The following is a 144179-nucleotide window of genomic DNA, read 5'->3' on the forward strand; positions in this document are numbered from 1 at the left end:
CCCTCAGTGAAGTCATTATTAAAACTTCCCCATATGTTTAACAGTACTGAGTTTGCCAACCATAAGATCATCACACCAATAATTCCTAATTGTAGCACTGAAGAATAATACCACATTTGTTGAACTGATTTTAGGCTTTAGAATAACCTTTTCCTTCCCATCTTTAATATTTGTCATTGACACTACATGGGTAATACCCCCACCATCCCAAATTCACATTCAGATCAACGTCAGACAGGGTGCTGGCTTTCTCCTTGGACCTCCCCTTCTGAAGGTGGATTTGCAGCTATGACATACACAGAGCAGAACATGGAAACATAGAAAATAGAAGCAGGAGGTGGCCATTTGGCCCTTTGAGCCTGCACCATTCATTTTGATCATGGCTGATCACCAAATTCAATGTCTAAGTTTTTAGGTGTGCATATCACCCACAACCTGTCCTGGTCCCCCCATGCGTGCAGGAATGGGACGGCAGTAGTTATGGGAGATTTCAATCTGCATATTGATTGGTCGACCCATGTTGGACGAGGTGGGCTCGTTGAGGAGTTCTTGGAATGCTGCCGGGATAATTTCCTTGAACAGTGTGTGTTGGAGCCGACGAGGGAGCGAGCTATCTTGGATCTGGTGCTATGTAATGAGGCGGGTAGAATTAGGGACCTTGCGGTGAAGGATCCTCTTGGAGAGAGTGATCATTGCATGGTGGAGTTTCTGTTGCAGATGGAGGAGGAGAAAGTGGGTTCCCGGACACGCGTCCTTTGTTTGAATAGAGGGGAGTATGGTAGGATGAGAGAAGAATTGGCGAATGTGGACTGGGGGAGCGCGTTGGAAGGTAGGTCTGCTGAGGAGCAGTGGAGGATCTTTAAGGAGATCTTTCTTGGTGCTCAGCAGAAATTTATTCCGATGGTCAAAAAGGACAGTAGGAGGAGAGGTAATAAGCCGTGGATAACAAAGGAGGTGAAGGAAAGTGTTAAATTAAAAGCGGAGGAATTTAGAGTAGCTAAGAGCAGTGGGCGAGAAGAGGATTGGGAAAGGTTTAAATGTCAACAAAGATTGACAAAGAAGTTGATAAAGGAGGGTAGGAGAAGCTATGAAGCTGGGCTAGCGCTTAATATAAAAAAGGATAGCAAGAGTTTTTATAAATATATAAAAAGGAAGAGGCTGGCTAGGGTGAACGTTGGTCCTTTAGAGGATGAGAAAGGGGAGCTAGTGGTAGGGGATGGGGATATGGCTAAGGTATTGAATAACTTTTTTGTTTCTGTCTTCACGGAGGAGGACGTGAATAATTTGCCGGGTGTTAGCAATGGAAAGGTGGTAGGACTGGAGGGTCTTAATGACATTACTGTTACTAGAGAGGTGGTGCTCGACAGACTGGAGGGGCTGATTGTGGACAAGTCCCCAGGACCGGATGGAATGCATCCGAGGGTTCTGAAAGAAATGGCGGAGGTTATAGTGGATGCCTTGGTGGTTATTTTCCAGACGTCGCTGGATTTCAGGGAAGTGCCGGAAGATTGGAAAACGGCTAATGTTACGCCGTTGTTTAAGAAGGGTGCCAGGCAAAAGGCGGGGAATTATAGGCCGGTTAGTTTAACGTCTGTGGTAGGTAAAATGTTGGAATCCGTCATTAAGGAGGAAATTGCGAGGCATCTTGAAGGGAATTGCTTGATAGGGCAGACGCAACACGGTTTCATTAAAGGGAAGTCGTGTCTGACAAATTTACTGGAGTTCTATGAGGATGTGTCTAGGGCAGTGGATAGAGGAGAGCCGGTGGATGTGGTCTTTCTGGATTTTCAGAAGGCGTTTGACAAGGTACCTCACAAGAGGTTATTGCAGAAGGTCAGGGGACATGGAGTTGGGGGTAGGGTGTTAGCGTGGATAGAGGATTGGTTGTCAAATAGGAGGCAGAGAGTGGGGGTCAATGGGTGCTATTCGGATTGGCGGTTGGTGACTAGTGGGGTGCTGGTGCTGGGGCCTCAGCTATTTACCATTTATATAGATGATCTGGAGGAGGGAACCGAGTGCAGGGTGTCGAAATTTGCTGATGACACCAAGATTGGGGGAAAGGCAAATTGTGCGGAGGGTGTGGAGAGTCTGCAGAAGGATCTAGATAGGCTGGGCGAATGGGCCAGGAAATGGCAAATGGAATTTAATGTTGGCAAGTGTGAGGTGGTCCACTTTGGTAGGAAGAATGGTAGGAAGGACTATTACTTACGTGGCGAAAAACTGCAGCAGGCGACGGTGCAGAGGGACCTCGGGGTCCTTGTGCATGAGTCGCAAAAACCCAGCTTGCAGGTGCAGCAGGTGGTCAGGAAGGCGAATGGGATGCTGGCCTTCATAGCGAGGGGGATTGAATATAAAAGTAGGGAGGTCTTGCTGCAGCTGTATAGGGCATTGGTGAGGCCGCAGCTGGAGTACTGTGTGCAGTTTTGGGCGCCGCACCTGCGCAAGGATATTTTGGCCCTGGAGGGAGTGCAGAGGAGGTTTACTAGGCTGATACCGGAGTTGAGGGGATTGAGCTATGAGGAGAGGCTGAATAAACTAGGCTTGTACTCGTTAGAGTTTAGAAGAATGAGGGGAGATCTCATTGAGACGTATAAGATGATGAATGGGATGGATAGGATAGAGGTGGAGAGACTCTTCCCGCTCAAAAAAGACAGTAGGACTAGGGGGCACAGCCTCAAGATAAAGGGGAGGCGGTTTAGAACGGAGTTGAGGAGGAACTTCTTCACTCAAAGGGTGGTGAATCTCTGGAATTCTCTGCCCGTTGAAGTGGTGGAGGCTGCCTCGCTAAATATTTTTAAGAAGCGGGTTGATGGGTTCTTGATAAGAGAGGGGATTAAGGGTTATGGGGAGAGGGCGGGAATGTGGAACTGAGCCACAACAGATCAGCCATGATCTTATTGAATGGCGGGGCAGGCTCGAAGGGCTAGATGGCCTACTCCTGCTCCTATTTCTTATGTTCTTATGTTCTTATGTAACATGAAAGTTAAGAAAGTCCACCACCACCTCTACTTTCTCAGATGGCCAAGGAAATTTGGCATGTCAGCTACAACTCTTAACTTCTACAGATACACCACTGAAAGCATTCTTTCTGCTTGTGTCACAGCTTGGTATGGCTCCTGCTCTGTTCAAGACTGCAAGAAACTACAAAGGGTTGTGAATGAAGGCCAATCCATCACTCAAACAGCCTCCCACCCATTGAAACTGTCTACACTTCCCACTGCCTCGGAAAAGCAGCAAGCATAATTAAGGCCCCCACGCACTCCGGACATTCTCTCTTCCACTTTCCTCCATCAGGAGAAAGATACAAAAGTTTGATGACATGCATCATCCCAATTGAAGAACAGCTTTTTCCCTGCTACCATCAGCCTTTTGAATGGACCTGTCTCGCATTAAGTTGATCTTTCTCTACACCCTAGCTTTGACTGTAACATTACATTCTGCACTCTCTCCTTCCCTTCTCTATGTATAATATGCTTTGTCTGAATAGCGCGCAAGAGTCATAGAATTTTACAGCATAGAAGGAGACCATTTGGCCCATCGAGTCTGCACTGACCACAATCACACCCAGGCCTTATCCCCATAATCCCATACATTTACTCTAGCTAGTCCTCCTAACACTAAGGGGCAATTTAGCATTGCCAATCCAACTAACCCACACATTTTTTGGAATGTGGGAGGAAACCGGAGCACCCGGAAGAAACGCATGCAGGCACAGGGAGAATGTGCAGACTCCACACAGAGTGACCGAAGCCAGGAATCGAACCCAAATCCCCGGCGCTGTGGGGACCACTGTGCCACCATGCCACCCGTTAAAAACAATATTTTCACTGAATACTAATACATGTGACAATAATAAATCAAATCAAATCCTGACCCTGTTTTCCCCCTATATTTCCTGAGCCCTCTAGCCTCAAGAGCTATTTCCAATATCTTCTTGAAAACACCCAACAAGAAGAATTGAACAGGGCATCAGGTGACAGTGGCCCACCAAGTATTACCCTCCTTAACAGTGCAAACAGGCCACATCATTCTATGAGGATCTGTCCAAGGAATTGTGCATCCAATGACTGCTCTTCTGTGAGGATGCCATCCTCTTCTGCCAGCGTCGTCATGGAAATTTGTTGACTTGCTCTACTGGATGGCACTCTGTAAATTCCAGCGACAGCAGCCACCTCCTTTAGTGGCTTGGCCTCTTTCAGACTGTCACAGGGCATCTGTGTTACATTCACTTCCAGCAAGTTATCAGGGCATGAATCACTCAACAGACAGATGCCCTCTTTTATAGAGCAGTCAAATTAATCCACATTAGATGCAGAGGGCACAGGGCCACAGACAGCTGGATTCCCTAGTATGCAAGGTGCCACGATGGCACTGAATATGCAAAGCAGCCTCTGACATCTGTGGAAAGGAAGGATTTCCATTCCAGGTGCCTGCACAGCTTCAATACAAATCAAACCAGCTTCTCACAGTGTTGTGGCAAAAGCTTTAGGAGGGTAGGGTTTTCCAGGATATCTTCATTAACTGATCAATTGCAGTAGCAGCATTCAGCCTGATCTTCCTCTGCACATCTTACCAAGTGATTCCACTGCAGGAATCCTTGATCAATACCTTGCCAGGAATCCTCAGCTGTCTGAAGGAAGTCATATCTACTGCCTGGTGCAATGTTCACAAATAACAATCAAAGCAAATGTGTTGGTACTGCAGGCTGAGAGATCAGAATCTTGCGTATGTATGAAGACAAGTCTCATAAAAAGTTTATTTCTGTGCATTTCCTTCACACTAAGCCTTTTTCTTACTTACTGCCTACATCAAAGATGATCAAGAGCTTCACATTTCTAGGCGTCCAAATTACCAGCAATCTGTCCTCATCCCTCCATGCCAACACTATAGTTAAGAAAACACATCAACGCCTCTACTTCCTCAGAGGGCTAAGGAAATTTGGCATGTCCTCTACCACTCTCACCAATTTCTATAGATGCACCATAGGGAGCATCCTTTCCAGTTACATCGCAGCTTGATGTGACTCCTGCTCTGACCTCAAGAAACTACAAAGGGTTGTGAACATAGCCCAGTCCATCATGCAAACCACACTCCCTTCCATTGGCTCCATCTACACTTCACAATACCTCAGGAAAGCGGCCAGCATAAACAAGGACCCCATACATAACGGACATACTCCCTTGCATGTGTATGAAAACAAGTCTCATAAAAAGTGCATTCCCTTCACACTAAGCCCTTTTCTTACTGTCTACATCAAAGGGAAAAAGATACAAAAGTCGGAGATCGCGTGCCAACCAACTCAAAAACAGTTTCCTCTGTGCTGCCATCAGATTTTTTTTGGACCCATCTTTTATTAAGTTGATTTTTTGCCGCACCCCAGCTATGATTGTGACACTATATTCTGCACCCTCTCCTTTCCTTCTCCCCTCTGTACTCTATGAACTGTATGTTTTGTCTGTGTAGCTCACAAGAAATAATACTTTTCACTATATCCCAATACATAAGTGGCACAGTGGCATAGTGGTTAGCACTAAATTGACCCTTAGTTTCAGGGGGATTAGCAGGGTAAATATGTGGAGTTGTGGGAATAGGGCCTGGGTGGGATTGTTGTCAGTGCAGACTCGATGGACCAAATGGCCTCCTTCTGCACTGTCAGGATTCTATGATTCTATGTGAGATTAATAAATCAAATCAATTCAATACTTACTTTTCCTTTTACTCTTGCTCATCTTTTCGTTCTTTCTTTCACTTTTTGTAGGCATGAAGAGTTTTTCTTAGAAGCTATTCTGTTTGTCTAAGCTTTGTCTCTTTAACAGAGAAGAGATCATTTCTTAAAAGTGCATTGCGTTGGGTAAATATAGGATACATTTATTTGTGCTAAAAGGCTCAAAATCTATCCTCTTTCCTCGAATAAGCAGTGATGTATAATCTTTTATATGTGGGTATAATTAGAACAATAAATTTCCAATTTCAGTCTTAGGTATGGAGAGATTAAAGAGATGTTAATTGAACCATAAATTTCTAGGATTTTATTTTCAACCTCTGATGTGGTTTTAAAAAAAAACATAATGAGGATTTTCAATAATCCTGGATGAATGTTTCTATTAATTATCCCAGTAAAGAAATTCTGTTGGTCCCATATGATGACAGGAGCCACCTACTCGTCCAGCCTAGTTCTGTTTAGGGTCCATGATTTATGGACTCGGTACGGTTCCATGGAGCCTGTTTTACTGCAGCTTTAGTGGTAATCTCCAAATTGCATTCATGTGGTCAGACATTGGTTAAGGGCATATATTATCAGCTTAGGTGTGGTCTCCTGGTTTGGAATTATGTGGTGTGTCTACCCACGTTGCCTGTCTAAGTGAGTGTGAGAAGACTTAAAGGCGTAGATTTTCTGTTTTAGATGGATTTTTTAGATTGTTGATTTTTAAGCCCATTTCATGCAATGCTAAACAGCCATCACTTTCTCATGGGTAATTCTCCTCAAAATACTGGTTCTCAACACACAGTGTGGAAATATAGAATCTCTACAGTGCAGAAGAGGCCATTTGGCCTATCCAGTCTACACCAAATCTCTGACAGAGCATCTTACCCACAACTTCTCCCCCGTCCTATCCCCGTAACCCCATACATTTACTATGGCTAATCCATTAAACTACACATCTTTGAACTGTGGGAGGAAACTGGAACTGCCGGAGGAAACCCATGCAGACATGAGGAGAATGTGCAAACTCCATACAGACAGCCACCCAAGGCGAGAATTGAACCCGGGTCCCTGGAGCTGTGAGACAGCAATGCTAATCATTGTACCACCGTGCTGTTCTTTACCATAGGATCAAAGGATCTTATAGTACAAGATGAGGCTATTTGGCCTCTCGTGACTACATCCAGTTATTCCCAGGCATCCTTCTTTCCCTGCAATTTCCTCCTTTTCAAATAGCCATCCTGTCCTTTTTTCCAAAATTTACTTTTGAGTTTTCTTCCCTGACCTCTTCAGGCAATGTATGCCAGACTTCATCACATTACATCGCAGGATAAGCACAAGTCACTATAAGTAAGAGACACCTTCACAGAGAGCAGAACACTGAATACCTGTGGAGAGATATATTCAGGTCCATGTAGAATAATTATACAATCCCAACCGTCATCAATTCAGCAATTTCCAACATCTTACACAGGACAATTTTCTTAAAACAATGTGCAACAACACATAACCCTATCTTGACTAACATTCATATATTTTAATATTTATGAACAGGAGCTGGGATCCAAAGCTCAAACTGATATCTGTAGGTATGCAAAGGGGCGGTAGTGTCAGTCTGGAGAGCTTTCTGGTTCTATGTTAGAAGAGGAGCTCTCTCTATCTCTTCACCTCATGAGTAAGGCCTTCTGTGCCATGTGTGAGAGCCTTGGAGTTCACAACCTCCTCCGTTATATTATTAGTCACTCTTGTTGTTGGTCAGAAACTCTTTCCCAGCCATTACTACCAGTCTGCAGCTCCCCCACTCCCCCCGCCCCATTTAATTTGGCTTTAATTGTGCAGCTTGATTTTAAATTGCACTTGGCATGATCTTGGCCTCCTGCTGAAGATTACAACCATCCAACAGCACATTTAGTGCTGGACTGCACACTACAACCATTCACTTCTACACGCAGCAGAAACTGTGTTTGCGTCAGAAGGAATGGGCACAGGTTAATTGTACACAGCAATTCACATTTTCTCCCTGTGCACTTAAGGATCTACACTAATTCACTAAGCACAAGTGAGCAGAAACAGATGGTGATGGCAAGAAAGGCAACGAGACAAATTGACTCTCAGAATGGTCTGGTCACTATCTCATTGTAATCTGTGGGATCTTACTGCATGCAAGTTGACTGCCAAGTTTCCAAAACTACCACAGGGCCTGCAACTCAACAAAGTACTTCACTGACTGTAAGACTAGTGCATCCTGAGGTTTTGAATGATTTTACTTCAACTGTCATAAAAATCATAGAACCTCGACAGTGCGGAGGACACTGTTCAGCTCGTTGGGCTTGCATCAACAACAATCCCAATTAGGTCCTACCCCCGTGTAGTTACCCTGCTAATCTCCCTGACACAAAGCGGGGAGATGTTTTCCCATCCCACCCACCAGATGAATCATAGTGGCCAGGGGACAGACCATGCAAGGGTCCACTGAGCTCAGGCAGGATTTTTTGGTTTTGGGATGACTGTGACCATAAAATCCTGCCCTAAATGTCAATGTAGCCTGGCCAACCAACCTTACCTGCACATCTTTGGACTGTGGGAGGAAACCGGAGCACGTCACGCAGACAGGGGGAGAACGTGTAAATTCCACACAGGCAGTGACCCAAGGCCAGGAATCGAACCCAGGTCCTTGGCACTGTGAGGCAGCAGTGCTAATCACTGTTGCCACCGTGCCATCTACAGCAGCAGGGAAAACAATTAGGATTCAAAATTTAGCCGTCAACACACTCAAATCTTTTATCCTGCCCCATTCCATTTAATCCCATACCCTAATTTATTCATTGAGCCTTCACATTGATTTACAAATGAATGAATCCATTTATGAGGAAGATTGAGACATCAGTGTAAAAATATTTGTGAGTATTCTCAAAAATAATGAACATCTGCAGAACGATTTTTACTCAAGATGCAATATTGTAGATGTTTTTGAGAAGATTGGATCAGTTTGTAGAGCTGTACATGCAGGTTTTAAAAGGGTAATCTCTGCACCTTTCTGCATGAATGAGCTGCCTGGAATGACATGAATATCTCAGGACTGTTCCCAAGAACCTAAATTATCCGTAATCCACACAAAGAAAAAACAATTCCTAAACTATTGTGCATGGTGTATTCACTCCATTGCCAGAATTTAGTTTATATTATTTAATTGGAAAGATTTCACTGAGTCTTGAACTTTCATCAAAAACTCGTGGGTGAGTGATGTCACTGAATAATTTAATCCCTTACAGAAGCGTAGTGCTTTTTTTCTGCCTTGACATGTTTTGAAATCTGGCAATGTTCACTGAATCAACTGTAATATCATAAAATAGCTGTGTGGAGACTGTGACAATATAATTCATTACCATTCGAATGGAAAAAAATACAAATCACCTCAACTGTTATTGATATGAAACAAATGTTTAATACACTTTAGTTCCTATTCCTAAAGTTCACTGTGTTTAAACTTTGCAGAAGAGGATTTTGTGGGATTACAGTAATGAGTGTTTCAGCTGCTTGCAATTCAGTCAGCTATAATACTAAGTGCTATGTCATGGGTACTTGGTTACAGCCACACACACAGGTGCCAAAACTGTTGCGCTTTATCTACTGTAGTAAGATGTTTTTAATCCTTTAAGGTCTGAAAATGAGAACTTTCATTTAATATATAGGGCTGGATTTTACAGCCTCACTAGGACATGATCATAAAATCCTGCCTGAGGCCAACGGAGATTTCTGTTTTGGGATCCTCCAATTGCAGGGCGGAGCGAGATGGTAGGATTTCAGCCACAGCGCCTTATTACTTCACTCAAATCACTTCAAGGCACTGCATATAATGAATTATGTTGGAAATACAGCAATTGTTATTTTCTTATTCATTCACGGATGCGAGAGTCACTAGTGGAGATCTGTTATCCATCCTTAATTGCCTTTGAGATGAGCCCCCTTCTTGAACTGCTGCTGTCTATGTGGTCTCGGTACACCCACAGTGCTATAAGGAAGATTTTTGAACGAGCCACAGTGAAGGATTGGTGATATAGCTCCAAGTCAGACTGGGGGCATGGTGGCACAGTGGTTAGCATGACTGCCTCATAGCGCCAGTGACCCATGTTTGATTCCCAGCTTGGGCTACTGTATGTGTGGAGTGTGCATGTTCTCCCTGTGTCAGCGTGGGTTTTCTCCGGGTACTCTGGTTACCTCCCATAGTCTGAAATTCACAATCTGAATCGTTGACTCCTTGGTTAGGTGCATGGACCTGAACAGGCGCCAGAGTGTGGTGACTAGGGGAATTTCACAGTAACTTCATTGCAGTGTTAGTGTAAACCTTACCTGTGACTAATAAATAAACTTTACTGGTGAGTGTCTTAGAGGGGAACTTGCAGGCAGTGATGTTCCCATCTTACTTCTTGTTGGTAAGGTTACTATTTGGAAGGTGTTGTCATCGGGGGCTTGACAAATTGCGTCTGAGTATCTTACAGATGGTACATACTGCTGACTGGTGGAGGAGGAAAAGAATGTTTAAGATGGTGGTTATGTAGTCAATAAAGCAGGAATGATGCTCTCAGGTGTTTAAGGGGTTAATGTTGGCAGGATACTAAGAGAATCCTTGATCCTTTTTTGAATAATGATATAAAATCCTGAATATTCACCTGTAATCACAACTGAAACTTTAGTCAGTGTTTTATTCAAATGAATGGGCAGCACAGTAGCACAGCAGTTATCAACTCCTGACTTGGGTCACTGTCTGTGCGAAGTTTGCACATTCTCCTTGTGTCTGAGTGGATTTCCTCCGTGTGCTCCAGTTTCCTCCCATGGTCCAAAGATGTGCAGGTTAGGTGCATTGGCCATGCTAACTTGCCCCCTAATGTCCCTGGATGCGTAGGTTAGAAGGATTAGCAGGGTAAATACGTGGGGTTACGTGATAGGGCCTAGATGGGATTGTTGCCGGTGCAGACTCAATGGGCGAATGGCTTCCTTCTGCATGATGTGGAGATGCTGACATTAGACTGGGGTAAACACAGTGAGAAGTCTCACAACACTAGGTTCAAGTCTGACAGGTTTATTTGGTAGCAAACGCCTCTCGCTTTCGGAGCACTGTTCCTTCATCAGGTGAGTGGGGAGTTCTGATCACAAACAGGGCATAGAAAGACACACACTAAGTTTACAGAATACTGATTAGAATGCAGACTATCTGAGTGGAGATAGCATTAAGCATATGTTAAAGAGATGTGTATTGTCCCCAGACAGGACAATGAGATGTTGCAAGCCCAGGCAAGTCATGGGGGTTACAAATAGCGTGACATGAACCTAAGATCCGGGTTGAGGCCATCATCATGTGTGCAGAACTTTGCTATCAGTTTCTGCTCAGCGACTCTGCGCTGTCGTGTGTCATGAAGGCCACCTTGGAGAACGTTTATCCAAAGATCAAAGGCCAAATGCCCGTGACCGTTGAAGTGTTCGCCAACAGGAAGAGAACAGTCTTGCCTGGTGATTGTCGAGCAGTGTTCTTTCATCCGTTGTCGTAGCGTCTGCATGGTCTCCCCAATGTACCATGCCTTGGGACATCCTTCCCTGCAGCGTATCAGATAGACAACGTTGGCCGAGTTACAAGAGTATGTATTGTGTACTTGGTGGATGGTGTTCTCACATGAGATGATGGCATCCATGTCAATGATCCGGCATGTCTTGCAGAGGTTGCTGTGGTAGGGTTGTGTGGTGTTGTGGTCACTGTTCTCCTGATGGCTGGGTAGTTTGCTGCGGACAATAGTCTGTTTGAGGTTGTGCGGTTGTTTGAAGGCAATAAGTAGGGGTGTGGGAATGGCCCTGGTGAGACGTTTGTCTTCATCAATGACATGTTGAAGATTCCAGAGAAGATGTCGTAGCTTCTCCGCTCCCGGGAAGTGCAGGACGACAAAGGGTACTCTGTCCACCATGGGTATAAAAAATAAATCAAATCATTGCCAACTCTGCCCCTGCCTTCAGCGGCCTGCAGCTCCTAATTCTGGAGATCCTTCCTTACACCTTTGTGCTGCTCTGCTCCTTTAAAGAGACTCTTTATAAAATTATTTCTGTCACTAAGTGTTTTAAATTCCCCAAACAATGGAAAAAATCTCTTGGCATCAACCGTATGAATCCCCTTCAGGAGTTCTGTGTGCTTCAATGTGCTTGCATCTCATTCTTCTAAATGTCAGAAAATTTACTCTATCTCTCACCAGAGGACAACCCCCTCATCCCAGAGACCAATTCAGTGAACCTTCGCTCTGCTGTGAAGACAGCCACTTTGCAAATGGCCAGGCCCCAGAAAGGCAAATAAGCACCTTAGATAATTTGCTTTTTGACAATATTGGTAATGGGTTGAATATGGGAGAATATACGAGAACTCTCCATTTCCTCAAATTACGCCGGGGATATTTTTATAACGGTACTCAAGGTCTATCGTTTCCTTCTCACTCAGTACAAAAAAACAAAAAGCAACACAGCACAGGAACAGGCCCTTTGGCCCTCCAAACTGCACGATCATGATGTCTGCCTGAACTAAAACCATATGTACTTAGGGAGTCCGTATCCTTCCATGCCCATCCTATTCATGTATTTGTCTAGATACCCCTTAAATGCTACTATCGTATCTGCTCCCACCACCTCCCCGGGCAGCACGTTCCAGACTTCACCATGCTTGGAGTAAAAAACTTGCCTTGCACGTTTCTAAACCTTTCCCCGACGCACCTTAAACCTGTGTCTTCTAATACTTGACTTTTTTACCCTAGGAAAGATTATCTGACTATCCATTCTGTCATAATCTTGTAAATCTCTATCAGGCTGCCCCTCAACCTCCGTCGTTCCAATGAGAACAAACCAAGTTTATCCAACCTCTCCTCATAGCTAATACCCATGTTGACTGAAATGTCAGCGTGCATTATGTATGCAAGTCTGTCGGAGATGACAAGATTTGGAATTAGAGGCAACTATCGCGATCTGATTACAATACAACCAAAGTGATCCCTGTACAATTTTTAATATCAAAGCAAGAATGCACTGGTCACAATGGTTCATTTTAACATTGGTAGTAGTCCTTCATTTGGGTTTTAGTCCTTTGCTGAGGTTTCACAATAGAAGAATACACAGCCCATTGACTAAAAACAGGCACAAGTTTCAACAGTATAGATAACTTGTGAGATAGCAGCTAGACATGGCTGAAGAGATTGAACAGTCAGGTCATGTTGCATAATGGCATGTATAAAGTGTACATTGTACTTGGAGTGGTTTGCAGAAAACAAAATAAAATTAAGTATTCTTTGCACGGTGAAGAATAGTAAAATGACCCATTTCTTTCACTCTGTAACTCATTTGTTCGGAGCCTCGGCTTTAAAGTAAAGTGAGATTCCTTAGTTAGTGTGCATGGTTAAAGTATGTTTTTTTCTTAATGTGCAGCTATTAAGACTGATGCAGCAAAAGTAAATGATTTCTTTTCATTATATCAATTTTATTTATAATAAACTACATCACTTTCAATCATCTCTATCTTTAGATTTTGTGATAAATTTTGATAAATGTTTAGAGGTCACTCTTTGATACATTGGGGGTGATTCTCCCAAAAATGTTCCAAGTGCCGAATTCAGGTAAAAACTGGAGTAACACCCGCTGCCTTTTTCAGCAGGATTTTCAAAATGAATCTCCCACATTCTGTGCACTGCAGAGTGCCCCAGCATGAATCATGCTGTAAATCAGTGGCTGGCACCTATTCCCGGTGGAGAGGCGGGCAGCATAGAACTGTGCGGACCACTGCGCATGTGCCGATCTGTCGGAGTGGAGATCAGCGCATGCACAGTGACCTGGAATACCAGCCCCCCAATTGCTGTTCAGCTTAATTGCTAGCCAGACCCATGAACCCCTGTCGCTGGCCTACCAACCCTTCCACCCCCGCAATTGCTGGCCTCCCTAGCCTCTCCGGGCCAATGCCGATGCTCTCCCCCACTCCGGCAATCCTGACCAGCACTCCACCCCCCCACCTTGCGCAAACTCCACACAGACAGTGACCCAAGCCAGGAATCAAACCCAGGTTCCTGGAGCTGTGAAGCAGCAGTGCTAACCATTGTGCTACTGTGCCACCCAAATTCCCATTAGAAAGTAACAATTGAGTATATACTCTCAGACTGTGCATCCCTGAACATAACCCCTTGCTGCCTATAATAGTTTTCCTCATGACACCTCTAGTCCTTTTCCCTAGCACTTTAAATCTGTGTCCTCACTGAGATCTGGGGCGGGATTTTCTAACTACGCTCACCCAAGGCTGGAAAGTTCCCGCCTGAGGTTAATTAAACTTTACATGGTCTGTGTCCCACTTGCTACAATTCCCATGGCGGGCAGGGTGGAAAAATCCCCTCCACCCCTTTGAATTTATTGACAGTATATTAATTCTACACTGATTTGTTTCGCTAGTTAAATTGGGTGCCCTTATTCTTTTGACAACACATTTAAAAATGTTGAAAATAATTTTGAAGACTAAACATTGGGCAGAATCTTGTGTGGAGTGGCTAGAACTGGCAGATCGCTACTCCTCTGCTTTTTTATTCACCTTTATCTCAAGCTCCACGTTTCTCACCCAGACGTCTGAGCTAAGCCTTCTGGCAAGTTGCTGGCAAGATCACGATTTCCATGTTTCGCTACTTCTCGCCGGCAACGTAATCAAGTTCATGTCCACAATTAGTATGAACCTGACTCTAACACTTGACACGACATTTCCAAATAATTAAAGATTCCCCTCATTGCACAAACGTGATGTTGATGTCAGTAAGGTTCATAACAGGTTGACCCATCTGTGAACCTGCTGTTGGGATGCCTTGGCGCATAAGGATGAATATAGCCCCCAGGAGCAAAGGACATGACCAGGCAGTGGCCTGGCAAAGCCCTGACATTGCCCCTGGCCCAGGTTGGTACTGCCAAGTTGCTACTGATGAGTGAGGGGCGAGTGCCGGCACTGATTGGGTGAGATGGGAGATCAGGGGGTGGGGAGGTGGGAGGAATCTTGAGGCCTCAGTGGTAGGGTGGGGGAGTAGAGGTTACTTCTTGTTTTGATCGGGATGCCCTTGAAACATGGCGCCCCAATCTCAATGCAGCTGGGCTTTGCCACTATGTTGAGGCCCCACGCCGATACATGACTGAGAGAAACACACCCACCCACCCAGGGTTTTATGACAGAGATCAGGAGAGAAAACTGTTGTGTTTTTTAGAGAGAAACACACTGTTTTTCTCACCGGAACCAACATTACCATTTTTCTGTAAGATTCCCCCATTACTTTTTAACTATTCCCTCCAACACAATTCAGAACCTTCAAAGCGATGGTGGAATGTACCAGATAAAGTGAGCCTGGGTGTTCAATAATTAGCACTGATACAAATGTGTTACCACTGGAATAAGTAACCTGTGTCACCAATGGCCCCACTATTGAGAGTGTTAAATGAGTATGATTTTAAGTTGTATACAATGAAGTATACAAATTACATAAGCAAATTGTAGATATTTCCATGGTTCCAGTATGATAGAAACAGTTAATCATATACGATGTAAAAACTAAACTATTCAGAAGCAGATAAACTCCACAAGATCAACTAAACTATCTTTTCTTCCATAGCCAACATATAATTTACATTTGACATGGACTCTACCTGGCTTGCTTCATGCCTCGAACCCACTCAACTGCATATATTTATAGCAAGATAGTTTTCTATAAAGTTTTGCAATAATCACCACTTACAGGAAAGTACCCCTGACTATATCATTCAATTTTAGTCAGTGACTTTTTGTAGATATTTCCAGGGCTCCAGCATGATAGAAATATGATGTATAAATTACCAAACGGGTGATTGTCCATCACAACATTGCTCTTTCCCAGCTGACAGGAGGGACAAAAAAGCAAAGGGAGAAACAATCACCATCTATGTGAATATCACTAAGATGGTTGATCCATTGACTTCTTGCTTGCTCAGTGCAAACAGTGCGTTAATCAGAGTTTTAGGGGAAGGCTGGACAGGAATGTGCTGTGACTAATCCCCACTCCATCAGCATGCAGACTGTCCTCCACCAAGTATTGGGTTTCATCCACTTATCAATGACTCGAGTCTGTGCTGTGGATGGTAGATTTTTCCCCATCATTTATCATTAAAACATATGGACAGTCAGAAAGGATCTGTCACGTTCCAGACTGTGCAGAGCACAGCACTTGCCAATAACAGCTTCAGCACTTTAACAATTTTCCACTCATATAGTGAGAAGAGAAAGAGGCTGTCAGATGAAGACAAATTGCTCTCACCTTAAAAATCGTGTACTCTTGTTAATTTTAATGAAAAGCTTTGTAGAAACTGTTAAATTAACAAGTAGTGAAAGTGTTTCTTCTATTGTAACAGCACTGTGAGTGTTCCAATACCACATGGACTGCAGCAGTTCAAAAGGCTGCTCACCACCAAGGGCAACTCGAGATGGGCAAAGAATGTTGGTCTAAGCCAGCGCAGCTCACATCCCTTGAATGAACTTTAATAAAGGGACATCATTCCTTGAATAATTCCTTGCATCTTGCTCCAAAATAATTCATTGCTATGCATTATTCAGCACCACATAGCAAGTTAAAAAGGAAAAGAGCAACAAATATAAGAACATAAGAAATGAATACTGCAGCACTCCAATCCTGGGAACCTGAATGAGTTAAAATAAACTTTTATTTCCAAAACATCTCAACTTCATTCCCAGTTATTGTCACCGTCCTGTTCCTGATTGCCTTTGGTTGCCCCAATCCCCCTATTTCCTTTCTTCCCACTCCCATTTCCCGAATGATTCGAGTTGGATGATGGCTTGGTGATAATGTCACTGGATATAACCCAGCGTCCTAGGCTTTTGGGTGGCACGGTGGCAGCACTGCTGGCTCACAGTGCCAGGGATCCGGGTTTAAATCTGGCCTCAGGTAACCATGTCGGGTTTGCACATTCTCACTGTGTCTGCGTGGATTTCGTCCGGGTGGTCCGGTTTCCTCCCACAGACCAAAGGTGTGCAGGTTAAGTGGATTGGCAATGACAAAGTCACCCATTAGGGTCAGGGGAATTAGTAGGGTAAATATGTAAAAAAAAGAAAAAAAGGGAGCGGCAAGGTGGCACAGTTAGCACTGTTGCCTCACAGCACTAGGGACCCAGATTCAATCCCAACCTGTGTGGCGTTTGCACATTCTCCCTGTGTCTGCATGGGTTTCCTCCGGGTGCTCCAGTTTCCTCCCATAGTCAAAAGATGTGCGGGTTAGGTTGACTGGCCATGCTAAATTAATCCTAGTGTTAGGGGACTTGCAGGGTAAATATGTTGGGTTATGGTAATAGGGCCTGGGTGGGATTGTGGTTGGTGCAGACTCAATGGGCTGAGTGGCCTCCTTCTGCACTGTAGGGATTCTATGATTCTATGACTCCTTCTTTCTCCTATCATAAGGCCGCAATTAGAGATGCAGCAAGCTAAAAGTTATGGTCTTTATCAATGGTTTGTCTGACCCAAAAAGTATCCACAACTTGGCTGGAGGCCCAAGGTCATTTGGAGTGAATATCTGTCAATTCAGTTGTGACCTGGGATTGAAGCCAATCCCCAACCCTCTCCTCATGCTGCCACCATCACTGACCCACCGCAATCCTCCCCACAAGTATCTCTGGGTTAGGGAATGTGGCCGAATGACGTGAAAGATTGAATTTTTCATATGCTGAAAGAGCTTCAATCAAGCAAACCTGATTTTTGGTACAAGTTTTTTTTTTAAGTATGCTGGGATTTCCTGTGACTAAGCTGGCCTGAGCTTACTAAAGGACACAAGATGTTAGATGTCACGGCCTGTCCCAAAACAGAAAAAGTTGGTTTCAGGCATTTTGGAGCCATTGTTTCCTTATATGGATTTTAGAATGTACGCTATCTGCACTAAGGTCTAAACATGTTGGGGTATGGAGGGTCCCAACCCTCTGCGCTGGCTTGATTAGTCTAATTGAACGATGCAATCAATCAGATTTCTGATCAATTAATTGGTTGCTAATTGAGGTATAAGAATGCTAACACAAAGAGCTGATGTTCAGTAAAAAAAATCTAGCGTCACAGGAGGAGACAATATCTGGAAGAGAAGCCTAATATGCATGCATCAAAATCCTGGCCAGCAAGGGGAAATCTTCTCTCAAGTTAAGTAAAATAACGGATTGTGAATATTTAGTTTATGAATTGCAAGTATTGACTATTGTCTAAGTAGCTGCAAAATAAAAGAAATTGTGTTGAAGTAATTTAAAGTTGAGTTAGTCTCTTTATTCGCTATTAGAGGTTAAAACACAGGTTTGGAGATCAGGAATCAGACGTATCTGGTCATGTGGCCCCCTTCAGAGTGGGAGACAAACCTGCCAATCAGGTTGACTTCAAGACAGAAACTGAAAGTTTCACGCAGTGAAGTTAAATCTTCCCCTTATCCCATATGTTATTGAATCCCAGCCACTTCACCTCATCACAGCCCCGTGTGTCACTAAATAAAATCTTCCTCCATCGAATCAGGTAATTGTTATGTCTGTGAGACAGATGCTTAGCTGCAAAACCAATGGATTTTTATCACATTATCTTCAGACTGTGCAGAATGTAATGGTAATCACCAACTGTCCTGCACTAGTGCGCCAGATGTGGGTCAAACAATGTTGTCTCTTGTAAAGCTGTGCCTGGCAGTGCGACTGAGTTCAAACTTATTCTCGAATCGGTCACATTGCTTGTCTGATGTCCAGTTTTGAACTAAGAGAAATTTCCTCCAATTAAATATTGGGAAGACTTTGGGTTGAAAATTTGGTGAACTTCAAAATTTAACATGGGGATTATGGTCAATCTGTTAAAAATAATAAAGATAGCACACAAACATCATACTGTCTGATAATTTTTGTGGTTGTGGCCTCCAAGCCATATTCCCCCAAATATAGGGGGAATGTTAACATAGATGAGAGGGTGGGACTGGTGGGTTAAGTGGGCAAAAATTCTGAGTGCATTGGAAAGTTAGTCCAACCCTCAGACTTCTGGGATGTATGTAATGGGACAAAGTATAGGAAGCCAACCTGCCCTACTGGAAATGGGTTTGCATTTTAAGTATGTTAACAAATTGGAAACCTGGAGTTTAATCCGCTTTGGAAATCCAGCAGCTGCAGCAAGGTGGTCCAGCTTTTTCTGAGGCCTGCACCAATTATACGAGCTGCACTTCTTAATGTCAGACTGCACCTTCTAAAGGAGATGTACATTCTGGCTGAGGCAACTCTTCAACTGCCTGTGAGACACTTTACCAGCAGAAAGAAAACTGAGTAATGGCACAACAGGTCAGTGAGAGGGCATCTAGGCCCTCTCCAATTCAACATTGGAGGTCTTCATTGAAGAGGTTCAAAGGACGGCTAAGGTCATTTAGAGAATGGGAGCAAATACCCACAAAAGGGAAATGTAAGGAGTCTGGCACCGAGTCCTGTGATACAATGATGGAAAGAGTTTAATGACCTCATATGAGTGGTAAAGGCCAGTACGTGTATCATCAAATACCTCATCTTACTATCATTGCACTGTCAAAATCATACACTGCTCAATGAATCACAGCCCTTCACTCAACTGAAAAGGAACAATTGCCTGCAATTTGGAATTATGCCTAACATTCATATGTTGCACCTTAGCCTCACAGACCCGCCATGCTGCAAATCCCACATCATCACCTCACAGCTTCCACATACTGCTAGCTGTTCAACTATGCCAGGCACATCATCCGACCAAATCACAACACAATCACTGACACTCTTACTCATCGCTTATAGGGCAAGGTGCAAGGGAGCAGCAATGAAACTATGAGAGCACCTGCATTTCCTCACCCCCTTGGAGGAGGCTGTGCTTGGCATTATTGGCAAAGCATCACTGAGATCATGGCAATGGATATTGCAGACGCCATCCAGGATGGCATTATGTTCCAGTTTAATGCACATTCTGAAATATCCCTTCTGCTTTGGTTGCGCCAACATCACAACCTAACGTGTATTCTAAAGTTAAAGTTTATTTATTAGTGTCACAAGTAGGCCTACATTAACACTGCAATGAAATTACTGTGAAAATCCGCTAGTTGCCACACTATGGCACCTACTTGGGTACAGTAAAGGAGAATTTAGCACCTAACCAACACATCTTTCAGATGGTGGGAGGAAACTGGAGCAGCCGGAGGAAACTCAAGCAGACACGGGGAAAGCGTGCAGACCCCAAACAGTGACCCAAGCCAGGAATCGAACACAGGTTCCTGGTGCGGTGAGGCAGCAGTGCTAAGCACTGTTCTACCATGCCGCCCCAACTGCCAACATTTAGGGATGTGGTTAACATCATGATAATGATCAGGTAATCTGTTTATGTGCTGTTGATTGAGGGATGGGTTGGATAAAAGCAAGCACACTGCGGATAACCTCCCCTGCTCTTTTTTTAAAAATAGTTCCATCCACCTAGGCAGGTAGATGGGATCTCAGCTTGACTGTTTTTCATCAGAAAGACAACACCTCTGACAGTGCAATGCTCCCTCAGTACTGCACTGAAGTGTCTGCCTTGATTTTATACACTTCAGCCCCCTGAACCCTGAACCTTGTATCCAGAGGCAAAATTGATCCAACTCAGCCATAACAAACACATTCCTCAGCCTCTAATCTGACATAATGGACAAGCTAGATATAGTAGCACCATGCACCCCAGCCCCCACTTTCCCCTTGCCAAGCCACCCTTATACATTCATGCTTTCAGATTGCAAAGGCCTACTGCCCCACCAGCCAGGAGAGCCCAAGGAGCAGAGATCTGAGGAAGGAGCACTGACACTTGTTCTGACCGTCACTGCAACCTGCTCAGATTGTGCGAACTTGAGTTCATCCATAACTTACACAAAGTCCCATTCACCTGTCACTCCTGTGGTTGCTGAGCAACATTGCCTTCTGATAACAGCACCTCAACCTGTTTTCAAATCCCTGCATTGCCTCTCCCCTCCCTACTTTTGCCATCCTCTTCTGGCCGTAGAACCCTCCAAGAGCTCTGCACTCCTCCAATTCGGGCTTTTTTGCACTGCTGAGGAAGCTTCAGATAAGTTGCTGCCCGGTGGGTGTCTCACAAGGTAGAGGCCATTGGATCGGAGCAATATATTCACATGGAATATGGATTGACAAAGAGGGAATAGCACGTTAAGTCTTGGCATTGAAGTTTGAGCATTGCACTGGGACTGATGTGATGAAAAGTGTGCTGCAACACTATCCCATGGCTGTAGAAAGCCAGATATCTCTGAGGGCCGTAACGAATGCTCTGTTGCCTAAGGAAAGCTCTTCTAAATTTCTTCTGCATACAGCCTATAAACACTGGCCTGAGATTGGTTGATCCTAACAGTGGATATTTGCATTCTGAAATTGTTGTTTTCCCAATGTTATGATGTGGAGATGCTGGAGTTGGACTGGGGTGGGTGCAGTAAGAAGTCACACAACACCAGATTAACATCCAACAGGTTTATTCGGAATCACGAGCTGCTTTTTCCTCAGGTGAATACTTTCCCAGATCTGACACTTCTCACACCTCCTTCAATTATAAATTTGACTTTCCACAGTATATTGATGGATCATTTAACTCACAACTGTGGTTACAATTCATTAAAATCGGCTACAGGCATGTTTTTGCCCATGTAACACAACCATTAAAATAATTACTCAAAAAAAATTGGGGCCATGCAACTATAAATAACTTTAATGTAAATAATTCTACAACAACTCCTGGCATTTAAGCCATGGCCTATTCAGAAACACAAGGGATGTCATCCATGCAAACAGCAATAAACCTTAATTTGAAGGATTTCTAGTCAGTGCCTTTGAAGTGGGGTGTTCCCTGATTCTGAATAGGAAGCAATGAATAAGCATGCGTAAGCGGAACAGGACATTTGGACAGCATGTCAGTTCCAACAAAGTCCAACGAATAGAGCCCTAACCTTCAGGTGATGGACCAAATATGCAATAAGAACGAGGCATGCACCAAGAAAACAATGACAGACCTCAGAATCTAACTGTGCAGAAAGATGATAGGGTGGTTAAGTCCTAGCATAGCGCTGACCTTCCTCGTTGTCTGCAGAGATGCACTGCTGATCAAAGGTAAACTCCAGTGTCACACCAAGGCCATGTTTACACTGTGCTGACGTAGATGTCACATTGGAGTGAAGCCTGTGGTCTGCTGACTTTTCATCAAAACACCATTCAAATCTGTGCAAGTAAAATCAGTGCTGGATGAACTCTGGTAGTGTCATACAAAACATGTCTATTCTGTCATCCGGCAAGAAAGCTATGATTCAAACTTGAAAGTTTTATTGAAGAAGCATTTAATCACGAGATGAGTGAAATACTGAGGTTGCTGTGAGGAAAGAAGTTTGTTTTTGTCGAACTCTAATTGTAATAAAGCAAGTTGGTTCACTTTGAAAGCAAACATCCAACTCTCATGAAGTGAGTTTAACTCACGGCATTTTCATTTACTAATAATGAAAATTTTTTCCTTCTTTCATGGGATGTGGGTGTTGTTGGCAAGCCCAGCATTTGTTGCCCCTCCCTAATTGCCCTTGAATTGAATGGCTCACTTTGGAATGTGGGAGGACAACAAAGCACCCAGAGGAAACCCATGCAGACAAGTCATGTGGAGAATGTCACCCAAGGCTGGCAATAGAACCCAGGTCCCTGGCGCTGTGAGACAACAGTACTAACCACTGTACCATCACTTTGCTATGCTGCTTCCATGCTGTGACCTTTGGGTTGGTCCAAGAAGTATTTTTAAAACATTTCTATTGAAGAAGATGTTATTATGAGCTTGATGATTCTGTTGGCTGGCTCTGATACCATAAAGTCATGATCATGTACCTTGCCTCTGCATCTACATGTGAATTAATCAATGATCTCTGTTGATTGTTGTCTGTAAGTCATGCATTCCAGATGGTGTATTTGAAAATTAAGCTTCACTCGTAAGTGATCTTCAAGTGTTGATAATATTTTATCTGGATTTTTGAGACCATCATTTGACACACCTGAAATGTTTAGTCTGTACAGGCCTTTATTCCCTCAGGCACTTTTAATCTTAATGGCCTGCTTATCTGCTTCAGAGATATTTGGCCCAGAAAACAGAACACATTGTTGGAACAAAGTAACCTCAGAAAGGAGGTGTGATGCCTTCTAATTGAGGTTGAAAATGTTGTGGTCATCCTATGGTTTTTTTGCAGGATTAATAAGATTATTTGCAACAGGAATAAATATTCAGGCTTTTTTACAGTCTCTTAGAATTTAGTTTGGCTCCCTGCATTGCAGTACCTGAAGAGGCCACAGGCTTAGCTAGTCATAGGTTGTTGCTGGACTGCAATGGTGGTGCTGTAGAGCTGTACCTTAGCTCACAAAACAGCAATTTTGGTGTGAAAATGTACTGTGAGCTTGAAAAGTAAAATTGAACAGAGAAAAAAGACTTCGTACAGCTTTCTTTGAGCAGTTAAAAGATGTTGGGAGCTGTTACTTCTTCCCTAGTCCACACTCCAGTGTTTAAACTCAACGATTTGAAGAGAATAGTCTGAAGGAGTTAAGCATTCACCTCAGTTCTGCATAAAGCTAGGCCAGCTGGAACCTGCTTTTTAATGCCTGTTCCTGCACAAACTGTGTAGCAGAAATGTTTATGTTACTTAACTCCTCTTGTGTTTAACAATCTTACTGGGTCCTGCTCATTGTGGGTTGGTTAGCTCAGGTGGTTAGAGTGTGATGTTAATAATGCCAAGGTCATGGGTTCAATATCTTTACTGGCCACATGTGTTTACTTGTGTCTGTGGTTTCTGGTGTCTTCAGTGGAAGTCTTTTTCATCGTTAATGGAGCTCCCCATGGGCTTCATGGAATACAAGTTTCCCTATTCAGCAAGCACTCTTATTGTCTGGAGGACTGGCCTCAGCAGTATTATTACATTGATGATGAAGGTAAACAAGACTGGATCCTGATCACCCTGATGGCTGGAGTGAGATGCAGTGTCCCAGAATGAAGTGCTAGAGAACCACCTACACATGGTGAGTGTTTGATAGTTGTTTTACTTCCACATCAGTCGTTCCACTGTTCATGGAAGAATTGAGGCTTCTGTACTCCTTAGTTAAATCTAAAAAAAAACACATTGCCACCATGTTGCATTCTTCTAATTGTCACAAACATATTTCTCACATGACAAGGATTGGTAAAACAATAATATTTAAAGATAAGTGTAGATATATAGAGGATTAATTGGGAGGCTGAGTCGGCACAACTACCCTGATGGCTGATTCTACATGCTGAGTGCAAATTCATGGAATAACACGCCACATCCTGGTTAGAAGTGGATAATGATTGACAGAAGTTCAAAAAACACTCCTTTAAAAGGACATATCACGACACTCATCTTCCAGTCATTTTGTGCTTTGTTTACCATAATTCTAAGATGTTTTGCAACTTTAAATCTCCTCCCATATCTTTTAGGCTTCCAGAGCGGGACCTTTTATCCATGTTGTCTCCCTGTGCAACCCACCACTGGTGGCACTGACCTCACTCACCTCGCTGTTCCTATGGAATTTTTTCCCCAAATTCCCTCTAATGCGCTGCTGCTTTCCCCAACTTTAAAAACCTTTTCAAAACCCACCTTGTCAACCAAGATTTCAATCTAATTTTCTCACCATGGCTTGGCACTTGTGCAGTTATCCCTTTGTCCCACTCCATTTCTTGCAAATCATGGGACTTCTTATATGTTAAAAATGCAGTATAAATGTAGGCTCCTGCTACCTGAGACATCTTGGTGGTGTTCTGGAGACTGCTGAGTCAAACTCCCTGCCCTGTCAATCAAGTGAGTGTACATAAAGCACTTTAACTAGATTATCTCAAAGCATTGTAAATTATCAGATATCACAAAGATATCTGTTGCACAAAGCAAATACATTAGCAAACAGACTTCAACTAAATGTGCTACCGGGGTAAGATATACGTGCATGCAAAATATTTCATAAATAAATGTTACGTTTGCAACATCAGAAGTCCTGGAGGTTATTTCAGCTTCTGTTAATTAATGCTCCTTCACCACGCTCTACAGTCTGAGCCCACCCACTGCCTCCAGCTGCTCCTGAAGTCCCTTTGATCCTGGTTGGAGCAAAAGTTTCAAAAGAAACAAATGTTCCAATCTGAATACCCTAAAATTATAGTGGTTTAGCACACAATAAAAATGAGTACAAAGAGTTGCATGAAGTACCTGTAGATATAGTTTGGAATTGTTCACCATGTTAGTTTGATGCCAGCTTTAGAACCTATTCACTGAGGAACAGCCAAAAGCACTTGAATCATTTTGTTCCCTCCCTTCAAAGATGTGAAACTCCTAGTTAGCCTTGTAGCGTGGTTCCTCCGTGACTTGATACTGTGGATGCCAGGCATGGAAGTGCTTCGATGGACTCTTTGTGAAATCCAGAACCAGAATGTGAGGTAGATGTGCAATTAAAAGGTAAAACAGCTGCAGGGACAGAGAGATGTGGTCTATTGTGACCTTTCACTCACGTCCCCTCCAGCCCCTCCCCCCTCCCCACTACCCCCCACGCATTCCCCCCAAGTGCCCTCCACAAGCAGGCATACCATTTTGCCAGAATCCCACAGGAGTTGGACCAATGAGTTAATAAGAAGAAAGCCTAATATGTGGAAATGTCTATGGATATCTGGAATAGCAAAATGATCAGTAAGTCACAATCAGAATTGTAGTAGAAGCCGGTTATTTGTCATATACAAAGAACAAAGAACAACCCAGCACGGGAAACAGGCCCTTCGGCCCAACGAGCTCGCGCCACCATCTTAACAAAGCATTTTCCTTCACCTACCTTGACCCGTGTGTATGCGTATAGTACCCCCATTGGAAACCAGATTCAGGGGAGAATAATTTAGGGACAATTTGTTACACCAATCAGCCTAAGAGCACATCTTTGGGATGTGGGAGGAAACCGGAGCACCCGGAGGAAACCCACGCAACCACAGGGAGAATGCGCAAACTCACGCAGACACAGGCCCAAATCCATGTATCTGCACAGCTAGCAGTGATAGTCACTGAGCTGTTGTGGTGCCCATCTGCTGGTCCAGTTTTAAGCATACACAACGACGCGAAGTACTAGGCCACTCTCAAAACATCCAAGAGCAGCCCACGCACGACCCACCGTGTCCATGCCCCTCGTTAGACAACAAGGTGGACCGACACATCTGTGGAGTAAAGAGACAAAACATCAACACATGATATAGCTAATATTGAAAGTCTGAATCTTGGAATGGCAGCGGATGGAAGGCACTAAACATGTACACACATACACTCAGATATCCAAGCTTCCATGAATAGCTTGAAAGGTCTGCAAGTCATTGCAGAAAGTTTGCATCTCTGACTTGTGGAACTACTAATATGTGTAGTAGGATGCATAGGTGCACTTGGAAGAACGGTGGCAGTTTATAGTGACCCCAGTGATGGTGAAGTGGTCAGTCCAGATCAAGAAGCTCAGGATAAGTTGCCATTTCTGTTACAGAAAAATAACTGGTGGGTCTACTCCAGCAGGTTTATTTGGTAGCAAAAGCCACTGCTCCTTCATCAGGTAAGAAGCAGCACTCCGAAAGCTAATGGCTTTTGCTACTGTTGGACTTTAACCTGGTGTTGTGAGACTTCTTACTGTGTTTACCCCAGTCCAATGCTACCATTTCCACATCGGGTCATAAGAACATAAGAACATAAGAACATAAGAAATAGGAGCAGGAGTAGGCCATCTAGCCCTTCGAGCCTGCCCCGCCATTCAATAAGATCATGGCTGATCTGTTGTGGCTCAGTTCCACTTTCCCGCCCTCTCCCCATAACCCTTAATCCCCTCTCTTATCAAGAACCCATCAACCCGCTTCTTAAAAATATTTAGCGAGGCAGCCTCCACCACTTCAACGGGCAGAGAATTCCAGAGATTCACCACCCTTTGAGTGAAGAAGTTCCTCCTCAACTCCGTTCTAAACCGCCTCCCCTTTATCTTGAGGCTGTGCCCCCTAGTCCTACTGTCTTTTTTGAGCGGGAAGAGTCTCTCCACCTCTATCCTATCCATCCCATTCATCATCTTATACGTCTCAATGAGATCTCCCCTCATTCTTCTAAACTCTAACGAGTACAAGCCTAGTTTATTCAGCCTCTCCTCATAGCTCAATCCCCTCAACTCCGGTATCAGCCTAGTAAACCTCCTCTGCACTCCCTCCAGGGCCAAAATATCCTTGCGCAGGTGCGGCGCCCAAAACTGCACACAGTACTCCAGCTGCGGCCTCACCAATGCCCTATACAGCTGCAGCAAGACCTCCCTACTTTTATATTCAATCCCCCTCGCTATGAAGGCCAGCATCCCATTCGCCTTCCTGACCACCTGCTGCACCTGCAAGCTGGGTTTTTGTGACTCATGCACAAGGACCCCGAGGTCCCTCTGCACCGTCGCCTGCTGCAGTTTTTCGCCACGTAAGTAATAGTCCTTCCTACCATTCTTCCTACCAAAGTGGACCACCTCACACTTGCCAACATTAAATTCCATTTGCCATTTCCTGGCCCATTCGCCCAGCCTATCTACATCCTTCTGCAGACTCTCCACACCCTCCGCACAATTTGCCTTTCCCCCAATCTTGGTGTCATCAGCAAATTTCGACACCCTGCACTCGGTTCCCTCCTCCAGATCATCTATATAAATGGTAAATAGCTGAGGCCCCAGCACCGACCCCTGGGGCACCCCACTAGTCACCAACCGCCAATCCGAATAGCACCCATTGACCCCCACTCTCTGCCTCCTATTTGACAACCAATCCTCTATCCACGCTAACACCCTACCCCCAACTCCATGTCCCCTGACCTTCTGCAATAACCTCTTGTGAGGTACCTTGTCAAACGCCTTCTGAAAATCCAGAAAGACCACATCCACCGGCTCTCCTCTGTCCACTGCCCTAGACACATCCTCATAGAACTCCAGTAAATTTGTCAGACACGACTTCCCTTTAATGAAACCGTGTTGCGTCTACTCCATCCAGACCCAAGTTGAGCAGCTTCTGCAGACATGGAATATTTATGGTAAAGTCTGTGTCTGTGGAACTCAGCTTGATTTTATGCTGCTGTCAGAAGGGCATCAGAATTGCTCCAAGAAAGAGGAGCAGAAATTCCTCAGGAGGAAAACAGAGCTTAGATACATAGAAACTAGAAGAAATATTCATTTTGATCATGGCTGATCAAATTCGAAGAATAAAGTACAAAACAAATTACTGCACAGGAACAGGCCCTTTGGCCCTCCAAGCCTGCACCAACCGTGCTGCCTGACTGAACCGGAACCCCATACCCTTCAAAGAACAAAGAAAATTAAATTCAATATCCTGATCCTTTCTTTCCCCAATATCCCTTGATGCCTTTAACCCCATGAGCTATATCTAATTTCTTCTTGAAATTAGACAACGTTTTGGCCTCAACTGCATTCTATCGTAGTGAATTCCACACTTTTACCATGGGTGAAGAAACTTCTTCTCACCTCAGTCCTAAAAGGTTTACCTCTTACCCTCAAAATATGACTCCTAGATCTGGACTCCTTCACCATTAGGAACATTGAGCCCAATTTTACCATCAAGTTTTCAGGTGCAAAAGCTTGGTAAAGTCAGGCCTGAGGCGAGTAGCGCAGTCTGCACCCGCCTCCGTGCCAGTTCCCCCTTCACCAAGGCCCAAGAATGGCCACGATTCGGACCATGCCCAGAACGGGCACGACAGCCATTTAAATGCATTTGCATGCATTTATATTGACTTAATGGGCTGCAAACCCAAACTTACCGGCACTCCCCCTTTACCACCGTGTTCGCCAATCCAGAATCAGCGCAAAACAGACATGCTCCATAAAAGTCTGATTTGGGCATTGCAGTTAGTGAGGAAGCAAATACTGAATGTTTGACGGCTCTCTGCTTGAGATCAGTATGGGGGAAGGGGGTCCTCTGTCATTCTGCCTGAGATCAGTGAGGGGGAAGGGGGGGGGGGGTGGGTCCGCTGCCACTCTGTCTGAGGTCAGTGTGGGGGAATAGGGGGAGGGGCCCACAATTAGTCTGGGTGGTGGGAGGTCATGGGGGACAGTAATGTTGTGGGGGTGGGGCAATGTCAGTGGGGGCTAGGGGGAAGCAATGTGACAGGCGAGCTACATTCTATCATTTCTCTGCACATGCACGGTTGAAGGTGCTGATTGGAGCTGCAGGATTTTGGGTGCATTAAGCCCCACCCACAGGTTTCTGCAATGCGATTCGGAATTGCTAATAGAGTGCGTATGGGGGCACTTGAGAACAAATCTAAAAGTCAGATCTGAAACACTCCGAGTTTCAAGTCCGCCCAGCACTTAGAATCAAAATGGTAAAATAGGGCCCATTATTTCTGAATCTACCCTGTCTAGTTGTTAGAATTTTATCAATTTTTATGAAATCCCCTCTTATTCTTCAAAACTCCAGTTAATATAATCCTAACCAGCTTAGTCTCTCCTTATTTGACAGACACGCCATCCCAGGAATTAGCCTGGCAAACCTTCACTGTACTCCCTCTGTAGCAAGAATGTCCTTCCTCAGATAAGGACACCAAAACTGCACAAAATATTCCGGGTGTGGCCTCGCCAATGCCCTATACAATTGCAGCAAAACATCACTGTCCTTATACTCAAATCCTGTTGCTATGAAGGCCAACATACCATTTGCCGTCTTTACTGCCTGCTGTACCTGCACGCTTACTTTCAGCGACTGATGCACAAGGACACCAAGGTCTCGCTGAGTATCCACCTCTCTTAATTTATGCCCATTGAAGTAATAATCTGTCTTCCTATTATTGCTACCAAAATGGATAAATGTATATTTATCCACACTATACTGCATCTGTCATGCAGATGCCCACACACTCAGCCTGTCTAAATCACACTGAAGCATATCTGCATCCTCCTCACCCTCCCACCCAATTTTGTATCATCTGGAAATTTGGAAATAATACATTCAGTCCCCTCTTCCAAATCATTAATATATAATGTGAACAGTTGGAGTCCCATCACAGATCCCTGTGAAACCCCACTAGTTACTGACTGCCAATCAGAAAAAGACTCATTTATGCCAACTCTTTGCTTCCTATCTGCTAACCAGCTTTCTATCCATTTCAAGACATTAAAGCACATTGGGTTGCAGGCAAATTTACATAAAAGTCTGTTGTGTGAGACCTTATCAAGAGCCTTCTGAAGGTCTAAATAAACCACATACACTGGTTCTCCTTGGTCAACTCTACCAGTTACATTCACAAAGATTTCCAGTAGATTTGTCAAGCATGATTTACCTTTTGTAAATTCATGCTGACTATTTCTGATTATACCAAAGCCTTCCAAATGTCAAGTTATGAAATGGACTCCAACAACTTCCCCGGTAGTGATGTCAGGCTCACTAGCCTATAGTCCCCTATTTTCTCCCTACCTCCCTTTTTGAAAAGCGGGCTCACATTAGCTACCCTCCAATCTGTAGGAACCAGTTCAGAATCCAAAAAAATTATATTAACCTGAGTTTAGAAAGTGAGAGGGGATTTCATAAGAATTTATAAGATTCTAACAAAATAGTCTGGGTAGATTTTGGAAAATAACCACCAGTGGATCTACAGTTTCCAGTATCATTTCTTGAAGAACTCGGTGATGAAGATTATCAGGACCTGGAGATTTGTCAATACCATCAATTTCCCCAAAACCATTTTGCTACAAATGTTGATTTCCTTCAGCTTCTCATTAAAACTTGTTCCTATCAGAATTTCTGGTACACTTTTCATGTCTTCCTTTGTGCAGACTAAAGCAAAGTATGTATTGAATTCCTCGGTCACTTCTTTGTTCTCCAATATGAAATCTTTCGTTTCTGCCTGTAAGGGCCCTACATTCATTTTTGTCAATCTTTTTCTCTTTATATACCCATAGAAACTTTTATACCGACTTTTTATGTTCCCCACAAGCTTACTTTCATACCCTATTTTTCTCTTCTTAATCAATCCCTGGGTCCTCCTTTGCTGAGTTTTAAACTGCTCCCAATCCTCAGGCCTATTGCCTTTTCTTGCCAATTTGTATGCTTCTTCCTTGAATCTAATACTGTCCCTAATTTCCCTTGTCAGCCATAATTTGGCCGCAATTCCCTTACCATTCTTGTACCAAATAAGAATAAACAACTTCTGGAGTTCACCCATTCATTCTTTAAATGCCTGCTATTGCCTGTCCACTGGCTCTCCTTTAAGTAATGTTTCCCATTCCATTATGGCCAATTCGTGCCTCATACCACCAGTTTGAAAGGCATTGTGAATCACTGTGATCACTAAAATTTGAGTGGATTTCTAAGCCAATTCATATCTTAGTTACATCTGCCATTCTTCATATAATTCATAGTTTGTGTTCAACCACAACTTGTCTGTCAACTCATGTTTAACTCAGGTTCATTCTGGATGTTAGAATGTAGAAATAGATAGTATTTATTGTTTGCTTTGTTGAATCTTATATTGTGGCTTCCTCCTTTTTGCAAATAACTGGAATTTCATTTTTTTTAATTTCTTATCTTTGCCAAGATCATAACATTGAATAGTTTGCCAACATTTGTAGGATATGAAACTGCAGCAGCACTGAATAGGTTCATTGAGAATCTTCAGCCTGACTTCACTGGAAAAGAAAACTGTCTTAAAATGGGCTTTTGATTCTCTGTCAGGGTGGCACAGTGGCACAGTGGTTGGCACTACTGCCTCACGGTGCCAGGGACCTGCATTCAATTCCAGTCTCAGGTTACTGTCTGTGCGGAGTTTGCACATCCTTCCTGTGTCGGTGTGGGTTACCTCCAGGTACTCCGGTTTCCTCCCACATCCAAAGATGTGTGGGTTAGGTTGATTGGCCATGCTAAATTGACACTGAGTGTCAGGGGGATTAGCAGGGTAAATACATTGTGTTATAGGGGTAGGGCCTGGGTGGGATTGTTGTCGGTGCAAGCTCGATGAGCCAAGTGGCTTCCTTTTGCATTGTAGGGATTCTATGACTCTATAATTCATTGAAATCACAGCGGTGATTGTCCCATTGTGACCTGCAACTTTTATGTCAGGTCACAATGGGAGACGCACATCTCTGGCCTTGAACAAGGAATGCATGAGCATCTCCCAGATGGCAAACAGTCACCGGTCAGACCACGCTGGAAACCGGCAGGAAGGCAGGTAAATAATTTAAATCTTTTCTGCATGTATTTTAAATATGTTTATTAATTATCGGGACCTAAAAGGTCCCAGTTGAATCTCCCACCCTTCCAGGATTACTTCATTCCAGCAGGGTTCAGGCTAGCTCCCCACGTTCGGGGAACTGGCAGAAGATCCCTCCGGAATGAAGTTGGGGGGCAATAGGAGCCCCCTGGGGGGTTGGGCGGTGGGGTGGGATGGTGCCTCTTGGGCATGGGCATCATGGCAGTGCCAACTTGTATCCCCTGGCACTGCCCAAGAGGCAAAGTGCCCAAGCTCAGGGGCACCTGGGCACTGACCATCGGGCATTGGGCAGTGCCAAAATGGTGGGGCTTATTATGGGTGGGGCCTAGGGGTGATCGGTAGGGGCGGGGGTCCCACTGCCACTCTGCATGGGAATCAGTCTGGGATGGAGGGAGGGCAACGATTGGGGTGGGCTGGGGAGGAGGATGGTGGTCTGCTGGGGGGATGTAGGGGGCCTACCTCTGAGGGGGAGGCGGGGTCTGTCCCGGGGGGGGGGGGTGCTCAGTGGGGGGAGGGGTTCTACTGAGGTGACAGAGGTAGGGAAATTGCAACTGCTGGGGGCAGTGTGGCCTGGACATCTGGGCACTCTGAGATGGGAGGGCGGGGGGTGGGGGTGGTGGGGGGGGGGGTTGTTGGGGGGTGGGGGCGGGGGGGGGGGGGGAGGGTGTTCAGGGCTGGCCCGGGAATTGCTGTGGGGGGTTTGTAGGGGCAGCACTGCAGGGATCCCGGGCTGGCCAGCAAACAGGGGGTTGATGGTTTGGGGCCACTGTGCATGCACCGAGCTCCAGAACTGTCAAACTCAGCATGAATAGGCCCCACCCCCACAGGGTTTTCAGTGCTATTCCCGACTGGGACCTCTTCAGTGCACAGAATGTGGAGATTCAGGTGAGAAGCTGAACTGACAGAACAATCGGGATTAGAACTGTTTCCCCACCAATTCAGCACTTGTGGGAGAATCGCAGCCCACATCTCAGGTAATTTTTTGTTCGACCAACTCCATATGCTTTCATCATGGCTCATATGGCATGGGGTATGGCATCAGGGAAGCCAATGGCAGCCTGCCTCTGCACACTGAGCTTCTTCAGAAGAAAAATGGTGAAAAAAAGAGCAGAAAACTCATCCTACTTCAAGTCATGTGCTGGTCCCAAGATGTACGGGTTAGGCAGATTGGCCATGCTAAATTAACCTTCAGTGTCTGGGGACTACCAGATGTGGGATTATGTGGATAGAACCTGGTGGGATTGTTGGCAGTGCAGACTCGATGGGCCAAATGGCCCCCTTCTGCACTGCAGAGATCCTATGGATGTAACATTGATTGCCACTTTACCAATTACCCAGGTATGCAGATATTAATGGATAGCAGGTATTAAGATGTCTTAAAATTTACAAGTTATTGTTGAAAGAGCAATTCTGCAGCATTTATTGTAGATATGGTGAAGAACTTTAACTTTCGATCTGTACCTTCAGCTAGCTGTTCAGCGCAGAACATTGAAATTCCCTTGGCGTTGGGAAACAACAGGGGGAGCTAAAGAGCAGGAGATTGGTCGGGCTTCAAAAGGAAACAGATCAGCTCTCAATCTCTCACCAGTTTCATCTTTTACCAACAAATAGAACATTCCCTCCAAACAAGCAATGGATCTCGCTCCACAATGGCAGCAGTCAGCTTCTCAGTCATGTTTGCATTAGTCCTTTTAACTCACCCAAATAAAAGCTGTCACTCAAGAGTTGGACCCCAATCAAATGTCTTTCAACTCTTTAAGGGTGGAAAAGTCCTTTGCAACTTTAAATATACAGACATAGTTTCTATCATATTACATCTGTCAACCTATTCTTCTAAAAATGTGTAATGATAGATTCAGGCCAGAATCACAGAATAAACTAGGACAGACTAAATCAGTTTGACAATTTTTTTAATAGGAATAATGTTTATGTCTATCATGGATAGATTGATTGGATTCTTGTTTTTCCACTTTAGTGCTAAACTTCCACTGATGCCCTCAAAGGATCAAAGACAGTCCATTGCTTTAAATAAGGATGTCCTAAAGGAGTGAAAATCTGTGAGCACTCATGCCAGTTATGCCTGCTGAGAACTTCCAGCACTGACCTTAGTAAATTGACTGAGATTATGATTCAAGGGAGCTAAATGCAATGGCTGGAATTCTCCCATCCCACCCCCCGCCACAGAGGAATTGTTAAAGGTGGGGGGGACGGACAATGCAAAGATCCATTGACCTTGGGTGGGATTCTCCGGTTTTGAGGTGAGCGTGGCCAGAGAATCCCACCCTATATCTCCAGATGATATTGTGAGGAGGATGCAGAGATGCTTCAGCATGATTTGGACAGGCTGAGTGTGCGAGCATATACATGGCAGATGCTGTATGATGTGAATAAATGTGAGGTTATTCACTTTGGTGGTAACAATAGGAAGGCAGATTATTATTTGAATGGGTGTAAATTGAGAGAGGTGGATACTTAGCGAGGCCTTGGTGCCCTTGTGCATCAGTCACTGAAAGTAAGCCTGTAGGTACAGCAGGCAGCAAAGAAGGTAAATGTATGTTCGTCTTCATAGTCAGAAAATTTGAGTATGGGGTGATTTGCTGCAATTGTACAGGCTATTGGTGAAACCACACCTGGAGTATTGTGTGCAGTTTTGGTGTCCTTATCTGAGGAAGAATTTGGTGTCCTTGTTATAGAGGGAGCACAGCGAAGGCTTACCAGGCCAATTCCTGCTATGGAAGGTCTGTCATATATGGAGAGATTAAGTCAGTTAGGATTATATTCACTGGAGTTTATAAGAGTGAGAGGGGATCTCATAGAAACTTATAAAATTCTAACAGGGTTAGACATGATAGATTCAGAAAGACTGTTTCCAATGGTGGTGGACTCCAATACTTGGGGTCTTTGAGATCTGATGTATAATTGGCTGAGGTCCATCTGGTCAGTCCCTAACCCTCACCTCCCTGAGAAGAGAGGAAGTGGGGCCTATCTGTGGGAGGGAAGGGAGGCTGGGTTGTGGGTGGGGGTGGCTGGTGGTTATGGGGGTGACTGTGTGCTCTGGATTAAGATTAAGACCAGATTCCTTAAAGATCCAGGGGGAAATGTTTCCCTGCATGTTTTTAACACACACCATTTACAAAGGAGTTGTTAGGATGGAGACAGGGACACAGCATCTGCTCTGGAGACTAAATCATGGCTTCTGGTCAATTTTTGACAGTTATGTACTACGCCCAATACATAGAAATATTCTGAGAAATTAGAGGCTGGAGGAGGCCCTTCAAGCCTACTCCACTATTCATTATGACAATGGCTAATCATCAAATTCAATAACCTGATCCTGCCTTCTCATTAAATCCCTTGATCCCTTTAGACCCTAGCACTATATCTAATTTCTTCTTCAAATCAGACAGCATTTTGGCCTCAACTGCTTTCTGTGGAAATGAATTCCACATATTCACCACTCATTGGGTGAAGAAATTTCTCCTCACCTCAATCCTAAAGAATCCACCCCTTATCCTCAAATTATGACACCAAGATCTGGATTAACTGGAGGCTCTTGCCTTCACAATACGATCGAACGTGGCCACCGAACTGGGATACAATAAGTGAGAAACTCTGATGTGTCCTGCAGGTTTTCAGGGTCCAAAAAGGGTATGATGAAGTTGAATACAACATTGTCTACCAAAAGAGCACCAGAAGTGGCACGGTGGCACAGTGGTTAGTACTGCCGCCTCACAGCAGCAGGGACTCAAGTTCAAATCTGATACTGGGTCATTGTCCGGGTGGAGTTTGTACGCTCTCCTCATGTCTACACGCGTTTCATCTGAGTGCTCTGGTTTTCTCCCGCAGTCCAAAGGTGTGCTGATTAGGTGGATTGGCCATGCTAAACTACTCCTTAGTATCCCAAGCCATGAAGGTTAAATGGATTAGACATAGTGAATGTGTAGGGTTATGGGGATAAAGTGGGGTAGAGAGCCTGGATAAAATATTCAGATGGGCCAAATGGCCTCCTTCTGCACTGTAGGGATTCTATGATTATAATGGTGCTCAATAGGCCTCCATGATGGCCATCAGCAATGTGCAGGCATCACTTAAATATGACAATCAGGGTTTTGTGCCTGAGTCATCATACTCCATCTGTTAAATTGGCATCTGTGTTCACATGAAAAGTCATCTCTTTAAGCGCCAGACCAAATGCTGGGCAGGAAGAGACAATAGCAACGTTTACAAGGAATATTGAAAGAAATTCTCACCTTCTTCAAAGTGAGCCTCTGGTGAGTTGTTTTACGGCTGCTAGGATACTTCCGAGCCAGGTTATTGCTTGGTGTGGCATTTATTTCTCTCTTTTATACTTCCACAAAGTGAGTTTGTGAAGGGTAAAATATATGTTTCAGAATCTGTTATTCTGAATTACCTTCATTAAAACAGAAGGGGCAAAAGAAAAGAAGTGATGTAGTTACAGCAATGCAGTTGACTCTCCAAGGACAACTAGGGATGGGCAACAAATGCGGGCCAGCCAACCTCACCACGAATGAATAAAATAAATGTCATATCTGTCAGGAACAGCTGCGAGATAAATAAAGTCGGTCTCGTAGGATTGGGTAAACCTCACAGAGTGCGATGTTGGATAAAAATCTCGAGTGTGAAAAATCCAATCTAACACAACACAACTCCAAGCCAACAAAAGGAAGAGGACTATCTGCTTCAGAATGTGATAAAGGCAGGTGAGAACAGGGAAATTGCCTTATAATTGGAGATCTCAGCCAACCAAATATAAATAAAGACAGTTCCAGGACTTTCAAGTCAGAATTGGTGTAAAGCAAAATCGCTTCATTAAACAGTGGGAGTAATCATTGGCTGAGGATGATGATGTAAAATGGGAGATATGCTGATACAACTGACATATCAACTGAATCAATGCAGCCTATTGTCTAAAGTCAGAATTATATAAGGAAGCTCTGAAAAACAATGTTCACATCAACTAAATATCTGTAATTGACCTGAATGCCATATAGAGAACACAATTCCTGGCACTCGAGAGCCAGGCAGTACAGAACAATCCAGTCTATCATGATCCGATAATCATTTAAATCAAAACGTGTGAACCTAGGTTTATACTTTAAAAGGCAAATAAAACTAGGAAAAAAAATCAAACAGATTGGAGAAAGATGTTTATCAGCTTTTTAATAATAGACAAACAGAAAATATATTTAAAAGAATAATTCTGGATGTGTAGGACAGGTACAGAAAGATTAGGAAGCTCACATTCAACGGGTGCAATTTACTGACCTTACCCAAGATAGGTTTGAAGGTGAAGAATGTATTTATTCAGGACAGTATGGGCTCCCAAAACCATCCTACCTCTACTCTAATGAAGACCAGAAGGGCCATAAACAGCCTTCCTGCCCCAATGATAAGTGAAGACCTTAAGTGAGCAATTAATGCTTAATTATCAGCTGCTATGTCTTCAGTCACCAAGGCCCTAAGCTCTGCAATCCCCTCCTTAAACCTCTCCACATCACTGCCCTCCTCTCTCTTCCTTTTATGACACTCCTTAAAACCTACATCTCTGACAAACTTCTAATGACTGATCTTAAAGTTTCATCAGATAGGTCATTTTCAAACTTTGTGAATCATCTTGGGATGGTTAACTAATCTCTCTTACAGCTAATATGGACCATGATTGCTGGCTGTTTGCCTTCCGTCCTCATGGTGCTCTATAGGTGTTCAGTGATGTCGCTGGCCCAGGGAGGCAACACTCTATCCTGGATTCAGCCCTAACCCCTGAATGTTGAATTTCCTATCATTATTGTGATGTTGCAGTATATTATCAATGCTTCATCATTTTGAAAACCACAAGAGGGCCATAAAAAGATGGCCACCTGAGGATCACCTGACTTATTTTGTGAATTGAAACATTCTGCTGTCTCAAGGGGAAGCAAAAGACATTTTCCCAACTGACGCTGACTCAATGGCCAGTATTTTACAACCCTGCTCGGGCAAGCCTCCTAAAACCCCACCCCAGGCCAACGGAGAATTCCTTGTCCTCCCTGGTATCGGAGCGGGCATGCCAGTAAAATTCCAGCCAATGCCTTTTCCCTGAAATAAATTCAAAAGAATAATTTCAAACTGAATGGGAGACTAGCTGTCTCAAACTCTCAAGGTCATCACACAGGGTGTATAATCGAACTGGTCGTCCACCTTATTAGGAAAATGACTTTGGATTTGTAATAGGGGAGGTGATGACCTTGTGATATCATTGCTAGACTATTATTCCAGAAACTCAGCTAACGTTCTGGTGACGTGGGTTCGAATCCCGTCACGGCAGATAATGGAATTTGAATTCAATAATAAAATCTGGAATTAAGAATCCACAGGGCCTGATTTTACCATTTTGATTCTAAGTGCTGAATCTGGGCACAATTCAGATCTGACTTGGAAGCCTGTTCTCAGGTGCCCCCATACACGCTTAGCCTGAAAGAAAAATTGCGGGTCTGAATCGTGCTGTGGGTGGGTCTTATTGCACCTGAAATGCTGCAGCTCTGATCAGAGCTCTGAACTGTGCGTGCACAGTGAGAAAAATTTGAAAAACGCACCCCTGTCACATTGCTCCCTGACCACAAAAAGCGGATAAAGCGGCCCGGGAGCGAAAAGCAGGAGCAATGGTCCCCACAGATATCGCCCCACCCCCATAACATAACTGTTCCCCTTATCCACCCATCCTTCCCACTACCCAGACCTATCATGACCAAGTGCCCACTTTCCCCCCAAAATGGCAGCAGATCACCTTCCCCTACCCCTCCCAACCTCCCACCGGAGAACAATCTGGCCCTCCCTCTTCCTCCCCCCCACAACAGAGAATGATTGGACCTCCCTCCTCCCTCCCCACCAGAGATAAACCTGACCTGCCTCCTCCTCCCTCCCCCACCCCCGCCGACCTCCCCTCCCCCAACCTCCCCCCCCCAACCTTCATCAGGGAATGAACTGACCGGCCTTTCCCCTCCTCCCTCCCCACCAGAGAACCATCTGGCCCTCCCCCTTCCTCCCCGCCAACAGAGAATGATTGGGCCTCCCTCCTCCCTCCCCACCAGAGATAAACCTGACCTGCCTCCTCCTCCCTCCCCCACCCCCGCCGATGACCTCCCCCCCCTCACCCCCCAACCTTCATCAGGAAATGATCTGACCGGCTTTTCCCCTCCTCCTCCCCCCTCCCACCAGAGATCCATCTGGCCTCTCTCCTCCCCCCTCCACCAGCCAGTGATCAGACCTCCCAACTCCCTCCCCCACCAGAGAACCATTTGGCCTCCCTCCCCTCCTCCACCTGAGAAAAGATTTAAATGACTTACCTGTCTTCCTGTCAGTTTCCAGCGTGGTCTGACCGATGACAGTTTGCCGGCTCTTGGAGATGCACACGCGCAAATCCCTGTTCAAGTCCACAGATGCACGTCTCTCACTGCGACCCAACAGAAAAGTTTTGAGTCGCATTGGGAGAATCGTGGCCAGATTGTGCTTCATTTTTTGCGCAGATGATATAAGATTGGACTTGTGACTTTGCTGAGAAGATGGATCTGAAACTCTCCCATTTTCACGCTCATTCGGGACATTTTGGTAAGATCGCCCCCCCCCCCCCAACTGTGTTTGTAATGTTTTGTTACAGCAAACACCTTAAAACGTAAAATTTTACCCTGTCATTCTTTCAGCTTTTAAGTGGAAATTCAACTTCCTTCTAAAAACATCTCTGGCGATTGTGACAAGCCTTAGAAACAAGGCCACCTGTCCCAGCACACTTGGCCTTTAGTCTCGTGTTTAATACAAAGAGGAATAAATTCCAGTTATGCGCAGTTTCCCGAGAAGTCTTGGAAGTTTTTATTTCAACGGTGAATATTTTACTGTCAATATGATAGAGAGGGGCAAATAGGCATTTTTCCTGAAAACTGTCCACCATGTGAGACTTTCCCCATCTGCAAAGTGGCTGGTTCCCATAAGATTCAGTTGAATTTAGAAAGAACTAGATGTTACAAAGGTCAATGTGAAGTATATCACTATCATTGCTACTATTTTAAGATGACACGGTTATTAACTGTGGCTATTGGCATGAGATTCCCAGTACAGACTCCTGCTGACAGGACCTACAGTAAGGCAATCACTTTTCTGTACAATGAGTCAGAACTCTGCTATGGTGTGCCCTGAAGTGTGAATAGCAACAATGCAGATATGGCAGAAGTTAACATTACATTAATGCCAATTCCTTTCCAGTTTATTTTTGGTTTCAGGCTCATATTGTAGGGTGTTGAGTCCTATTGAAGAATGAATAGCCTCATGTTTCCTTACAGGGTTGAAATCCACGGTAGCTTATTGTTAAAGCAAATTACTGGGGCACCTCAACGGATAAAGGCATAAATCTGGTGAACGTTGAATGTACAGAGCTGGAAATTTCCAAATTCATTCCTTGTCCTGTGTTCAGTTAGTTTTTTGTCAGCCATTTTAATATTCTTTCCTGGGTGGTTTTGTCACAAGTCTGGGATTTACTGCCCTTTCCCAGTTGCCCTGAAGAGATGGCTTACTATTTGAATTGTAGCAGCCTGATACATGTCAGAGAAGACTTAAGAGTCAACCACATTGCTATGGGACTGGAGCATGTGTTGGTCAGACTCAGTTAGGGCAATAGGTCTCATTACTTATAGGATGTTTACTGAAATAGTTGGGTTTCTGACAATCGGACACATTCATGGTCAATAGAGGGGATAGTGATAATGTCCCTGGACTAGCAAGAGGCCTAGGCTAACATTTTGGGGACATGGGTTCATATCACACCACAGCAGCTGGTGGAGTTTTACCAGTGACACCACACCTCATAAAATAATTTTGGAAAGCAGATCTAGGTATCAATGAAGTTTCCACTTCCAAGTGTTTATTTTTTTTTCATTCCTAATAATTATACCACGTTAATTTAGATTTGCCTAAGAGACATCACGGTTGCCACCAGAATGTGTACACAACACAAAAGCAAAATACTGAGGCAAAAGGAAAGCGGACAAGTAAAATTCAGCAATTGAGACAGCGTACGTGGAGCGAAACTGAGTTTTTAGGATGAATTTTCACCATGCCAGGATGTCTGGGACCTGCTGCGGATGGACCAAAGGTGTTCTGTAAAGTGATCACCCAGTCTGCGTTTGGTCTCTCTAATGTAGAATAGACTGCATTGGGAGCAGCAAACACAATAGACAGTCTTGAAAGGAGGTGCATTTGAAGTGCTGCATCACCTGAAATGAATATTTAGGCTCTTGGATGGTGAGCAGGGAGGAGGTAAAGGTGAAAGGGGTACACTGTGTGGAGTTGATTAAGGATGTGCGTGACGACGCCCATCTGTTTCCAAGGCTACTCATTTAGACATGGTTTAATCCCTTCCAAGGATGATCCTGTCATTAGAATGTAGGATTGATATTATTACAATCATTGTATGGTTTGCATCGAAATGGACCCACCGCCTTTGGACACCTGATGGTAAGACTGGTGAAAGGCTGCAGCCAGCCACGGCATTGGTGGGGTTGAATCATTATTGGCCAATTTCCCCACAGTTGAGAGACCCCAATCTCTAATTCAATGCGAGCAGCTTTGCATCCGAACTACAACACATATTCTATAAGAACATAAGAACTAGGAGCAGGAGTAAGCCATCTGGCCCCTCGAGCCTGCATCTCATGATTCAATAAGATCATGGCTGATCTTATTGTGAACTCAGCTCCACTGATCCACTCGCTCACCATAACCCTTAATTCTTTTACTGTTCAAAAACGTATCTACCCTTGCCTTAAAAACATTCTGTGAGGTAGCCTCAACTGCTTCTGCTGGAAATACTTTACAGCAACACAATTTGTGTTTTCCAATAGAATCACGGCAGGAAAATAGGCTTCATGTGATTGGACAATCTAATAAGACATAAGAAATTTGTGTTTAAACTGGGTTATTACTGTAAATGAAAGCTTGTTAGCAAAGTACACTCTCCCCACCGCACCCCACCCCCACCCCCCCGCCCTGCCCCCCACCCCCTTGCCCCCCCCGCCCCCCACAATATTTAGTCACTGTTTGGAATAATTCTATTCAAAGAAGAATCTGCTCTTTGGATTGCTTTCTACAGCCTCGGAGGAGAGTTAATATTTTGGGTGGGACCAGGCATTGAAGAACTGCTCAGCTGTCTGCAGCCAGTCTATCAGCAACTGACTGTGTGGAATCAGCTGAGACCTGAATCCTTTTTAGCCCTGGATACCAACCTCCAGCCTTTTTAAAAATGGAACTGCCCAAAGGGGCAACAGTCTAGGTCGATAATTGCTTAGTTGACATTGGTTGAGTGTGATTTTAATGAATGAGGTTGAGACGGGTGGGGCTCAGATCCAGAGTTAAGTTGCTTTACACTCAATTTGCTTTGACTTGATTTATTATTGTCACATGCATTTGGATACAATGAAAAGTATTGTTTCTTGCATGCTATACAGACAAAGCATACCGTTCATGGGGAGAAGGAAAGGAGAGAGTGCAGAATGTAGAGTTAAATTTATAGCTAGGGGGTAGAGAAAGATAAACTTTGTATGAGGTAGGTCCATTTAAAAGTTTGATGGCATCAGGGAAGAAGCTGTTCTTGAGTTGGTTGGTATAAGTAACATAAAAATAATCCTGTTTGAAAAGGTTTTCCGCTTGGGAAGTTGAGAATTTCTTTAAAATAATTACATATTAAAAGATTATTTCTAACAAGATTATTCCCAATCTTAAATTATATGTTTTTGTATGAAATTCTGTTGGAATATTTTCGTACCTTTTCCTTCCAGAACGAAAATGTGACCAATAAATGGATTACACATTGGAATAGATGCAGAATATTCTGGAATGACCTCAGCAAGTCATTTAGTGTATATGAGGCTAAGCAAAAACTATTTGGATTTGTTGCCTCTATTAAGTGTGATGGCAGGTGACTGGTGGCACCTGTCCTCTGACAGAATAGCAGGATCCCACATCAGATTCTGCATTCAGAATCTCATTAATTATGCATTAGCGAGTTCCCCTTCAACTCTCTTGGCGGACTGACATTTGATTCATCCGCTCTCTCTCAGGTGATGGGTTCAAAGCTCCCAGCGCTACACTTAAATACCAGTCCAGCACATTCATATCACTCTCTCTCACCCACTTGTCTCCACCAGACCATGCAGGATGTCACAACCCAGAGGGAAAAGGCTTGCAATCTCTCCCCATTTCTCGATGCAACCTCCCTCCCCACAATCCAGCAACTGTTCCTCCGATCCCTCCACAAAATCCATCATAGATGAGATGCCTATGCCACACTTGGACCTCTACCCACAACATCTGCAGTCTGCGTGCATTCCCTTTCAGTAAACGCTGTGATGTACCTATGTTTTTAAACTTATTTATTAGTGTTACAAGTGGACTTACATTAACTCTGCAATGAAGTTACTGTGAAAATCACCCAGTCGCCACACTCTGGCACCTATTTGGGTACACTGAGGGAGAATTTAGCATGGCCATTGCACCTAACCAGCACCTCTTTCAGATTGTGGGGAGAAACCAGAGCACCCAGAGGAAACCCATGCAGACATGGGGAGAATGTGCAGATTCCGCACAGACAGTGACCCAAGCTGGGTCCCTGTCTGAAGCTGAGAGGCAGCAGTGCTAACCATTGTGCCGCCACCATTGTGAGCTTTTCATGCAGTTTTATTAGGGTCCAGCTTCCCTCTATCTGGTCATCCCTCTGCCTTCCATTGTTCAACCCCTTGCCTCCACATTGACCCCTGGTCTTTATCAAGCCACGTACACCAGTACCCACCTCCCTCCATCACACCATCATCACCAACACCGACCTACCAGCCTCACCCATCACTTGACTCCAAATCAACATTCAAACCGTTGTAGTGGTGGCTGTGTGGATCAGGTGAACAGTGAATTGAGACAGATGCTGCCATACCTGCCGAGTTTATCTGGCTTTTCTATTTTTATTCTAGCAGAGCATTTCCACAGTTATGCCCTCTCTCACTGAGGGGGCAGACAGAAGATCCACCCATGAATCCAACACCAACAAGATTTAAAGCTGCACAATCCCAGCAAAATCAGCTTCTACTCTAAGTAGACCACCAGGGCAGAATTCTCACTTTAACAATAGGCCCTGGGGGTCCTTAGTATCTGAAGTGACCACTTGGTTGTTTTCTTAATTGGTAGGCCAGACACTTCCTACAACACATAGAATCCCCACTGTGCAGAAAGAGGCCATTCGGCCCATCGAGCCTGCACAAGTCACAATCCACCCAGGCCCTATCTCCCTAACCCCACACATTCACCCTGCCCGACACAATGGGCCAATTTACCATGGCCAATCAACCTAACCAGCACATCTTCGGACTGTGGGAGGAAAACCCATGCAGACACGGGGAGAATGTGCAAACTCCACATGGATAGTGACCTGAAGCCGAAATTGAATCCAGGTCCCAGGCGCGGTGAGGCAGCAGTGTTAACCATTGTGCCACCGTGCCGCGATGTGGAGATGCCAGCGTTGGACTGGGGTAAACACAGTAAGATGTCTGACAACACCAGATTTAAGTTCAACCGATTTATTTGATAGTAAACTCACAAGCTTTCGAGGTTCTCCTCTTCGTCAGGTGAATGGAGAGTCCAGAACTCTCCATTCACCTGATGAAGAGTTTAACCTCAAAAGCTTGTGAGTTTACTATCAAACAAATCGGATGGACTTAAACCTGGTGTTGTCAGACTTCTTACTGTGCTGCCCCATAAGGGAATTTATTTGAGGAAAGCTGGGAAAGACAATCGAACAAGCCGTCAGAAAAATCTCCCACAGCTTGACAACTTATCAGCTTTTCGAAAACCGAGAGTTTCTGCATATGTTTCCTGCTTTAATTCACCATGTTTGGCAGCAATGTGTTTCTTCATTTTGTTCGCTTCTCTGCTAGGGAAGCAGAAGTTTATAACGTACTCAGATTACAGCAGAATAAGAGCAGCATCTCAGGGATATAAATGTCCAGGCCCATTCACACCTGCATACACTCATCCGGCACTTAGAAACTGCCAGTAGTTAAAAGCAGCTGGGATTAGGGGGACAATGTTAACAGAGCGAAAACAAAGCCAATCTGTATGAAAAAAATGCACTGAGTGACAGCTATAAAATGAGAGGAAAATCATCCGCACTGACAAACATTAAATGATATCTAACACCACCAGGAATATTGACAGAAAGAGATGGGAAACATGTAGTCACAACTCTACAGACTAAAAATTGAAAATTTGGACATGTAATGAAACAGATATTAAATGTCTAAAGACTTAAATTATATGTTGCTTCAGATCAAATCTTTCGAGGTTAAAACTTACTTTTTTCGGCAAATAAATGATGATTACAACAAGGCTTCACTATACTTTAACTAAAATGTGGAGAAGCAGTTTTTTTCAGAGCAGGCACAGTTGCACAGTGATTAGCATTGCTGCTTCACAGTGCCAGGGACCCAGGTTTAATTCCAGCCTTGGGGTGACTGTCTGAGCGGAGCCTGTGTGGTTTTCCTCTAGGTGCTCCGGTTTCCTCCCACAGTCCAAAAATGTACAGATTAGGTGGATTGGCCATGCTCAATTCTCCCTTAGTGTCGGGGATTAGCAGGGTACAGGGACAGGATTGTTCTTGGAGTAGTCTCAATGAATTGAATGGTCTCCTTCTGCATTGTAGCAACTCTACGAGACACAGAGGTTTACAGCATGGAAACAGGCCCTTTGGCCCAACTTGTCCATGCCACCCTTTTTTTTAAACCCCTAAGCTAATCCCAATTGCCTGCATTTGGCCCATATCCCTCTTTATCCATCATACCCATATATGCTTTTCAAAAGATAAAGTTGTACCCACTTCCACTACTATCTCTGGCAGCTTGTTCTAGACATTTACTACTCTCTGTGTGAAAAAATTGCCTCTCTGGACACTTTGGTATCTCTCCCCTCTCACCTTAAATCTATGTCCTCTAGTTTTAGACTCCCTTACCTTTGGGTAAAGATATTGACTATCAAGATGATCTGTGCCCCTCATTATTTTATAGACCTCTATAAGATCACCCCTCAGCCTTCCACGCTCCAGAGGAAAAAGTCCAGCCTCTCTTATAACTCAATCCATCAAGTTCCGGTAGCATACTAATAAATCTTTTCTGCACTCTTTCTAGTTTAATAATATCCTTTCTGTAATGCGGTGACCAGAACTATACACAGTATTCCAAGTGTGGCCTGACCAATGTCTTGTACAATTTCAACAAGACATCCCAACTCCTGTATTCAATGTTCTGACCGATGAAACTAAGCATGCTGAATGCCTTCTTCGCCACTCTGTCCACCTGTGACTCCACTTTCAAGAGCTATGAACATATAACCCTCGATCTCTTTGTCCTGTAACTCTCTCCAACACCCTATCATTAACTGAGCATGTCCTGCCATGGTTCAATTTACCAAAATGCATCACCTCGCATTTATCTAAATTAAATTCCATCTGCTATTTTTCAGCCCATTTGATCAAGATCCTGTTGCAATCAGAGATAACTTTCTTCAGTGTCCACTATGCCACCAATCTTGGTAACATCTGCAAACTTACTAACCATGCCTCCTTTATTCTCATCCAAATCATTAATGTAAATGACAAATAACAGTGGACCCAGCATTGATCCCTGAGGCATGCCACTGGTCACAGGCCTCCAGTTTGAAAAACATTTCTCTACAATCACCCTCTGGCTTCTGTCAAGAAGCCAATTTTGTATTCATTTAGATACCTCACCCTGGATCCTGTGAGATTTAAGCTTATGCAACAACCTCCCATGCGGTACCTTGTCAAAGGCCTTGCTAAAGTCCCTATAGACAACATCAGCTGTACTGCCCTCATCTAACTTCTTGGTTACCCATTCAAAAAACTCAATTAAATTTGTGAGACATGATTTTCCACTCACAAAGCCATGCTGACTGTCCCTCATCAGTCCTTGCCTCTCTAAATGCCTATAGATCCTGTCTCTCAAAATACCTTCCAACAACTTACCCACCACAAATGTGAGGCTCACCGGCCAGTAGTTCCCAGGTTTTCCCTGCAGCCCCTTTTAAACAAAGGCACAACATTTGCTACTCTCCAATCTTCAGGCACCTCACCCGTGATTATCTATGATTTAAATATCTCGGCTAGGGGACCTGCAATTTCCTCCCTAGCCTCCCACAACACCCTGGGATACACTTCATCAGGTCCTGCAAATTTGTCTACCTTGATGTGCTTTAAGACTTCCAGCACCTGTAATATGTACACTCCTGAAGACATCACTATTTATTTTCCCAAGTTCCCTAACATCCATGCTTTACTCAACAGTAAATTTGGATGAGAAATATTCATTTAGGATCTCACCCATCCCTTGTGGATCCGTACATAAATTATCGTGTTGATCCTTAAGAAGCCCTACTCTCTCCCTTGTTACTCTTTTGCTCTTCATGTATTTGTAGAAGCTCTTTAGATTCTCCTTTGCCTTATCTGCCAAAACAATCTCATGTCCCTTTTTGCCCTCCTGATTTCTCTCTTAACTCTACTCCTATGCCTCCTATACTCTTCAAGGGATTCACTTGATCCCAGCTGACTGTGCATTTCATGTGCCTCTTTTTTCTTCTTGACCAGGGCCTCAATATCCTGAGTCATTCAAGGTTCCCTACTTCTAACAGCCTTGCCCTTCACTCTAAGAGGAATGTGTGTACCCTGAATCCTGGTTAACACACTTTTGAAAGCCTGCCACTTACCAGGCGTCCTTTTGCCTTCCCACAGACTCCCTCAATTAACTTTTGAAAGTTCCTGCCCGATACTGTCAAAATTAGCCTTGCCCCAATTTAGAATTTTAACTTTTGGGCTGGACCTATCATTCTCTATAGCTATCTTAAAACTAATAGAACTATGATTTGACATACAAAGTGGCCACAGTTAATTCCGAAGCTCTGCGCACTGCCTTGATGTAACTAAATAAATCCATCTTCAGACTGATGGCTGATGAACTCCTGAGACAAACATAGGGCGGGATTCCCTTCCCCCCAGCTTTGTGGCTCGTTCACTATTGACCAGCAGTGAGGTGTTCTGGTCCCACCGCTGTCAATGGGGTTTCCCATTGTTAGCGGCCTCTTGAGGAACCCACAGCATGAGGATCATCTTCAACAGGACCAGAAGACCACATCAGTGGGAATAGCCAAAAAATCCAACCCATACATTAAGAATGGATATGTTCATATTGCCAGGGAGGTTTATCTGCATAGAATTTATTTGATTTGATTTTTAGTTAATAGTTTCATGGAATCCTACACCACCAGGGGAGCCTGTGCCGATTCTTTGAATCCGATTACCCCGCACTCTCCTGTTCCCTCATCATAGATCGTAGAATTTCCATAGAATGGAGGCTATTTAGCCTATCGAGCACCAACAACAATCCCACTAGGCCCCATCCCCACAACTCCACATATTTACTGCACTAATCCCTCTAATCAATGTATCCCAGGGCACAAGGGGTACTTAAGCCAATCAACCTAACCTGCACACCTTCAGACTGTAGGAGGAAACTGGAGCACCCAGAGGAAACCCACACAGACACTGGGAGAACGTGCAAACTCCACACAAGCAATCACCCAAGCCAGGAATCGAACCGAGGTCCCTGGAGCTGTGAGGCAGCAGTGCTAATCACTGTGCCATTGTGTTCTGTAGATAGCTCCTCTTTTATAAGTTACTCCTTCATGGAGGTCATCTAATACACTGCATAAAATAATTTCTCCTCACCTCACCTTCCTTTGGTCAAATACCTTAAATCTGTGTCCTTTTGTTACCGACTCCCCTGCCAATAGAAACAGCTTTTACCATTCACTCTATTTTTTGTTAGTGGGTGCACTGATCACCAAGCCAGGTAATAGCTTCCACAGTAGCAAGATGGGGTTCTGTGAGCCCTCCGCTGCATTTTGTCAAGGGACAGTCTTCAGTGATGTGAGTCATTGATTGCGACACAACACAGTGCTGTTCCCGCAAGGCCCGATTCGCTGCATAAAGATCAAGGCCAGTGCAGAAACTGTCCAATGTTGGCATGGCAGGTTAAAGCCAGGTGAGCAGGTTGTGGGATCTATGATAGGAAAGTGTTTACTGGTGACGTGTCAGTTCAATTCCTAATACCACAAGGTCTCTGCTGTTATTCCTTGGCACAGTGGTCTTGGTCATTTCGGCTGGTGTGTTGGGAGGTGAGCAGCAGGTGGTCTGGTAAGGTCCTGGTGTCATGGCAGTCTTGGGTTGATGTAAACATTTTCTAGGAGCTTTCTTGTTGCAATCTCCTCCCTAATGTGAGGGAGTAGGATATCGCTCAGGACTGGGAACCGGGTGAGTTGAGTTGATCAGAGGGCACCTGAGATGATACAAATTATTGTGTTGAGCTGAGTATCTGTGAGACTGGGTTCAATATTGGCACATAGTACTGTGCAGTTGAGTAGATGGTGGCATTTATTTTATCAAAATCCCTCAAAGTTCTGAACACCATTAAGTTTCTATACAGGAAAACAGAATTACATGCCAGTGCTAGAGAGCATAATTGTACAGGGTAAGTTGGTCACTATCTCTATTTAGATTAATACTTTTTTGTGCCATTCCTTTGCATTTCTTGTTCTCACTTCTTACTCAAGCTTGCCGCTGTACACTGTGAAAACCATCGGTATCATTTCTGTACATCAATTCCTTCCTCTCAACCCACATGCGGCAGACAAAAGCCCGAACACAATAAGAAAGCTGACGCCAAGCTGTTCAAGACTGGAACTGACAGTGAATAGTAGTCTGAATATACCCAGATGCATTTAAACTAAGATGAGGTTGATTGTATTCTCGACATACCGATGTGAATTTGGACTCCTATACACACAAGCTCCTGATCTTATTGCTCCATACCACAATCTGTTTATTATCATAAACTGTCAAAACAATAAGGCATTTCCTCTTCATTTGAAGCAGCGACCCTCACATAACAAGCTTCAGTCTTTCAATTGCAGACGACCATGACATTTTTTGGCAATACAGGTTTAAGGGAAAGGAGTTGTTTTAAACCTGTTCACAAAGAAGTGGGGTCACCTTATCTTTCCTCTTTAGCTCAGTCACAACAAGCAAGCAGTTATTACTCACCCGGACAAGCATTTCCTCAACTCCCAGAGGTATGTGGTCCTGAAATTGTAAGGAACTATTGGTTGTTCTGGCCTGTGGAATGGGCAGCTGTGAGTCAGGATTTCTGACACATTTCAGAGTCAGAAAATATGTGGCAAAGGGAAGCTTCGTTGCTAAGGGGCAGCATGGTGGCACAGTGGTCAGCACTGCTGCCTCACAGCTCCAAGAACCTGGGTTTGATTCCCGACTTGAGTCACTGTCTGTGTGAGTTTGCATGTTCTCCCTGTGTCTGCATGGGTTTTCTCTGAGTGCCCCTGTTTCCTTCCACAGTCAGAAAAATGTGCTGTTTAGGTGCATTGGCCATGCTAAATTCTCCCTCAGTGTACCTGAGCAGGCACCAGAGTGCAGATACTAGGAGATTTTCACAGTAGCTTCACTGCAGTGTTAACGTAAGCCTACTTGTGACACAAATAAATAAATTTAAATTTTAAAACTGATTGTGTTGAACAAACGCTCCCCATAGTTCATTTCTTCCATATCTAAATAGATGAACTGATAAAACGGCTTGATCTAACCTAATTCTTAAAACAACCTCTCTAGTCTCTTTTTTAAATAGACCTCTGTACCGAACTATGGCAATCTTATTGCTGCTGTTGCAAATTTGTTCTGATGGAAGCTGAGGATAGGAATATGCATTTAGAAAGAAGAAGGACTTGCATGTCCCTTGTGCTTTTCATGAGTTCAGGATGTCCCAAATCATTTACAGTCAATGAAATGCTTTTTGAAGTGTAGCCACTGTTATAATGTAGAAACACGGGGCCACAATCAATCAGCAAGGTCATAGAGCTATAGAGATGTACAGCATGGAAACAGGCCCTTCAGCCCAACTCGTCCATGCTGACCAGGTTTCCTAAACTGAATTCTACCGGCATTTGGCTCATATCCCTCTAAACCTTTCCTTATCCGTGTCCACAATTAGCAATGAGATAATGACTAGGTAACCTGTTTTATTGATGAATGGTTCAAGGGTTGAATATTGGTGAAGATCTTGGAGAGAAGTTCCCTGCTCTTCCTGACCATGGGATCTTTTAATGTCCACCTGAGATAGGACTGTTTTATTTAAATTTATTCTCTTATGAATGTGGGCATCACTGGCAAAGCCAGAATTTGTTGCCCATTCCAAATTGGCCTTGAACTGATTTGTTTAGTCATTTCAGAGAACAATTAAGAACTAAACCATATTGTGGATCTAGAGTCACATGTAACCCAGACCAGGGAAAGGACAGCAGATTTCCTTCCCTAAAAAGATACCAGTGAACCAGATGGGTTTTTACAACAATCAGCAGTGGTTTCATGGTCATCATTCTGGAGACTAGCTTTTAATACCAGATTTTATAAATTGGATTTAAATGTCACTGGCAGTTATGGTGGGATCGGGGCATTAGCTTGGATCTCTGGATTGCTGGTCCAGTGATATTCAGAGTATGCTCTGTTTCTCCATTTAATTTAATATCTTAACCAAAAGACTGTACCATACCACTAACATTCTGCACAGGAGTTTATGTCTAAATTTTGCTCTCCAGTCTCTGGAGTTTGGATTTGACAATCTTTATGATTCAGAGGTCAGGGTCCTGCAATTGAGTCACAGTTAAGATCTAAGCAATTCTTCCCTGATTATTTTGATGTAGAGGTTTCCACCTTTGCACAGCCCAGAAGCTGAGTTGATTTGTTCTGATTTATTATTGTCACATGTATTGGTATACAGTGAAAAGTATTGTTTCTTGTGTGCTGTACAGACAAAGCATACGGTACATAGAGAAGAAAAGAAGAGGGTGCAGAATGTAGTGTTACAGTCATAGCTAGGGTGTAGAGAAAGATCAACTTAATGTGGGCTAGACCCATTCAAAAGTCTGATGGCAGCAAGGAAGAAGCTCAACCGTTGGTACGTATCCTCAGACTTCTCTATTTTTTTCCCAATGGAAGAAGGTGGAAGAGAGTATATCCAGGATGTGTGGGGTCCTTAATTATGCTGGCTGCTTTTGATATGGCTGGAGCCATACCAAGCTGTGATGCAACAGAAAGGATGCTTTCTATGGTGCATCTGTAAAAGTTGGTGAAAATCATAGCTGATATGCCAAATTTCCTTAGTCTTCTGAGAAAGTAGAGGCATTGGTGGGCTTTCTTAACTATAATGTCAGTATGGGGGAACCAGAAGTTAGTGATCTGGACACCCAAAAATCTGAAGCTGTCAACCATTTCTACTTCATCTGAAGTAGACAGGGGCATGTCCTCTGCTACGCTTCCTGAAGTCGATAACTATCTCTTTCATTTTGTTGACATTGAGAGAGAGGTTATTGTCGTCGCACCAGTTCACCAGATTCTCTGCCCTTTTCTGTACTCTGTCTCATCATTGTTTGAGATCCAACCCACTACAATGGTGTTATCGGCAAACTTGGCAATCAAATTGGAGGGGAATTTGGCCACACAGTCATAGGTGCATAAAGTGTATAGGTGCACAAAGGACTCAGCCTTTCAGGGCACTGGTGTTGAGGGTGATCATGGAGGAGGTGTTGTTGCCCATCCTTACTAATTAGGAAGTTCAAGATCCAGTCACAGGGGGAGATGCTGAGGCCCAGACCATGAGGTTTGGAGATTTGTTTTGTAAGAATAATGATGTTGAAGGCTGAGCTGTAGTCCATTAGAAGGAATCTGACATAGGTGTCTCTGATATCTAGGTGTTCCAGGGTTGAGTGCAGAGTAGGAAGATGGTGTCTGCTGTGGATCTGATGTGGCGATTGGTGGATCCAGGCAATCTGAGAGGGTGAAATTGATTTGTGTCATGACTAACCTTTCGAAGCACTTCATGATGATGGATGTCAAAGCCATCAGGTGATAGTCATTAAGATACACTGCCTCTTTGGTATGATGGTTGTCTTCTTGGAGCAAATAGAGACCTCAGATTGTTGTAAAGAGAGGTTGAAGATGCCTTCGAAGATGCCTACAGATACTCCTGGTGGCTGGTCCCCACAGGACCTGAGTGCCCACCTGGGTACCCCATCCCGGCCAGTCACTTTCCGTTGAGTGACCTTTGAGAAGGTCACTGTCTGCAATGGTGACCGCGAATACACGTTCATTCAAGGCTTCCGGGATGGAGAGTGTGCTCTCGCTGACCTCTTGCTCAGAGGAATTGAGACTCAATCAAAGATCGAATATAAATGGAAATTGTGCTATTTTACTTCTTATGTGACAGCACTTTAACTGACAGAGAAGTCAAATTTCACTCCCATTAGCGCCTCTGTATGAATACTATTTGAGTTACAATTTTGATTCCTCTCTGCGGCGTACACACCCAAATTCTATCAACACTTCCTGACAATAATTGTCTTTCGGAACACAATCCAGCTTTATAATCATATTCCTAGGCAAGTTACCACAATCTTCCTTGTGCTTTTTTTTGCATTCCTTCCATTCATTTCCTTTTTTTTCCTCTTCGAATACTTGTCAAAGTGAGAGATAACAATAGAAGGAACTGTAATTTTATTTCACCTATCATTAAAAAGTGCTTGTGGGCAGAGGATGCCAAGGGTTTGATGTAATGTGTGTAACAATGCTCCAGTCTTGAGTTTGTCAAACACCATTTCTGCACAGATGGGCGAAATCGTGTTGAAATGTTGGTGGCGGAGCAGGGGGAGGGCGGGCAGTCGAGGGCTGTCTCTCCGCTGGCAACTGGAGACCACTGAGAAGCACACGCTGCCTCTTTTCGGGAAAGCCTGCTGAACCGTAAGACAGTCAGGCAGTGGCTAGGCCAGTTGTGAGTCTTCCCCTGGAATCAAGACTCTGAGGGTGCAAGTCTCGCCTACGCTAACCTGCTGGCCAGTCAGAGGCCAGCTGCAACTATTCTCAGCAGCACCACTGGGGAGGGTATTCATGGCTGCTAACAGAAAGACAGACACCTGAGGGTCCCAGGAATGATCCAGGCACAAGTAGAGGATGGGGAGGTGGGGGAATTCCCAAGCTGGGGACTTGTGCCGAGAAGAATGCATGAGCGTCAGTCGATGGAGTGGGAGGGGTTTGCCTCTTAGTGGGGCCCCAATTCCCCATTGGACATGGGTGGCACTGTGGCACAGTGATTAGCACTGCTGCCTCACAGCGCTAGGTTTCTGGGTTCAATTCCGGCCTCAGGTCACTGTCTGTATGGAGTTTGCACGTTCTCCCCATGTTTGCATGGGTTTCCTCCGGGTGCTCCAGTTTCCTTTCAAACTTCAAAGATGTGTGAGTTAGGTTGATTGGCCACCCCTTAGTATCAGGGAAATGAGCAGGGTAAATATGTGGGGTTACAGGGGTATGGCATTGGTAGGATTGTTGTTGGTGCAGGCTCGATAGGTCTAATGACCTCCTTCTGCATTGTCGGGATTCTAGAACTCTATGATTCTCTGACATTAGACATTGGTCATTACTGAATGTCTTGAGTATCTTGAATTGAGGGATCCCTTCACCTGGAGGTTATGAACTAGTGCATAGTGACAGGCCTGCTTGCAGCTGGGTTAAGACCAGTAAGTGATGGGCTGTAGTTCTTAATTAGTCATTAATTGGACACTTAAGGGTCTTAATATGCAGTGAGTAGGAAGGCCAGCTATGGGCTTTCCTGGCCAGAATTTAATTCTGGTGAAGGTGGGAGGTCGATGGAATTCAGGTACGCAACCATCCAGACTAATTACGTGCCCTTCCCTCAAACAGGTTCATCAGCAACAAGTGCAGAAGATTCCAGTCTAATAAATTCAATTTACCATACATTCTACTGTATGACTTTACAAAAGAGAGTGGCAAGTTACTCATTCCAGTTCAAAACAAATCTGTTCTGAGGAATGAGAAGAAATGGTTTCAGTGATAGGCGGGTTGGAAACCAGGGAGACACCAATTTAAGATCATTAGTAAGAGAACAGCCTGGGGAATTAGGAGTTATTTTTTAGGAGTTTGAAAATGAGTGGTTTCCTTTTTAAGGTTGATATGAGAAGGAAAATCTTCTCCTGGAGGGTGGTTAGTTTTTGGAATTCTCTTCCCCAGTGGAGGATGGTTCATTGAATATTTTCAAGGCTGAGTTAGACAGATTTTTGATTAGCAAGGGAGTCAAGGGCTATGAGTGGCAGCCAGGAAAGTGGAGTTAAGGCCGCAATCAGATCAGCCATGATCTTACTGAATAGTGGAGGAGGGTCAATAGACCTACCCATGTTCATTTTTCTTCTGATCTTCCAAGTCTCTGATCTTGTAACAACAGTTTTCAATTGTACCACTTACTAGGGGAAACCCTGTGTGGTCTACCTTGTTGAAAGTTAACAAGTACGAACCTTACTTCAATGTAATCCAACAGCTTCAGAGTGATTTAAAAAGTTGGTTTCCCAGAATATTGCATCCATGTTTCAATGGGCAAATGCAATCACAGGGGAGGCGAGGGCCTAGTGGTATTATCACTAGACTATTAATCCAGGAAACTCAGCTAATGTTCTGGGGACACATGTTCGAATCCAGCCATGGCAGGTGGTGGATTTGAATTCAATAAAGAATATCTGGAATTAAGAATTGTTGATTGTTGCAAAACCTCATCTGGTTCACTAATGTCCTTTAGGGAGGGAATCTGCTGTCCTTACCTGGTCTGGCCTACATGTGACTCCAGAGACACAGCAATGTGGCTGACTCTGAACTGCCCTCAGGCAACTTGGGATGGACAATAAATGCTGGCCAGCCAGCGACGCCCATGTGCCATGAATGAATAAAAAGGTAATAATTTCAGTATGTGATCCATTGTTGAATAAGGAAATGTTTGGAACTAAATCCATCCACACTGGGCCAGTTCCTTTCATTTTGATTTGGCTCAGATTAATGTAAACTTTGTTCTTTATATAATTCATGTTCAAAGACTATTTTTGCTGTTTAATTTTGTATGTAGAAATTGCAAAGAAAAATGGTAACTCTAGTCGCGTCTGACTAATCTTATCAGGGGAGCAGCAAACATTGCATTCCACGCTGAATAAATGGCGTGTCTGTGATCCATGGGTGTAGATTAATTCATTGCAACTTGAAAACACAGCACCACTGAGCTTCCAGAGGAACTATGCTCTCCATATATCACCTTCCATCCAATTAACGAAGACATTTCTCAACATGAGCAAGAGTTTCTGGGCACAAGGACGTTGTGTATTTAATATTGCATTTCTGAGGTTTTTAAAGTGCGCAACACTTGCAAATGATGTTGAACACAAACCACATAATCTAAAGCCCACCTCCCCCCCTCCCCCCCTGGCTCCGCTCCACCCTTAGCAAAAAGGAAATTTGAGGCCCAGTTCCATCAAAAAAATCACTCAAGGCACTGGGTCAGTGCTGAAGACCTTATTAGAGTCAGAATTAATTCAGAGTATGTGCCTCCTTCACTCGACAGAAGCTCTGCTACTCCTCATAACTAGGAAGTAGTTTGCCTTGATTAGTTACTCAGCCTAATAGAGTCTGTGCCCTTTGAACTTTCGGAACAACAATCAATATATCATTACAGATGACAATCTTATGGGTCTCCTCAGTTTCTGGAACGTTCTGAAGAGTTTGCTGCACCAAACTGCAATTATCTCCACTCTAGTGATTTGTGCAATTTCCTGCCTTCCTCCAGCTCCGCACTTCTCTTCCAATGATTCTCCCAATGGTAATCCCAGAGTTTCCGGTGTATTCGTGCACAGCCCATTAGTACCAGCCTTTAAAACTCCCAGGTAAGCAGCCTGATTGAAAGTTAATTATGTTCAATTCAACTTCAGTGATGTGACTGGAAAATCATACTCTTCAGTATTCCCAAATAACCTGAGCTACAATCATTCTAACTTCAGTGTTACTGTAAAGAGTCCAGGAATCTATAGTGGTATTATTGTGCACACCTGCGCCAAGAATCTCCAACCTCATCTGTGGCTGGGATATTCTCATCCTGCTACAGTCATGGAATTTTGGCTGGGCGCCAAATTCTCACTGGTAGCTGGAGTGAGGTGAACGAGATCGGAGAATCCCGTCCCTGATTTTAATATCTTTGCCCAGTTTAAATGGGGTAGTGGTTGAGTATTAATGATGTCACATTACTGACTGCCCTCTTTAAAGCTAACATCTGCCTTCTGATTCTTAGAATCATAGAATTATAGAATCCCTGCAGTGCTGAAGGAGGCCATTCAGCCCATCGAGTATGTACTGACCACAATCCCATCCAGGCCCCATTCCTGTAACCCCACATATTTATCTGCTAAATCCCCCTGACACTAAGGGCCCAATTTTATCATCAAGTAAACTCAGTAAAGTCAGGCGTGAGATGAGTAGGGTATCTGCGCCCATCTCCACGCCGGTTCCCCCTTTACCAATGCCCGAAAATGGCTGCAATTGGGACCATGCCCAAACTGGGTGCAACATTCATCTAAATGCATTTAAATTGACTTAATGGGCTGCACACCCAACCTTATCGGCACTTCCCCCTTTCCCACCACATTTGCCCACCCAAAATCAGCGTGAAATAGACATGGTCCACAAAAGTCCGATTCAGGCACTCCAATTAGTTAGGAGGTAAGCTCCGAGCGTCCGACAGCTCTCTGCTTGAGATGAGTGGGGTGGCAAGGGGGAGATCTGCTGCCACTCTGCCTGAGGTCAGTGTTGTGGAAGGGTGGTTCCGCGGCCACTCTGCCCAAGATCGGTGGGGGAAGGGGGAGAGGGTCCCACAATCGATCTGGTTGGCAGAGGAGATGGGGGGATAAGGGGTCAGTAATGTTGTGGGGGTGGGCCAATGTCTGGGGGGGGGCCAGGGGGAGGCATTAAGTAGCCCGGGAGTGAGATGCAAGGGTTCGCAGTTGGAGGCACCGATTGGAGCTGCAGGATTTTGGGTGCGTTAAGCCCCACCCTCAGGCTTCTGCAACATGATTCAGAATTGCTGATATTTTTTCAGGCAGACTGTGTTTTGGGGGCGGCTGAGAACAGGTTTAAAAGTTGGATCTGAAACTCTCCTAGTTCGAAGCCTGCTCAGCACTTAGAATTAAAATGGTAAAATAGGGCCCTAAGGGTCAATTTAGCATGTCCAATCAATCTAACCCGCGCAAGTTTGGATTTTGGGAGGAAACGGGAGCGCCTGGAGAAAACCCACACAGACACAGGGAGAATGTGCAAACTCCTTACAGGCAGTGATCTGAGGCCTGAATTGGACCTGATTCCTAGTGCTGTGAGGCAGTAGTGTAACTACTGTGGCACCATGCCATCCTAGAATTGAGAGTTGGACAAACCACCTGTATCAAGCAGCAGGCTACTTACAATGTGCAAACTGAGGTTCTCTGATGCACATGAGACCCTGATTGCACTAATGAAGTACAAAGAGATGGTGAGTGTACCAGGCTAGCTGTGTCCATGTATTAGATCATTGAATCATCCTAAACCAGGGTTCGGAAAGGGAGTGCTAGAAGCTGCTCAGAAAAAGCCACAGTTCATTTTAGAAACTTTGATATCTTGCCATCCTATAGGAGAACAACCCTGACCCATTGCGGGCCTATGCTGAGTTTTTCCCAGGACCTACCTGGCCCCATCCAAGCACTGACTGTTGCCTAATTCCCCATTGAAGCAGACTGATTTCTTTTCAGTCTTCAACCAGTAAGCTGCCTCATGGGTTGCTGCCAGCTCCCTTGTGTCATATAAAGAACCCTACTAGGCTTCATTTTTACAAAGAAGCCTCTTTGGGTTTAACTTTTGAATGGGGGTGGGAGGGGCAGTGCAGAGAGCAGTAAATGGAAGTCAGGACTGTGTCCAGGACCCAAACCTTGTCTGGGGTGGGGGGAACGGATTTGCTTTATTATTTTCAGAGGGGTAACTATTTAACTAATGGGGAGGAGAGTAGGGGAGGCATAAAGGCCCAGTGGTGTTCTCACTAGATTGTTAATCCAGAAACTCAGCTAATGTTCTGGGGACCCATGTTCGAATCTGGCCACAGAAGATAGAAGAATTTGAATTTGATTTTAAAAAATCTTGAATTAAAAATCTGCTGATGACCACGAAGCCATTGTCGAATGTCAGAAAAACATATCTGATTCACTAATGTCCTTCAAGGAAGGAAATCTGCCATCCTTATCTGGTCTGACCTACTTGTAACTTCAGAATCACAGCAATGCAGTTGATTCTCAACTGCCCTCCAAGGGCAACTAGGAATGGGCAATAAATGCTGGCCAGCCAGCGATGCCCAAGTCACATAAATGAATAGAAGAAAGACAGGTTTGTATCCAACTGGAGGCCACAGGGGTGAGAAGAGGTGTGAGCCAGATTTAAACTTACAAGGGCAGCCATTATGGAGGCAACTATTTGAACAACGGGGAGGATTTGTGGACAGTTTCAGTGCCTTGAAGCAGATGTCACCAGAGGCCTAGCATCCAGAGCTGTCTGAGAAGAATCCGGTGTCAGAGAAGTCAATGGCCTGATACTCTGGCAAGGTGAGTGCTACCTGCAACCCCAAGGGCAGGCCTCTGGGTATTCCCTCTCCAGCACACATACCACCTGAGGAGCTGGGCAGTACATTCTGCTCCTGGATGTGAGATGGGCATTTACCCAGAATGACTCATAGCCCTGGTGCTGCTGAGTATCTCTAAACAGGATATGCGCACCTTCTAATGAAGGGGGACTCAGAGAGTGGACACAGAGGACAGCAGGGCCTTATCTTGCTCTGTCTTACCCTTGAAGGAGAAACAGGCACATATTGGGCTGTATTTTCCCATCCCGCCTGCCGCGAGAATCGTAGCAGACCGGACACAGACCGTGAGATGGTCTGTTGACCTTGGCAGGATCTTCCGGTTTTGGGGTGAGCGTGGCCGGAGAATCGCACCCATTGTCTGAGAACAGGTCCAGATGGAAGGAGAGGAGTCACTTTCCCACCACAATTTTCCAGTGATGGAGAGAGAGAGCCCTGGACATAACCAGGATAGTGGGCAAAGAAGAGGCCAGCCTTGGCGAGCCAGGAAGTCATGATGGAGCTGGTGATTTTGGAGGACAATGTGGCCATTAAGGGGTCATGACCTGTCTTGTGTTGAGTATCTTCAACTCTGCAGTTCTTCTAGACTACCCCTCGTGATCTCTTCCTGTGTTACCCACAAACTTAACCCTAATGCAGAGATATCCAACTGAGCAGGTCACTGGGGTCTGTTACTGTCTTTGTGCATTGGTTTCCTTTCTTTGTGCTGTATAAACAGTGACATTTATTGCTGCCATGACAGGGAAAAGAACGTACGTAGTGCTTGGTCTAGGGACTTGAACCAACGAAAGAAAGTAGAAAAGCATCCAGACCCAGAGCTGCAGACCTAAGTCCTACAGAAGGATTTATTGTTGGCTTTGGGGCCTTCTGGCTGCTGTCCAGAAAGAGCTGCCAGAAAACTTTCACAGCTAAACATCTCTTGAGAGTTTGTGTATTAAGTTATCGTAAAGAGTTATTAGTAACCATATACAGCCCATGAATTTCAATTGTGTGTAGTAGCTGTTTATGAACCTAATTATTGCATTCATTGCATATAAGGATTCAGTACCACATTTAAACTGGAGGCACTGCCAACACTTATAAGCATCATTAGTGCGAGCTCACTTCCAAGCATCTACAAAGTGCTATCCATAAAGCTAATGCCTTTTAGTGTGTGCAGTCTGGCCTTTCTGCTGAATCAGAGTGGAGTACATTCAGATGTAATGTTAGACATATCTAATGTAGGATGCTAGTGTCCATTCCTCTCTATGCTATCCATGCACAACCTCATATCATTTACTAATCTCCGTTATGTACTTTTCAATAATTGTATTCTGATTACAAAAGTAGAATTATAGGGAGAAATTGTGTTGGGGTATGTTCCGAGGTGCACTGGGTTCTCCAGCCTCGCCCGCAATGTGGTGACACAGTGGTTAGCACTGCTGCCTCACAGCGCCAGGGATCCGGGTTTGATTCCCGGCTTGGGTCACCATTTGTGTGGAGTCTGCACGTCCTTCCTGTGTCTGCATGGGTTTTCTCTGGGTGCTCCGGTTTCCACCCACAGTCTGAAAAGACATGCTGGTTAGGTGCATTGGCCACGCTAAATTCTCCCTCAGTGTACCTAAATTGGCACCGGAGTGTGGTGACTAAGGGATTTTCACAGTAACTTCATTGCACATGTGATGCTAATAAAAAAAAATTAAGCTGGGATCCTCCGGTCAAGTCCTGCTGCAATGAGTATAGATTTGGTCGAGCGCCAATTTCTCCCCTCTCACTGGCATCAGCAGGGCGTGAATAGCTGGAGTATTCCAGCCTTGAATTATCTTGCCACAGCCAAAATCAAGGAACGGACTAGTGAGAGTTAATAGCAGCAAAAGAACCTACCTGGCCTTTCCCTTCACCTAATGGAAAGGAAAATTGGGCAAATTTATGGATAGAAATTCTCTCTAACTTGATTTTTCAACATGTGTCTGGGTAATCCAGGGAAATCTCCCAGCTAATCTGCAAGGAAGCTACAGCACGTGTCGTGACCTCATTATTCCAAGTACTTCTGAAATGTAGATGCGGTGCAGGGAATGCAGCCATCAATGTGTGCACAGCAAACTCCCACAAGCAGATGTGTTATAATGCCCGGGTAATTTGCTTTCAAGGTGGTTGGTCGAGGGAAAATTATTGACCAGGTCTCCAGGAAAAACCCTTTTGCTCTTCTTCAAAAAGCACCGTGGAATCTTTTATATGCACTGGAAAGGCCAGGTGGGGTCCTGCGTTAAAATTTGCGCCAGAAGATGGTCTCTCTTACAGTGCAGCACTCCCTCAGTACTGCACTGAAGTATCAGCCTGGATGTTACACCCAAAGGAAGAATTGTAATCCCAGAAATAAATTGATGTCGCTGAGAGGTAGAAGTGTTCAAAATCTGATTCCCAACCCTATACTGCTTTTTAAAATTCATTTGTGGGACAGTGACATCGCCAGCATTTATTGCCCATCCCTAGTTGCCCTTGTCCAGAGGGCAGTTGAAAGTCAACCACTGAGCTGTGGCTCTGGAGTCTCATGTAGGCCAGACCAGGTAAGGATGGCAGATTTCCTTCCCTAAAGGAACCAGATGGGTTTTTCCAACAATCGACAATGGTTTCACGGTCATCAGTAGATTCTTCATTCCAGTTATCTTTTATTGAATTCAAATTCCATCATCTGTTGTGGTGGGATTCGAACTCATGTCCCAGGACATTAGCTGAGTTTCTGGATTACTAGCCTAGCAATAGTACAAATAGGCCATTACCGCCCCCGCTTCCAACACGCCCAGTCTGCAGCCCCCTCCCGCGCACATATCACTCCCTCACCCCTGCAATGCATCCCTTCCCGATGACCTCTAAATGACCCTGGCCCTTCACAGCCCCAGTGATTGGATCCTTTCCCTGGGATTGGACCGCCCCTGAAATATCAAATTCCCTGGGAGTGGATCCTCAGCTAACATCCACTGCACTTCCCCGGGCCCCTCTCAGGACCTGCTTTCCTTGGAATATCGGACGCCCCAGGATTATAATCTGCTTCAACCATCCCCACCACTGCTAGCTTCAGCATATTCATGTCTCCATCTCCTGATTCCACCCCCCTCCCCTTCCCCAGCTCACTCCCCCCTTGGTTCATGGTCAGATCCACCTAGTCCTTCTTGAACTTCAAATGGAAGCCAAGTCTGTTCATCCGGCTGACTTCCAGCCAGGAAAGCTGTAATCATGCTCATGCTATTGAGTTAAAATCTCAGGGTTACCTGCACACTATCAGGCCCCCTACTCCCAGCAGATCAAAAAATTGAAAGCCCCCTCCCACTAATCCTTGCTGCCTCTAGCCTCGTGGAGTGAGATTTGAATCCACAATCTTCTCACTCAACAATCAGTATGCTCACTTTAACACTGCTATCATTTTTAACACTATGAATAAATTAAAATAACAAAGGTGCAGAAAAGGTGTTGCCTCTGCCTGCCCTCCTTGTGTTGATGCTTTGCCAGAGGATATATCCCATTCTTAACTCTATGGCACATCCCAAAACAGCGAGCAGCTGACGCAATGGAAATTCCCAGCCAGCTGCTAAAAGATGTGAAACGCATGCTGCAGTGAGGCATGTTATCTACAATTTCAGAGCAGCTGAACACAGGCAATGTAGACACAACATCGAGCAGGTTCCAGCTACCACCCAGCTCTCATGCTAAAGCTCCGGAATAGATCTGCCTTATTTTACGGAAAGCTGGTCTCCTAATGCCTTCATGTTATGGGATGCTCACTATAATGTGTGCCTTATTAAAAAAAACTTTAAAATATTTTGTTCCCTATAGCCATGTTAAAATAAGAGCGGAGTGGATTACGGTGTAAAATTAGTAGCTTGAACAGTTGTTCGTTTTCACTTTGTGTGTGTAACAGATACCTTAGTTGACTTTTATGTTGCAATTATTAAATTACCAGTTTGAAGGACCAAATTAGCATTTTTTTTTAATTTAACTTATTACAGAAGAATGTAATGACATGGTAGTTTTGGGACAGGTTTCTGTGTGATTACTGGTTGTCTGCCCAGCTATCATGTGTTAACTAACACTTGTGTTAAGGTTTATTTACAGACTCCATTAAAAATGAACAGCTTGCTTCTGGGCCAAATATTTCACTCCTGAAGTAGGATTATTTGGGATTAAAGGCAATTTTTAGATCAGAAATGTTAATCCTGTTTTTTTTGGTTTACATGATAAACTTTGTTCTTATTTTAACTTCTTTCCAAATGAAGGACAGGAGAATGAAATGAAGGTATAGATCGGTCATGGTCTCACTGGGGTGGTATGGTGGCACAGAGGTTAGCACTGCTGCCTCACAGTGCCAGGGATCTAGGTTCGATTCCCTGTTTGGGTCAGTGTCTGTTGCAGAGTCTGCACATTTTCCCTGTGTCTGCGTGGGTTTCCTCCGGGTGCTACAGTTTCCTCCCACAGTCTGAAAGGTATGCTGATTAGGTGCATTAACCATGTTAAATTCCCCCGAACAGGTGCCTGAGTATGGTAACTAGGGGATTTTTATAGTAACTTCATTGCAATATTAATGTAAGCCTACATGCAACAATAATAAATGAATAAACCTTAAAAAGTCAGATAATAAATAAACACTGAAAGTTGGAGCGGGCTCAAAGAGCCATATAAGCAACTCCTGTTTCTGCTTTTTGTGGGTACTAATGTTGCATTGGCAGTTTTAAGAGTATTAGAGTGTAACACTGATTTCTGTCGTAATTATTTGAGCACCATATCGCTTGCTTAAATAATGAAATCAAATTGGTATTTATCCTTGTTTGAATCCTACTTTCCAAACACTGAATTAAAATTTAAGGATCATTGTGTGAAATGGAAGCAGGATTGCTGCAATCTACTGCGTAACTGGAGAAAGATCTGACCTCACTGGAATTAATCCTATTTGGTCTGTTGCTGATGCAGTTTGCATGGACACAGATTTGCAACTGATGGGTCAGAACATAATGAAAGCAGCAGCATTTGAAGTGCCACAGAATTATTTTAACCGTGCTATTTGTCTCAGCTACATTGATGAGCAGTTATGAAAGATCAGCAAAGGTATGCCTGTGGAAATTCCTTCTTTGATGGTGTGAATGCTATCCCGCATGTACTTGGGTCTAGGAGCACATGTGGAAGGAATTCTCAGTCATGAGGAAGATTGCCCCGATAATCCTTGCCAAAGTTATTTGACACCTAGAATTATATTCATTACATAGTCTCTAGACATAGTGCAGCAATGTCGTAAGGGAAACATTCACACTGCTTTCATTCCTACATCACCATGATCTATGTGAATGATGGAACAGGCTCAATGGGCCAAATGGCCTGCATCTGCTCCTATTTCTTATATCCTTATGTATTTGCAATTTTTGATAATGTTGCTCCATCCATTTCCCATGGCCCCCTCATGTCCACAATGCCAAGCTACACCCTGATGTCAAGCTCTACACCTCTACCCATTCCCCTTGGCCCCTTATGGCCTAATGCTAAGCTATGCAGGTCCACCCACTCACATAGCCCATCATACCTCCAATGACAAATTATGGTACATCAATGTCCATTAACTGACTATGTACCACATGGAACCAATGGGTCTTATAGGGACAGGCAAATGTTTAAAGTATAAAGCATTAAAAAAAGTATTTCATTGCAGGGGGGCGGGGCATTCAGGTGAGGGGAGCATGAGGTGGCATGGATCAGCAAAGGGTGTATGTGAGCTGGTGAGGTGGTTTGAAGGATGGGAGCTAGAGGGCCCTTTTGTGTTTTTATTTTAACTCTATTGAAGCCCCACTGAACTGAATGCCTTTCAAAAGTCCATGTGAACTAAATCAACACATTACCCTCGTCAATGTGTCAAATAGACTGTAGGCACCGAAAGTTGACAAGGCACCAGGACCAGATGAGATGCATCCAAGGATATTGAAGGAAGTGAGAATGAAATTTCCATGCTGCTGGCCATGATCGTCCAGTCTTTCTAGACTCAGAGGAGATACCAGACGACTGGAGAATCGCAAATGTTAGGCTCATCAACCTTTACTGTTACCTCCTCAATAAAGTCCAGCAAGTTAGTTAAACACACATCAAAAACCTTTGGCCTGTTCCGCGGCTGGAATTCTCCTGCACCATTGCCTTGAATGGAGTTTTGGCTGGAATGCCAAATTCTCGCTGGCATCAGGGTGACCACGGATGAGATTGGAGAATGCCCCCCATGATTTTCCTTTTAGAAATCCAGACTGCATTTTCCTGATCAACTCACATTTTTCCATGCGGCTACTAATTTTTTCCCGAATAATTGTTTCTACAAGCTAGTCCACCATTGATGTGAAATTGACTGGCCTGTAATTGCTGGGGCTATCATCACAATCCTTACTTGAACAGGGGCCTAACATTTCCAATTCTCCAGTCGTCTGGTATCTCCTCTGAGTCTAGAAAGACTGGAAGATCATGGCCAGCAGCATAGAAATTTCCATTCTCACTCCCTTCAATATCCTTGGATGCATCTCATCTGGTCCCGGTGCCTTGCCAAATTTGATACCAACAGTTTATTCAACACTTCCTTCTGATCAATTTTGAACCCTTATAGGTGAAGAATTTCTTCATCTGTTGTCATATCCTGGATAGCATTTACCTGCTTGGTAAAGCTAGATACAAATGATTCATTTAATACCTCAGCTATGCCCTCAGCCTCCAAGTGTAAATTCCTTTCAGGATGTCTAATCGGCCCTACTCCCCGTTTTATAATTTATATGCCTGTGGACAACTTTGGGATTTCCCCTTTAGGTTGGCTGCCAGTCTTTACTCATAATCCCTCTTTGCTTCTTTAATGTGCTTTTTCATGTCTCCTCCTGAAACTTATGTAGTGGGTTTCCCAGTGGTAAGGGATACATTCAATTGGAAACCCCATTGACAACAATGGGACCACAAGGTCCCACCGCCAGTGCGCCACCTCCTACGGCTGCAAAACGCATTATAAAGAGGGAGGAAAATCCTACCCATATTCTTTAATGGTAGATTTACAGCTTTGGTATGCAAAGCCCAAAGAGGAAATCTTTCCAAAAGACCTTCATGTTGCACCTCTTTGTTCACAATCACCAATAATTCCCAACATATATAACATATATAACAACATACATAACATATGGTTTAACATTACCGTTGATAACAAATAGATTGTGAGAATACTAATCAGCCATCTCCATTCAATCTGACAGGTTCAACATCTTACTTCTTCTAGTATATAGCTAACCCAATTTTACCTTCTGTGCCCTGACAGGAAGCTGCACCTCTACCTGTAGGAAGGTAAGTCTAGTGGACGATGGTTCAAGACTTTGACGCTGATTTGTTGGTTTTGTCAATTAAAATTTACATTCAAACCCACAGAGGGGCTGATTCCAGATTCCAACCTCCTTGATGTTACTAGAGAGGCGGTGCTCGACAGACTGGCGGGACTGATTGTGGACAAGTCCCCAGGACCGGATGGAATGCATCCGAGGGTTCTGAAAGAAATGGCGGAGGTGATAGTGGATGCCTTGGTGGTTATTTTCCAGACGTCGCTGGATTCCGGGGAAGTGCCGGAAGATTGGAAAGCTGCTAATGTTACGCCGTTGTTTAAGAAGGGTGCCAGGCAAAAGGCGGGGAATTATAGGCCGGTTAGTTTAACGTCTGTTGTAGGTAAAATGTTAGAATCCGTCATGAACGAGGAAATAGCGAGGCATCTTGAGGGGAATTGCTTGATAGAGCAGATGCAGCACGGTTTCGTTAAGGGGAAGTCGTGTCTGACAAATTTACTGGAGTTCTATGAGGATGTGTCGAGGGCGGTGGATAGAGGAGAGCCGGTGGATGTGGTCTTTCTTGATTTTCAGAAGGCGTTTGACAAGGTACCTCACAAGAGGTTATTGCAGAAGGTCAGGGGGCATAGAGTTGGCGGTAGGGTGTTAGCGTGAATAGAGGACTAGTTGTCAAATAGGAGGCAGAGAGTGGGGGTCAATGGGTGCTATTCGGATTGGCGGTTGGTGACTAATGGAGTGCCTCAGGGGTCGGTGCTGGGGCCTCAGCTATTTACCATTTATATAGATGATCTGGAGGAGGGAACCGAGTGTATGGTGTCGAAATTTGCTGATGACACCAAGATTGGTGGAACGGCAAATTGCGCGGAGGGTGTGGAGAGTCTGCAGAAGGATCTAGATAGGCTGGGCGAATGGGCCAGGAAATGGCAAATGGAATTTAATGTTGGCAAGTGCGAGGTGGTCCACTTTGGTAGGAATAATGGTAGAAAGGATTATTACTTACGTGGAGAAAAACTGCAGCAGGCGACAGTGCAGAGGGACCCCGGGGTCCTTGTGCATGAGTCGCAAAACCCAGCTTGCAGGTGCAGCAGGTGGTCAGGAAGGCTAATGGGATGCTGGCCTTCATAGCGAGGGGGATTGAATATAAAAGTAGGGAGGTCTTGCTGCGGCTGTATAGGGCATTGGTGAGGCCGCAGCTGGAGTACTGTGTGCAGTTTTGGTCGCCGTACTTACGCAAGGATATTTTGGCCTTGGAGGGAGTGCAGAGGAGGTTTACTAGGCTGATGCCGGAGTTGAGGGGGTTGAGCTATGAGGAGAGGCTGAATAAACTAGGCTTGTACTCGTTAGAGTTTAGAAGAATGAGGGGAGATCTCATTGAGACATATAAGATGATGAATGGGATGGATAGGATAGAGGTGGAGAGATTCTTCCTGCTCAGAAAGGACAGTAGGACTAGGGGACACAGCCTCAAGATAAAGGGGGGGCGGTTTAGAACGGAGTTGAGGAGGAACTTCTTCACTCAAAGGGTGGTGAATCTTTGGAATTCTCTGCCCGTTGAAGTGGTGGAGGCTGCCTCGCTAAATATTTTTGAGACGCGGGTTGATGGGTTTTTGATAAGAGAGGGGATTAAGGGTTATGGGGAGAGGGCGGGAATGTGGAACTGAGCCACGACAGATCAGCCATGATCTTATTGAATGGCGGGGCAGGCTCGAAGGGCCAGATGGCCTACTCCTGCTCCTATTTCTTATGTTCTTATTATTGTCATCCGATTGTGAATGACGTGAGCCTTGTTGTGATGAATCTGTAAGGGTCCAACCAGCAGTACCAGGAGCTGGATCTGGTTACAGTACTGCATGGGCAATGGGGTTTCTCTACACATGATGATAACTCTTTCCATTTGTCTTTGACGGGAGTATTTCATCCATTCTCACACAGCGTCAGGCACAGACCACCCCGTCTGCACCATTTGCAGTAAAGATTAGAATCCATGATAGGGTGACCTTTCACAAACTATTGAAAAGTGGCCTTGCAGTCTTATACTGATACTGAATCGACATACAGCATTTTCCCCGGTGATTAAAACAGTATGTCAGTTCAATATAACCAGAGCATCAGCTTAAAATTCTAATGCTAAGAGTCTTGACAGCTGGTAAGCATCGGTTTGGACTGTAATTAGGTGGAATGTATGAAGTTTTCCAAAATATTGGAAATGCATTACGACCCCTTAATCCATGAAAATTCCTTTTCTTGCTCGTCCATTACTATTACTGCAACAGCAACATGTGTCTCACTGGAAGTCTGTCCATACTCTGGAACGTAAATTAGAATTAGAATTTGTCACATGTATTAGTATTCAGTGATAAATATTGTTTCTTGCGCACTATACAAAGTATAGACATAGAAACGTAGAGCAGTACAGGCACTTCAGCCCTCAATGTCGTGCCAAGCTATGACCAAACCCAAGGTCAAGCTATCCCACTGCCTATCATTCTGGATTGCTCCATGTGCCTATCCAATAATCGCTTGAAAGTTCCTGACGTGTCTGACTCCACTATCACTGCAGGCAGTGTATTCTACACCCCAACCATTCTCTGAATGAAGAATCTACCTCAGATATCCCTCCTATATCTCCCACCATGAACCTTATAGTTATGCCCCCTAGTAACAGCTACATCCACCTGAGGAAATAATCTCTGCTTGTCCACTCTATCTATCTATTCCCCTCATCGTCTTATAAACCTCTATTAAGTCGCCTCTCATCCTCTTCCACTCTGAAGAGAAAAGCCCCAGCTCCCTCAACCTTTTCTCATAAGACCCTACCCTCCACTAATTGAGTGTATTCGAGATTTGGGGGTTTGGACGTGTGTGTGTTAGCAGGATGGAGCTGTGGTCGAGGGGATGGGGGGCTTGGAAGGCTTTTTGGGTGGTCAGGCGGACATTAGGGGTGGGATAATTGGGTGGTAATGGGGCTAATCCTTGCCTGGAGATTTCTGAGGTGCCCCAACAGATCTTCTGGGGTATGACCCTCTGGGGAATGGGAATTTCAAGCTAATTGTAACAAATGTAGGAGCGAATTTTCCTGTTTCACCTGCCACGGGAATTGTAGCAAGTGAGGAATGGATAATGGAAAGGTCTGTTGACCTTGGGCAGGATGTTCCGGTTTTGGGGCAAGCATCGCTGAAAAACCCTGCCCATAATTGGTTTGTGTTTGTTCTTACATCAGACCTGAATTTTCTCAATTTTTTTCACCAATATTCTTACTTTAATAAAAGAAGAAATAATTGGTCATTGAGCCTGTTGCTGCTTGTGGAAGCTTGTATTTAGTTGTTGTGTGTGTCAATTTGGATTCAATATAATCCCAGAGGCACTGTAAATATGCCACTGGGCAGCATGGTGGCACAGTGGTTAGCACTGCTGCCTCACAGCGCCAAGGACACGGATTCGATTCCCAGCTTGGTTTATGTCTGTGCGGAATCTACACATTTTCCCTATGTCTATGTGAGTTTCCCCTGGGTGTTCCAGTTCCTCCCACAGTCTGAAAGGCGTACTGATTAGGTACACTGGCCATGCTAAATTCTCCCTCAATGTACCCAAACAGGCATCGGAGTGTGGCGACTAGGGGATTTTCACAGTAATTTCATTGCAGTGTTAATGCAAGCCTACTTGTGACACTAATAAATAAATTTAACTTAAACTTAAACTTCCCCAACCACAGTAAACATCACTTCTTCACCATTATTGTTGACAGAAATAGGCTTGATCCCTCACTTGATAGTAAGCGTTCCTCATTAACAAATTCCTTTTTATCCAGTTATATTATCAATTGCCTCAAAGAGGACTCTATTGTGAAGGAAAATAAGCAGACTAGCTCTGTAAATACTTGACAACTGGGAAGGAAAATATTAATAGATTGACAGAACACATTCTAGATCCGTTCAATCCTGGGCCTGTGGTCACTAGCTGGATGTTTCTGTGGTTTGAATGATTGAATTTAACATGCTGCTTCATTCTCCTGGTAAATTTAAATTTACTGATGCAAAATTTCCTATATGTATAAACTGCATATCGGTGTTAAATACTGTGCATTGTGGATTAAATACGAATAAATGTTGCAAAGAGTACAGTCTTTATAATGGAATAGATGGGAATGACTAAAGAAAATGATCTTAGCCAGATGTCCAGATAAACTGTTTAAACTTTACAGTTGTGGTTTGCCATCATTTGAACCTTGTAATCACGTTAGGCTACTCCGTGTTCTGTTATTAAACGTATAACACAACTATCCATTATTGCTGCCTATTACATTAGCACCCACGGAAAGTATTTCGATTATAAGTGATTAAAGCCTAGGAATTATTATCTGCAACATTAGCACAGAAATCCTTACTGTAACGTTTGCTGTCTTCTTGCCTGCTACTTGAAATAAGCAATAGCAAGCTTATTTCAAAGGGGTTCACACTTCCATTAAAATGGGTCCTTTTTCCTAAGGAAGGATATACTTGTCTTAAAGAGGGGATGGAATGAAGACTCACCAGATTGAATCTTGTGATGAGAATGTCGCCTGGCTTGAGTAGAATGGCCATATATATCCTCTGGAATTTAGAAGAATGAGAGATGGTCTTAGAGAAGCATTTAAAACTCTTGAGGGTAGCTGTTGAGAAATGGCTGAAGCACATGATGGGGTCATAGTTTGAGTAAGGGGTGGACCTTTTAGCACTGAGATGAGGAGAAATTTCTTTTCGCAGGAGTCTAGGAGTCTTTGGCAATCTCTAGTTGGTTGAGTTGTTGAAGCTCTATCATTGAGTATATTCAAGTCTGAGCTGTGGAGATTGGATTCTAGAGGCATCAGAGATTTGGGGAAGGGATGGGAAAATAAAATCGAGGTAGAAGATCAGATTTAACTGACTGATAAAGTAGGCCCAAGCAGCTGTTTGACCTTTCTTTATTCATTGATAGGAAGTGGGTGCCACTGGTCAGCATTTATTGCCCACCCCTCAAGACATTTAAGAGTTCAATCACTCTTAAATGCATCTAGAGTCACATATAGGCCAGACCAAGTAAAAATGGCAGATTTCCTTCCCTATAGAACCTGCTAACACTCAACTTGAGGGCTTTTAATGACAGTTGTTTCATGGTTATTTTTAGACTATTAATTCCAATTTTTTTATTGAATTCAAATTTCACCCTCTGACATAGTGGGACTCAAATGCAAGCCCCCAGAGCATTACCCTGGGTCTTTGGGTTATTAATCCAGCAACAATATCATCATTTCCTCCCCCAGACAAGTCACTCAAGGCTGGAATTGAACTTGGGCCCCTGGCACCATGAGGCAGCAGTGCTAACCTCCATACCTCCAAACTCGTACTTCTAATATTTGAGTCTTAATGGGTAAATGGAGTAAGTGCTTCTCCATTTTTTTGCATGGACTTAAAGGGAGATAATTGAGGGAAAAGGTGAAAACAACAACTAAATGGGCGCTGTGCTTGAAAATTCAGTTTGCACACATTATTTTGGTCCTAATTGCTGATGACCATAATTGGATCTTACTTAGAGGCACTAAAACAGACAATAGCACTCAAGTAGTACAGCCACAATCGTCCTCCTTCCCCCATCGATCCCATTCGCGGAGTGGCAGTGGAATACCCCACAACTGATCATTCCCCCCCCCCAGAGGCCCTGCAGTCCAGTATGCCCCAGCCCCCTGGTCCCACCCCCTTGGCACTGCCCAAAGGGCACCCCCCACTTGCCTCCAACCTCCTGGGGTTGGGGGTGTGGGGGGGGGGTGTGTGGTGCTCAATGGCCTCTGTCCCCACCAGCAAAATGAAGATGCCTGTTTCCGATTACTGGGGAGCAGTTCTAAACCCCATTAGTGGGAACCACTTCCAGCAGGTTGTGGAGACGCCAGCAGCCCCAGAGAATATCATCCCGGGCCATCTAATCATATAGAAATTGGTGCAGATCTGATTGCGCTAAATAAAAGCACTTGAGGGATTCAAACCTTGCGCAATGCCTCCCGCTGGTGTCCCCCAGTCCACTGTGCTACTCGAGCAGTGCAGCAGGCCAGGAGAATCCCAGCCATGGTGTTTATCTGTCCAACTTTAAAATGTGCTTCACAAGTGAGAGATTACACGAGAGGCTGTTATCTTCCATTAATAGTGCGAGGAAAAGTTTTTTCACATCATTTAAAGAAGCAATTCTTGTGAGGCTAATAAAAACTACTGAAATTAATTGTCACAATCTGCAAACTACTTTGTAAATGACACTGCTTCACACTGCTATTGAAAATTTACTCCTAAAGTCCTTCAAAAGCAACTTGAATAATAATGAATCATGTTACCTCATGGGCAGCTGAGCCAATGGTTTACCCCAATCTGTATCAACAAACAAATTAAATGGATTAAAGCATCATAGAGTCACTACAGTGCAGAAGGAGGCCATTCAGTCCATCGAGTCTGCACCGACAACAATCCCACCCCAGGCCCTATCCCCACATATTTACCCCACTAATCCCTCTAGCCTACACATCCTGGGACACTAAGAGGCAATTTAGCATGACCAATCAACCTAACCTACGCATCTTTGGGCATGGCTAAAATGGTGAATTTCCAACACTTTCACCACACTGAACTCCATAATTTGCAGAAAATTGTTTGAAATAACCATAATGCATTCAATTTTTAGGAACATTCAAATGAAAGAACAATTTGAACTGCTGAAGTTAAACAGGGGATAAACTAGAATGTCATTCTGAATGATTTCACAGGTCTGAAATAAGATAAAAAGGTTATGTTGTTCAGGCTCTCTCTGCAGCATAAACAGAGGCCCAAAGCAGGGAAGTTTTTTTTTTCTTTTCCATTTACCTCAACATACAACCGGTTGGAATAGGAATTTACAGCGGGCTGCCCTCTGCCAATTTCCTCATCGCTCTTTCCCCTTCCAGAAACTATTTGAGGATCATTACCATTGGTGGAGATGACACAGTTTAGTGGAGAAAACACAAGAGCCACCTCAGGAGGTCAAGTAGATCTGAGGAAGCCACTTTACAACGGCCACATTCTGAGCATGCTGACTATTTTGGGCCTGAGAACAAGCCTAGCGATACCTTCCCCCACTCCCACTTTGGTACAAAGATAGTGTATTACATAATGCATGCACTTACACAAAAAGATAGAATCATAGAATCCCTACAGTGCAGAAGGAGGCCATTTAGCCCATTAAGTCTGCGTCCACTCTCCGACAGAGCATTCCACCCAACGTTAACTCCGTAACCCTACATATTTACCCTGCTAATCCTCCCAATCTAAATGTCTTTGGATACTAAGGGGCAATTTATCATGGCCAATCCACCTAACCTACATATCTTTGGACTGTGGAAGGAAACCAGAGCACCTGGAGGAAACCCACACAGACACAGGGAGAACATGCAAACTCCACACAAAGAGCCAAGACTGGAATGGAATCAGGGTCTCTGATGCTGTGAGGCAGCAGTGCTAACCATTGTGCCACTGTGCTGTCCCCATGAAGGAATGCTTTGAAATGGAGGACATTTTACTTCAGCTGATCATTTTTACTCCCAAATTTAAATGCATTAACCTGTCTCATAAATGCCTGCAATGAGAGACAATGGGTATGAACCTGCAAAATTTGCAGATTTCATTGACTTGACTGAGAGGTGCAGCTTTGATAATCAGTTTTGCATATTGTCAGGGTGGTGTGAAAGTGATATATAACTGCCTCACACCATCATTTCCTGGGACATTTTCTCCTGTAAAACAAACCAAAGACTTTCACTGGAAACCTCCGGTCTCCTCCACGACTGGGGTTCTCCAGTGCTGCTGCAGTGAATGGAGTTTTGGCTGAGTGTCAAATTCTCCATCCACATTGACAGCAAAGCGGAACACATGAGATCGGAGAATCCTGACCATTGATCACTCTTCTCAAAAGCACAAATACCCAGGAAATTCTGCTCCAGTATACTTAAACACTTGGTAATGAACCCAATTAGCCTGTGAAGAAATCTGACAAAGTAAATAAACTGCTATGTTTAAGTATTTAAGAAAGCCATGATACCCGTAGCCTGCTAAAAGAACATTAATGTATGCTGTTGAATATATTTGGGTTAGCAATAATCCAACATCTGCCAAAATGGTGATAGTTACCTGCAGAGTTAGGATTTGCTGTTTATGATTTGTTTTACTCCATTTCGTGACATATTTCATAGTCTGCCTACTTTCACGGGCTGACTTCTTTCATTAGAGGATTAAAGTAATTAAAACCGAGATGATTTTCCACCCAGCCTCAAAATTCACTTCACGCGTCAGAGGTTTCATGAGAGGGTGTCATAATAATTCAAAGATTCTAATCTCTTTTGATCAGACACACGCTAAAAGCTGGAAAACACACAGAATATTGTCTGAACATCTGGATTCTGCACAGAGCAAAGGGGTAATCAGACAGCTGGAAGAAAGATCACGAAGATGGTTCAAACTTCTAAAACCTGATTAAAGAGGAAGAGATAAGTAAGGTGTTAAAGCACAAGATTCCACTATTCAGAGCAAGAATAAGAATAAAAATTCAGAAACACTGGGAAATTGGAGCACAGTCCAGATTCACTGAAGTCAGCCAGGGCTTAAAGAGTTAGAATATGTATTCAGTTAAGTTTATTTATTAGTGTCACAAGCAGGCGTACATTAACACTGCATGAAGTTACTGTGAAAATCCTCTAGTCGCCACACTCTGGCGTCTGTTCGGGTACACTGAGGGAGAATTTAGCACAGCCAATGCACCTAACCAGCACGTCTTTCAGACTGAAAGAGGAAACCAGAGCACCTGGAGGAAACCCAAGCAGGCACAGGGAGAACGTGCAGACTCTGCACAGACAGTGAGCCAAGCCGGGAATCAACACCGGGTCCCTGGTGCTGAGAGGGAGAAATGTTAACCATAGGTTGTATTAGCTTGATTTGTATAGATATTTGAGGGACTATATAAATAAATGCTTAAAATAATAGAAAGGTTCATTGGGGTGGATACAAAGAAGCTGTTTCTCCAGCTGCGAGAAATCCAGAACAAGGGGCAGAATTAATCTTGATTGAAGTACTTTTTCACACATAGAGCAGTGGAAATCTAAAATTCTCTCCCCCAATGTATTAAATTTTAAAGATCATGTGTATGAGAGAAGGTACCAAGGAATATGGATCAAAGGCAAATAAATGGAGTTGAGGTATGGATCCATAGAATCCCTACAGTGCAGAAGGAGGCCATTTGGCCCATCAAGGCTGCAATGACTCTCCAAAAGAGCATCTTATCCAGGTCCTATCGCCACACAATGCCAGGGACCCAGGTTCGATTCCCAGCTTGGGTTGCTGTCTGTGCAGACTCTGCATGTTCTCCCCGTGTCTGCAGGGGGTTCCTCCGAGTACTCCAGTATCCTCCCACAATCCAAAGACGCGCTGGTTAGGGTGCATTGGCCATGCTAAATTCTCCCTGTGTGTACCCGAATAGGTGCCGGAGTGTGATGACTTGGGGATTTTCACAGTAACTTCACTGCAGTGTTAATGTAAGCCGACTTGTGACTAATATATAAACTTTAAACTTTAAATGTTAAACTTTAAAATTTAATCATGGTTAATCCACCGAACCTACGCACATCTTTTGGATACTTTGGGGCAATTTAGCATGGTCAATCCACCTAACCTGCACATTTTTGGACTGTAGGGAGAAACTGGAACACTCAGAGGAAACCCACACAGACACACAGTGACCATTCAAACTCCATATAGGCAGTTACCCAAGGCCAGAATCAAATCCAGATCCCGGGTGTTGTGAGGCAGCAGCTGTACTAACCATTGTGCCACCATGGAAGGGAGAACAGATCGTTCTCTGGGGGGTGGGGTAGGTGGGATGGGTGTAGAGAGAGGCCCGATTGTTATCTGGTGGGTGGGGAAGGCGGAGGGACGCCCGATCGTTGTCTGGTGGTGAGGGGGTGGAGGGGGGAGGAGGGAAGCCTGATCATCCTCTGGTGGGGGGGAAGAGGGAAGCCTGATCATTCTCTAGTGGTGGGGGGCTGTCGAGTGGGGGGGGTTGTGGGGGGGGGGGGACCGCTGCCACTTTGCGGATGATTGGTGGGGGGGAAGGGGGCAGTGGGTCATGATTGGTCGGGGTAGTGGAGAGGGGTGGGTGAATAAGGAGGACAGATATGTTCTGGGGGTGGGACGATGTTGTGGGGGTTATTGCTCCCGCTTTTTGCTCGCAGGCTGCTTTATCCGCTTTTTGCGGTCTGCAAGCGACGTGACAGCAGTGCGTTTTTCAAATTTTTTTTCACGGCGGATGCGCAGTTCAGAGCTCTGATCATTTTGGGCGCAATAAGCCCTACCCACAGCACAATTTGGACTCGTGATTTTTTTCAAGCTAAATGCATATGGGAGTGCCGGAGAACAGGTTTCCAAGTCAGATCTGAATTGCACCAGATTCAGCATTTAGAATCAAAATGGTAAAACGGGCCCCAAGTGCTGGGGTGGTATAAAATTTACATAGAATATATGACAGATAAACATTCAGTCCAAACAGTCCAAGTTGGTGTCTGTGTACTTAAATAGTGCAGCGCTGCAAAAGATAACTGAGGGTCATTGAGAGACATAAGCTTAGCATTATTAGATGTGTTGAGGAAACTTTTATTTCACTTAATAAATCCATAAATATACCCGAGTACGCTGACGCACAAATTTCCTCTAATTTCAGTGTAACAGAGACCTACCATCAGAGTAAAGGCTGACAACAGCAGGATAACTTTACGAAATTCGCACATGGAATGTCGGTAATATATAGATAGCATCCTGCTCTCCACATTGAGTTCCTATGCCAGCTGGTATTTTAACTCATGCACTTAGGCAACCTTGTGGGGTTAAAATCCAGGGGTAACATTGGATGGTATAATTCAGACCTAAATGTAAACACATCCTCATGTATTTGGCCAACAAACACAGGTGGCAGAGGTCAACAAACTCAGAAAAAGGTCAGGATGAGAAATTAATTCCATTAAAAAGATTTCCTCTCAGCTCACAAAATAACATGAGACGTTCCCTGCCCAGACTTCCCTTCAGCCCATTCCAGATCCTAAACACTCACTGTGCACAAAGGTTTTTCCTCATGTTGCCATCGCTTTTTTAGCCAATTACCTTAACTCTGGTTATTGATCCTTCCTCCAATGGGAATAGTTTCTCGCTATCTGCTCTGTCTGGTCCCCTGATGATCTTGAATACCTCTATCAAATCTCCTCTCAACTTCTCTTCTCCAAGGACAACAGTTCCAGCTTCTCGGTGTTTTTTTTTACGTAACTGTAATTCCTCATCCCTGGAACCATTCTCGTGACTCTTCTCTGCATCCTCTCTAATGCCTTCTCAACTTTCCTCAAGTATGGTGTCTGGAACTGGACACAATACTCCAATTGAGGTCAAACCAGTGTTTTGTACAGATTTAGTACAATTTCCTTGCTTATGTACTCTGCTCCCAAGCCAAAAATGCTGCTCACTTTATTAACTGCCACCTCAACCTGTCCTACCATCTGCAGTGATCTATGCACACATACATCCAGGCCCCTCAACTCCTGCACTCCTTTACAATTGTGTCCTTTATTTTTTATTGCCTCTCTGTATCCTACCAACCAGAATGAATTACTTCACACTCTGCTGCGTTAAATTTCATCTGCCCATTCCACCTATATTTGTAGAATCATAGAATCCCCACAGCGCAGAAGGATGCTGTTTGGCCCACCAAATCTGCACTGACCACAATCCCACCCAGGTCCTATCTCCATAACACCATGCGGTTACCCTAGCCAGTCCCCCTGACACTAAGGGGCAATTCAGCATGGCCAATCCACCTAACCCACATATCTTTGGAACTTCTTTTGAAGTTCTGCACTATCCTCCCTATAATAGAACAGTCAGGCATCCTCAGACCTTCCTTCATTACAAGGCACATTCTATGGGTGGGATCCTCCAATCTCGTCCGTACCCATCCCACTGCCAATGACAATGGAGAATTTGGTGCTTAGCTAAAACTCCATTCACTGCAGCAGCATCGGAGAACACCAGGGTCAGAGATTCTTGGCTCATATGTATTCACAAATTCAGCCTTTAAAAACCATCAATGTTATTACGTCACTTGTAAATTTGCTGCATCTAGCAAGAAGGTAACCGATTTTCTGAACCAAATCAATTGAATTTCTTCATTATACTTCACCAGAAGATTTTTTTTTACAGTGATAACTAGTTGAAGAAGTACAATGGATGCTGGAATTCTGAAATAGTTGAAGAACATTGTTGCGAAATGCAGTTAATCAAAATGTTTTTTAAGTGAAGCAGTGAATGTAATACAAGTTTTCAATCTAGCCATTAATAGAACTAAAGTGGGAATACTTGTTGAAGAAGTAGCTTCTCCTGCATCACAGCTATTACTACATTCTTGTTTCTGTCCATGGATTTACATTAGCTCACAGTTGAGGCATATGAATGTTTAATTAGAGATCACAGAATCCCTACAGTGCAGAAGGAGGCCATTCAGCCCATCAAGTCTGCACCAGCTCTCTGACCGAGCATTTTACCATTGTCCAACCCTCTACCCTATCCCCATAAACCCGTGCATTTACCCCACTAATCCCCTTAACTTATACATCTTGGGGCACTAAGGGGCAATTTAGCGTGGCCAATCAACCTGACCTGCACATATTTGGACTGTGGGAGGAAACTGGAGCAACTGGAGGAAACCCACAAAACCACGGGGAGTACATGCAAACTCCTCACAGACAGCGACCCGAGGCCAGAATTGAAGCCGGGTCTCTGGAGCTGTGAGGCAGCATTGCAAATCAGTGTACTACTGTGTTAAAAAAGCATTACAAACAATTGTATGCACAGCATGCACTTAACAATTGTAACATATATGAGAAAAATAAGATACATTTTGTAAATAAATCAAATGCACCAATCAATAGAAGGTTATACCATCTGTTTAGAATAAGCAGTCTCAGAAAGAAAATTCAGTTCACAATTTCAAATAAAAATTCAATGATTGGTTGACATGATGTGCAGTTTTTTTTTAATCTTCCTGCCAATTTTGTTTTTGCCCTCTTGTTCCGAGGGATCCCCATGCCTTTGGCTAACCTTGTTCCCAGAAGGACAGGGCTTTAATTTCACAGCCTAAAGGCTTGCACAGCCTAGCCCTGGGACCCTGATGCTTGGAACCATCTACACCCCTTTACCCCAGCCCACAGCACCCTGGCAACACTACACCCCAGCGCTTGATCACATATACTTCAGACAGGAAAGTAGTCATTGAAGGGTTGCTAACTCATGGTTGTGGCAGACCTGAATGTTAAAGACGTAAAAATTGAGTTTTGCTGCTACACACTTGTTTTCAATTAAGAGGAAAAAAATGTATAATATCTCTGTTAAATATTAGAAATACTGAGGATTGGTTTGATTTTGTCTTTATTGGGCAGGGTGCATGCTCTTCAGCCAATCAAATAAAATTTGCATCAGTCATTCACCTTGATTTCTATCTAACAAGTAACAAAAATATTGTCCTCATTTCTTGCTATATAGTATTTTAAAACAGACCAAATACATTACAGGAGATGACTCCTTAATTTGTAAAACCATTCGATAGCAATTCAGGATCCACGGCCCATTGTTCAGGTTCCACACTTGTGATTTAATTGCTCCAACATTAAGCCAGCATGCAATGCTTCTTTTCTGAACATTGCTCCGGGTCATACTGTTAAACGCTTTGATGCCTGACAACAAATGCTCTGGGTATTAAACTGAACACTTTACAATTACGCTTACACAACCAGGCTGTGAGCATTTCCCAGTCTCGATGAAAAGATTGCATGGACACACGTTCAATTTCCTCTCTTCACAACCCACCAGTTTGTAACGTTATAACACAGTAAAACAGGGACATTAAAGTACTGACATTTCATCCAAAATGATGTCTGACTTTGAATTTCGATTTTATTTATCGAAGATGTGCAAAATTAAATGTTTGAAGCACATGATTAACAGAATCATAGAATCCCTACAGAGTGAATACAATCCCACCCAGGCCCTATCTGTGGAACACAGCATATTTTTACCCTGCTAATCCCTCTGATACTAAGGTACAATTTATCATGGCCAATCAACCTAACCCTCACATCTTTGGACCATGGGAGGAAACCGGAGCAACTAGAGGAAACTGACGCAAACAACATGCAAATTCCACATAGACAGTGACCCGGGGTTAGGATTGAACCTGGGTCCCTGACACTGTGAAGCAGCAGCGCTAGCCACTGTGCCACTATGCCACCCTAGGATTGTGAGATGGGCAAACAACCTGCATCAAGCAGCAGGCTGCTTACAATGTGCAAACTAGGTTCTCTGACATATATGGGACCCTGATTGCACTAATGAAGAACAAACAGATGGAGGGTGTATCACCCTAGCCGTGTCCATAGGGGAAACTGGAGCACCCGGAGGAAACCCACAAAGACAACATGCAAACTCCACATAGACAGTCACCAGAGGCCAGAATTGAACTCGGGCTGCTGGTGCTCTGAGGTAGCAATGCTAATCACTGTGTCACCATGCTCCACACATGTCTAGTCTTGGTAAAACTGATTGAAATTAATCTTACAGATATAAGACATTGTATTAAGTGAATAGGATGCTTAATTTTTTTTACATGATTCTTACCTGCTCATCCATTCTCAAACTAGTGTGACAAAATATGGGCAACTTGATTTTTTGGAGGTAAATAATAGAAAGAGTCAAATCTCAGCATTTGCCCTTCCCAGTCCCTGTGCTATCATTCCTCCTCCCCCTTTCCCCAGTAAGAAAGACAAATCTTTAATTCATTACGAATGGTGTGCAAACAGGGCACCTTGGAGTGGTTGGTAAATGAATACAGAAGAGATTCCCAGACAGTCATACATTATCTATTAGGAGGAAAGCTGATATGGATGCTTCTTTGGCCAAGTCTTTGCTTTATTGTTGAATTTTTGAGTGCTGAGCTCTTCCTCTTATCCAGAAAGCTTCTGTTTACATTGAATCCAGAAGGTATTTGGAATTCAGCTCAGTTCCAATGTAGCCTACTGACTTGGCCCAACTTGGGGAGGATGACTCTTTTCATGCTGATGAATCAATGAATCCTGATTGCGACCTGCCAGTGTATTTGTTGCCAGGTTAGGGCATCCGGTATGATAAGGGATCTCAGGTCTACTGAGAAGGCTGGAGGATTAAGGGGATATTTAATAAAGGTGTTCACAGTTATGAAGGGTTCTCATAGAATCCTTACAGTGCAAAGGAAGCCATTCACTCCATTGAGCCTGCATGAGATCTCAATCCCACCCAGGTCTTGTCCCCTCAACCCCATGCATTTACCCCTCCTAATCACCATGACATTAAGAGGCAATTTACCATGACCAATCAACCTAACCCGGTTCTGGTCGGGTAAATAAGGAAAAAGTGTTACCACGGGCAGGATGGTTGGTAACCAGAGATCATACTTTTGAGATAATTGATAAAACCATCTTGCTGTGAGTTGGCCAGAGTCTATTTTGTACAGTAAGCTTATGATCAGGATCATATGATCAGGAATACACTGGCTGGATGGTTGGAGGGAGCAATTTTAGTATTAAACTTGAAAAATACTTGAAAAGGAAGAATTTGCAGGACTTCGTATGAAGATCAAGGAATAATTGAATAGCTCTTTCAAAGAGTTGGCACAGGTAACATAGAATCATAGAATCCCTACAGTGCAGAAGGAGACAATTCAATCCACCATGCCTGCTAAAACAGCAATCCCACCCAGGCCCTATCCCCGTAGCCCCCATGTATTTATCTGCTATGCCCCTGACACTAAGGGACAATTTAGCACGGCCAATCATCTTTGGAGTGTGAGAGGGAAGCAGAGCGCTCACAGGAAACCCATGCAGACATGGGGAGACTGTGCAAACTACGCACGGACTGTGATCCAAGGCCGGAATTGAACCCGGGTCTTTGGCACTGTGAGGCAGCAGTGCTAATCGCTGTGCCACTGTGCTGCCCAAAACTTCTAACATGGGCTGAATAGCTTGTCTTATTGCATGACTTCTGAAAAGTTGGATGGATGAAAATAAATAGGCTTAAATGAAGGGTGAAATTAAGGAAACACATTTAAAACAAACAATAAGAAGGATGAATTGGGATTAGGTCCCAGCATTTGGCAGATATCATTATTCTAAAATCATTGCCATAAAAATGTAAGAACTAAGAGCAGGAGTAAGCATTCTGGCCTCTCGAGCCTGTTCCACCATTCAATAAGATCATGGCTAATCTTTTCATGGACTCAGGTCCATTGACCCACCCACTCACCACAACCCTTAATTCCTTTACCGTTCAAAAATCTATCTATCTTTGCCTTAAAAACATTCAATGAGGTAGCCTCAAATGCTTCACCGGACAGTGAATTCCGCAGATTCACAACCCTTTGTGAGAAGAAGTTTCTCCTCAACTCGGTTCTAAACCTGCTCCTTCTTATTTTAAGGCTATGTCCCCTAGTTCTAGTTTCACCTGCCAGAGGAAACAACCTCTCTGCTTCTATCTTAGCTATTCCGTTCATAATCTTATATGTTTCTATAATGTCTCCCTTCATTCTTCTGAATTCCAATGAGTATAGCCGCAGTCTACTCAGTCTCTCCTCATAAGCCAACCCTCTCAACTCCAGAATCAACCTGGTGAAGCTCCTCTGCACCCCCTCCAGTACCAGTATATCCTTTCTCAAGTAAGGAGAACAGAACTGTACACAGTGCTCCAGGTGTGGCCTCACCAGCACCTTACACAGCTGCAGCAATGAAGGACAAAATTCCATTTGCCTTCTCAATTACCTGCTATACCTACAAACCAACTTTTCGTGATTCATGCACAAGGACACCCAGGTCTCTCTGCACAGCAGCATTCTGCAATTTTTTACCATTTAAATAATAGTCTATTTTGCTGTTATTCCCACCAAAATTAATGACCTCACATTTACCAACATGATACTCCATCTGCCAGACCCTCGCCCACTCATTTAGACTATCTATATCCCTTTACAGATTTTCAGGGTCCTTTGCACGCTTTGCTCTGCCATTCATCTTAGTGTCATCTGCAAATTTTGAAACAGTACCCTTGGTCCCCAACTCCAAATCATCTATGTAAATCATAAACAATTGCAGTCCCAACACTGATTCCTGAGGCACACCACTTGTCATTGATCACCAACCAGAGAAACACCCATTTACCCCCACTCTTTGCTTGCTGTTAGTTAACCAATCCTCTATCCATGATAATACATTACCCGTAACACGATGCACCCATATCTTACACAGCAGCCTTTGGTGTGACACCTTGTCAAGTGCCTTCTGGAAATCCAGATGCACCCACATACACAGGTTCCCCATTGCCCAGTGCATACATAATGTTCTCAAAAAATTCCACCAAATTATTCAAATAAAACCCAGGTGCGTCTTACCAATGGAACAATTTATATCCAGATGCCTCGCAATTGCTTCCTTGTTGATAGATTCAAGCATTTTCCCTACTACAGAAGTTAAGCTAACCAGCCCATAGTTACCAGTATTTTGCCTTCCTCCTTTTTTAAGCAGTGAAATCCCATTTGTTGTTTTCCAATCTGTGAGAACCACCGAATTTTGGTAAATTACCACTAGTGCATTTGCTATTTCCCCTGCCATCTCTTTTAGTACCCTGGGATGCATTCCATCAGGACCAGAGACTCAAGAGACAATCCCAAACTAATGGATTGTAAGCCTTCAAGACAAAGGAAACAATGCAATTACCTTTTATAGATTGCCTGCTACTAGAAATTATTTGACATTCTGGTGGAATGGGCAGCCAGAAAGATTTATGGCTGAGAAAAAAAATCAGTATTTTTAAAATTGCAGTATCTTTGTGGCCAAATGGAAATCCTGAAAGTAATGTTTATTAAATGATACCTTACCTACAAAGGAAGTAAAATTACAACCTTTCAAAACATATCATTTGAACAAAGGAAAATAAAGAGTATAATTTTATGGCATAAAAAGGAGTTGGGAAATACAAGTGTAGCTTGTCCTGCCATGTGGAGGCTGAGGATATTTGTGAGTGACTCTCTCAAATTCCCGAGCACAAGGGATAAGGTGGAGGTACATTAAATATGTGGCCTCTAAGTAAAGTTCAGACAGTAAACTTGATACAAGGCACATGAAAGACCCACGCATATGGTTGTTTGAAGAAGACCAAAAGGCAAGGAAAGGAACTGATTTTCTCCCTAAAGCAAGTTTCAGTCAGGCGGAAGTGGGATCATAGAGTCCCTACAATGCAGAAGGAGGCCGTTCGGCCCATTGCGTCTGCACCAACTACAATCCCACCCAGGCCCTATTCCCAGAACACCCCCCCATATATTTACCCTGCTAATCTTCCTGACACTAGGGTCAATTTAGCATGGCCAATCAACATAACCCTCACATCTTTGGACTATGGGAAGAATGATGTGGATATGCCGTCAGGTGAATGGAGAGTTCTGGCCTCAGACAGAGCATATAAAGCACAGACAGTTTACAGATTAATCAGTAATCTGTAAACTGTCTGTGCTTTATATGCTCTGTCTGAGGCCAGAACTCTCCATTCACCTGACGAAGGGGTTAACCCAAAAGCTAGTGAATTTACTATCAAATAAATCAGTTGGACTGAAACCTGGTGTTGTCAGACTTTTTACTATGGGAGGAAACCAGAGCACCCGGAGGAAACCCATACAGACACGGAGAGAACGTGCAAACTGCACACAAACAATGACCCAAGGTTGGAATTGAACCTAGATCCCTGGCGCTGTGACGTAGCAATGCTAACCATTATGCCACCATGCCGCCCCTAACGTACAGTGTTCAGTTGCTCGGCGTTTGATTATGTTGTCTGGATTTTTGATCTACAAGTCCAGCGTGTAGAGCCAGGAAATTTTCTGGCCCTCGGTATCCACCTCAGGGAAAAAATTTTAATAAGCATTCATGATATGCAAATGAATGCAAATGCTGAGAATTTAATTGCTTATATTTTCAATTTCCGAAGATATTTTCTGTGGTAATTATGTGTCCCTCCCCTTCCCTGCCTCAACTTTTTTCCTCCATTTTTGCATAGATATTTTAAATAGATAACATTTTCTCACAGATTTGCACAGTGAATTGGATTATTCTTTGTCTGATTCTGCCTGCTTTAAAGAGACCAGGGGTGATATTTCAGACCCTACCATTTTGGTTATTTTTAAATCCAAGATTAAAAATCATGCCACTCCTGAATCTTTCTACGAAATGCTACCACCGGAATTTTACCTTGCAGCCCTTGTCAATGTGTTAGGAGGCAAGAGAACTGGCAAAATGGTGGAGGAATTCAGAAGTCACAGGCATTCCAAAACATCAGTGCCCCAATTGCCCACTAACTGAATGTGGACAGTCAATTAGTCCAAAAAGCTGACCTATTAATGGCTATTCCACAATTCCACCTGCACTTTACCAACAGCGGGAGGGTCTCTGTAACGTGGAGAGACATCCAGTACACCCAGGCAGCCTCCCAACAGATTCCTAAGGTAGGGCCCTTCCTTTCTTGGCCATTCCATAACCCGCAGAGGGCCTCCGGTGGCATTGGCCATGCCCGCAGCTTTGACACTGCCATTAACCGCTCACCTCTTCCATTGCTGTAGCCTGCCTGACTGCCCACCTGACACCCACAATCAACTCCATCAACTAACACATTCCCCTTCTGTTTCCCCCTCCACCTTCTGAAGCCGGCATTCCCTTTGATTTATCCTTGTCCACTCATCCACCAGATTGATTTGCAACTTTTCCTGTCATTCTAACACTTGTTTCTGCAATCACGGCAGTTGAAAATCTATCCATGCACCCACTCACATACCATTATCCAGGGCATCAAATGTTGCTTCTTTATGGGACAATTTATGTTTAATTCCTTCAACTTAATATCCTATATTCACTGCTCACAGTGTAGTCTCCTCCTCAATGGAGAATCCAAACACATATTAGACAGCCAATTTACTGAATATATCCATTCTCTCCACAACTGTGATCTTTGCCAAGGTGTAGCTTATCATTATGATCTACAAGTTCATACGTAGCCTTTGGAACATTATGTTACATTCCTCCTGTACTGTGTTCTGCCCATTCACTTCAGTGATTGAAACCTTAGCATTATCCCCTTTCACACAGATTCAGAAAATTCCCTGGGATGTAAGGTGAGTTTGTCAGCATCCAGGCAGAAGGTAGTTAATAAGTTAATAGTGAATGAGCAACAAGGTTGCGGGTGTGGGGAAGTGTGAGGTTATTCACTTGAATAGGAAAGCAGAAACGCTTTAAAAAGGCATGAATTTTTTAGATGTTGCTAATCAGAAAGACCAGGCACAAAAACGTTCACTTGTAGGTAACAGCAAGCAATTAGGAAAGGAAATGCCACATAGGAACACTTTCTACAACAGTTTTGAGCTGTTGTGAGGCCGCACAAAGTCAAATCCTGGATCTCCCTCCCAAACAGTATTGTCTGCTGTCTCGCACGGGCAGCAGCAGTTCAAGAAAGCAGCTTACCATTATCTTTCCCAGGGCAATTATAGGGGGTGGACAATAAATACTGGCCTTGCCAGTAACACTCACAGTCCATGAACAAATAATGGGATACTGCATGTAGTTTTCGTCTCCATATCAGAAGAAGGATATCCTTGTGCTGGAGTTGATATAGTGCAGCTTCACTATATTCCTAGGATGAAAGGCTTATTGAGAGGATGAATAAATTTGGCCTTTACTCTCTGGAGTTTTATGAATTGATCTCACTTGAAACACTATGGCCGGAATTTTACCACCCCACTTGCTAACGGAATTGCAATGGGCTAGGGGCTGACAATGAGAAGATCCATTGACCTCGGGTGGGATTTTATAGTTTCAGGGTGAGCGAGGCCACAAATTTCCATCCTGTGGGTGGGATTTTCTGGCCATGCCCAACCCAAGACCAGGAAATCCTGCCCGAGATCAACAGACCTTTGCACGGTTAGCCCCTCGCCTGTTCCAATTCCCTTGGCAGGCAGGTTGGGAAAACTCTGCCCAAGATGCTGAAAGGGCTTGGCAGAGTAGACACTGAGAGGTTGGGGAATCTAGAATATGGGGCCGATCATTTAGAACTGATGGACAAGATTCTCTAATCTTCCCTCAGCATTTTTCTCAGCGGCTGGAGGTAGTTCATCCTCCACTGGCAATGGGATAGGAAGACCCCATCACTGTCAATAGGAATTCCCATTGCAGCCATGCCATGCCGCCAGGAAACCAGCATAGACAGTATGCCACTGGCAGCACCAGAGAACCCCATTGGCATGAACGGCCATAGAATTCTGGCCGATGAGGAATTTCTTCACATGTTGGGCTATGAACCTTTGGTATTCTCTACCCAAAAGGTCTGTGAATACTCAATCATTGTGTTTATTTGAGACTGAGATTGACAATGGGCGGGAAAGAAGAATTGTGACAAAAGATCAGCCATGGTCAAACTGAATGGTGAAGCAGGTTCAAGGAGGTTTAGCTTATGTTTAACTGTTGTCATGGTTGGCATTTTGGGTATGGATTCTTCAGCAGAGCATAGCATTTTTTTTCTCTTTACAGGTGTCACTGAACATGCTGTGCATCTGATACACTTCTTTCTATTTCATATTACTTGTGGCTTTGTCTTTTGTCTTTCTCATATAATTTCTTCTCTTTATTTAACTATTTTCTTGTTTGTGTAACTGCCTGCCTGTGATGTGTACACATCAACTACCAGTTTTCACTTCCCTCCAAGTTCACAAAACCTGTTTATTAACCATCATAAGTCATCAGTCACAGGAATGGCCATCTTGATGCTTGGCTTTTGCCGGTTGGTCTCTCTGCCTCTCATTCTGTTTAGTTCAGCTTGTCAGGAAGCTTTCACCCTTCAGTATCTAGTTGTGAAAAGGGCTCTCCTTAAACATGAATCAGTCTTTTCACATTATTGTTGACGCTGTGTGTTTCAAACACTATGGTTGAAGTTGTTTATTGGAGTTCTATGAGGATGTGTCTAGGGCGGTGGATAGAGGAGAACCGGTGGATGTGGTCTTTCTTGATTTTCAGAAGGCGTTTGACAAGGTACCTCACAAGAGGTTATTGCAGAAGGTCAGGGGGCATGGAGTTGGGGGTAGGGTGTTAGCGTGGATAGAGGATTGATTGTCAAATAGGAGGCAGAGAGTGGGGGTTAATGGGTGCTATTCGGATTGGCGGTTGGTGACTAGTGGAGTGCCCCAGGGGTCGGTGCTGGGGCCTCAGCTATTTACCATTTATATAGATGATCTGGAGGAGGGAACCGAGTGTATGGTGTCGAAATTTGCTGATGACACCAAGATTGGTGGAACGGCAAATTGCGCGGAGGGTGTGGAGAGTCTGCAGAAGGATCTAGATAGGCTGGGCGAATGGGCCAGGAACTGGCAAATGGAATTTAATGTTGGCAAATGTGAGATTGTCCACTTTGGTAGGAATAATGGTAGGAAGGACTATTACTTACATGGCGAAAAACTGCATCATGCGACGGTGCAGAGGGACCTCGGGGTCCTTGTACATGAGTTGCAAAAACCCAGCCTGCAGGTGCAGCAGGTGGTTAGGAAGGCTAATGGGGTGCTGGCCTTCATAGCGAGGGGGATTGAATATAAAAGTAGGGAGGTCTTGCTGCAGCTGTATAGGGCATTGGTGAGGCCGCAGCTGGAGTACTGTGTGCAGTTTTGGGCGCCGCACTTACGCAAGGATATTTTAGCCTTGGAGGGAGTGCAGAGGAGGTTTACTAGGCTGATACCGGAGTTGAGGGGGTTGAGCTATGAGGAGAGGTTGAATAAACTAGGCTTGTACTCGTTAGAGTTTAGAAGAATGAGGGAAGATCTCATTGAGACATATAAGATGATGAATGGGATGGATAGGATAGAGGTGGAGAGATTCTTCCCGCTCAGAAAGGACAGTAGGACTAGAGGGCACAGCCTCAAGATAAAGGGGGGGCGGTTTAGAACGGAGTTGAGGAGGAACTTCTTCACTCAAAGGGTGGGGAATCTCTGGAATTCTCTGCCCGTTGAAGTGGTGGAGGCTGCCTCGCTAAGTATTTTTAAGACGCGGGTTGATGGGTTTTTGATAAGCGAGGGAATTAAGGGTTATGGGGAGAGGGCGGGAAAGTGGAACTGATCCACTTCAGATCAGCCATGATCTTATTGAATGGTGGGGCAGGCTCGAAGGGCTAGATGGCCTACTCCTGCTCCTATTTCTTATGTTCTTATGTGTCTTCAGATACTACAAGGCTCATCTGGAACATAAACACTGGAATGGACCTGTTATGTTCTGTAAATGATAATTCCATATACTATAAACCCAATGTTTTTTAGTCCCATCAGGAGATTCGGCAGCCCAGCCAAAAGTCCACTGACTTTCGTTGGGACTGAATGATCCCAGTGGCAGGCAGGGCTGGATAACCCCACCCTATGTGACTTCTCTGCCTGCTTTAAACAGTTACAGAAAGCTGCATTAAAAGCAATCTCACTTATGTAGTTAAGCTCTATTCAGACAAGTGAATAGACAGAAATCATCTAAAACAAACGAAAGAACAACCCAGCACGGGAAACAGGCCCTTCGGCCCAACGAGCCCACGCTATATTTGGCTGCCCTATCTTGTCCGCTGTCAAGGGAAAGCTGCTTGAATCATGAAATTGAGGTTTGGACTTTAACAAAGTATAATAAAGAGCATTTAAAGCAGATTGCTGAAGTATGGCTGGAAAGCTTATATGTATAATGTAAAGGAATAAAATGATGGGTTGGATTAACATTTAAAAGTAGGATGGGGAAAAGCTGCCATCCAAAACAAAAATGAGGACATGGGTTATGTTCCAAAATTATTGAACTTGGTGTTGAGTCCAAAAGATTGTGAAGTATTTGATCAAAAGATAAAGTCCAAAGATTTGCGGTTTGGGTTGATTGATCGTGCTAAATTGCCATTTAACATGTTAGGCGGAGTAGCAGGGTAAATACTTGCAAAAATGGGAATAGGGCCTGGGTAGTATTGTTGGTGCAGACTTGATGGGCTGGTTGGCCTCCTTCTGCACTATAGGGATTCTATCATTCGCTGATTCTAAGTGTTGTTCCTCAAACTTAGGTTCGGCATTATTGGAAAAGGATGATTAGCATGGGTGTGGGAGAACAATTAAAATGACAGGTGGCTGGTGTTATGACCCAGACTAAAGACTTTGTGAAGTTAGCCTAGACCCTAAGTTATACATTTGATTTTGGCATGGGTGAGCGTAAGGTATTTCACGTCAGATATGACTCAAGTGACCCACTAAGAAGATTTTAGTTTATTTAAGAACACAGGTAAAATATAACAAAAAGTATTAGCAAAACATACCGATTACAAGACTCAAACATGACACAGTATAACTCCTAACAGCTAGCTATCTCCGTTGTTCCAAGTTAAAGCACCATCCCACATACATACATACATACTTTTTCAGACATAGCACAAAAACAAGCATGCTCAAGAGATACTGGATTTTTAGCTTAGTAACACCTGTGGATAGAAATCTAAGCCAGCAATTTTAAAGAAGGATATATCCTCAAAACAGCCAAGTTTCAGAGGAATAAATTTAATCTCTGGTGACCTCTAACACAGCAACACTTAAACAGTAAAACCTCCAACTCCAGAAAGGGGTAAAAACATTGCTGTTTGTCCCAACTTCAAGCTCCTCCTGAAAATAACAACTACAAATTGGAATGCTCTGTGAAAAATAGCTGTCTTCAGTCACATGACATGACCTGTCAAACATCCCCCCCCACCCCCACCCCCCAATCCAGTCAGTAATGCCAAGGGACCATTAAAACCACAAAACACTGCATTAGATTAAAATTGACATATCAATTATACTGCTTCAGTAACAACAAAGGATATCGGCCACAGACAACACAGTGCTGACAAAACATTCTGCAGAGAAACGTGATTGAAATAAATTTCTTAAAGGCACAGTATCATCACACTGGAAGCTCCTAGTTATCCTAACAGACTGGATGGAGCTGTTCTCCAAAGTGTGTGACCATCCAATATACATTCAGTCACCAATCAAACCTCTATGACAAAACACAATTGGAGTTGCAAAAGGGGAGATAACAAAACTTTTATGCTTCTTTGATAAATGTATTAATCAGATTATCTTCTAAAGTTGTTCAAACAAAATGCATAAATTACATTTGTTGTGTCTCACCTGCATTTAAAAGTCAGACATGTAACCTAATAGAAGTTAGACATAAACAAACACAATGATGGATAATTGTTACTGTTTAGAGAAGGCATTGCAACACAATTTTAGTCAAGCATTTTAGTAACAAATGAAGCTTGACATTCAAGAATTATTTTATCTATTAAGAGCATGACTCAGGTTCAACTCCACACACTCATATTTTCCAATGCACGACTTCAATAATAAAGTGAGAACTGAGGTGAAAGAACTTTATTCATATGCAAAGTGGTACGAAGATGTGTGGCTATGCTGCCTTTCCTGTCATAGGGACAATAATTTTAGAATGAACCTTCTATACTGTAATCAATTACTGTTCCCTTAATCACAACATGAGGGTAACTAGATATCATTTGCAGTTTAAGTGACTCAAATAAATGCAGGCTGTGTTGCAGATTAACCTAAATAATGCATGATGAGTACTCAAATCTTTCAGCTTTTATTAACTTGTGCACAAGTGAGGGCACAATATAGGGTAAAGCATTGCAGGGTGTTCTGTTGATTCATACAGAAAATGCAATAGTTATAGTTTATTGTATCTTGATTTTTTGCAATATTGTTATTGGAAAAGGTCTTATTTTCATCCTGGGCACCAGGCTGGAAACAGTATTTATGGAATGAACTCAGCTTTAGTCGTTTATTCTGAGTACATAAGTGCTGGCCTTGTTGAAGGCCTTACTGAAGACCTTGTTTGGCAATAATCATTTTCCATTACTCAACAGAGTTGTTTGTCATAATTTAATTTCCACAATTGTTGTAACTTAATTTTTCCATTCCAGCTTCTGCATTTAACTATAGTTCCATTACATTTGTTGCTTTATTTGAAGTGAGCATCCTTAATCTTGTAGAACAAAGTGAACTCAACATTTGGCCATAGCTGGAATTTCAACTTAATTTCCATAACTGTACTGACTTATGTTCAAAGGGCATAAATTAGTTTTGTTGTTCTTAAAACACTCTGCAACATTGCCCTGAGGACATATTTATAACAATAAAGTAACATCCTCCCATTATGCTTCATGGCCTAGTATTGAGGACCTGAGCTGTCTGAGTTTGGCCTGGTGGTTAAAAACATAGAAACATAGAAACTAGAAGGAGGAATAGGCCATTTGGTCCTTCGAGCCTGCTCTGCCATTCATTCTGATCATGGCTGTTCGTTAAATTAAATATCCTGAACATCCCCTTCCTTATCACGTAATCCCCAGAACTATATCTTTTTTTTCTTGAAATCAGATAACATTTTGGCCTCAACTACATTCTGTGGTAGTGAATTCCACACATTCGCTATTTCTCCCCACCTCAGTTCTAGAAGGTTTACCCCCTACTCTACCCTCAAACCATGTTCTCTGATTCTGGACTCCCCCATCATCAGGAACGTTCTTTCTGAATCTACCATGTCTAATCTTGTTAGAATTTTGTGAGTTTCTATGAGCTCCCTTCTCACTCTTCTAAACTCCAATGAATGTAATCCTAACCTACTTCGTCTCACCTCATATGGCTGTTTTCAAGTACAGTTTGATCTCTCACAGTGCTGGGGAAGAGGCATCATAATAACAGCAGGAGCACCAAGGAAGATAAAGGCGGAGCATACACTCTGATTCAATTTAATTAAAAGATAATGAAGCCCTTGAATTTTGTCATGTTTGCAGATCAAACAACCTCTGTTGGTCTCAAAGATGAGTCATCTCCGGATCACAACAACAGCAACTTTCATTTTTATAGTGCCTTCAGTGTAGGCGGTTCACAGGAGTTATCAGATAAAGTTTGATACCAAGCTGTATAAGGAGATGTTAAGACAAATGACCAAAAACTTAGTCAGAGAGGTAAGGAAAGCCTTAAAAGGAGGAGAAAGTGGTAGAGAGGTGGATATAGTTCAAGAGAATTAATTCCTCCAACTTGCTATTAGGCAGAAGAAAGTTAGTTTTCATTTTTAATTGTAGATTCTTCAAAACTACTTAACATAGCAAAAGAGGACTGTTTCCTATTTGAAGCAAGTTGAAATCTCTGCTTTCACAAACTAAAGGAGACTATTGATGCTATATATTTAAGTGCCAACACAATTGCTTTAAAAGCCGATCACATGATCTGATAGTGATGTCACTGGGTGTTTCACAACTTGCTGCCAGCCTTTCCAGCAGGAATAAGCCCCACCCGCTGGTTTTTTCTGTGATTTATGATATTGCACTCTGCAGTGCACAGAGTGCGGGAAATTCTTTTCTGAACTCCCACTGAAAAAAAAGTATGAATTACTCCAGTTGTCACACAAGTTCAACACTTTGAAATTTTGGGGGAGAATCAGCCCCTGTGTCTTTTTCTTTTTGTTTAAAAGCCACAACCAATAATATAGTCAGGTCATAATCGATAAGCTCAGAGTGAAGTTTAGTTCTCTGAACATTGCAGCCAAATACATTATGGAAAGGATGGCAACAGGTGCTGAGTGAATGTTGTGTTGATGACACTGTTTGCAGGTCTGGATTGAGCCTACAGCCTTGGGGTTATTTGCTGATAATCAGAATTTAAAGTTGCCTGGAGGTGCATTACAACAGTAATCTGCAGGTTCAGAACTGAAGGACTGATTAGTAGCAATTTTCCTGCAGCGATATTTATAGCAACCAAACAGACACTTCCAGTAAAGATCTACAGCACATGGAAGGAGCAGGAGAACAGCACTTGAAAAGGTAGTTTAGTAAAAGGGTTGTCAGAGATCCTAGTGGTGGAGGTACAGAACAGAAGGGTTGTCCTGTACCCAACAGGATGGAAGAGGGTCATAGAGGCACCAAATATGGCACATGTGAGAGGAGATCACCAAGGAAGTCACAACCAACACTAGACATGTTTGCAGTGCTGTCAAAAAATAAATGATTTTACGCATGGCCAAGGTAAGATTCTATCTTGCAAATACAATATCTCAATACCTGCACCACCACCATCGCAATCTCAAAACACTGCATCCATCATCTAATTACACACTGACATTACCCCAATCCACATGATTTCATCCTGCACAGGCACCACTCACACATTAGACACAACTCCCAGCTCATCAATCATACGAGGCATCATAAACACACCTGCCAAACCATTGATTCACACCCAACACACGTTCTTTTCTTGAACATGACAGGAGCTGCCCAGAGGAATCGAAGCAGGGCTCCATGACATCATTCCCGTCCAGGAGTCAGCGATTGGGAGTGGTGGACGCCATGGTCACAAACAGGGCAGGCCACATATTGACTCAGGGTATGTGGTCACTCCAGCTTCCTTACATGTTAACCTGATCACTAACCTTTGAACTTATCTTAATTCCCAAGCTTTTAATATTCTCATCACACACCCTCCAGGAGTGGGCACCGACACTGTGCCGAAACTCTTCCCTAATCCTTTCATCGAGGATTCCCAGCAGCAAGATCCACTTTGTTTCATTGAGTTCTCCTGCAACATCTCACCTCCACTCTCCCAGAATAATTGCAGGAGAAACAAAATACTTTGAGTCCCTGGAGGAAGAGTGAAGAAGAAGGCATTGTGTCAATCGCTACCACTGCCGTGGGAGTAGCATGGAGGTTGGTGCCCCCCCCCAACCCCCAGAATTTGCCAGTTAGAGTAGAGTAATGAACATCACAGTGAACTGGGAACTAACGGTCAGCAGTCATGTTGGAGGGGAAGGTCACCACAATGTCACCTTGCTGTGAGACTAGGCACTGCTCAGCCTTCCCCCCAACACTGCTCACCACCTCCCCCCCTCCATAACCCCCCAGTACTGCTCAACACCCCCACTACACAGTTCACCACCCCCTCAACCCATCAACAACACAGACTCCCCCAACATCAGCTCGAGCCACGGATTCTGGAAAGTGAGTCAGGGGTTGGCAGGATGCAGGTTGGCACAGTGAAAGTGCAAGTGAGGGTGTGGGGAGGGGTGGACCCTGTTGGGAATGTAGGAAGGAAGAATCAACCAGAGCAAGTATGAGCTGAAGGAACACTCTGGGCAAGGCCTGTTGAATTACGAACCATTGGGGCATCAACAAGACATTGGCTTGCCTTCCACTGGGACCCCAGGAGCTGGAAGTCCCACCTGTAGAAAGCTGCTGGCCAGTCAGTAGCCATGAGCGGTTTTAGCTCAGGGAGATGGTGGCTTGCAGGAAATAAGGGCCACAATTCTCCCAAAAGTTCTGAAATGGTAGGAAAACTGTTCTAAATCCTGACTGTTCTCTGGCTTCTAACTTGAATCTCTGCATTCTGTGCACTGCAAAGGTCCCAGTCGGGAATCGCATTAAAAACCCAGGGTCGGGCCTACTCACACCAGAGTCTGACAGTTCTGGAATTCTGTGCATGTTCGATCGCTGGCCAGCCTGGGACCCCATCATGAGGAGATGCCAGCGTTGGACTGGGGTAAACACAATAAGAAGTCTCACACCACCAGGTTAAAGTCCAACAGGTTTATTTGGTAGCAAAATCCACTAGCTTTCAGAGCACTGCCCTTTCGTCAGGTGAGTGGGAGTCCTATTCACAAACAGAGCATATAAAGACTCAATTTACAAAATAATGATTGGAATGCGAGTCTTTACAGGTAATCAAGTCTTAAAGGTACAGACAATGTGAGTGGAGAGAGCATTATGTACAGGTTAAAGTGATGCGTATTGTCTCCAGACGGTACAGTAAGTGAGATTTTGCAAGCCCAGGCAAGTCTTTATGGGGGTTACAGATAGTGTGACATGAACCCAAGATCCCTGTTGAGACCATCCTCATGTGTGCGGAACTTCAGCGGTCACAGGCATTCGGCCTCTGATCTTCGGGTAAGCGTTTTCCAAGGCGGCCTTCACGACACACGACAGCGCAGAGACGCTGAGCAGAGACTGGTAGCCAAGTTCCGCACACATGAGGACAGCTTCAACCGAGATCTTGGGTATGGGCACTTTGCCCCTTGGGCAGTGCCAGGGGGCACAGGTTGGCACTGTCAGGATGCCCATGCCCAGGGGACACCATCCCCCTCCACCCGACCTCTTTGGGGACTCAATTGCCGCCCGTTCATTCCATAAGGGTCTCCCAATGTGGGGAACTAGTCCGAACCCCACCGGAATGAAGTGGTCTTGGCTGGGTGGGAGATTCAATTAGTACCTGAAACCTGATAATTAACTAATGTACATATTTAAAACAGATTTAAAACAGATTTAATTGATTTACCTGCCCTCCCACTGGTTTCCAGCATGGTCCGACTGGTGACTGTTCTCTGGCTCTGGGAGATGCGCATGCATTTCCAGTGTATGCACAAATCCCTGTTCAAGGCTGGAGACGCGTGTCTCCCACCGCAATCCGACAGAAAAGTTGTGGGTTGCAATGGGAGAACGATGGCCGAGATATAAGCGTTGGGTCTCAAGTGAGCCTAGGGAGTTAATAATGGAAAATAAGGAGATGACAGATGAATTGAATGAGTATTTTGCATTGATCATCACTACACAGTAAGGTAGTAACCTCTCAAAAATAGACGCTAATCAGGAATTGGAAGGGAAGAGGAGCTGAAGAAAATTACAGTCATCTGGGAAGTGGAACTCTGCAAATTGATTGAACAACAAATTGACAATTCCTTGGGACCTGACGAATTTCATCCCAGGGTCTTAGAAGAAACGGCTCAGGAGATGGTTGATGCATTGGTTGAAATTTTCCAAAATTCACTAGATTCAGGAAAGGCTCCATTAGATTGGAAAATTGCGAACCTTGGGGCGAATCTTCCCATTCTGCCCACCTTGGGAATCATAGGAGCAGGCGGAGGACCATGGAAAGGTCTCTAGGTGGATAGAATCTTCTAACGAGACCCATTCCACCTTCCTTTCATTCCACTCCCTCCCTTCTCCAGTGACTGCTGTGCTTTGACTGGCCTCATCTCACACAATCTGTAATCCCCATGACTTACCTGGGCTTGCAAAATCTCACTAACTGTCCTGTCTGGAGACAATACATGTCTCTTTAACCAGTGCTTAACACTCTCTCCACTCATATTGTCTGTACCTTTAAGACTTGATTACCTGTAAAGACTCGCACTCCAACCATTATTTTGTAAATTGAGTTTGTGTCTTTATATGTCCTGTTTCTGAACAGAACTCCCACTCACCTGACGAAAGGGCAGTGCTACGAAAGCTAGTGGATTTTGCTACCAAATAAACCTGTTGGACTTTAACCTGGTGTTGTGAGACTTCTCACTGTCTCATCTCAGTCCTCCAGAACTATCAAGATCTCCAGAGCCAAACACTTCCTGGTGACTCCTATAAAGTCTTCAATGTGGCACACACTCACTCTTTTTAGGTGACATCCTCAGAGAAATTCTGCAAAACATATTTCGGATTGGTGATGGCATAGCGGTATTGTCACTGGAAAATTAATCCAGAGACCCAAAGTAACGCTCTAGGGACTGGGGGTTGAATCCCATCATGGCAAATAGTGAAATTTGAATTCAATAAAGACCTGGAACTGGAAGTATGATGATGACCATTAATACAATGTCGATTGTTGTAAAAACCCATCTGGTTCACTAATGTCCTTTAGGGAAGCAAATCTGTCGTCCTTATCTGGTTTGATCCACATCTGACTGCAATGTGGTTGACTCTTAAATGTCCTCAGGGATGGACAATAAATGCTGGCCTAGCGATTCCCCGATCTCATGAATGAATATTAGAAAGATATTGTTGGAGATTAGGTGAAGTTTTGAGAAAGTATCCGGGGGAAATCTTCTAATGTGCATCTAAAACCTTCTTCAAACACAACATGGTCAGTCAATCTAACTCAGCAGGTGAACGTCCAGAAGCACTCCGAATTCTCAGCAACAATTAACTTGCCCATATTCAGCAGGTCTGTTAGGAGAAGCCACTATTTGAATTACTGGTCTGCAAAATGTTGTGCACTCTTTAAGGAACCAATTTAATGGGTAAAGAGGCTGAATCATGCTTGGAGCAGTGGGTCTTCGCACACCTTTAAACTCCTTCACTAAGTTTTGTTCTGAAGGTGAATTAACCCGATGCTTGAACTCAAAGCTCCATTTTGGCTGTCTTAAAACACCAAATCTATGAGTGCTATATGACAGCCTTTATGGTGGAGGTAGATGTATAATGTACATGGTGTGTGACCTGTAGTACTACCAATGTCAGTGCACAAGGTTGTCAGCAGTGGAGCAGCAACAGCAATGGAAGGACAAAGCTTTAGCTGGCCAACATTTTGGTCAGGGCAGACGACACCAATAATTGCTCCATGCTGCCTCCAGTGGCAATGTCAAATATGTGCAACATTATCCAGAGTATTGAGAACAACACTGAGCGAATGGAACATTCCTCCACTGCCATGCTCCAATCATTCAGCAGAACTTCTGGTAAGAGATAACAATTTAATAGAATTGCAAATGAAACATTGTTAAGAGGTATAGAATCTCTACAATACAGAAGCAGGCCATTGAGCCCATCAAGACAACCACTATTCCACCCAGAACCCATTCCACAACCCCACACATTTGCGCTGCTAATGCCCTTGACACTAGGGTCAATTTAGCATGGCCAATCAACCTAACCAGCACATCTTTGAAGTGTGGGAGGAAACCGGAGCACCCAGAGGAAACCTACGCAGTCACAGAGGAGAATATGCAAACTCCACACAGGCAGTGACCCGATGCTGGAATCAAACCTGGGTCCCTGGCACTGTGAGGCATCAATGCTAACCATTGTGCCAACACCCAAAACCTCATAAAGCAAATAAGCTTTTCTTACTAGCATGTTATAGTATTCAAAAATCTGTTCAAATAGTGAATCCTAAACATCACATTTAACATTTCTTTTGTAGACATGCAATATTTTGTGAATTCTGGTTTATGATTATTTTATCTAATACTCTAACCTGCGGAGGATTCTGATGGGTTCCGTTTCATATGGAAAGTATTAGCGATGTATACCCAGCCTTCAAAACGTTACCTTTATCCGTCATTGAAGAGTTAGTTTCCTTATCAGCAGACTCAGTTTCAATGTTTTGTTCCCCAGCCTTTCCATCATCTGATACTGATTCAAAAATAATCCACCAATGATCCTGATGTACCTCTTAAATGCAGCAAAATGTCCCAAGACAATTCTCAAAGCAAAAACTAAAAGAAATCTTTTCTTACATAATAAAAGAAGAAACTTTTCTTCCCCCAAATAAATGGTGCGGCTATGAGCACCTGCATGGGTCCCAGTTATACCAGTTTCTTTATGGGTTATGTGGAGCATTCTCTGTTCCAGTCCTACTCCGGCTCCCTCCCTCCACTACTTTATCAGTATATTGACAACTATTTTGGTGCCTCTTCATGCTCTCGTCTAGACTAGAAAAAATTATCAATTCTGCTTTTAATTTCCACCCCTCTATCACCTTCACATGGTCCAGCTCCAACACTTCTCTTCCCTTCCTTGACCTCTCTGTCTCCATTTGGTGATAAACAGCCCATTAGTATTATTACAAGTCCACCGACTCCCACAACTACCTTGACTACAGCTCTTCACATCCCACACCCTGTAAGGACTCCATCCCATTCTCTCAGTCCCTTCGCCTCCACCGCATCCATTCTGATGATGCCACTTTCCAAAATAGCACTGTTGTTACGTCTTCCTTTTCCTCAACCATAGTTTTCCACCCACTGCGGTTGACAGGGCTCTCAACCGCATCCAACCCATCTCCCAGGCCAGTACTGTCACCTCTTCCCTTCCCTCCCCGAACCAGGATAGGGTCCCCTTAGTCCTCACTTTTCACCCAACCAGCCTCTACATTCAAAGGATCATCCTCCACCTTCTCGCCAACTCCAGCATGATACCACTACTCAACACATCTTCCCCTCGCCTCCACCCCCTCAGCATTCCGCAGGGATCATTCTCACCAGAACACCCTGGTCCACTCCTCCATCACACCCAACACCTTACCCCCTGCCCCGGCATCTTCCCATGCAATCATAGAAGATGCAACATCTCTCCTTTTACGTCCTCCCTGCTCACCAGCCCAGGTGCAAAACACCTTTTCAGTGAAGCAGCGCTTCACATACATCTCCTTCAATCTGGTCTATTACATTCGCTGCTCCCAATGCGGTCTGCTCTACATCAGAGAGATCAAACATGGACTGGGTGACCGCTTTGCTGAACACCTTCGGTCCACCCACAAGCAGGACCCAGTCTTTCCTGTCGCTTGCCACTTAAACACACCACCCTGGTCTCCTGTCTACATGTCCACATCTTTGCATTTTGCAATATTCTAGCGAACCCCAACGCAAACTGGAGGAATAGCACCTCATCTTACAATTGGTCACTTTACAGCCTTCTGAACTGAACATTGAGTTCTACAACTCCAGAGCATGAACTCTCCCCTCCGCCTTCACCCCATTTCCATTTATTTCATTTCATTTCATCTCTTTCATCCATTTTATCATCCTTCTTTTTCACTTGTATCTTTCCACTTCTCCATTCCTGCTCTCCTTTCCACACCCTCGCCATTCCACTCCACCCCCTTCTCCCCCACCAAACCCCCTCACCCCACTCCTCCACTGCCCCACACCCCTATCTCCCCACACCTCCAACCCCAAACCCCCAAACACCCCCCCCAAACCCCCCACCCCCAATCCCAAACCCCCCGCCCCTCAACCCCTCCCCTTCAGGACAATTGCCACATTCCTCAGGCAGTCCTTTAACAATCTGTACTTCTGTTCTGCCATTCTCACATTCTGGTCACTTAATAGACTCTCTTAGCACCTTCTCAGCCTTCTGTATCCTCATTTCCATTCCCTTTGTCCCATTCCACACCCCTCTCCCCCAACCCCAATAGTATAAACCTCTGCTGATTCTCTTTGCTCTTAGCTCTAACAAAGGGTCACCTAGGCTTGAAACCTTGGCTCTATTCTCTCCCCACAGATGCTGTCAGTCCTGCTGAGATTTTCCAGGAATTTTCTGTTTTTGTTTCAGTTTCCAGCACCCGCAATATTTTGTTTTTGTACTGAAAGAAACCTATCAGGACTGCAAAGAGTTGGCTTTATAACAAAAAGTGTAGCGATTCATTTGAGCCTGTGTTTGTAGTGAGAGATCGCTGTTTTAAGGCTGAGAGATTTAAGACCACTTGTTCCATTATTTTTCTCTTATTTTTGACTATAGATAACAAATAGCAATTTGTTGGTTTTATGACAATTTCTGTTTACACATTTTTACCCACAATATCTGTGTCTCCATAATACTAAAATATACAAACAAAGAACAAAGAAAAGTACAGCACGGGGGACAGAGCCTTGAGTCCTTCAAGACTGCACCAATCGAGATGCCTGCCTAAACTAAAAGCATATGCACTTACGGAGTCCATATCCTTCCATTCCTACCCTATTCATGTATTTGTCTAGTTGCTCCTTAAAGATGCTATGTCACCTGTTCCCACTATCCCCCCAGGCAGCGCGTTCCAGGCATTCACCACTCTCTGTGTAAAAAACTTGCTTCACACATCTCTTCAAAACTTTGCCCCACACACCTTAAACCTTTGTCCCCTAGTACTTGACTTTTCTACCCGAGGAAAGAGCATTTGACTATCCACTCTGTCCATGCCGCTCATAATCTCATAAACCTTTATCAGGTCACCCCTCAACCTCCGTCGTTCCAGTGAGAACAAACTGGGTTTATCCGATCTCTCCTCATAGCTGACATAATATAATTTGACAACACTGTCTGTGTTATTTTGGTAATCCCACGCAGATATGAAACATTTTTGCAAACAAAAACTGGCAAAAGAAACAACAGATAACATGCCAAAAAGTTACAAAAGCTTATTTAAAAATTTACAGCCACAGTAAAATAACATTTTATTTATCTGTAAATTACAAATTTTTCTACATTTCATTTTATAATACTGCCTAGCCTAATAGATCGAACTTCGAAAATGAAGAACTGTGCTGCTTTGAAATCACCCTCTTCATGAATGCAATTATTAAGGTCAGATCCAAAGTGTACAAAGTCTGGGAGAATATTCCAGATGTTAGGAGACTTGCAGCTTAAAAGGATATGAGATAGTTCACGGCACTGTTCCAGTAGGGATGTAATCAATGGAATAGAAGATGAGAGAGAAAGACTGTTGAGAAGGAAATAAAAGACAAGCAGATGTAAATGTAAAGAATTGGACTTCCCATTAAGGGGCAGATCAAAATTTGCACCCACCTCCCTAGTTCCACCCCAGCCTTGACCTATTTCTCCAACTCAGGGTTCATTGTCAATGCATGGAGGATTCCTAACTGTCAATAGCCCCAAGGGAAATGCCATCAAGAAAGCCGTGACAGAAAATAGAGCCTCTGTGTACTTGCAGTGGAAGAAAAGGTGACAAAGCCTTCTCCAACTGAATGAGAGGCCCCTGGGCAAAAGCCACTACTTTCAAGGGATTTTAGTGCCCGTTTTCTACTTCCTATTGCCCCAGTAATTGAAGTGAATGCCTCTAGAAATTCATCTTCTGCTCCCTCATCACCTTTTACATGAATCGAACAGGAAAGAAATGGCCAGTGACAGCCCTGGTGGAGTAGAAAGAAAACATGGCAATAGCCATCGTCATTGCCCAAATTTTTCATCAATGTTTACCATTATCCAGTCCAATTTCAGCTAGGTCCATAATGTAGAATTTAACCCAAACCGTTTATTCAATTGGAATCAAATCAAGATCAAAGTTAACTAAACAGATCTTATATTTTTTATTTAAAATATATAAATGCATCAGCCCCAGACCACACATCCACGAGGTATCCTGATGGAGCAGCCTGGGAAGGCTGAATTGCCTACTCCTGCTTCTAGTTTCTATGTCTCTATCTGCTGCAAGTTTAAAGTTCCAATGAATTGTGAGCCCAGTATCAGAGAAGATGCTATGCCCACCCTAGTGACAATTGGCAATAGATCTTCTGTCAGGTTCCTGCGCTATCCTAGAATCCCTAATATTTCCAGCAGTTCTTTAATATGCCAAGAATGGGTACAGGATCTCTTCTGTGTTTCTTTCACAATTATTGTGTTTTTTTTCCTGGGAAACTGTCTGTGATTTGTGTAAATAAACTGATGTAACCAAGACAAGAATTTAAATGATAATTTTGTGAAATCTGTATTTCCTGCTTCCAAAAAAATTAAGAACTGGATAAAAACTTTAAAAAGGCTGAAGCTACGCCTGCCTGTAATCCTGAACAGAGATAATTATGTTATCTCTGAAGGGATGCTAATGGCCCCCGTGGGCTGCAGAGACCAAATTCAAAGAGAATGACACAAAAGCCATCTACATTTCATAAGCCAGCCCTGGTCACTGGAGCCCCCTTGTCTGCTAGGACAAAAGACCCTGCAGCATCCCTTCAAATTCTGAATTGTTGGAACATTAACAGCCTCAGGAACTCACCCTTTATAAAAGCCAATGTGGAGAGGTGGGTACATTGGTTTGATTTGATCTATTATTATCACATGTATTGATATACATAGAAATATAAGGTTTAAGTTTATTTGAAAACGACCCAACACTATTAGTAGTTGCAAGCCAACTTAATGTTGCAGAGACCATTCACATACAAGCTGGCATGAATTCAACAGCATGCTGCTAATATTGAACACAGCCCTCGCAGGAAGCTATTTATATTTAACAATCTCTGGTTGGGGTTGAGAATAGGCTTGTTTACGGTATTGAGTGGAATATGGTAAGCCAGTGTTAGAGATCTGGAAATTTTTAATTTAGAGTCATTTGCTCCCAGGAGATGTATTCATATTTTTGGTGAATGTTTATACTGGCTAAAGATTTAATTCACTCAAATTAGGTTCCACCCACCGATTGAACCACAGGAACATTGAAACTAGTAGGTCAATCAGCCTTTTAAGCTACTCTACCATTCATTTTGACCATGGCCGATCATTAATTCAATATCCTGATTCCCCCCCTTCCCCCCATGTCCCTTGATCTTTTTAGCCCTCAGAGCTATATCTAATTTCTTCTTGAAATCAAACAACGATTTGGCCTTGACTACATTCTGTGGTAGTGAATTCCACACATTCACCACCCTTAGGCTGAAGAAATTTCTCCTCACTCCAGTTCTGAAAGGTTTACCCCTTACCATCAAATTATGACCCCTAATTCTGGACATCTCCTTGTGGAAGTCAATTCTATTGGAAAAGCTAATTATCCAGCATCAGTTCAGCCTGCCAATCTGTGAGAAGGAATTCCCCTCTGGGACTTTCGATTCTGGGCTCTGGACTCAAGTGAAACAATCATTCTTTGCTCTGTGGTCTTTGCCCTGTAAATTTTTCTTCTCTATCCCTCCATCGTTGTATGAATGCACCAGTAGCTATGCAGTGACACCTCACACCCTTCATTTTGTGTGTGCGCCAATGAATTAACCCTCTGAGTTTACCCTACCTTGAGTTTGCTGTGGGGTTATTGATACAATTGGATTACACCAAAACTAGTGAGTTGAAAAATATGCTACTGCTTATGAAGGGGGAAACCAAAATTAAATGAGCTTTCTGCTTAGGGCTGAGTGACAAAAGGAGAAATCAGGGCTGTTTAACTGATTCCCCTCCTGTCTGTAACAGATGGTCAGTAAGGTGGTGAATAAAGCATGTGGCATGCATGCCTTTATCAGATGGGGCATCAAACATAAAAGTTGGCATATTATGTTACAGATGTATAAAATGTTGGTTGGGACACTTTGGAATACTGTGTCCAATTCTGGTCACCACACTACCAGAAGGACATGGAGGCTTTGGATAAAGTACAGAAAAGGTTCACCAGCATGTTGCCTGGTATGGAGGATATTAGCTATGAGGAGAGATTGAATAAACTGTGATTCTTTTTCCAGAAAAGACCAAGCCTGAGGGGCAACCTGAAAGAAGTTTATAAAATAATGAGGGGTATAGATAGGGTGAAGATTTGGAAGCTTTTTCCCAGGGCAGAAATGACAGTTACAAGGGCGTACAAGTTCAAGGTAAGAGGTGAAAGGTTCAGCAGAGGTGTGTGGGGTAATTGTTTTACACAAAGAGTAGTGGGGGCCTGGAATGCACTGCCAAGTGAGGTGGTTGAGGTAGATACGTGAGCGACATTTAAGACTTATATGGATAGACACATGAACAGATGGGAAATAGAGGCATATAAGTAGTTTGTCCAGATAGGACAACGTGATCGGTGCAGGCTTGGAGGGCCGATGAGCTTGTTCCTGTGCTGTAGTGAACTTTGTTCTTTGTTTTAATATCACTCAGTGCAATTTGTATCTTGGCTCTTCACAATTTTTCACTTTGCTCTTTGGCTATTGAAATTTTAACTGGCATACAAAAAGCTAATCCCCATATTTATTGCTTAATCATGGCCTGTTCTTCTATATTTACTGTGGTTAAGGGTAAAATTACTGTCCTCCTGATAAACATGCCAGTAAATGACAAAAACGTTGTCTCAAACAACTACAATAGTGTACAGCTGTGATTACCAAACGCCGACTGGAAAACCTATTTTGCCTCAAGAAATAATAAACGGACAGCAAAGTCTTTGAAGTGCAGATTTTCTTTGATCAAATCAAAGACTCAGTAGGGGAAGCAGCAAACTGCTCACTAGACAGTTGGGCCACAATGTTCCACTGCTGGGAAACCAGTGCCTCAGCATAGTGGCTTACTTAGATTCCTTGCAGCTCCAAACACGGGATTATTTCTCCCCCGACATTTCCATGAACTTTCCTCCCAGGCACTAGATTCAAAGGACCTGCAGCCTATGACCTTTGAACTGCTCTACCCCATGGAGATATGACGTGTGAATCCTTTCAGTAAGATTTCAGGCTGTAACAAGAAGTTATCTTTCAATGCTATGGATAATCATTCTTGATCTTTTTGGCAACTGGAGCTGTCTAAAAACAAAAAAAAGTTGCCCATATTTATTATACTGCTGCATGCGGCGCAAAAACATTTTCAAAAAAATCCCTGTGAAGATGATAGATGTCCATATCACTGCAACAATTCATAATGAAAATGCCAGGCTGTTTCTTATATGGTATCAATATCTTATGTTCCAACAAACTCTTAGAGTATTAATTGAAATATTCCGATTACCATTTATTTGTGCTGCTAGCTTTGTCCAATTTTACTGGAATTTTACTGTCTCTCCTGCCCAAGGCTCATAAAATGCTGCCAGAGACTAACAGAGAATACCGTTCTGCGAGCCTCAGTCGCCCCAATTCCAGGACATGCCAGTAAAATTCCAGCCATGGTGTCATTTCCCTACACCAAATAAATATACTCACCAATGGGTTCTGGGAACTAAGTTTCATTAAATAATAATTAATATTACTTGATTAGTCACAAAGTAAGATGGTTATGGCTGTTAATAATCTCTTTCCAGGGACATCACTGCAGGAGTTCCTCAGGGTAGTGTCCGAGGCACACCAATGTCCTGCCCATCATACAGTCAGAAGTGGAGATGCTCACTGATGATTACACAATGTTCGTGACTCCTCTGATACTGAAGCAATCCATGTCTATCCAAGACTCAGACAATATCCAAACTTGGGCTGACAACTGGCAAGTATCATTCACACCACACATGTGCCAGGCAATGACCATCTCCAACAAGAGATGGAGATTAAATCACATTCCATTGCTGAATTCCCCACATCCTCAAGATTACCAATGACCAGAAAACGAACTGGACAAGCCACCTAAATACTATGGCTCCAACAGCAGGTCAGAGGCTGAGAATTCTATGGATAGTAACTCAATTCCCGACTCCCCAAAGCTTGTTCATCATCTATAAGGCAGAAATCTGGAGAGTAAGTGAATATTCTCGATTTTCCTGGATGATGCAACTCCAACAACATTCGAGAAGCTCAACACCATCCAAGACAAAGCAACTCACTTCATTCTCACCCGTTGATTAACTTGAGCATTCACTCCTTGCGCCACCAAAGCACAGTGGCAACAGCGTGCACCATAGGGTGGCACAGTGGCACAGTGGTTAGCACTGCTGCCTTGCAGCGCCAGTGACCCAGGTTCAATTCCCGGCTTGGTTCACTGTCTGTATGCAATTTGCACGTTCTCCCCGTGTCTGCATGGGTTTCCTTCCGCAGTCCAAGTTAGGTGGATTGGCCATTCTAAATCATCCCTTAGTGTCAGGGAGATTAGCCAGGATAAATGCATAGGGTTAGGGGGGTAGTGCCTGGCTGGGATTGTGGTCAGTGCAGACTCGATGGGCTGAATTACTTCCTTTGCACTGTATGATTCTATGATACTCTATGATTTACAAAACATACTGCAGCAACTCAGCAAGGCTCCTTTGACAGCACATTCCAAACCCATGACCTCTACCATTTAGAAGGACAAGAGCATTAGATACCTGGGGACAATAGCATCTGGAAGCTCTACTCCAGGCCACACATCATTCTGACTTGTGGTATATTGCCATTTGTCCGCTGTCGCTGGGCCAAGATCCTGGAACTCCCTTCCTGTCAGAACTCCTGGACTACCTGGATCCATTACAGTTTGCCTACCACTGCAACAGGTCCGCACCATTTCCCTGGTCCTGCACTCAACCCTGGAACACCTAGATAACAAGGACACCTATGTCAGACTCCTATTTATTGACTACAGCTCAGCTTTCAACACTATTATTCCCATGAAATTCACCCCCAAACTCCCTCTGTGATTGAATCCTGAACTTCCTAACTCACAGACCACAATCAGTATGGATAGGCAGCAACAGCACCTCCTCCATTATCATCTCAACACCGGTGCCCCACAAGGCTGTGTTCTCAGCCCCCTGCTACACTCCTTATACACCTATGACTGTGCAGCCAAATTCCCCTCCAATTCAATTTTCAAGTTTGCTGACGACACCACCGTAGTGGATCGGATCTCAAACAATAACGAGACAGAGTATAGGAATGAGATATAGTATCTGGTGAAGTGGTGCAGCAACAATAATCTCTCCCTCAATGGGAAGAAGTAGAAAGGGTCCAGACCTTCAAGTTCTTAGGTGTCCAGATCACCAACAACCTGTCCTGGTTCCTCCACGCCAACACTATACTTAAGAAAGCCCACCGACGCCTCTACTTTCTCAGAAGATTAAGGAAATTTGGCATGTCACCAACCTTTTACAGATGCACCATAGAAAGCATTCTTTCTGGTTGTATCACAGCTTGGTATGTCTCCTGCTCTGTCCAAGACCGCAAGGAACTACAAAAGGTCGTGAATGTAGCCTAATCGCTCGCGCAAAGCAGCCTCCCATCCACTGACTCTGTCTACAATTCCCGCTGCCTCGGCAAAGCAGCCAACATAATCAAGGACCCCACACACCCGGACATACTCTCTTCCACCTTCTTCCTTCGGGAAAAGATACAAAAGTCTGAGGCCATGTACCAACTGACTGAAGAACAGCTTCTTCCCTGCTGATGTCAGACTTTAAATGGACTTAGCTTGCATTAACTTGATCGTTCTGCTATGTCTTTAACATTACACTCTCTCGTTTCCTTCTCTATGATCGGTATGCTTTATCTGTATAGCGTTGAAGAAATAATATTTTTCAGTATAAAGTAATACATGTGAGAATAATAAATCAAATCAAAAATCAAAAAATCGCTGAGGGTATCTCTATATCACATGGACTATAGAAAGGGGATCACCGCAGCTTTCTCAAGGGCAATAAATGCTGGTCTGGTCAGCAATGCCTGTATCTCATGAACAAATAAATAAAACAAACTTAATAGCTTGTTTGAAATTATGTCAGTGAGGCTAGCCACAATTATTTCACTCTGTAATAACACACATGTTCAAGTCCACGATTCACTGTGAGCATTTATTCTTCGGCTGTAGAAAATATCAAGGATTGCAGGAAGGAAGTAAGACAGACAATTCATGATGTTCATGATCATTTCTTGGCTAATTCCCGGATAGTGTACAGAAACTACGAATAAATTGCCAATCTATCCTATTAGTTGGAGGCACAGGTGATGGGATAATGTTGTTGCAGGGCGGGGGGAGGGTGCGGAATTATTTAACAACAATGATTTGAGGATGCATTACAATAATGTCATTTTGAGACACTTTTGTTTGTTATCAATGGAAAGAGGTGGTTATCATACAGGAGGTATGGGCAGGATGTTGCAGTCATACAAGTGGCTGATGGAAAATGTAGAACAATGTAGCCCTTTGTCACTGTAAGCTCTGAAATGCAACTAATATGACAATGAATCTGCCATAAGTCTATTTAATGATAGGGTTGCCTGCAGCATAACAGCTTAGAACAGTTACAGGCCTCAACTATGAACTCCACTCTACTTCTGAGGTATGTAAAATATAGGTTACATCCAGGGAGCCTCGGCATATGCGGAAGAGTGGAGGAATGCTCTCACCAATATGCAGTCAAACAAAAACAGACTATTTATCTATATGAAGGCTTGTGTCAAAACTTAACTAAAGTGAATATCCAGCTTAGGTTACTTTTTTCGAATTTCAAGGCAGATTTGAAATTCAACACTCGGTACCAGTCAAACCGCAATTGAATGAATGAATGCCTTGTTTGTAATAACCAGTGAACTCTCCACTATTACTGTAAGCCATAAGTCAGATTATGATAGAATGGAAAAAGGACAATAAGGAATTGTCTTCATTTGCGATCAAACTCAAAACTATATGTTATGCATGCATTAAAGGATAATTAGTTGGGATTTAACAATAAAACGACAGTAACTGCGATAGTGTTCTAACCTAACCTAAATCAGATACTGAAACAGAAAATGTATCTCGCTGCGTGGTTTGGAAATGTCAATTATAATTGAATCATTATAAAATGTTTATTCAGATTGCAACCAGTTTCTTGGCAAAGAATGAAGGGAAATAGGTCCAGAGTGAAAATTGCTACTTCTATAAGCCCAGATTTTTCTTTAAGTATAATGGTGAGGCTAACAGTGTCCATCCTTCCTATGCAGTGAATTGGACAGCGACTTCCAGCAAACGCCATTAACCACAAATACCAGAAATTTACTGTCAAATAAAAGGATAAATTTCACTCTAAATCATCAACACAAATATATACATCTTACACAACCACAAGCACCCACCTCACTCCCCGTAGGCAGCATGTAACAATGAAGTGGGCTGCTTTGTTCTAGATGGTGTTGACTGTTCTTTAGATCCACAATCAGCTAGGCAAGTGAAGAATATTCAATCACACTCCTGACTTGCACCCTGTAGTTTGTGGACAGGCTCTAGGGAGTCAAGTGATGAGTTACTTGCTGCAGAATTTGCAGCCTCTGACCTGTTCATATAGCCATAGCATTTATATGGGTAGTTCAGTTTTGTTGCTGGTAATTGGTAACCCCCAGGATTTTAATGGCAGGGGAATCAGCAATGACATTGACGCTGAATTTCAATGAGAGATAGCTTGAATCTCTCTTGTTGGAGATGTTCATTGTCTGGCACTTGAGTGGTGTGGATGTCACTTGCCACTTATCAACCCAAGCCTGAATTTTATCAAGACCATGCTACATTTTGGAATGGACTGTTTGATGAACTGAAGAGTTACATATGGAACTGAACACTGTGTAATCATCAGTGAACATTCCCATTTCTGACCTTATGTTGGAGGGCAGGTTATTAATAAAGCAGCCAAAGATAGTTGGATGCTATACACGACCATAAGGAATGCCTGCAAAGACATTTTGGGACTGAGGTGGTTGCTCTCTAACAATCACAACCAACTTCCTGTCCTAGTAGATATGTCTCCAGTCAGTGGAAAGTTTTCCTCTACTTCCTATTGACTTGCAGGCAATGGACCAAAGTTTGTTTTCAGTCAGTCCACAGAATTGCTGGCAAGTTGCGAAAGTGGCCAATATCAGACATCACAATACAACCCACAATCGAGCAATGTCGAACAATTTAACTGGGTGATAAAGGACAGTCTGAGAGCTATATGTTAGAGTGGGAAATCCATTCATTTTCTGACTTCACACTTCTTAACCCGTCCCACACTCTGAAAGAGGAAGTTGCAGTTGCTTCCACATGCTGAGGTTTGATGGGGAAAGGTATAGCTTGCCATTGCTTTTACAATGTACCTGGTAGCTTGGGAACAACATTGTTTCTCTGCTTACACTACATGTGCTTGTCTTCTATAACGAAGTGAGGAACATGGTTCAATCCTAGCCAGAGAATGATAGAGGAGGTGTCCAATAAAACATCCCAACATTACCCAGCAACACAATTTGAAGATATTGTCCAACATGAATGTGGACATGTGAAAACAGGTTTGTCCTTTAGTATTATCAAAATGATCAATACACTTCTGGGAGATGAATATTGGATTGAGTTTAATGTGCCACACTCTGTCGGGCAAAAAAGTACTTCCTAAAACCAATTGTGGTGTGTCTAATAGTGATTCTTGTTGCTGTTTTATTTTTAAACATTTTTTAAAGTAAATAATAATTTTATAGAAGCCTTTTTTCAGGAAAAGGCTATGCAACAATAAAAGGCCAATGTCAAGCCCCAGTATCTGTCGCTATATATCAGTTTTCTTTTCCTTTTTTCCTATTCCCCATGTTTCCAATTCCAATTCTCTTCTCACACCTAGTGATGCACTAAGGCAGACTTTTGTCTGTCCGCATAGCAAGTATTTCCCAGAACAGGTCACTAGTATATCACCGGGGCCTTATAGCTTGAGATGTACCACGCTACATCAAGGATGACTGACCAGGCGTCTATCCCACTCTTACTGCCAGCCATTGGCATGTTTGGAAGGATTTGCAGGTTGACAGACTGAACCTGTTTGACCATGTTATGAACGTACCTTCCTTGGCCATCAAGTCCTGAAGTGGGACTCGAACCTGGAACTTCTGCCTCAGAGGCAGATCACCCATTGCACCACAATACCTTTATTCTCCATGTTGGTGATTAAAAACTGCGATTTGATTTGATTTAATTTATTATTGTCAAATGTATTAGTATACAGTGAAAAATATTGTTTCTTTCACGTTATACAGACAAAATTTACTGCTCATAAAGAAGGAAAGGAGAGAGTGCAGAATATAGTGTTACAGTCATAGCTGGTGTAGAGAAAGATCAACTTAATCCATTCAAAAGTCTGATGGCAGCAGGGAAGAAGCTGTTCTTGAATCAGTTGGTACGTGACCTCAGACTTCTGTATCTTTTAGGTTTATGTGACTGGCCCAAAAGCTTTCAGTTTTTACAAAGATTTCAACTTGGATTTTAGTTCAGTTTAATAACATTCCTTAACTGAGGCAGAGAAAGGAAAAGGGAAGTAGGAGAAACATTAACTTTTATAAGTACCAGAAAACTCACAAATAGTGGCATCAGCCTGAGTACCCCCAAAATCTCAATCCACTTTATCATATTCAGCTCAAGACGCCAATAGACACTTTGGGCAGAATTTTCCTGTCCTGGCCACCACGGGAATCGTAGCGAGCAGGACACGACCATACAAAAGTCTGTTGATCTCGGGCAGGATTTTCCGACTGGAAAAGCCAGCCCTGAGGATCAGTCCTTGTGTTCACAGCACTAATCAAATGCAGTCATTTTAATGCATTTGGGAAGTCCCTTGCGGATAAATCACTTCAGGGGGATTGAAAGAGAGAGAGAGAGAAAGACACAGGGCCTCAAACTGAGAATAAATCAGCTAAGTGGAACAGAGCCTGAACCTTGGAATCAGTCACCTCAGGGAGACAGTAAGAAAACAAGACCCAAGCTTCACGCTGCTGAGGTTTGCTGTTCATCTCATTTGCTGCTTCCCTCTTCAAATTTAATCTGGGTGGTGTGAAACAACTACACCAGCGGTGTTTCAGCATCACATACAAAAATAACAGGGCCAAAGGTTCCACTTGTAATTAAAAAGAACTCTGCTTTATGTAAAAAGCAGTTTATTCTGAAAATGTAATGCATTACAGCACAATTCAATTTTTAAAGCAAGTTTATAAACTGGGAAAGCAGTTGAACCCTGCAAAAGTGGCAAATTGATTTTTTTTTAGCCAATAAATATCTAGTGTTGTACAGAACGGATGAAATTTTATGAATTTGATTCTAAGGGTGGAATTTTATGAGTTTTTTTCTAAGTATCAGGTGGGCGTGAAACTGGAAGAGTTCCACATCCATTTTTTGGGCGTATTTTCAGGCCTACTCTTATGCACTCTGTCTCTGAAATTTTGGACTACTCTGTTTCTGGCTGGAGAAGCTGTGGGCAGGACTTAACTCAGTAGACAGCCTGCAGAGGAAGGTGTTGTGCATGTGCAGACCTCTGATGCTGCACATGCACATTAACAGTACAGGAGTCTGACAGATAAAGAGAGAGTTGTCAGGCCCCTGCTACTGCAGGCAGCCTCAATTGGCTCCCCCCGTGCAATTGTGGGGGCCTGCGGCCCAAGGTGCAAGAGCACCTGCTGAATCCCCTCCACCACCCAGCCTTGTTTCCCCCACCAATCGTGGACCCCCTCCCTCCCCCACTGAACGCAGACACCTTCCCTCTGCCACCGATCGTGGACCCCCTCCCTCCCCCACCAATCACAGACCACCTCTCCCACCGATTGCAGACCCCCTCCCTCCCCCACCAATCAAGTGCAGAGTGGCGGTGAGCCTCCCTCCCCTCTCATTGGCCCTTCCTCCCACAGGTCCTGCCCCAAATGGCCCCACCCATCCCCAGGTCTCATCCTGATTGGCCCCACCTCCTAGTACTGCCGGGGGGTATTACTCAGGTGCAAGGCTGGCATTGCCCTATGGGTACCCCCACCTTGCCCTGAGCCTCCCTGGGGGGTCTCAATGGCCTTCAGTTCCACTGGCGAGGCACACAACTGTTCCCCGTTCATGGGGAGCAGGCGTTTTCCTTGCCAGAAAGAACTTCTGACGAGACCATAAAGGCCTGGATGATTAAGCACTGGGCTCGCTAAACAAATTGAAATTAACATCTACATAAATTTCAATAAATTAACCAGCCTCTCGCCCATTTCCAGCAAAAGGCTGACTGCACCGGAAATCCGGGTGAGGCAAAATCCCACTGGTCATGAAAATGGTGCCATTCATGCTGGCCGCTTTACACCCAATTTATTGGCATTCTCCTGCTGCAAAACAGGTGTAAAGCAATGGTAAAATTCTGCCTTAAGTGTCCAAATAGCATGAAACTGGGAGAGTTCCTGCTCCATTTTTCTAGGTGAGTTTTCACACCCAATCTTATGCATTTAGTCATTGAAAACGTGGTGTAGACTCTTTCTAGCTTCTGCAGGCAGCGGGCTGGGCTTACTTCAACAGATGGCCTGCTGTGGGAGCAACTACGCACGTGCAAATCTCTAATTCTGCACATTCACATAAGCAACTATAGAAGTCTGACAGACAGAGAGAGAGTGTGAGGCCCTTGCTGCTTCAGACAGCCTCAACCACCTCCCCCCCAACCCCCCACAATTGTGGGGGCGCACGGCCAATCGCGAGCCCCGCAACAGCATGGACACCTTGCAAGTAATGTCTTGAGACGGTTAGAAAGCTGGTTAGCAGATAAGAAGAACAGAGTTGGCATAAATTGGTCTTTTTCTGATTGGCAGTCAGTGACTAGTGGAGTTCTGCAGGGATTTATGCTAGGACTCCAACTGTTCACATTATGTATTAATGATTTGGAAGAGAGAACGGAACGTATTATCTCAAAATTTGCTGATGATACAAAGTTGGGTAGGAGAGTGAGCTGTGAGGAGGATATAGAGATGCTTCAGCGTGATTTGGATATGAGTGTGAGGAAATCTGCATGGCAGGTGCAGTATCAGGTGGATAAATGTAAGGTTATCCATTCTGATAATAATAATAAAAAAACCGCTTATTACTTGAATGGGTATAAGTTTAGAGAGGTGGATACTCAACGAGATCTTGGAGTCCCCATGCGTCAGTCGCTGAAAGTAAACAAGCGGGTACAGCAGGCAGTAAAGAAGGCAAATGGTATGTTGGCCTTCATAGTGAGAGAATTTGAGTATAGGAATAAGGTTGTTTTGCTGCAATTGTATAGCACATTAGTGAGGCCATACTTCGAGTATTGTGTGCAGTTTTGGTGTCCTTATCTGAGGAAGGATATCCTTTCTATAGACGGAGTGAGCAAAGGTTTACCAGGATGATACATACAGCATAGAACATAGAACATTACAGCGCATACAGGCCCTTCGGCCCTCGATGTTGCGCTGACCAGTGGAACCAATCTAATGACCCTCTAACCTAAACTATTCCAATGTTATCCATATGCCTATCCACTGACCATTTGAATGCCCTTAAAGTTGGCGAGTCCACAACTGCTGCAGGCAGGGCATTCCATGACCTTACTACCCTCTGAGTAAAGAACCTACCTCTGGCATCTGTCCTATAATTACCACCCCTTAATTTAAAGCTATGTCCCCTTGTGTTAGCCATCACCATCCGAGGTAAAAGGCTCTCACTGTCCACCCTATCCAATCCTTTGATCACCTTGTACGCCTCAATCAGGTCACCTCGTAACCTTCTTCTCTCCAGTGAAAATAACCTCAAGTCCCTCAGCCTTTCCTCATAAGACCTGGGATGGTTTGTCTGTCATATGAGGAGAGACTGAGTTGGTTAGGATTATATTGACTGGAATTTAGAAGAGTGAGAGGGGATCTGATAGAAACTTGTAAAATTCTAACAGGGTTAAACAGGGTGGATTCAGAAAGAATGTTCCCAATGGAGGGGGAGTCCAGAACTAAGGGTCACAGTTTGAGGATAAAGGGTAAACCTTTTAGAACTGAGATGAGGAAAACTTTCTTCACCCAGAGAATGGTAAATGTGTAGAATTCATTACCACAGAATGTAGTTGAGGCCAAAATGTTGTCTGATTTCAAGAAGAAATTAGATTTCACTTTGGGAGCTAAAGGGATCAAGGGATATGGGAGGAAGAAGAGATTGGGATATTGAAATCAATGATCAGCCATGAAGCAGGCACGAAGTGCCAAACAGCCTACTCCTGCTTCTAGTTCCTATGTTTCATTTAATACTCTTACATTTATGCAACTCACTTGTGTCTTCAACCCTTAAGCTTATTGCTTTGCATTAGCAAACAGCTTAAATGTTGGACATTGCATCAATAAAACTGTTAAATGTTAACTGCACCCAAGTTAACCCTTTTAGCAGAGAGCCCCCATGGGTAGACTCTACGATCTCGGACAGGGAACCTGATACCAATGAGATAAGTCTATTTATTGGGGTATGTCCTGACTACATTAACAATTGAGGAGTCTCAGAATATGTTTCATAAATCACTGCAACCTTATCTTGAACAGTTCCCTGTAGGCATTCATCAGCTATGTAAATCCAGCAGTTGACACACAGTGCTCATTACTCTCAGACAAAGTTTCCCAAATTAAGAGTGATTATATCTCACAAATGTCAGCAACACAGTGACAAAATGTCTCATTTTATTGGCGACATTAACATTTTTAATGTGAAAGTATTTGAGACATCTCTTTGCCTTTGAAGCACTAAGAGTGGATTTGAATATTTTGATTTAGGAGCAGATGAAAAGCGAATCCAATGGTTAAATAGAGATTATCTTTACTGGTTATTCCTTTCGTTCTTTAGAAGCTATGTCGGGCTCTGGCATTAATTATTCGAGAATGCAATGTCAGCAATGTAGCATCATTTTACCCCTGCCTTCATAAATCTGACAAATTCTTCCTTCAATCCTGAAACAACGTTTTTGCTGCACTTTCCTCTTCTCAAATAACCATCAATCTCAATGTTTCTTTTAACAGTCTGTGAATAAATATTGGGAAGCTGGGCAATACAAAATCATCTCAAATAATGGGAGGATAGTTTGATTTGATTTGATTTATTATTGTCACATGTACTAGTATACAGTGAAAAATATTGTTTCTTGCATGCTATACAGACAAAGCATATCGTACATTGATATCCAAATTGGATAGGTTACCAAGTTAGGAAATTATAATTATCCTGATTACTATTTATTATTTAATATCCATATAATTTAATATACGTTATATTAATTGTAACTAATGTTAACAGTAACATTAATTACATGTTAATGAACATGTAATTAATATGTTCATTTTAATTATATGAACTTTGTAATCTGTCACATCGGATGACAGATTGCTAGTGATTATGGAGCTGTTGTGTCCATTTTGAGATTACATACAAGAAAATATTATCTATACGCCTGAAATAAACTTTGAGCTAATCACAAGCATCTTGAACCAACAATGCGAACCATCGTCAGAGATCGATTCTATAGCTATGCTTAGAATGTAGTGCAACCGATTTGCCATATTTTAGGTGCGATTCTCCCCCAAAAAATTCTAAGTGCTGAATTTGCGGGAAAAATGATGTAATTCACGATTGTTTTTTTCAATGGGAGTTCAGGCTCGAATCTCTCACACTCTGTGCACTGCAGAGGTCACAATCATGACTATCATTAAAATCTCAGGGAGTGGGGCCTATTCACACTGGAGTCTGACTGTTCCAGAACTCTGCGCACGCGCATTGGCCCCGCAGTTAGCCTGCAGTTTGCTGGCCAGCTCGATCCTGCAGTGCTGCCACCCAACCCCGCATGGCCTGATTGAAGCCTGATCGCAGTCCCACAAGCATTCCTGGGCCAGCCCTGACACTCCCGCCCCACCGATGCACCCCGATCTCCAGCTCCCCCCACCCCCAGCAGTGAAGATCCCCTCAGCCCAACACAGCAGACCCCCCTCACCCCAGCAGGCACCTCCCCATGGGAGACAGACCACCCTCCCCAGCAGACCACCACCACCCCCCCACCCCCAGCCCACCATGATCGCTGGCATCCCTTCAGTCCTAACCAGATCCAAATGCAGTGTGAGAATGGGATTCCCCAACTCCACCAATCACCCCTAAGCCCCACCCACAATAGGCCCTGAGGGCAGTGCCAAGGTGCCACCTGGGCTTGGATACTTTACTTCTTGGGCAGTGCCATGGGCTACAGGCTGGCACTGCCAGGGTACCCATGCCTAAGGGCACCACCCCCACTGCCCCACTCCCTGGGGGACCCTGATTGCCCCCCCTTCAATCCAGCGGGGCCATTCCACTAGTTCCGTGAAAATGGGGAGCTACTCTAACCTCGGCAGAGTGCAATTGCACTGGCAGGGTGGGAGATGTTATCAGACTCGGAAAATTCAGTCCCGGCCCCGATAATCACAGGCAAATAACATTGAAAATAGACTAAAATGACTTACTTGGTGTTCCCACCAGTTTCCTGCATGGTCCCGACTGCACCTGATTTCCAGAGGTGGGAGACACACATGCATCAGTAAAGCATGCGCTAATCCCATGATCAGCGCACGGTGCTTCTCCCAATCAAACCCGCTAAAAAATTAGTGGGTTGGAATGGGAGAATCCCCCCCTTTGTTTATGGTACAGATGTTCATACTGCAATACTGCTATATTAGTTAAATGGCACCGATCGTATTCTTATAGCTATAATTTACCTGATATGCTTTGGATTTGATCCCGGGGAGTGCTGCACTGCTGCAGGTTTCATCCTGTAGATTAGACATTAGTACAGGTTCCTTCGCAAGTGGACACAAAAGATTCTATGGCCTTGTGTTAAAGAATAATAGGAAAGACCTCTTTCATGTCCTGACCAATATTCAAACTGCCCTCAACCAATGTCATCAGGGCAGATAGTTGTATTGTTGCTTGCATTATCTTGTTATTCATGAACTGGCTCTCATGTATCTGGCCTACGTGACATTATAATCAATATTCTGTAAACTGAGTGTGTGCCTTTATATGCTCTATTTGTGACCAGAACTCCCACTCACCTGACGACGGGGCAAACCCCGAAAGCTAGTGGCTTTTGCTACCAAATAAACATGTTGGACCTTAACCTGGTGTTGTGAGACTTCTTACTGTGTTTACCCCAGTCCAATGCTGGCATCTCCACATCATGACTACATTACAAGCACAGACTACATTTGGGATTTTCCAACAGCGTGCACTGCAAGACTGGAAAGTCTCACCCCACGTCAACAGGCCTTTAAATGGTTTGCAAAACTTTCTATCCCGCCCGCTATGATTCCCGCAGCAGACAGGATGGGAAAATTCTACCACACATCAAAAAGTACTTAATTGACTGTAAGCTTGTAATTATGTTATATAAATGCGAGCTTTATCTTTCCAAATACAGATCCATAATGTGACGATTGGCAATGGTAATTGCCATTGGTAATTGCAATTGGTAATGTTGGCAAGTGCGAAGTGGTCCACTTTGGTAGGAAGAATGGTAGGAAGGACTATTACTTATGTGGCGATAAACTGCAGCAGGCGACGGTGCAGAGGGACCTCGGGGTCCTTGTGCATGAGTCGCAAAAACCCAGCCTGCAGGTGCAGCAGGTGGTCAGGAAGGCGAATGGGATGCTGGCCTTCATAGCGAGGGGGATTGAATATAAAAGTAGGGAGGTCTTGCTGCAGCTGTGTAGGGTATTGGTGAGGCCGCAGCTGGAGTACTGTGTGCAGTTTTGGTCGCCATACTTACGCAAGGATATTTTGGCCTTAGAGGGAGTGCAGAGGAGGTTTACTAGGCTGATACCGGAGTTGAGGGGGTTGAGCTATGAGGAGAGGCTGAATAAACTAGGCCTGTACTCGCTAGAGTTTAGAAGAATGAGGGGAGATCTCATTGAGACATATAAGATGATGAATGGGATGGATAGGATAGAGGTGGAGAGACTCTTCCCGCTCAGAAAGGACAGTAGGACTAGGGGGCACAGCCTCAAGATAAAGGGGGGGGGGGCGGTTTAGAACGGAGTTGAGGAGGAACTTCTTCACTCAAAGGGTGGTGAATCTCTGGAATTCTCTGCCCGTTGAAGTGGTGGGGGCTGCCTCGCTAAATATTTTTAAGACGTGGGTTGATGGGTTTTTGATAAGCGAGGGGATTAAGGGTTATGGGGAGAGGGCGGGAATGTGGAACTGAGCCACGACAGATCAGCCATGATCTTATTGAATGGCGGGGCAGGCTCGAAGGGCTAGATGGCCTGCTCCTGCTCCTATTTCTTATGTTCTTATGTTCTTATGATTCTAATTAGGAATGGAAAAAAACCCAGAGTGAAATGTATTCAGATTATCTTTTTTTAGCATCAGTTGTATCTTAGAGTTCTGATGTCCAGGGGAAAATTGCAACCAGCTATTTATTTTTCCTTTTAAAAAGCGCATTGTTAAATCGAATGAACAACTGCAGCACCAAACGTTCTCTTGGAAGAATTTATTGTATCCCTGGGACAGAAGCAATAAATGTGGGAAAAACAGTTCAGACAACACAGGACATCTGGCCAGCTCACAGCTATATCCCAGCCATTAAATCTAATGGCTCTTTATGTATATATACTAGCTCCCAAAATATCAACTACAAAGACATGCCTACTGTTTTTTTCTGATTGATATTCCTGGTGATCATATTTAACAACTCTGATACTCGTGCTTATAACTCCATGAATATCGTTTAGCAGAGACATACCAGGCAGTTTTATCACATCAATGACAAAATAAAACAGACAAATTATCCCACAGGTGGAACTGTTTATTCTCAGGAATAAACAGATTAAGAGAACCAACTTATTTTTGCATTGTAATCACAAAGAAACAAAATCCAGTCAAAGGGTTTGGCTTTTATGTAAAATGAAATGAGTCTGAGCTCACGTGCCAATTGACTCAAGAACAGCTTCTTCCCTGCTGCCATCAGACATTTGAATAGACCAACCTTATATTAAGCTGATCTTTCTCTACACTCTAGTTATGCATGTAAAACTACATTCTGCACCCTCTCCTTTCCTTCTCCCCTATATACTCTATGAATGGTATGTTTTGCCTGTATAACATGCAACAAATCATACTAAAGTAAAGCTAATTAATCACAAGTAGGCTTACATTAACACTTCAATGAAGTTACTGTGAAAATCCCCTCGATGCTACATTCCAGCACCTGTTTGGGTACTCTGAGGGAGAATGTAGTGTGGCCAATGCACCTAACCAGCATATCTTTCGGACTGTGGGAGGAAACCGGAACACCCAAAGGAAACCCATGTAGACACATGAAGAATGTGCAGACTCCGCACTGACAGTGACCCAAACTGGGAATCGAACCCAGGTTCCTGGCACTGTGAGGCAGCAGTGCTAACCAATGTACCACCTTGCCACCCCCTTTTCAATTTTCACTGTATCCCAGTACATGTGACAATAATAAATCAAATCAAATCAAGTGATTCATTTGATTTGATTCCCAGTGTTGCAATCCTGGAATAATTGCCTTCCCAAGGAACAGAAGGGGACTCTGAAGACACCAAATCCATTTACTCAGTTGTGCCCTTGGACTGGCAACACAAGATTCAAAGGTTCACCAGCAAAGTGGGATCTTACATGTTTGGTAGAACTTTGCAGATCTAAGAAACCCTTTAGCATATTCGGTACAAGTTCTGCAGAAAATGTCTGAATCCAGACAGCCAGGGGACTTCCCACCAATTCAGAAAGAAGCTGCCCAGGCAGTATTCCCTGCTTTTAAAATTGTTAATCGCTTTCTCGCATCCTGAATATCAGGGAAAACAAAATGTGATTTCCACCTGTAGAACAAAACCTCAAAGAATCTTTAACCAAAAAAAGACTTTCACTGTATATCAAGTTGCTAATAGATGTAACAAAGCTTCTCGAGACGGAAAGAGAATTTCCACTGGGGAAACAGAAACTTCCACTTGTTTGGATTTCCTGTTTAACTTAAATTCTAGGATGTCGTGCAAAAACAAAATACAAGACACTTTATAATCTTATTGAATTATACATTCCATTCAGTCCTTTCAAAATCACTAAGTGTAATTTCAGTAGCCTATACTTTTACAGGATGTGGGTATTGCTGGCTGGCCAGCATTTATTGCCCACCCCTAATTGCCTTTGAGAAGGTGGTGGTGAACTGACTTCTTGAACCATTGCAGTCCATGTGGTGTAGGTACACCCACAGAGCTGTTAGGGAGGGAGTTCCAGGATTAAGACCCAATGACAGTGAAGGAATGGCGATGTATTTCCAAGTCAGGATGGTAAGTGACTTGGAGTGGAATTTCCAGATGGTGATGTTCCCTTGTGTCTGCTACCCTTGTCCTTTCAGATGGGCTCAGAAGTTGCTGCCTAAGGAGCCTTGGTGAGATACTGCAGTGCATCTTATAGATGGTACACACCGTTGATACTGTGCATCAGTGGTGAAGGGAGTGAATGTTTGAGGGAGGGGTGCACTACAATTTATCACAGAAAACCTCGCATTTATATAATTCTTTTAATGACCATCAGACATCTCTCAAAGTGCTTTGCAATCATTGAAGTATTTTTGAAGTGTAATCACTGTTATAACGTCAGAAAGATGCCTAAATGAATCCTACTCATGGCTAAATTGACCCTATCGTGTTTCTGTGTGGGCCACTTATAAATACAGCCAAACTACACTGCCGCCTACATGGATGGAGAATATTGAAGGACTAGATGGGTGTGAAGTTCAAAAAAGTTATCTTTGGTAAGTGTTAAATAAAGTGCATCTAATACTTGGGGGGTAGTCAGAATGGAGTATACTGCTGAGATAACCCAGGGCTCCATTTTAACCTTGGGTCAGTTTTCAATGAACGAGTTTTGGGGCCCAATTATAACTCTGGGTTTTGAATGAGTTAATAACTTTCCTTGTAGCTGGTGCACAGTTCACAGTGGATTGGATCAAAGGCCAATTTAAATTGGGAATTCTCCTTGAACGTATGTTTGCCCTCTGCAAATCCTCACTGAAGGAATGCTGGAGTAAGAAGCTAAGATAACCAGCACTCTTCTGAAGTAAACAGGGAAGTGTAATTGTAATTTGTCAGAAGGTTGTGGATGCAAAAGCCCTACCTTATTTAAAAATCATTAATATATTATTGACGTAGCAACAGGTCTTGTAAGCTGGTATGGGATGCTTCATTTTCAGAGGAGTAAACATAGAAATATAGAAATTAGAAGGATTAGGCCATTTGGCCCTTCAAGCCTGCTTTGCCATTCATTTTCATCATGGCTGATCATTTAATTCAAGATTAACAACCATTGTAGAATAATCTATATCCTATCCATCTATTTATCATTGCCTTTTGTTCTGAAAAGATCCATCGCAGTCAGGAAATACCTTTTAGGTGCTTTCAGGAGATTGACACGTTGTGGTCTCGAAGGTGTTCTTTTATCTCGGATTTACCAGTTTGGGAAATTTTCTGTCTTGGTGAACCTGATTTTCAAAAATGTCTGCCCACGGGTCAGATTGTCAACTGGGGGCTGCAGGCTACAATTGGGGTGGGCAATCACAAGATGAGTGCACAGGCAGCTGGGTGTAGGGATGTACTGAGCACATGACCTGCCTCTGTGCCTTTTAAGATCATTTAAGAAGAATAATAATACGAAAAACATTCCTCCAGCCCTCACCTCCTTCACTGCCCCAAACGTTCACTATGACCTATCCATCCAAAACTATGCCCGTCACCCACATCTCTGGCCCCCATGTCACTCAATGCCAACTGTTATCCCAACACCCACCTCTATGACTCCCATGCCCATGATGTGGAGATGCCGGCATTGGACTGGGGTAAACACAGTAATAAGTCTGACAACACCAGGTTTAAGTCCAACCAATTTATTTGACAGTAAACTCACAAGCTTTCAGGGTTTGCCCCTTCGTCAGGTGAATGGAGAGTTCTGGCCTCATACAGAGCATATAACAGCACAAACAGTTTACAGATTACTGATTAGAATGTGAGTCTTTACAACTAACCTGCTATTCAAGTCTTAAAGATGCCGGCAACGTGAGTGGAAAGAGCATTATGCATAGGTTAAAGAGATGTGTATGATAATGCTCTTTCCACTCACGTTGCCGGCGTCTTTAAGACTTGAATAGCAGGTTAGTTGTAAAGACTCACATTCTAATCAGTAATCTGTAAACTGTCTGTGCTGTTATATGCTCTGTCTGAGGGCAGAACTCTCCATTCACCTGACGAAGGGGCGAACCCTGAAAGCTTGTGAGTTTACTGTCAAATAAATTGGTTGGACTTAACCCTGGTGTTGTCAGACTTCTTATTATGTTTACCCCATGCCCATGCCAGCTTAATGCTCCCTAAACAACCTCCATTGTTTCTATAGCCCTTTTACCAACTTAGTGTCAACTCATGCCAACTGACCGAGTATCAAAGATCATCCAGTGAATATAATCCTAACCGACTTATTTCTCTCCTTATATGACAGACCTGCCATCCCAGGAATCAGCCTGGTACTCCCTCTGTAGCAAAGGCATCCTTCCTTAGGTAAGGGGGCCAAAACTGCACACAATACTTCAGTCCTTAGACAGTCTCTTGGCAGCTGTGACAACTTTAATACTTCCTGGAAAGCTTTGACAGATTTGAAAGCTTTGACACTTCCTGGATAGATCTGACAGCTGGACAGCTCTTTAACAGCTCTTTGACAGCTGGACAGTTCCTTGACAGTTGGATAGCACCTTGACAGTTCCCTCACAGTTGGACAGTTCTCTGACATCTGCTCCCCACTGGAGTAGAGTATGCAGTGGTGGGGGGGAGGGGGGGGAACAATCCTGTTGACATGGTCCATGTAGCTGGCAAGGACATAGGTAGACTGAGGGAAGAGGAAGAGGAATTTGAGGAACTATGCACTAAACTATGCATCATCTCAGAGGTAAACCATCATCCTTTCCAAACAGAGAAGAAGTGGATTTTTTTTCTCAGAGGGTAGTGAATCTGTGGAATTTTTGACTGCAGGAGGTTTAGAGGCTAGGTCGTTAAATATGTTCAAGGCTGAGATAGACAAATTTTGAATCAGTAAGAGAATCAAGGGTTATGGAGATAAGGTGTGAAAGTGGATTTGAGGATTATCATATCAAATCAGTTCTGATCTCACCGAATACTAGAATATACTTGGTAGGCCAAATGGCCTACTTCTGCTCTCATGTCATACTGTCTTATGGACAGTTGGACAGCTCTTTAACAGATCCTTGACAGTTGGAAAGTTCTGTGACAGTTTCAATGATTTTGTGCATAATAATATTTACTTTTAGCAATCCCTAAAGATAACATACCACTTTGAAAGGGTGACTCAACACTGCCAAACCATACCTCTTATAAAGGTATGCAGGAACACCATCCAAAGGAGCATCTTACGTCTCCAAAAGGATACATTGGTTATCCAAACACACCTACCAAGTTCTTACCTCCACTTACCTATTCGAATCCGCACAGTCTGGCTGTCACATTCTGCATACAAAGACTCATGTTGTGTCTAATTACCTCGTGCTCAACACAACATGGAAGGGAGTGGTGAAGGAAGACATGCTAAGACAGCCATGTCGGCCATCCTTTCTAAAGAAAGGATCCCCATCATGGTGCAAATCAGGGCCTTCAATTTCAAATCCCACATTAGTAAGTTGCAGAATTGAATTCAGTAAAACAAATACATTGGGCGGGATATTCCAGCCATGCTCACTCCAAAACCGGAAAATTCCACCCGAAGTCAACAGACTTTTACTCCCACTCCTCCTCTCACCCGTCCTCCCACTACAATTCCTGTGGCAACCAGGACGGGAAAACTCCCCCCATTATGTTCTGACATCAGCTAAACTAACAACCCAACTGGATCAGTAAAGGCCTTCAGAGAAGGAAACGTTTTGGGCATGAATTGGGGCGGGCGAGGCTCGCACAACAGGCCTCAGAAGTGATCTTACGAGTCTCAGGCAGCGTGTGGTAAAATCCTGGCCTCTATCTCTATCCAGTCTGACCTACACTTGAATGCAGCCAGTCCTATGATTGAATCGTGCTGCCATTGGTATCAGGTTGGGCAGTAAATGTGGCCTTGGCATTATTGGCCACATTCTGAGAATAAAATGTGAAAGGGGTAGAAAGAAGGGGTGAAGGAAATGGCTTATTTCATCCCATTCTGTGGATGTGCTGCCAATAAATAATGATCATTTATTTATGAAAGTAGTGCAGTGTTGTGCCAAAGGTTTTCAAAGCACCTAACACAAAAAAAAGCACATAAATAACAAAGGGGACCTAATATACCTAATAGAGGTATATAAAATTGTGAGGGGTGTGGATAGGGTGAACAGTGGGAAACTTTTTTTCCCAGGCCAGAGGTGACGAACACAAGGGGTCACAGGTTCAAGATGAGGGGGACAAGGTTTAACACAGGTAAATAAAACACATACAGCAGCATCTAATGCTCCTGATTTAGTATTTGGCACCCTGCGGTAAAAGATCTGATGTGGGAGACTATATAACCCTTGCCTTCAGAATTGAAGAACAGCGTAGCAGCCAGACAAGTAACTGGTAATCACAATGCGACTCCTCACAGCTGTTTCTGCTGAGTGTACATGTAGAACAGGATATTTATAGGAGCAATGTATTATTTGCCTCATGTGTAGCCTGGGAATTGGAGAAATATTTTTCATATCTGTGTGAGATCTTAACGGTCTAAATTTGCTTACAAATTATATTTTCAACATGTGACATAAATATTCTCACTGCTGTATCTGACCTTAATTCAATTATGACTTTTTATAAGGTCACTAGTTCCTCGTTTCCCCTCATGTATATTATCTTACTGGTAGAAATGAAATATCCTACATTTATTATTGAACTGTGGACTGTAAATTTGCACCAGACACCTGTGAGAATAATTATCGGAATGGAGATAAACTTTGGTAAGTCTGTCAGTGAAACTGTTATGGATGGGATGTTGAGAGAACTGAATCCCACATACTCTTTGCCCTCCTGACTGTAATCCGTATGAATTTTGGAAAAGAAGGTTTTTGTCTGTGTGTCTCTTATCCCCCATTCCTCTGCTACCTTTGAAGTCTCACAACTTCATATTGTGCCCACTCCAATCCAATGCTGAAATCTCCACCATTTGAATAAGTAGACATATTTGAACAACAGCAGCAAGTTTTCATACGTTCAAATAAAGAGGGTTATTTATTCATGCATTCACCCTGTAAGACTAAATACTATGCAAATCATTCAGCACACACACACACACACACACACACACACACACACACACACACACACACACACACACACACACACACACAAAGTGAAGCAAGCCAGTTAAAGAGAATAGGGTACTTTTACAAGTTGTATAGAAAAGAATAGTTCATAGTTCATCTGTTTGACTTATTGTACAAGAACAGTTATTGCAGGACCAATAAAGAAAGGAGTTTTTTCCACTCTTGAACTGTAGTTTAAATGGGTTTAAATAGCTGGAGTCGAATATCAGGATCATTGCAGGGTTTCCTTCTCAGCAGCTTCTCATGAAGTCAATTTTTCTTGCTTCCTTACCAGGAAGTCAAGTTTTGTAGTGGTGGACGTTTAGAGAAAAAAAGAATTAGACTGAGATTTTCACAATCTCCAGGTTCTGGAAGGCAAAGATGACATTTCCTTTATCTGGGTATGGTTCTGCAGGTTTTAGTGTTTACTGCAGACTGTAGAGCTATTTTTTAAGGGGTAACCAACATAACCGTTTACCATGTGGTCCTTCACAGCTCGCCTCTAAATGGCGTTCGTTTCAGTTAATTAGCTACAACTGGGTCTTTGTGTTTGTAAGCATGTCCCCTGGGGATTTGAGACAATCTTCGTCTTCATCTCAGAATGACCCATTCAAATCAGGAAAGCAGGAAGGATGGTTTCAGGGTATGGTTATTCACATTTACTTATTCTGAAATGTCCCCTTTGTCCTGCTGAGACGGTGTGGTAGTGTTTTCTGGAATCCATGGAATGAGAGTTTTTGGCAGCCACCTTCTGCAGCCCAGAAGTGTCCATTCTGTTTCAGTGAACTGATTTGACCAATGCTGGAATAGCTCAGGTAGATTTCTGGGCAAATCTGATAGATTATGGATTTTTATAAAGAAGCTAAAAAAAAATTGCTGGCAGCATAACCAACTATTGGATATGATGTGGAGTTGCCGGCATTGGACTGGGGTAGGCACAGCGAGTAGTCTCACTACACCAGGTTAAAGTCCAAAAGTTTTATTTGGCAAAATGAGCTTTCGGAGCATTGCTCACCTGATGAAGGAGCAGCGCTCCAAAAGCTCGTGATACCAAATAAACCTATTGGACTTTAACCTGATGTTGTGAGACTACTTACTGTACTAACCATTAGATAATGAATACATAAACCACTGTATAGATAAGAATCATATTGCTCCATTATTTATACCTTGGAGATGTATATGCATTGTGGCACATAATATGGAGAAACACACCTGGTAAATGTGTCACTACCTATGTTTCTTGCTCTCATAAGTTCACAATTTGTGGGAGCAGAAATAGGCCATTCGGCCCATTTAGTCTGCTCCATTATTCAATCATGGTTGATATGTTCCTCATCCCCATTTTCCTGCCTTCTCCCCATAACCCTTCAACCCATTACCAATTAAAAACTCCTCCTTAAATGTACTCCCAGCATCCACCACAATTTGGGGTAGCGAATTCCACAGATTCACTATCCCTTGATCAATTTATTCCCAAACTGAGCCTGAATTAGCCAATCAGATCAGGCTTGGCTTGGATATAGATGAATAAATAATGTATGGGTGGCGGCAGGATATAGATAGGCTGGAAAACAGGATATAGGCAGGACACAGCAAGATATAGATAGGCTGGAAAATTGGGCAGAGAAATGGCAGATGGAATTTAATGCAGATAAATGTGAAGTGATGCATTTTGGTAGAACTAATGTCGAAGGGAGCTATGCAATAAATGGCAGAACCATCAGGAGTATAGACTCAGAGGGACCTGGGGATGCAAGTCCACAGATCTCTAAAGGTGGCAGCACAGATTGAGAAGGTGGTGAAGAAGGCATGTGGCATGCTTGCCTTTATAGGACAGGGCATAGAGTATAAAAGTTGGCGTATGATGTTGCAGTTATATAGAACATTGGTTAGTTCACATTTGGAATACTGCATCCAGTTCTGGTCGCCACATTACCAGAAGGACGTGGAGGCTTTGGAGAGAGTGCAGAAAAAGTTTACCAGGATGTTGCCTGGTATGGGGGGGTCTTAGCTATGAGGAGAGATTAGGTAAACTGGGGCTGTTCTCCCTGGAAAGACGGAGGATGAGGGGCGACCTAATAGAGGTATATAAAATTGTGAGGGGCATGGATAGGGTGAACAGTGGGAAACTTTTTCCCAGGCCAGAGGTGACGAACACAAGGGGTCACAGGTTCAAGATGAGGGGGACAAGGTTTAACACAGGTATCAGCGGGATGTAATTTACACAGAGGGTGGTGGGGGCCTGAAATGCACTGCCAAGCAAGGTGCTTGAGGCGGACACGCTGGGATCGTTTAAGACTTATCTGGACAGCCACATGAACAGACTGGGAATGGAGGGATACAAACGAATAGTCTAGTTGGAAGCATGAGTGGCGTAGGCTTGGAGGGCCGAAGGGCCTGTTTCCCGTGCTGTATTGCACTTTGTTCTTTGTTCTTTGTTTGAGACTGGATTACTTTTCTTTTTAGCCAACTACCTTAAAACAATGCAGAAGATATATTTAAGCTAAATAACTTTGGAGAACTTTTAATATTTTTTTCTCCAACATTTTGGCAGTGTGCTTGTGCTACTGTAGACAGGTCAATGGAGCGAGGTGGGAAGTGACTGATTCTGCAATTTTTCTCCTTTCTCTTGAAGACACACCTCACCCTAGTGAATACTTTTCATGTATAGGCTGACACAGGTCAGTGTCAGCAGAATAATTTATTAGTGGCTCAACTTTGCAGCAAAGCACAAACTTGTAAATCAATCAGGAATAGGGACCCGGGCTAATTTTTAGAATCCCTCTACCTTCTCCTTAGTGAACTTACTAATGGCATTCCCTGCGACTCCATCAGCATTGCAGACTAGTCGATGCTGTCACTACTGTTGCTTGATTCACTAAGAGGGTGCAGTGGTGACTGTAGCAAGCAATTATAGTTACCACTTGCATCCCTGTCTCCCTCCTGCCTCCTCCCATCCTCAGATCTCAGGATCTGCTTGCAATATGATTCCTCTTGCTATGTGTCTAAAAAAAATTGAACAGTCACCTTAAATAAAAAATTGACATTTTGAGACAGGCTCTCATCTCCATTGGCTCATTTCCCAATTGATGCTCTAAATAAGGAATCTGCATTTGCACTAACATCGACAAATGGAAACAAGAGAATTGGTGATATCATGGTTCTCCTGGTCAGCCATGGATGAAAATCCTCTGGGTCTCTTGTGCAGTGTGTTAGTGTACAATCCTGGCTGAGCTGCTCGTAGACCACACACTCATGCTATTAATAAGAATAATAGATAGCTGTCAGAGAGCTCTCAAACAGTAACTCGGTTGAATGGTTATGATGCCTTTCACCATCTTCATTTGTAAATACAAGCTGGTCCCCAGAATTAAATTCCTGGCTTAAGTTCACAGAGTCAATGAAGTACAGCAGATAAGGAGCTCTTTACATGCTAATAGATTTCATGGCAGCTGAAGTTATATGGTACCATAGAAACAGAGGGTTTTATTCTATTTAGACTTAGTTTCATGAAGATTGCAGGAAATGATGCCATTCTGTGTATTCTATGTAATTGTTTCCATATATACTGGCGGCTGCATAAATAGGAACATCAGTAAGGCTGACAATATATCATCAAGTTTTTAGTGCAAAGCTTTGCACCTGGAAACCATAGCAATACATGCCTTTCTCCACTTGCATGGGAAGATATGGTATCCTACCTTATGATGAGTTTGGTGGCAGGAGGGTTGGGAGTGAGGACTCAACCACCTTTCTGACTCCACCCCATGCCCCTCATACAAAGGCCCAATTGAGGTCCTTAAGTGATCAACTAATGAACAGGTCTTGGTGTATCCTGCTCTTGTAGCCGATGGTTTCTTCACAGTTTCAGATGACGGCTGAATTCAGCTCTTTCTACTTTTCCTCCGCTCCATTACAATGAATGCTTTGGAGATTTTGGTGAAGACATTGTTGGAGATTCGTTAGTATTCTTGGCTCTTTAAGCCACTCAATGTTGATTATTTTTCTGAGATGTTGCTCCATCTCCTGGTACTTGTGGTGGAGTTTGATGGACATAGAGGAGCGAATGAGCCAGTGGTCTCTCCAGCAGTCATTCAGGTGTCTCTTAGGCAATGAAAACAGGGGAGGCGATGGCTGAGTAGTATTATCACTATGCTATTAATCCAGAAATTCAGCTAATGTGTGCAAGTTCTACCAGGGCAAATGTTGGAATTTGAATTCAATTAAAAATTCTGGAACCAAGAATCTACTGACAACCATGAAATCAGTGTTGATTAACGTAAAAAAAAATCTGGTTCACTAATGTTTTTAGGGAAGGAAATTTGCCATCCTTGCCTGGTCTGATCTATATGTGACTCCAGAGCCACAGCTATGTGGTTGACTCTCAGCTGCCCTCTGAAATGGCCTAGTAAGCCATTCAATTTCAAGGGCAACTAGGGATGGACAGTAAATGCTGGTCAGCCAGCGATACCCATGTCGCATAAATTATTAAAAAAGAGGTGATAAGGGCATCCTTTTGGTCTCAGGATCAGGTAATGCATGGTTGATCATAAGTTAATGCTTTGACCATGGTTATTTCCAGGAAGTATTGAACGTGGCTTTTTGGTAGAACTATGTGTCAGCGATGGCAAACTGGATTTCCCAACAGATTCTTTCCAATTGTTCCTTTCCAGGATTGGGAGTGCTTTCCACCCCTGATGTTGAAGCCCCTAGAAGGATGATCCTATCTTGGAGACTATGGTATTCAGGGTGAAGTAGAAGCCTTTTTTGGACTCATTTTCAGCACTAATTTACCTAATTGTTACAACCTTAATGCTATTCCAACATTATTGCTGTAGAGATATCAATATTAACGACACTATCGTTATCCCTTCTTTAAGTCCTTGAAATTAGAGGTGCTGGTTTTCTGGAAGCCAGACCCTGCCACATCTTATTCTATTTTCACAGAATTAGCCACGGAGGCTGCTTTAGACACAAGAGTGTCGCCATAAATCTAACCGCTGAAGAGGAAAGACAGACACTCCGTGACATTGAATCGTTCCACAGCACTACTGTTGATGAGATGCCGACGAATGTGGCTGATTTGATCTGATTTGATTTGATTTGAGAGTGGCAGACTCTATTGTTTCTGGTTCTTTTTGTTGGTTTGGAGGTTGGACCAGCATTAGGGTTTAATTTCATTCTTTTCTGCCATACTTGATGTTGAACCATGACCGGTCAGTTCCATAGTTGCTTTATTTTTTCTTATGGGATGGACAAACATGTAATTTGTCTCCATGAGCTGCTTTTTCTTCTTTCTGCACATGGGCATTTTGAAGCTTTCTGAAAATAAGGAACATTGTCCCTGCGGTGAGAATGAGTGATAGACTAACCTTCATCATGGTTTTTTAAAATTCATTCATGGGACATTGGCATCGTTGGCTGGTCAGCATTTATTGCCCATCTCTAGTTGCCCTTGGAGGGCAGTTGAGAATCAACCACATTGCCGTGGCTCTGGAGTCACATGGAGGCCAGACCAGGTAAGGACAGCAGATTTCCTTTCCGAAAGGACATTAGTGAACCAGATGGATTTTTCCAACAATTGACAATGGTTCCATGGTCACCTTTAGATTCTTCAAATCAGACATTTTTTATTGAATTCGAATTCCATTACCTGCCATGGAGGGATTTGAATCCGGGTCCCCAGAACATTAGCTGAGTTTCTGGATTACTAGTCTAGCGATAATACTACTTGGCCATTGCCTTCTTACATCATTGGGTGGGTGGTACTATACTCAGTCCCATATTAACCCTTCATATACCACATCCTTATACTACACTCCCCTGTTCTTCTTCAAATTAGTTTCATGGTAATTCTTATGTTCACCTGAGAGGACAAACAGGGCCTGAATTTTACATTTCACCCAAAAGCCAGGATCTCCAATAGTGCAGCCTTCCTCAGCACTGCAGTGAAGTGTCTGCCTTGATTTCTGTGCACAAGAGTTTGGAATGGGACTCGAAACTATAATCTTCTGACTCAGGGGCGGACTGTAGGACAATAAAATGTATTTTGTACAGTGGAAAGACATTTAAGAGCTCTGTAAAGATTTCTTTAAATTCCTTCAGTTGAAAGACATCTATTATTTACACTCATTATTTCCCTTAATTACTTCTCTTAATTAGATAAATTTCAAGACAAAGTCTGAAGGCAGTGGAAAATGGTTCTACTTCCCCTACCATCATCTAAATGTGATAGCTGAAGGCCCTACATTCATGATGTATCACATCTGCAAACCTGTGCATGGAGCTGAACAAAATGAACCACAAGAAACACTTAATACTTAGCTTTGAGTGCCATTCGTGTAATATTTCATGAAAGAGAATGTGCATTGCCAGCAAAGCAAGCAGTTACTTGTCACAAAATAAATTTAAGCGGGAAAGCACGACAGCCACTCCCCCATCCCCCGCCCTCCCCACCTCTAATTATTTCTTGAACAACTCCATTACCCCATCATTCTATGAGTTGGCATCAGCCATAAATTTGGCTTTTACTAGTTTGAACCCGTGTGCCCCTGCCCTATGCTCATAATTCAGTTTGAATCCAGGTTTACTAGTCCATATTGTTTTCCATATTATATATCCAGAGAGGATTTTCTTTCACTTGCCTTAGTTTAAGATATTTTTTGGAACATCTGAACAATGAATAATACTCATGGGTAATAGTTGATCCCTGCCTTTAATATTCTGTATCATTTCGGGTATAGTTAATTATACTGACTAAGAAAAAAAAATGGATGAAGGTCTTTATCTGTTATTTTCCGTCACTTGTTGGCGACTTAGATAACACCAATCAGTACTGAATTGTAACACTTAATTCACTACAATGACCCCACCCCAAGTCCAGTGAGCAAATCTTGATAAAACTGACTAACTGTGAGTGTGAGTTTTTGGAATTGTCCTCTTCAAAAGGTGGTTAAGCCAGACGCTATGATTATTTTTAAGACAGTGTCATGGAGTCATAGAGGTTATAAAGCACAGAAACAGACCCTTCAGCCCAACTCGTCCATGCCAACCAGGTTTCCGAAACTGAACCAGTCCCATTTGCTTGCCTTTGGTCCAAATCCCTCCTGTCCGTGTATCTGTCCAAATGTTTTTTAAAGGTAGATAGATTCTTGATTACCAAGTAGGTGAAAAGTTCTCAGATGTGTGGAGACAGGAGGGGCATTGGTCAGAGAGGCAGGAAGGTGGAGTTGAAGTTAAAATTAGATCAGCTGAATGGTGGAAGTAGGCCTGAGGGGCTGAGGGGCCTACTCCTGCTCCTAATTCCTATGTGGAGTTTTAAATTATTACTGTGGGTGTTGAGTAGGTCTTGTGAGCATCCAATTGAAAGGCATCTGAGAGAAGCCATTAACAAAGCCTACAACCTCCACCTTCCCAGTCTGCATTGTCTCCATGCTCAGATTTTCCAGAGGGCTCTGAAGAGGGTCACAACTCTGGCAAATTTGCCTTTGGCAAGGTTTACCGATGCCAATCCTGGCAAACCAAAAAATAAAAAAGCAATGTGTTGGTATAAGGAGCCTGAAAAATATATCAGTCAAGTGTGTGAAGCAGCTACCAGCTATGTGAATTGGTGAACATACAGTGTACAGGTACAGTGGGTGTTTAAATGAACTGGCCTCATTATGTAGTGCAGGGCTACAGGCAAGCACCATAAGGAATAGCAATCCAAGAACATATCATCAACTCCAGTGAGTGGATTATTACTCTTTAATCTTTTTGGACATCTGTGCGTGTTTTCAAGCGCTTTATGCAAAAAAATACATTGAGGAGATTTTTTTGCTGCACTTAATTTCTTGGTGTCTGTCCAGTAGCTGGGACAGCAAGTCAGATCAGTAGCCATCTAATTATCTCTCCACAGCCCGTTTAGGAGGTGATGGCTGAATGGTATTATCACTTGACTATTAATATAGAAACTCAACTAATGTTCTGAAGACCTGGGTTCAAATCCCACCACAGCAGATAGTCGAATTTGAATTCAATAAAAATACTTGGAATTAAGAATCTACGGATGACCATGAAACCATTGTCGATTGTCGGAAAACCCCGTCTGGTTCGCTAATGTCCTTTAAGAAAGGAAATCGGCTGTCCTTATCTGGTCTGGTTTACAAGTGACTCCAGAGCCACAGTAGTGTGATTGACTCTGAACTGACCTCCGGCAACTGGGGATGAGCAATAAATCCTGGCCAGCCAGTGATGTCCATGTCCCACAGATGAATTTTTTTTAAAAATCAGCGATGAGATTCAGTCTGCATAATCTGTCTTCTTTGATGTTGGGTGATGGATTAAATGTTGTGTTTCTTGCTGAGAGGACAGATGGGGCCTCAATCTCTCTAAACAATGCAGCACGGCTTTCACAGCATAGATTATGCGTTTATGACTTTGGAGTTCTGATTCAGAGATGAGAATGCTGTCAATTTGCTAAGGCTGACTCTTGTTAAGTAAGCTTAGTGTGGCCAGAAAATTCTTCTTTAGGAACAGGAGTTGGCCATTCAGCCCATCGGGCCTGGTCTGCTATTCAATGCAATTTTTACACAGTCTCCATAGTTATTGTTAGGCTATTGTTAATCAGAAATCTATCAATCCTGACCTTAAACATACTGAATGATTGAACTTTCACAGTCCTCTGGGGCAGAGAATTCCAAAGATTCACAACTCTCTGTGTGAAGGTGTTTCTCCTCCTCTCAATCCTAAGTGGCTCCCCCCTTATTTTGAAATTGTGCCCCCTGGTTCTAGACTCCCCAACCAAGGGAAGCATCGCACCTGCATCTATCCTGTCTATTCCTTTAAGTACTTTGTAGGTTTCAATAAGATCATCTCTAACTTTCTGAAATTCTAAAGAATTGGGCCCAGTTTGCCTAATTCCTCTTCATAAAACAGTCCCACCATCCTCAGAACAGATCTGGTGAACCTTTGTTGTACTCCCTCTGTGACAATAATATCCTTTTTGAGATAAGGGACCAAAACTGCACACACTGTGTTCTAACCAAGCTTCTATACGATTGAAGAAAGGCCTCACTACTCCTGTATACACTTCAAGAAAGAGCAGTATAGGTAAAACACTGGAACCTTTTAAGTAACATTTTTTTAGTGGATAGCACAGTGGCACAGTGGTTAGCACTGCTGCCTCACAGCACCAGGGACCCAGGTTCAATTCCAGCCTTAGGTCAGTATCTATGTGGAATCTGCACATTCTCCCCGTGTCTGCGTGGGTTTCTTCTGGGTGCTCCAGTTTCTTCCCACAGTCAAACGATGTATGGGTTAGGTTGATTGGCTATGCTAAATTGACTTTGTGATTAGCAGGATAAATATGTGGAGTTACAGGAATAGGGTCTGGGTGGGATCATGGTTGATGCAGACTTGATGGGCTGAATGGTCTCCTTCTGCACCAATGGGACTCTGATCCTATTCTATGAATTGGATATTAAAAGGGAGAAAGAATTTTTTGCTTCAGTCAGTGTGGATGTACTAAGCTTTTCCTCCAGTGTCTACCCTTCACGTCTGTAAGTGCTTTCAGATTAATGATAATGCCTTGCAGTGTTTAGTACAGTTACATTTAAAATCGAGACCTCTGAGTCCTATTCAGGTGCTCCAAATCCATTGTCAGCAATTTCCTTTCCTCTTTCAGTGGGGAGCTCATATAAATAAGAGTAACCCTGAAAAAACAGCCAAGAGTTCAGCAATGCAGCCGTGAGTGGGGAGGAGTCAGGTTCCTCTGAAGTTGCGGCAGGAATCTGTCTAAGAGACACATCCTGTCCCCTGTGTCCTCGCTGCCCATGTCGCTGCACACACTGCAACATGTTCACATTAGCAACTGACAAACCTATCTTGCAGAGTTTATTTGTTCAAGTGTAAATAATGCTGCAGCTGTTGTAAGTTTATAGCCCTCCTGATCCCCAGATGAAAATACAAGTCTCTCAGCTCACGAGCTGATGGGCGCGAGAGGAGTTATTCACAGCCATGCCTCATCCATCAGGATAGACACTGATCCCTGGCTCTAAGTTGTAGGTGTTGAGAATAGGAGCAGGGCCTTCAAAGAAGCCTTCGGGCACCTGTTTTCCCAGAACATTGTATCGTACTCTGGAAACTCCTTGGTTTTATTGCTGTACATTGGCTGTTGATTACAGCTCTATCCCTGACCTGGATTTTGCACTATCCTACTGGCGGGTTTCAAAGCAAGGGCAATCGTGTAAAATCCCAGCCTTCCAGCCCCAACCTGTCAGAAATTTTACAGGCCTGGGGGGCAGGCAAGGCAGTCAGTGGCCCATCCCCCCTTGATCCAACGAATAGCTACTTAAAGCCCTCATTCCACCCCGTTAAGTGAATATGTGGGGTTACAGGGATATTAAGGCGGGGGGGGGGGATTCTGAGTAAGGTGCTCTTTGGAGAGTTGGTGCAAACCAGATGGGCCTAGAGGCCTCCTTCTGTACTATAGGGATTCTATGAAAATAAAGCTGCAGGGATGTTGGTTAAAAAATTCCTTTGGCAATGTCAAGTTTAGCAGTAGACACTTGAGGGTGAAGTTGGTGAGAAACAGCTCCTGGTGAATCTGCAGCCAACTTTACAGCGCAACACTTTTTATTTTCCATTGGTTCTGAAAATACAATATTCTAAAAACATTCTGAAATAGAAGAGTAAAGACTAAACAGGTCTCTAAAACAAAAGATTTTGCTTTAGTTGTATGAACTTCAGTTGAAAAACGATGGAGTTCGATGACTAGTTCGAGCCCTCCTCCCAGCCATAGACACCTGCCCCTCCCAGAGTCTCCAATATGGACAGTTCACAACATACCTTTTTGTTTGCTTTGCTCGTAGATGATTAAGGGTAAGCAACTCACCCAGCCTCCTTCAGCAGCGCCCTCTGGCTGTGCAAACGCTACTGCCGTGAAGGCGAAGGGCAGCTGATGCATGCAAATACCACAACTTGCAATTTGTCTCCGGGTCACTTACCATCCTGACTTGGAGATCTATCACTGCTTCTTCACTGTCACTGGTCAACATCCTGAAACTCCCTCAATAACAGCACTGTGGGTATACCGATACCATATGGGCTGCAGTTGTTCAGGATACGAATCAGCACCACATTCTCAAGAACAATTAGAGGTTGACAATAAACACTAACTCTTCCAGATACAACCAGAATCCATGGAAGAATTCAACAAAAAGTAGCCCCTAAATCCACCAATTTGGGAGATTCAAATTAGGGATTAAAAATTGCACATATGAATGTGAAAGATAGCGGAATGAAGCTGCAGGAATAGCCCAAAAAGAAAGTGTAAGATTTAACTTCTTTCAATCCTTGGGGAAGACTGAAGATGATTGATCCTCTCTAAGATCCAGAGTTTAACTAGATGTTTTTCGATGGGCCTTAGGTTTTCTTGCCCCAACTCTTAGCTGATGAGAGTTTCCCCAAGGACTATCAAGTATAGAATATCTGGGAAACCCTGGAAACACCCCTAGACACATCCCATTATAAGCTGGAGTTTTACCCTCTTTCCTGACTGGAAAGGAATGGGACAGAACCAGGGTGGAACTGCACTGGGTCCAATCAGATTTTTCCCCACGTTATCTTAAATCACAGACTCAAATATAGAAGATAAGAGCAGGAGGAGCCCATTTAACCCTTCGAGCCTGCTCCACTGTTCATCATGATCATGGCTGATCATCCAACTCAATCGCCTAATCCTGCTTTCTCCCTATAACCTTTGATCCCATTTGCCCTAAGTGTTATATTTAGCTGCCCCTTGAATGCATTCAATGTTTTGGCATCAATTACTTCCTGTGATAATGAATTCCACAGGCTCACCACTCTTTGGATGAAGAAATGTCTTCTCACCTCCGTCCTAAATGGCCTACACTGAATCCTCAGACTGTGACCCCTGGTTCTGGACTCCCCCAAGATCGGGAACATCCTCCCTGCATCTATCCTACCTAAGCCTGTTAGAATTTTATAAGTCTCTATGAGATTCCCACTCATTCGTCTGAATGCCAGTGAAAATGATCCTAACCTAGTCAATCTCTTCTCATGCATCAGTCCCGCCATCCCTGGAATCAGCCCGGTAAACCTTCACTGCACTCCCTCAAGAGTAAGGACATCCTTCCTCAGAAAAGGAGATGAAAACTGCACACAATACTCTAGCTGTGGCCTCACCAAGGCCCTGTATAATTGCAACAACACATCCCTACTCCCATACTCGAAACCTCTTGCAATGAAGGCCAACGTGCCATTTGCCTTCTTTACCACCTGCTGCACCTGCATGCTTACCTTCAGCAACTGCTGCACAAGAACACCCAGGTCCCACTGCACAATCCCCTCTCCCAATTTACAGCCATTCAGATAGTAATCTGCTTTCTTGTTTTTGCTTCCAAAGTGAATAACCTCACACTTATCCAAATTAAACTGCATCTGCCATTGATTAGCCCGCTCACCCAACCTTTCCAGATCATTCTGATGGATCTTTGCATCCTCATCACAGTTCACCCTCCCACCCAACTTGGTACCTTCTACAAACTTTGAGATGTTACATTTTGTTCCCTCATCCAAATCATTCATATATATTGTGAATAGCTGGGGTCCCAGCACCGATCCCTAGTTACTGCCTGCCAATTTGAAAAGCACCCATTCATTCCTCTCTGCTAATCAGTTTTCTATCCATCTCAATACACTTCTTCCAATCCCATGCATTTTAATCTTGCACGATAATCTCTTATGCAGGACTTTGTCAAACGCTTTCTGAAAGTCCAAATATACCACATTGACTGGTTCCCCCTTGTCAACTCTACTAGTTACATCTTCAAAGAATTCCAACAAATTTCTCAAGCATGATTTCCCCTTCATAGGTCCATGCTGACTCTGTCTGATCCTACTACTGCTTTCTAAATGCTCTGCTATAAAGTCCTTGATAATGGATTCAAGAATTTTTCCCACTACTGACGATAGTCTATAATTCCGTTTTCTCTCTACTTCCCTTTTTGAATATTGGAGTGACATTAGCCGGCTTCCAATCTGCAGGTACTGCTCCAGAGTCTATAGAATCCTGAAAGATGACCACCAATGAATCCATTATTTCTAGAGCCACTTCCTTAAGTACTCTGGGATGTAGATTATTAGAACATGGAGATTTACCCGCCTTTAATTCCACCAATTTTTCTTGCACCATTTCTCTACTAATATTGCTCTGCCTCAGTTCTTCCTTCTAACTAACTCTTGCATTCTCCAACATTTCTGGCTTCTGATTTGTGTCCTCTTTTGTGAAGACAGAACCAAAGTATGTACTTAGTTGCTTGGCCATTTCTTTGTCCCCTTTTATACTTTCCCCCATTTCTGTCTGTAGGGGACCTACAATTGCCTTCACCAACCTCTTTCTTTTCAGGTACCTATAGAAACTCTTAGTGCCAATCTTTATGTTCCCTGCAAGCTTACTTTCATACTGTATTTTCTCCTTCTTAATCAATGCCTTGGTCCTTCATAGAATTATAGAAGCCCTACAGTGCAGAAGGAGGCCATTTGGCCCATTGAGTCTGCACCAACCATAATCCTACTCCCATATCCTTACACATTTATCCACTAATCCCTCTAAGTACACCTCTCAGGACACTAAGGGACAATTTTAGCATGGCCAATCAACCTAACCCACACATCTTTCTTTGCTGAAATATCTAAACACTATTCAAGCATGCTTAAACTAATGGGGGTTATTTTTCACTTCTATCATCTGGTGGTAATGACCTCAAATGGGTTTGGCAGCCTTACTGAACATATACATTGAAAGAAGGCTGGTGAGATTGTTAAAGCTGCCTATTGCTGAATGCAAGAACCACTCACCAGTCTCAGGAGTAAACCCCTCTCAATATTCTCTCAAGTTTCTTGGACATTGATTACCAGTTAAGGTCAGAACAGACTAGAGAATGACTTGTGCACTCTCCAACTATATCCACTGAGGAATGTTGTGAAGTTAGTATTTGTATGATTACTAAAAAAAATGTTAAAATGCTAAGAGTTGTAAAGCTGCATTGTCTGTTTAAAAAAAAATAGTTTCTTCAAGTTTGAAAAAAATGCAGGTGCAAATGTAGGTACACAGAGAGACCCAACATGAAACATTGCATTGAGAGGCTAGGCAGTAGTGTTGTCACGACAACAGGTTGTTTTTGAAATTTGCCCAATCAATTTGAAATAGGCATTTGAATAGCAGCAGCCTATCGGATTTGTGTTTGATGTTTTGATAACCTGTGAACCAATCTTATTGTGGGGGGTTTTGGTATGTCATCAGGAGTGTAAAATCCATAGCTTCCAGCTCCAAACTGCCAGGAGGCCAGCAACTGCTACAGATCACAGCTAGAAAGAGAGAGCGAGAGAGATAGACAATATCTGTTTTCTGCCAGTGTCACAGCCACATTGGTGCCTTAAAAGAAAGCCTCATCTCAATTGTAAAAATACCAACAGAAGAACAGAACACAGAAGAAGTCAACAAAGAAGACAGAAGATTCCAGAAGACAACAAACCTGATTGCATTTTGAGTGTGACTAAAAGCTTTTTTTGGAAATAAGTGAGAATTGTAATGATCAAAATAGCATGCCATTGGAATCGTGTTTGATTTGGTTTGTTAATAGTTTAGTTAACCTGTTTACTGTTAGTAAGTTAAAATAAAGTGTTATCCGTTGATTCTACAGAGAAAGCCTTGGGTAGTTATTTTGATTTGGCCACTAAAAGCTGTTGAAGTTCAGATAATCCCCCTTCCCACACACTCTAACAGATTATGAAGGGAGGTGCTTCTCTTTGAGTCAATGAGTACTAGTCCTCAGAGGGGATATCAACCTCCCCTTCGTAAGAGGAAGGAGCTGGACAGACTTAGCCAGGGTAAATTTGGATTTAGTTTTGAGAGGCTTGGGGGAACAAGAATGCTCCTCCAGCCCCCACAAAAACAATAGGCTCTGCAACCATTCTGCAATCACCTCCCTGTTTTATGATCCTCATCCCTTCCAATCCTCCTCCCACCCTCAACTTGCCCACAGTCAGCTAAGCCTGATAGTGAGAGGCTTGTGTCCAATGAGCAGATTTGGGGTATCTATTTGGCCTCCCGCAGCTTGTCAGCCACAACTTGATGACACCAGTGGCCGTCACTTCACCACGACTGTGGGCAACCACCCAGTTCCACCTGTTAGTCAGCCAAAAGTCAAAACTCTGGTGAGTGAAGTTTGAGAGTTTGGCCAGCCCACTTGGCGCACTCTGTCATTCTCTGTCTTTGAGACAGGAGACAAATTGGCAAGGCTAGCTGTCCAGAGTGTCTCCTGTCAGCCAAGCACAGAGAACACTATTGACAGCAGCTGAGAAAGTAAGTCCAAGCTCCAGACTTCCCCCACCCCACACCCACCCCTGCAATCCAGCAGAGAGGGGACATGGCAGTGAAACGAAGCATCTGGAAAGTAAGAGAGAGAAAATGGTAAGCACAGAGTAAATACTCCTTTTAAAACTAAAAGACTCAGTCAGGTCAGTTGAAACCTCCCCCGATGAACAAGTTATTCACACTGCATTCAGAAAACAGAACTGCATTATGACATCCTCCTCTTGAAGAGCAACAAACATCTTTTGGCAGTAACACATACAAAGCTATACGTATATTGGACTTTGATTGTGTGTTGCAAAAACAGACTGAGAGCTAACGTAATCATGTGGAAGCATTTCA

Source organism: Carcharhinus amblyrhynchos, chromosome 10, assembly GCF_965287045.1.
Source record: "Carcharhinus amblyrhynchos chromosome 10, sCarAmb.v2.hapA, whole genome shotgun sequence".
Lineage (NCBI taxonomy): Eukaryota > Metazoa > Chordata > Chondrichthyes > Carcharhiniformes > Carcharhinidae > Carcharhinus > Carcharhinus amblyrhynchos.